Source organism: Lottia gigantea (genome assembly GCF_000327385.1).
Source record: "Lottia gigantea unplaced genomic scaffold LOTGIsca_134, whole genome shotgun sequence".
In the NCBI taxonomy this organism is placed as follows: domain Eukaryota; kingdom Metazoa; phylum Mollusca; class Gastropoda; family Lottiidae; genus Lottia; species Lottia gigantea.
In genome coordinates, this window is record NW_008707502.1 from 469560 (window position 1) to 591469 (window position 121910).

General features: G+C 30.0%; 8 protein-coding genes across 8 annotated transcripts; 2 read left to right on the plus strand and 6 right to left on the minus strand.

Moving 5' to 3' along the window:
* Positions 1-4124: 4124 nt before the first annotated feature.
* On the plus strand, positions 4125-33406 carry LOTGIDRAFT_238194 (hypothetical protein; the record flags this gene model as incomplete). Its single annotated transcript, XM_009049366.1, has 16 exons — positions 4125-4188; positions 7346-7573; positions 7928-8055; positions 24300-24480; positions 24783-24909; positions 26508-26694; positions 27083-27260; positions 27867-27991; positions 28195-28344; positions 28710-28898; positions 29248-29389; positions 29619-29724; positions 29873-30065; positions 30211-30361; positions 31517-31672; positions 32289-33406. 16 exons carry the CDS (start codon positions 4125-4127, stop codon positions 32375-32377), a joined length of 2394 nt encoding a protein of 797 aa, XP_009047614.1. The 3' UTR covers positions 32378-33406.
* A 3285-nt stretch (positions 33407-36691) lies between these two features.
* On the minus strand, positions 36692-39392 carry LOTGIDRAFT_238195 (hypothetical protein). Its single transcript, XM_009049367.1, has 3 exons — positions 39332-39392; positions 37940-38921; positions 36692-37422 (listed from the first exon to the last, which is right to left on the minus strand). The coding sequence occupies exons 2-3, from the start codon at positions 38889-38891 to the stop codon at positions 37352-37354; spliced, it is 1023 nt and encodes a 340-aa protein (XP_009047615.1). The 5' UTR covers positions 38892-38921; positions 39332-39392; the 3' UTR covers positions 36692-37351.
* Positions 39393-40938: 1546 nt separating this feature from the next.
* Positions 40939-42950, minus strand: LOTGIDRAFT_172483 (hypothetical protein; the record flags this gene model as incomplete). The annotated part of the gene is made up of 4 exons (XM_009049368.1): positions 40939-41652; positions 42062-42146; positions 42383-42485; positions 42862-42950. Coding segments are annotated over 4 exons (991 nt in total), but the record flags the coding sequence as incomplete, so codon positions are not given.
* A 302-nt stretch (positions 42951-43252) lies between these two features.
* LOTGIDRAFT_172484 (hypothetical protein) lies at positions 43253-49226 on the minus strand (the record flags this gene model as incomplete). The annotated part of the gene is made up of 6 exons (XM_009049369.1): positions 43253-43431; positions 43702-43706; positions 43805-43986; positions 44380-44499; positions 48641-48816; positions 49139-49226. The coding sequence occupies 6 exons, from the start codon at positions 49224-49226 to the stop codon at positions 43253-43255; spliced, it is 750 nt and encodes a 249-aa protein (XP_009047617.1).
* Positions 49227-51052: 1826 nt separating this feature from the next.
* On the plus strand, positions 51053-53474 carry LOTGIDRAFT_139266 (hypothetical protein; the record flags this gene model as incomplete). The annotated part of the gene is made up of 8 exons (XM_009049370.1): positions 51053-51243; positions 51496-51745; positions 51982-52108; positions 52274-52404; positions 52568-52711; positions 52834-52954; positions 53135-53253; positions 53367-53474. The coding sequence occupies 8 exons, from the start codon at positions 51053-51055 to the stop codon at positions 53472-53474; spliced, it is 1191 nt and encodes a 396-aa protein (XP_009047618.1).
* A 3385-nt stretch (positions 53475-56859) lies between these two features.
* Positions 56860-64147, minus strand: LOTGIDRAFT_172486 (hypothetical protein; the record flags this gene model as incomplete). Its single annotated transcript, XM_009049371.1, has 9 exons — positions 56860-56966; positions 57300-57391; positions 57543-57652; positions 57868-58040; positions 58261-58362; positions 58567-58614; positions 62599-62714; positions 62940-63116; positions 64089-64147. 9 exons carry the CDS (start codon positions 64145-64147, stop codon positions 56860-56862), a joined length of 984 nt encoding a protein of 327 aa, XP_009047619.1.
* Positions 64148-65096: 949 nt separating this feature from the next.
* LOTGIDRAFT_59096 (hypothetical protein) lies at positions 65097-67809 on the minus strand (the record flags this gene model as incomplete). Its single annotated transcript, XM_009049372.1, has 2 exons — positions 65097-65198; positions 67651-67809. Coding segments are annotated over 2 exons (261 nt in total), but the record flags the coding sequence as incomplete, so codon positions are not given.
* Positions 67810-86098: 18289 nt separating this feature from the next.
* On the minus strand, positions 86099-103234 carry LOTGIDRAFT_139229 (hypothetical protein; the record flags this gene model as incomplete). Its single annotated transcript, XM_009049373.1, has 6 exons — positions 86099-86284; positions 86812-86948; positions 88461-88527; positions 90810-90912; positions 102549-102673; positions 103196-103234. Coding segments are annotated over 6 exons (657 nt in total), but the record flags the coding sequence as incomplete, so codon positions are not given.
* Between the last annotated feature and the right edge of the window lie 18676 nt (positions 103235-121910).

Here is a 121910-nt window from a genome sequence, read left to right on the forward strand (position 1 = left end):
CTAAAGTATAACTTACCCTAAAACAACTCATTATGATTCACAACTCTACAGATACATTATTATTCTCAGATTCTAAAGTATAACTTACCCTAAAACAACTCATTATGATCAACAACTCTTCTGTTACATTATTATTCTCAGATTCTAAAGTATAACTTACCCTAAAACAACTCATTATGATTCACCACTCTACAGATACATTATTATTCTCAGATTCTAAAGTATAACTTATCCTAAAACAACTCATTATGATCAACAACTCTTCTGTTACATTATTATTCTCAGATTCTAAAGTATAACTTACCCTTAAACAACTCATTATGATCAACAACTCTTCTGTTACATTATTATTCTCAGATTCTAAAGTATAACTTACCCTAAAACAACTCATTATGATTCACAACTCTACAGATACATTATTATTCTTAGATTCTAAAGTATAACTTACCCTAAAACAACTCATTATGATCAACAATTCTTCTGTTACATTATTATTCTCAGATTCTAAAGTATAACTTATCCTAAAACAACTCATTATGATCAACAACTCTTCTGTTACATTATTATTCTTAGATTCTAAAGTATAACTTACCCTAAAACAACTCATTATGATTCACAACTCTACAGATACATTATTATTCTTAGATTCTAAAGTATAACTTACCCTAAAACAACTCATTATGATCAACAATTCTTCTGTTACATTATTATTCTCAGATTCTAAAGTATTACTTATCCCAAAACAACTCATTATGATCAACAACTCTTCTGTTACATTATTATTCTTAGATTCTAAAGTATAACTTACCCTAAAACAACTCATTATGATCAACAATTCTTCTGTTACATTATTATTCTCAGATTCTAAAGTATAACTTATCCTAAAACAACTCATTATGATCAACAACTCTTCTGTTACATTATTATTCTTAGATTCTAAAGTATAACTTACCCTAAAACAACTTATTATGATCAACAACTCTTCTGTTACATTATTATTCTCAGATTCTAAAGTATAACTTACCCTAAAACAACTCATTATGATCAACAACTCTTCTGTTACATTATTATTCTCAGATTCTAAAGTATAACTTATCCCCAGAACAACTATTATGATCAACAACTCTACAGATACATTACTATTCATAGATACAGATGAATCATCCTTAGTAACTTATTGTGGTCAACAACTCGAAAGATGCATTATTATTCTCAGATACTTAAAGATAGATTATTCTCAATAACTCCAACCATAATCGACAAATTTAAGTTATCCTCAAATGTTTGTTATGATCAGCAACTCTATATAAATCCCCGTCCTTAGTTTAACCATAAATTGGATTGTGGACATGATAGAGACTAGAGTTTTAAAATTGACGAAACTTAACATGCGTAATATATTTTGGGCTCTTTTTGCGGGGAGGGTCGATATGATTAAGTGTTGTAGGACTGGTAGTAGGTTTGTTGTCGGACTAGAAGTAGAGGATGTTCTTGGACTGGTACAAGGGGGTGTTGTTAGATTGGTGGAAGGAGATGTTGTTGGACTAGTATAGAGGATGTTGTTGGACTAGTATAGGGGATGTTGTTAGACTAGAAGTAGGTGATGTTGTTAGACTAGCAGTAGGTGATGTTGTTGGTCTAATAGTAGGAGATGTTGTCGGACTGGTGGTAGGTGATACTCTCAGACTGGTAGTAGCTGATGTTGGAGGAGTAGTAGTAGGTGATGTTTTTGGGCTGGTAGTTGGTGATGTTGTCGGACAAGTAGTAGGTGATGTTTTTGGTCTATAGTAGTAGGTGATGTTGTTGGACTAGTAGTAGTACGATGTTGTCGTACTGATATGAGGTGATGTTGGGCTAGAGGTTGTGAATGTTGGTGGCGTACATCATTGAATTCATTTGCCTAATTTATTATTGGATATAATCGATTATTCTCTCTCAATTCCCAGACTTGTGCTCTATAATAAAAATTGTAACTTTAGTGCAATATTACGCCATACATGACAAAGCAATATTTAACAGAACAATAAATAACAAAAATTATTGAAAAAAACTCAAACATGTAAAGTAAACAGCAATATAATATTAAGACCTATATAATAACCAGGGTTTAATTTGCTCTAATTATTTCATCAGTTTTAATTTTTTGAGAAGATAAAACAAAAACAACCCGATATTTATTGGTAAATTTCCATATTTAAAGTATTCATCATACTTTAGGCTTATTGAATTTGTATGTACAATACAGTGACTAAATTAAACGCAGTAGCCTATGTGCTTTATTTTATTTATTTCCTCCAAAAAGTTTCCATTTATTCACTGAGTATATTTACAATGTACACCTTTAACCAGTGTCGTTGGCATATATCTGCATGAAGTTTGCGTTTCTACAGTATATCATGGGCTAGAAATTCTTTTTGGCCTAATTAAATGGTGATATCAGGCTAGGCCTATATATATTAACATGGCCTATACTCGTGAAATCCATGGACATTTTTATCATTTTATCATCATACATTTAATTGTATTATACATTCATAATCATATTCAGAAATAATTCGATTATAATATTGTTATTGTTGTATGTCGTTGTACTACTTCACCACAGTGAATGACAGGTGCTTGTTCTGTATATTATCGTTAGATGGCGCTGCAGTCAGTTTTTATGACGTCACAAATCCTTATATGGAATGAGGTTAATTAGATCTAAAGTAAAATGACAACAGTGTACAGGCAACAACACCAAATACACGTTCGCTTGTTATTCTTTCATTTGACAGTTCGAATTATTTAACAGATTATTGATTAAGATTGTAGATTAAGTGGATTATATTTTCTGAAGTGTAATGTTGTGATTATTATCGATGTGAATGCACGTGTTTGTTGTGAAATCTTTTTTACCGCTCAACGATTTAGACAATTTAGTGGGGCATTGGACTAAAGGCGAATTTATAAGAGGTGAAGTGAGATTTTTTTTGCACTTGATTACATTTGCAGTTGTTTTTCCTTCGGAAAGATATGTGCCATCTTGATAACCATCATTGTTGCATCAAATGTGTACAGTTGGCATAATTTTTGCATCACTATTTACAGAGAAATAACGGAAAAAGAAAACATAACGGTCCATTTTACGGTCAACAGCGCCATATTTTTCTTCATGACCCCTAGATCTTAGCGAGCACGAAGAAACTGGCTTGTTGAGTTGTTCATCACTGAAGTAGGTTACGGGTTTTGTGGTTGATATTAGAGGTTAACATGTCTATTATATCATAGACAACCTCTGAATTTTAGAGTTGGACAGACCTATCATTCTAAATCAAGGTTGAATAAGTTTGATTTACCCCCTGACCACTAACACTTGAGTTTGATTGTGAAAATTGATTTTAACTTTTTTCTAAACTTTTACAATTATTTCATGATGATAACATTTCAAAAGCTTGTAATATCATCAAATGTCTTGAGGTAAATAAAAATGCATTGGTTGGTGCCTTTACTATTTACAGTTTCCTTCCAAAGATTGTTTTTTCCCCAAAAATGACATAAAAATTGATTGAAAATTGCACTGTCCGTGTATATTAAATTGCAAACCTATATGGAATTTATAGCTGTAATTTCCAATGACCTGAATACATTTTAAAACTAAGAAGGTTTTGTATTTGATACATCAACTTACTGAAGTATAATTTGGAAAATGCGATTCTGAAGCCAATGTGGACAGACAGTAGACTTGACCAGTTGTTGGTTTGAGATTGAGACTACCCGGTACCTAACTTAAAACTGACCCATTCCAGCGCTTTATAGCTGATTGCCCAACATTCCTGAGGCCTATATATTTGACCACTGCTCATTGTAATTTTGTAATGATTAATAGATACTAATTTTGAATGACACAGCACCATAGATTTATATAATTCTATGCACAGCACTAATTGTTAACAACTTTTAAAATAACTTCAAAATCTTTGTTTCCATTGAAATGGACCATGAGAGAAGATATTATAAGATAAAATCATTCATGAAATTTTAATTAAAATGTTTGTCTTTCAGATTGAATTTATTTGACTTCATGACTCGGTGTCTGTATCTAAGTAAAGAACCCGATTAAAACTAAATGGAACATTAAAATCATGTGTAAATCAAGGTGCTTCCTTTTCCTATTGTGGAGTATTGTAGTGGTCACCTATTGTAAAGGTAAATGTATAATATTATTATAGATATGTATGCTTCAAATATAAAAGAATTTGATTTTAATTTTTAAAGCCTGACTTATTTGTAAGATATATATGTATTTGGTATTTATTCATTGTGATCACCAATGATAACAACAAATGTTTTTAATGTAATATTATTATAGTACGGTACTCATTGTGGTAATAACAGAATATGCCTACCGGTACTGTTTATCCACAATGTTTACATAATTCCATTTGCCACTCAGTTTTGCATGAATTGAAGTAGCTATTGAAATATATTACAGAGAGTCTTTGGGTTTAATGATATGAATGCCAATAATCAAAAAAATAAATTTGCGAAACATAATTTTTTAAAAGATTTCAGTACAAAATTTATGTATTCCTCTCAAGACATTCCAAGACAAAATGATATGCAATGGAAAATTCTATTAAGATCTTTTGTTATACCGTTTTCCTGGAAATTTTCAATTCTATGCTGACTGTGGTTGAAGTGGAATTTTTACGTTATTGCTTGTAGGGTTCTACACATATCTTCAATTAAGTCAATGTTGTGGAATGGCTTACTAAGCTTAAGCACATTTCACTGCTTTCACAGGCAACAAATTGGATTCTGTTGTCTCCAGATAAATCTGTACATTCTTTGATCTTGAGTCATCTAGAACAGCTATATTACATATAAATTCAATTTTACCTCACTGATTTCATCAGATTTTTTGACTTTTATTTTTGGTTTCTGGATTTATAGTTTTGTGTTGGTTTCTTTTTTTGCTTCTTTGGGACAATCACATACAGTCTTATAGTTTATAGTCTTTCTGTCAAGGGTCTGATTTGCAGCATTCAACTCTGTGCAATGCAATTAAATCACTTCATTTACAAACTAAATAAAAGAAATGTGGGTTATGAAGTCAAGGTATAAGATGAAACTCGTGATATTTTGACATTGTGAACAGCTTTTAGACTGAAACTAATATTTGAATATACCAGTTTTATCACTTTTACATAAAAGCATCCTCGTGACTAATATTTAATTTGATTTATCAATAACTTTTTCTGTTAATATTTTATTTTATAAAGATCATATCACACAGAATAGAAAGTTGACTTTTTAATTAATGAATAGATATAGATGGCTGTTATTGTAATTGAGAGTATAGAAATTCATTCATTATCCTTCAGATTTCCTTTTTTAGAACATCATTTCATTTAAATTGCACCCTGTTTTGTGATTGAATATAATATCAAGATTTTGTATTATGTTAAGACTAGTTTTTGTTAAATCTTCAGCAATTTTACACAATATTCTATTAATAGACAAAACTATACAATTGTTAGTGTAGTTTACTGGTCACATTTTGTTTGTTATGGTCAGTTTGATTAGACCAAAACAACCCCATGATGCTATTTAACTGGACCTGTCCAACTTCCTGGTCATCTGTTTATTTCAGTTGCTTGTTTATTTAGTGACTTATATTTGCTTAGAACTACAATTCTGTAAAGAGGTATTGAATGGCTAGTAATAATGTTACAGTGGTCAGTAACTGATTGATTGAAATTAATAGACTTAAGCTTAAATGGCAAATTCTTATATGCTCACACTGATTGTATGAATTGCGAAATGTCTGTGAGATCAAAATGAGAATTCCCACATTGTATTGTTTTGAATAATTCTGATGAAGACTAAATAAAATTTTGTCCAAATTTTTTAAATACAAAAATCACCACACTGTTCTCTTGAAATTCTGAGCATAAAAAAACTTGAATTCGTCACAAAATTTCAATTCTCAATAAATTTTATTAATCTATTTATAATATTTAAAAAAAAAACGTATCAAACAAAAAAACAATTGAAAGATGTTGCTTATATATTGATTAGTATTAATACGTACAATGCATGGCAGGGCACTAATAAAGTTTTCAAAATGCATTTGACTTTGAAAGATGCAGTTCTCATCTTTTATTAAGTAATCTCAGAAAAATAATAATATATATTCAAGTGTCTATATTATATCTGGTACGGGTATTCATTTTTAATGGGATAATGGTCAATATGAAGAATAATTCTTAAATGTTGGTTGGTAAAGGTTGACATATTTTCATTGGTGAGGCCTTGATTTATTGCTTGGCTTGCATTCCTCTAGGCATTCCATTCATTTTCTAACCTGACTAGTATATAGCTATGATGAGGACTGGCAAACTAAACCAGTAAAAAACAAGCTATTAATGTGAAAGAGATTCTATTACTTAGTCAAGGTCATATCGATGTTAAAAAGAAAACTATCTTGTCAAGTACACTTTTGGGAAAAAATTTCCAACACAATGATTAAAGATGTAGTTATTAGTGATCAAGTTTTCCTGCTTCAATAGAATATATAATACCATGGCATATTTTTTGTTACACAGTTTGTAAACAGATATATAATGTCTATTTAGGTCATGAGGCCAAATCACATGATTTCTATTCAACTATCTTCCTGATACAAATTTGTGTCTGATCAGAAAAGATTTTAAAGAGCTGTATATAATTTGTATCAAAGCAGGTTTTAAAGGGTGATAGTCCCATAATTTCAATATTAAAATATATCGATAATAGAGTGTAGGACCCCTTCCAATTTACCCAACATTGGTTACTTTATTTGGGTTAAATGTTCAATTGTAAACAATTCCACTCTTAAGAGAATATCCTCTCTCAATGGTCTATTTATGCATTAATATTTGGGACGTGCCATTTCCCACCTGCCATCGTTTTTGATAGGGTCAATTTTGCAATGTGAAAAATGCAACCAAAATTGATGTAAAAACAAAGTGAAATTTGTGTAAGGTGGTTTAGATAGCATTGCTGACATTAAAATTTTAGTAGGATCTTTTCATGGTGTTGTTTAAAACGTGTATAGCCTGTTTCTCCTAAAAGTGTTATATTTTTAATCTTGGGTCTGAACATCGCACAGTGTGAAACTCTGAGAAACAGCATGTTTATGGTTCTGTTTTAAAATTTCTATGATACTCAACAATTGATGTATTGAGCATTAATGTAACGATGCACATTTTTTGTTATCGTATTTTCAATTTTATATTTAAAATAATTATTTTGAAAATATTTCGAATCACTAAACATTAAATATACTTTGTTATTTATTGTTATTCTGTTATTTTTTCAGATGTTAAAAAGAAACCAAAATGTGAAATTGTAAAGCCATATCAGTCAGACTATGTTAGTGCTGATCTAACTAAACTGATAAAAGGAAAAGGATGTTCTACTAATAATACTACACCTAATAAACAGGCTGTACATGTGGTCAATCTGAAGGTCAAAGATGACCAGTTGACGGATGGAAAAAGAACGAAAGTCAATCTTCGTATTGAACAATTACATTCACAAAATAACGGTAAGACTTTTAATCTAGATATTTCAGTATCAAGCAGAGTAATATGATAATGTAATGTTCATAATGGAATGTTTTCACTCTAAATGCTTTAACTTCATTTTCATATATCATAAGATTTTTATGACCTAGGTAAACATCTTTTCAAATTTTTAGAATAACAATCTGACAAAGTATTCATCAAAGATAAAAATCGTTGAATTCTAATTTACATGTATTTTCCAACCTATACATAAATACACATGTATTATACAAGTTTTCAATATAGAATTTACATATTCCAAGAATTGGAATTGTAGTTGAGGATGAAAAAAGCATGATGAACATCCAAAATTGAAATGTATTTTATTTCTGTAGATTTGGATGTATATTATGTTGATTATGGAAGACCACTTGTATTTGTGTTAAATTCGGATAAACCTGTGAAATGGAGAGTAGAATTATCAAGAATTGGTCAGTCAGTCAATATCAAACATCTATTTGTGGTAAGTCTTTTCTTATCCTTCCTGAAATAAGATTAGAAACAATATATACCTATGCATCCTGTGAAGGAGAGGTTCATCCCTTAGTATAATAATGACTTTATTACTATTGGTAAATATATCAATATTTGAGAAGCATTTTATTTTAATTTTCACCAATTTTGATGTTATCCAATGTGAGTCAAGGCAAGGTGGTCTGTATATTATGTTCACATCACAAAAATAACTTTTTTTTAACTTCAATCAAGGGTCCATCTTTAATATGACAAAGAGAATAATATATCATTGAAAACATGAAATTCCTAATTTGTGGTTATAGTGATACAGTAATTTAAAGTTTCTGGGCTAGTAGGCCATAACTTATAGTACTGGTACGGTTTGGACAAAATAATGTCTATTGTCAAATTAGATCACCCAGTGAATTGATAGTAATCATAGAAATCTTTTACTCTTAAACTTATAATATTGTATAGAAAGTATTCAGTTTCCTTTACTCTGGCATAAATAGAATGGTGAAAAAGACATTTAATTTTGATGCCACATGTGACAAAATATCGATAAAAAAATGGCTATTGAAAAGAATAATGGTTATTTTTTAATGTCGGCAATTATTTCTCAGCTTGCACATGGTTCAGTAATTATATGTTCTCATTATTAGTAAAATTATTTAGAAAATATGAATGAAATCATTGATATGATCTAATAGTTCCAGTGTATTGTTCATCATATTCATTGTCATACACACTAGACTAGTCAAGATGGATTGCCACATTTATTTCAAATTTGGATTTCAGCCAATTCTGATGGCATTTATTTATATTGTGGAAAATGTTATCATATTAACCATTGTTTCCATTTTAAAACTCAATATCACAAATTCTAACTAACAGTTTCAGACAAATATATCAAGTTTTTAAAACATTGAGTATGCACCCAAATTATGTTGAACTAATTTGATTTCCTAACAACTATTTTTAAATTTGAGATTGATAGTGCCACCTGCATGTATTTTCTAAGTGATTTTAGCTTGATCTGTTTAACAGACCTACAGTCATTACCAAACTTCTGCACTTTAATTCAAATTAACCGATTTAGCAAATGTTTCTCATACCGCCCAGTGAGAAGTGTACCATTAGTGGTATTTATAATGGTTTTTGAATAGTAGTGGTATATAGTTACCAAATTAGTTATGCATTGCTAATAGCTTCTGTTTAAGTTTCACTTAATGTTTTAGAAAATATCAATCTTGTCAGACTCCTCAGAATTTGAAAAGGGGAAACATTGACAATCTGAAATGAATTTTTAACTAATAAATGTATTTATCACACAAGTATAGTCATTTTATCAGCCAATCCTTTGGGTAAGGTTGATAGCATTAACAGACAATTTTTACACCGATGTCTTGAAACAAACCATTGAAACATTTTGTTTATGAAAGAAATTAATTTTTTTCGAAAAAGTTCCATAATACTTACAATGAAATTATATTTTTTTTTGTGAACATCGAATGTTAAGAAAATTACTTTTTGACAATTTTTTTTTCGCATTTTGTCAAAAACCATTTTAAATCTATTTTCATTCATACAATTCAAAACAAGGACTGTTCTACAATGTATCTAGTGTAGCTGTGAATTTGTAGATAGTTTGACCCACAAAATCTATGAGAATTGAACCCCAAAAATAATAATGATTTCACAGATCCACAAATGATTGGCATTGTTGTGAATGAAGAATGAAGACCTCCCTGGACATGTCTCACATGTGAACCTTGTCGTATTCCAGGAATTGTTGGACAGAATTTCCCCACTTCTGCCGAGTACTAACCTATGGTCATACATCCCCTTCCTCAATACAGTTAGCCTAAATAATGACTTGGAATTAATTCATTTTTTCCATATTTCCTACGAGGGGTAAAATAAGCACACCCCCTTCCTTGTACTACAAGAAACAGAGAACAGACAATTTGAATTCAGAGTTGCAGCCAATGCGTGATACCACAATTGGGTTATATTTTTGGTTTAAAGTTCTACTCACGACAAGATAACCTGTGCGTCCATGATCGGGTGCGTTTTTGTGTCATACTACATGACATTGTGTCTTAGAGTGAGTTTTTGCACGACATCGTACGGAAATCGCACAGTGTGAGGCCTACTTTTAGTCTCTATGGTTTAAGAACAACAAAAATTTTTTTTTTGACCTCTTGCATGAATAGTTTGATTGATAAAGGACAATTAGAATATGATTTAAGGCTTTTAAAGTCGCTATGTTGAAATTATTGAATAAAAAAGATGTTTTGACACTAAAATTGAGGAATATTATATAGTTCTGTCTTGACAGCTCTTGAAACAACTTGTCAACTTCATTTCATCAGAAATACAAAAAACCATTTTAAAGAATTGTAGCCTATTAATATTTAATGTTCCGAGAGAACTGCTTTTACTCAGTTTTCCGTTAAAAAAATGTGAAAACCAGGAGGATTTGCTGCTGTTTCAATCATTTCATGTGGCAAGCTACTGGCGTGATGGCAGAAATAATCTTTTCCTTCATTCAGCCATTAATGCTTGTGGCTGTTTCTATTGATTTTTGCCTAATAACTCTACTGTTGACAAAGTGGAGGCGGCCATTTTTATCTGACCTAGATAGATTGTGAAGTAGAGTTAAAAACTTGTTATCTAATCAGATAACCTCTTGAAGATATATTAAAATTCTTTCTCTACTTGTAGTATATTAATATAAATTCTTTCTCAAGTTGAATGTTAAAACTACTGTATCTATACACCTATATTCTACCGTCAGCTCATCACATTGTCTGTTTTTGTACTAGAAACACTTGTGGCCTTGAACTTTTCTTATTATTCATTAGTTTATAATAAGATCTTTTTTCTAGAGCTATATAATAATAGCTAACAGCCACTCTGTATGCACTAGAGCAGAATTTCCTGTGATTGGACACTGAAAATCACTGTAAAAGATTTTTATCTTTTTTTATTGATTTATTTATATCTTCTTTGTGTTCATTACATCAGGAAAATATTACAATGACAAAAGGAGACGAAAAAAGCTTGTTCAATATACATTGTTTTTGTATCCAAAAAAAATGTTATATTTTGATGATGTCAGTTAATTCAAAGAGGTCATAATATTTTTTTTCCGGTCTTATTGTTTACCATAAATAAGCTTAATAAAGTACTATTTTTGAAGTAAGCAAGTACAAAGTAAACAATGTAAATTAAAGAAATACAGAATATTTGTATTCCAATGAACTTTTGTCAGAGAGTTTTTTTGTAAGTTTTATAATGTTGTTGACATTTTCTGGAAATTTTTGTTGAAACTTTTTCTCTTGATCAGTTGTTGAATTTTCGCATTTGTCAAGACTTGATATTGTCATTGTTAATTTTGATTGCTTGTTGGCATTCTTCTGTCTATTTATGAGATATTGCATAAGTTTAGAATATGTTATAATTGACTTGTAAACCTTAAAAAGACCTTTGTTTTGTAATGTTATTTAGGTAATTAATTCTGAATTGTAACAGCTATTTTTTAGTTTTATATTTTTTGTTTACACAATGAAAAGAAATGTGTCATACTAGTAATAAATATTTTTTTTTTAATGAGATAAAACCTTAATGAGAATAACTTTATATAAAAAAAGTAGAACATCAAGTCATTAATATGTTATAGGATATCATTGAATCATAAAACTATATTATAATTCAGGCTCTAAATTTATATCTTGGTTAATATATTCTGTCACTTTTTTATACGCCCATATTATAATGTTGTCGTATATTGTCTTCGCCCCTGTCCGTCCATCCGCATTTCTTGTGGACACCATAGAGATTATTGTTTTTAACTGACCTTAATGAAACGTGATATACATGTATGTATAATGATGAGATCTTGATCAAATTCAAAATTGGTAACAATCGAATAAAGGATTTCAGAGTTATTGCCTTTGACTTAGTAAAAATGCGTCAAATTTGGCGTGATAGAGGCAACAGTTTTTATCTGATCTTGATGAAACTTGGTATGCATGTATATATTGATGAGATCTCTGTCAAGTTTGAAATTAATAATAATTAGATGAACAGTTTCGGAGTTATTGCCGTTGTGTACGTTGATGAGTCCTTGTTCCTGTTTTAATTTGATGATAATTTGATGAACTGTAGCGTAGACTTCTAAGTATTTTTATGCATCTCTCGATGTGGACGTATATTGTCGGCACCCCCGTTGGTCCGTCCGTAAACATTTGCTTGTAAACGCTCTAAAACTAGATTTTTTGATGGAATCAAATGAAATTCGGTATGTGTAGACATATTCATAAAACAAAGATCAAGTTCGAATTTGAGCTATTTTCGACCGTTATAAGCAGAGTTATTGCCCTTGCTCCAAAATCTTGAATATTTACCATCCGCATGCCGCAGTGGGCGTATATGGTTGTGGTCCACTATCTTTAGTTGAAAATTCATTATAAAGCCACTAAAGCCTTTGTTATCATTTCTGACAGCTGGTAGTGGGCGTACGTTTACTTGGCACGCTATCTTTTTTACTTCATTATATATTTAGTCTTTAGTTAACTGAAATAAAGTTTTATTATTATACAAAATTCAATGTTTTTTCTTTGGAAAACTATAAATTTGACTGGTTACACGTGCAGTTATATTGTAGACTTGCAATGTTTTGCTCTCTTATAATGGACAAAATTTAAACAAATTTGATCATTGTCAATATGTTAAAATCTCCGGTCAGATAGACTGAAGTATATATAAAAATATGTATATGTATAATATATATTTAAAGTTGGAAGTCAGGTCATGTCAAGTACTGTTATACAATAAGAATATAATCAAATATTTGAAAAAAGACTTGGTGTGGAAATCCTGTATTATTTATAGTAGTATGACATCCTGTGGAGATATATCCGTGGAATGGCAGCATCGGAAGTACAAGTTTATTACCAGATGTAGTAGCCTGATTTCGATGTTGTTAAAAATAAATATGGCATAAGGCCATGAAATGGTTATTATTAATTGGATGTTTTGCAATATTTACCCTGCTTCAATGTTTTGTGATTCATGTATAAAATGAATGATATTGACCTTTGTGTTAAAGTACAGAGTAGTAAAAATTTAGAAGAGCCAGTCATAATAAATGAAGAATATTTTCTGCAGTTAGCAGGATAATCTACTTGAAACCAGTAACTTTTTGGGGAATTTCAAGATTATTTTCAAATAAAAGTTTAAAAAAGGGATAAAGTCATCACCTTTACTTAGATGGTGTTCTCGATTCTGAATTTTCACCCCAGCCTGTGCTTTTTCAATTTCAATTATGTATTATTGTTACAATCACTCTGAACTAACTTTGAAAAAATAAGTCATAACCTGTCCTTTAGTTCATTTGGCCTGTATTCTGTTCAACACAGTAGGTTTGTTTAAACATTTTTATGTAAACTTGATATCATCTTAAGACAGTTTTTTAATGACTGGGTGTGGAATGGTGTTTATTTATATAATATAAGTTAACAGCACTTGAAAGATGAGAAGATTTTGTGGTTTGAATTAGTTCCTTGATAGATGTTTGAATACAGAATTTGTATACAATATTTCTTTTTAAAACTGACAAAGTACATGTTTAAATTGTTTTAGTTCATAGAAGTCATTCTCTCTTCTGTATACACTTCAAACAGCTATAATTGTTACAGTACAGTGGTGTAACCTATTTTCGTGGATATAAGGATTCAACACCTTCGTCAAAGTTAAGAAGAAGGAGAAAAAGAAATTATGTCTTAGAGGTTTCCTCAGATATTCTACCAAATAATTAAAATTGGTTTATTTCGATTTTCTTTATGAATCCTTCACTTTGACCCAACCAACTCGGCAATGGCGGCAGAATGCCTCACCTATTTTTGTGTACAATGTTTGATCTATAAATAAGTCTAGAAAAACACGTTGTATGGATACCGTGTGGTATAATTAACTTCTCTTAGTATTTATCTTTAATATCAATTCATTATAACTAGTGACAATTCCTTCAAAGAACCACGATTTAAAAAAGAAAATCGAGACTGACAAAATATGATACGTAGCGTGATTTATTGCTAAAAGTCACTGAAACAACATAAGAATATGGTCCACTTTGTGTTCCATAGAAATTTTCTGCTGACACTCGGAATCCACTAGTTGATCATGTGACTTCATTCGTTGGACTACATTCTAGCAGACGACACTTGGAATTCCGATTACCGCTTGGGATTATAAGGAAATTCGGCCGATAAAAAATGGTGACGTTTGGTAATAAGTGAAATCCGCCATTTTGTATTTGTCAAAATATACATTAATACATTTTACCTTGCTTGAAACTACTGGATTCATTCTACTAGCTGATATTGTAGAAAAAACCCATGTTTATCAAAACAAGCTAATGCGGAGGTCGCGCAAGGTCGCTCATGTAAATTATTAATCCTTTCCGGAAATCCACGAATAAAAGGTTTCCACGAAATTAGGTTACTCGACTGTATATGTATTAATAATATGAAATTTTTATGGTGAAATTACATAATTATGCTCTGGTAGAAAAAGTTATCGATTAATTGCAAATATAGCAATGCTGTTTCATGAACACATTTTTCATAATTAAATTACCTAGATGTAAATATGCATTGAAATTGTTGTCATTCTTCAATCTATACTGTATATGAACCCATAAATGCATTCAGTTTGAAACATTTGTTGATTGTTATTAGGTACAAAGAGGTCTTGCCGTCTAATTTTGGCGCAACTCGATTTCACATCTGTTGTAGTCTGTCATGGAACTCTTCAGTGATAGAGAAAGATATTACTGGTTGTCAGACGTGACAGATGAAGGCACTCACTCTGTGTGTGGCGAGAGACTTGTTCTTTTGAAGAAGAACACACATTGTTTTCCAATGTTCAACCTATGTGTTAAAGGTCTCCTACCATATGTATGATAAAAGAATAATGATTTGTATGTGGTTAACAGTAAGAGTATGTGATACAACAATTATTGATTCAAACCAGAAGAACTAGTACTGTACAGTGGTATTTAACTTGAAAACCTAATAATCAATGACAAATTTACTGGCATCAAGAAGATTTATAGGAGAGAATTTTGTCTTGGCATATAAACCACATAAATATCATTAGCTACATCTGATAGTAAGGTTGATTGGAGAAGCATATTTGGTGTTATTGAAGCCTGGAAATAAGGAATAAAAGATTGTTTGTCAGAATGACAAGTTGGTGGCAATGATGGCATACACTGGCAGTATAAGCTTGCTTAGTCGCTGGACAATAACTGATGCTATAACTCTTTAATTGTTTGGTGTAATTCGTTTATTTGAGGATTCAAAACATAAAAATGCATTGATATCAAAAAGTAGCATTTTAGCCTAAAAAAATGCTCATGGAGGTTTAAGTCTAACACTATATTGTCACTTTTCAAGCATATTTTTATTATGACTGAAAGTTTACAGGAATTTGATTCCATGGCTGTTAAGATGATTTTCATAACAATTAAATACATATATTAGTCATAGGATAAGGAAAATTTGAAGAATGAAAAACATGTCAACGGTATTAAATGAGAAATGTTATAATTAAGCAGTTTAATTCTTTGACTTTACCTAAATCTTAAAACTAAGTAATTGAAGAAGAGTCAATAGTATGACATAGTTGAAGTAATGATGAAAATTGAAATTAAAGAGTTGGGGACTGATATTGATTGAGTTGAAGAAAGCTTTGGAGAGAATTAAAAAAATCAATATTTCTTTCTTCGTTGCATTATTTGTCTTCTTTATGTTTTTCTAGTAAATAAAGATAACATTATGCAATTTTTGATTTAAAGATAAAGGTTTGTCCTTGGGTCTGATCAGATTGATTAACTGGAAAAGCTCAAAATTTAGAGAATTTTTGGGTGAACTGCATGTATCCTGAAAGTAAATGAGTGACCAAGAACTGACAAGAAAAGAGTCATATATTTTGATGCTGAAAACAGTTCTTGTATACATAGATACATTTATATATCATATATCACAATACGCACATTGATACTTTGCAATACTAGGCATTACAGACAAACATATATTTCATATAATCTGACATCCTCCAAAATTTTGAGAAATCTATAGACAAATTATCCACAATAAAATACTTATAATCTAAAAATATATCTGAAACTGTAAGATGTAGTGTTAATTTTTGTCTATATTGGGATGATTATTATCATGATTAACAAAACCTAACCAATACCTGTAAGCTGACAATCAGAATATATAGCATAAATCTTATTGTTGTTGTCCTGAAATAGTTGATAACCTGTAATATTTGATTTATGGCTTTTATTTTTATCTCCAGCCTCCACCTACTTCAAGTTGATGAGAAATTGTTTATCAGATAAAAATCACTTGATATAGGTTCAGTTTTCAATGTATTGAATGTAAAGTGTATTTGAAATAAAAAGAAGTGTATTGATAAGTTATCTGTATAGATATGTTGTTTCAGGTTTTTATTCTGATTCACTGAACTGGATTACATCAGACTGTACAGTTAAGAACATAGGATTCTTTTTCTACTGTATAAAACTGAATTGAATTTTTATTTATTCATAAATTTATTTTGAATATTTGAAAAATGTATTACATACAAGATTGTTGTTTCCTTCTAGTTTTTATACAACTTTATATGCAAATATCTAAATCTGATTGAATGGTAGTGAGGTATTGCTCTTGATTTTTTCTTCATATGTCTATGTTGTATGTTACTTTGTCAAGCATTTAGCTGCATCAGTAGAATGCAAAGTTTGAATTTCAGACTGGCATCAGATAATGTGGAATGTCTGACCTTTCTAGCAATACCTGTCACAGTCATAGCTGAGTCCAAATTTAAGTTCAGGGACTGAGGGATATGAATTTGGTTGATAGTAAGAACTCCACTAATTTGAATTTTCTTGACATATTATTGCCATCTGGAGAAAAAACAAGTAAATTGTTACATTCTCAACACTAAAACAGTTGTCAATATTACATTATAACTACTTGTAGAAAATATGTTTTACATTAGAAATCTTATGTCAATAGTGAGGTTAAAAATAACTTGTTTTTATAATTCCATACAAATCTGTTCCCAAATTAAAAACTCTCCACTCATATGTACTGAAATTTTCATAGGCATTAATTTTTCTAAATAAATAATTTAAATGTCAATAGCTGGTGAGCAAAGTGAAATTAGTTTGAATATTTGATTAAAGCTATCTACGAAATCAGAAAATAAGCATTTTTTCGTGAAACTCACTTGATGTGAACATTTTTGTTGCCAAAATCAGAATTAAATACATGTTAACCCAGACACTACCTTACTGTGATCTATAATTTTGTGGAAGTTAGTATGAGTTCAGTAATGATGCCATCACTGTAATTAAAGCTACAGCAATTTAATTCTAAACCAATCACAATTTTCACAAATTTTTCAATCCTCTTCCTTTGTAAGGTTGTTAATTAAGAAAGAAAAATACAATGAGTAACACCCAATAGACTTTCTTAATTGGACAAAAGTCAAAGAGAACTGTCTGATTAGTTGAAAATAGTCATTCCTTACTTCAAATATATAGCAAAGCAATTATAGGCCTACTATACATTGGGTTTTGGACTGTGAAATAGAAATGGATGGTTTGAACTAGTGCTGGCACAATATATGGTGAATAGAAAAATTTGAAATAAAATTATTGAAGTTAGACGATTAATATAGATAGATCACTGAATACAATGATAAAATATTTTCACTGTTAAAATAGTGCTCAGCATAGCGTGAAACTCTGAGTAACAACATGATTTAAGTCCTGTTTTATGTATTGATGAATATATGTATACGACATTGACCCAGCACTATTGAACTAGGTGCAGAAGAGGTATAGGCAGTTTCTGATATCTTGACGATATTTATTACCTCAGTTGTAAAAAATAAAAATACCCATTTACATTCAATCTATTTGATGGCCTTGAAAAGAATGATATTATTACTGCTGAAATATCAATGAATGGAAGGTTAAAATTGATTTGTTACTATATTTCTAAGTGTTATCCGAGTGTGTGAAGTGACACTAGGTTTGATTTGGTATTAATGTTTTGCTCATACCCAATGAGTAATACATATCATATTTCATTCTCATTGTCAATGCATTTTTTCTTGCCTGAAGGAAACTGTACACCCTTTTTAATTTTATGCTTTGATAGTCTTCCTTGCCAATCATTGATCAAACATTCAAAGGGAAGAAATCAGGTTAACATAGTGTACAAATTAGTGTGTTGTTAAGGTGGAAAGAATTTTAAGGGTTGTGGATGTATTAATAGTTTAAAATTTAAAACTTAAGTTGACATTTAGAAGTTTGATTGCTAATGGTCATCAAGTACAATTATGAAAAATATGAAAATTGAAACTGTTAATCAATAGCCAATTTTGGGCTTGTTTTTGTTATTGATCTATTAATTAATTATGAGAGAGCCTGTTTTGATGGCACAATGTATAAGTATATTGATACATCGGGATATGACTTTCTTACTTGCAATAATATATTACATATTATATCCTTAGGTCATGTATTTATACTTGACAATACCAGCCATTCAGACAAATACTTATGCATATCATTTAAATGCAGATTGAATGGAAAGTTTGTGAAGGTAAATGTATTAGTAGTAAACTATTAACAATAAATTACTAGGAATATTGTTATATAATATTAATTGATTGATATTGACCCAGCACTTTTGACTATTGACTATCTTAAGAAGGTTGAAGAAAACCTTTATGTTTCTTCTTGTGAATTTGAATTAACCTAGAATTGATTATAACACTGTATAAACATATCTATTCCTTTACCCTTTTTCTGAATTTTTTTGTTTACACTCTAGAAATATTTCTTTTTCTCAATTGTAAGAAAATATTCCTTTTTCTTGTACTATGTCCAAAATTCTAAGGATCATAAGATAGATTTGAAATATACCTAGAATGAAAGTTTTAAAATACATATTAAGGATAAAAGATTTTATTAGCTGGGATTCACATCTTTCTGAATTCGTATCTGCAGCAACTTCATAATCAGCAACCCTGGATTCTGACCTATAGTATCTGTAGATGCTACGAATCAGGGTATGTCTTTTATAAAATATTCTATTCTGTAGCGGTTAAAATAAAAATAGTTTATAGAAGACTAATGTGTTAAAACTGAGTATGATATATATAAAAGTGATAAAAAGGTTCAGTGAGATTAAATATTGTGATAGAAATAGAATGACACACTGACCTATTTTACTTTATTAACAAATTTCTTCTTATTGCTGACATTTTACTGTATAGAATTTTTTTAATTTTTCTCATTTAAGTTATTGGCAGTCAAACAGGCTTTATGTTTGTTAGTCATAGTTTATTACATATTTTCCTCTGTGACTTTTCTATGTAATATCCATTAATATAAATAAAAACATCTACATAATACACATATTTTCAGCAAAGAGGGCTTTATCTGTAATAGTCAAAAGAAATGAACTCAATTTTTTTATGCTCTACTTGATTTCAATTGATTAGTCTAATGAAGATGGGCAACAATGAAGGAACTTTTGCCAGGACAGCGCCATTAACAAACTCTTTTTTGATTCCCAACTGTTGAGAGAATATTCTCGCCTCCCCCTCTTCCCCTCCATTACTGACAAGGGAAAACAGGTTGAAAAATCTGAAGCTGGGAAAGAACACTGTATCAAGTGTCTCATTTGAGGATGAACTTGAAATTATTCTTTATATACCTATACTGGAGTTAAAAAATAACCAGTGGTTAAATGATATGATAAAAGTATTGAAATTATGGCTATTAAAGTAAGCTGATAAATAGAATGTTGATCTAGAATTCTTCAGATGTTCATTCAATAACCTCTACCATCACATACCATATGTTAACTTCTTATTAATATTATATAAATAAAGTGTCTATTTCATATTTCCTATCTTCAATATGGCTCACCTCTTCATTTGATTGTCAAATGGTGGCCACATGAAATATTTTCTATTGGTCTAGAGTTTATACTATTGTTTATCTGGAGCCTTCTGAAAATACATACAGCACTAGCTTATAGATGTCAAGGTCACCGTTTTCATTTGGTTGCACCCATGCATAAAGCATGAAAATTAAGTAAATTCTCAACCCTGCTGTTCCTCAAACTGTACACTTCTTCAGATGATAAGTCACCTCTTAGCTTGTGCAATAATCCAATTGAAGGAAATCTGATTTCGGTTTAGCCCTTTAAGAGTTGATAACAATGTAATTAGTTTTTTGAGGTTTTATTTCTTATATGTGGTTGTACATTGTCATCGCCCCTGTCTATTCATCCGCCTGTCTGTCCACAATTGACAATAGAGGTTACAGTTTTTATCTGATATTAATGAAATTTTGTGTCATTATATTGATGACATCTTGTTCTACTTCAAATTTTTCAATTTTTGGTACGATTTGACACCGATTGGCAACTGTCATTGATAATACTGAAAATTTATCAGGGTAGTGGGCGTATCGTGCTAGGCAACCACTTGTTGAAAAGTGTTACAGGTAGCCTAAAGTAGCTCTTTTGTGTCAATATCCCTTCTACTTACATTTATACACAATATGATTGATCATGTGTCAAGAATACAGTATGAAGAATTAAATGTCAATAGCTTTCTGGTATTTCTGGACATTAAAATGGTCATTCTAGTAACCAGCTAACCTTTCAAAATCATTAATTCAATATTCTTACTCCGAAATCAGCAAAATGACCTTTCAAATAATTAAGATTTATGATATCACTTTGTCTATTAGAAAATCTAGCTATTGATTTATGTAGTATATTAAAGTGATGGTAGGAGAATTTCTAGATAAAGCTTGTGTATTTCTTTAAAGTTTTGGGACTGGAAGGCACGATGTTAGTGATATCATAATCTGTTAAAATTTTCCGGAACATTCTATATCCACAGTTGTGGACAAGAAATCATTTTATACCAAATATAAGCTGTCATGGTGTTATTAGTACATATATGTCATTTGAATCATGTTTAACAAGTCATACTTCAATTACGAATTCACTACATCAGTGATTTACCATATTATGGAAAAGAACAGATTTCACTACAGCACCAGGCTTATCTTCTTTGAACAAGATATTTTGATGGTTTTGTAATGAAAAAAGTTACATACTAAATATAGCTAAAATTAGAATGGAATTTCTGCTGTGTAGGTTTTGAGTTTGTATCATGTTCTCTTAATGTTTTAAATAAACATGCTAATTTGTTGTAATTGTCACAACAAGCAAGTACTATTGTACCAAAGCAGTTTAGATGGTGATACCAAACTGATACACAGTATGTACTATCATTGGTATTGAGAGCATTTTTGATCTAGTGCCAAATGACAAGCCAAATGTTATGACCTTATAGTTTCTTAAGTAGTAGTTTACATTTGGTTTTTTGTCCTATTGTTTAAGAATGCTGGTGTTAACTTTTATGTTATTCTGTGAATTTCCTTCTTTTTGATACATTATTACTCATGTTGCTAAATTGGGCTGTAATGCACCACCTTTATATTTATATAGTTCTTAGAAGTATTCTTTAGAAGTCTGATTATAGTGTCTGACTTGAACCAAGTTATTCTTATAACTTAATGTTGATATTCATACAGTAGAAAAACTTCATAGGGCATATTATGTTCTTAAGACAGAAGATAGAGTGTCTATTACAAATTACTGACAATAATATAGTTAAAGAGACAGAAGCACCATTTTGGGAGATTGATTTCAGTCTTGAATATATGTAAATATAAATATACGAAAATCGCATAATTCCTTCAAAAATATCTCAAACAAGGAATTTCTTTTCTCATAAAAATGGCATCTGTCTCTTTAATATACCAAAAAACAGTATTAGCTATTGGGATCAATCAATCACACTGGTTCAGAATAGTTATGAATAGAATGACAAAACAAAAGAAGAGAAAGTAGAGTTGAGTTTAAACCAATGGGCTCAATTACTCCAATTATATAATTACTTAATTGCTGTCAGCTATTTGTTTTGAATTATAATGAATTGGTGAACATAATAATGTAAATTGTTGAATCTAGTTTTTACAAGTGAAGTCAGTACGTCTTGAAATTGTAAAGTAAATTATGCATTATTAGTCTAATTACCATAAATGAAATTGAATGACATGTCATGTCATTTTACTGTATTCGTAGGTCGTCATACTTTTTTAATTTAATCATTGTCATTTACTGTGGTTTTATAAAAACAATGACTTCTTACACAGGTGCCCTTTTGATCTCCCTTTATTATCTTACTAATAGTAATATCATTTCCTGTGCTGTCACTGAATAAATTCTATCTGTTGGTTCATTTAATCTTTCCTTTATTGTAATTTATCCAAGAAATTTCTTATAGTATGTGGTTGAACCTTGAAAGCTTTATATTCATTTAAAGATTTGTCCAGGATTGTTCGGTGAAAAAGTTTTCAAATTAGGAACGTCATACTTAATACATTTTAAACCTGCAGAATTGAATCAACATGCCTTATGCACTCATGAAATAGTCATATAAATAAATATGATACTTTCTGATCACTCAAATTTCAAGTATTTTAGATGGGTCTAAATATCACTTCTAAAATAATGCTAAGGGTCTGAAGATTGTTTTTGATGTAAGTTTTTAACCTGTAATAAATTATTTAAAATATGAATTCACAAATATCAGTTATTTTTTGTAAACAATAAAATTTACAGACAGTTCTGGACCGCAGTATTAATCTCTCTCAAAAATGGCCTGCACTTAAACTGATCAATCTTAGGCCTACTGAAAGTTCAGATAGGCTACCAGTAACCATGCCACATTGAAAAGTAATTTCATTTGCATAATTTACCAACATTCCACATTATCACTGGCCATGCGACAACTGTGTGATGTGAATTTTTTGCGGATTATATTTAGATGAATTGAAATATAAAAATATATGAATATTATATATTACAATGTAAGCCTGCTTGTGGTTTGAGTTGCTGTTGACCACAGGGGCCAATTTACAGTCCATATTTATTATTTATTTTGATAACTATCTTAATATGAAATGTTTTGAATTTTCATAGAGCCTGTAATGAAGGACCCAACTACATTCAAAGACAAATGAAACATATTAAAAAAACTTCATTTTGCATTATTTGCAGATTACAATTGGAATAAAATAGCACTTTCTCAAAATTCAAATTGTGCAGATCGAATGCAAGTGATTAATTGTCTGAACAGAGGCATATGTAAACTTAAAAGTACAGCATTTGAAGGAATCTAGCAGACTACTTCAGCAAGAGTAAATCAGGATTCTCCTTGATTGTTCCAACTTTAAGACAGGATCTAAACATATAAGATAATAATCTAATCAGTGGTTGTAAATTTCCAATATGTATTTAGTGTGGTGTGTGTGTAGTTGTAATTGATAATGTCTAGATTGTCTGATTACCTGAATACAGCCATGTTGGCTAATTACTATAACTACTGGGTAATTAGTCTATATTGTATGTTAAGATATCTAATTTTAGATTAGTACTTTGTTTGTGTGTTATTAGGACATCTATTTTTAAGATTGATACTTTAACATATGTTAATAAGACATCTATTTATAATATAGGTATATGTTATTAGGACATCTGATAGGTACTTTAAGATGTGTTATTAGGACATCTGATAGGTACTTTAAGATGTGTTATTAGGACATCTGATAGGTACTTTAAGATGTGTTATTAGGACATCTGTTAGGTACTTTAAGATGTGTTATTAGGACATCTGATAGGTACTTTAAGATGTGTTATTAGGACATCTGATAGGTACTTTAAGATGTGTTATTAGGACATCTGATAGGTACTTTAAGATGTGTTATTAGGACATCTGATAGGTACTTTAAGATGTGTTATTAGGACATCTGTTAGGTACTTTAAGATGTGTTATTAGGACATCTGATAGGTACTTTAAGATGTGTTATTAGGACATCTGATAGGTACTTTAAGATGTGTTATTAGGACATATGATAGGTACTTTAAGATGTATTATTAGGACATCTGATAGGTACTTTAAGATGTGTTATTGGGACATATGATAGGTACTTTAAGATGTGTGATATTGGTACTTTAAAATATGTTATTAGGACAACATTAATTATAATTTGGTATTTTTCAGGTACCAAGTCATTCAAGTATTAGATTTAAAAAGACAATGATTAGAGTACGAGGGAAGAAAATGTCTCTGCAGAATTATGACAATAAAACAGATCTTGTTAGATGGGCTAAGCGAAAATATAAAGCAGTAACAACATATAGTGAAGTTGATGGTACCAATCTGATATTTCGAGTTGGAATAGGTAAGTACTATTCATATATGTTTTCCACATTTTTCATTATACTCCCACATTTCTTGAAGGCGCAATAGAGGCTACAGTTTTTATCCAATTTTGATGAAACTTGGTATGCATGTATATATTGATGAGATCTCGTTCATCAAGTTCGAAATTGGTATTAATCAGATAAGCATTTTCCGAGTTATTTCACTAAAGATTTTGTTATCATTTCTGACAGCTGGTAGTGGGCGTATGTTACCTTGCCTGGCAAGCTATCTTTAAGGATAATATTATACACTTATTTTAATTTTATTGTACTATTGTAGAAAAGGATGCTGGAAGTAAATGTGATTTGTCTCAGTTAGAAGAAAGTCAACATATATTAACCTCACATAAACTACATCAAACTATAACTGGTTGTACAACCCAGGGCAGAAAACATTATTTAACTAAGTAAGGCATTAGTACAATTACCATAATACATCTTGACAACATAAACTAGATATTCTTTTCCAATTGTCATGGTTTAATCCGAGCATATATTGGGATGATGCCATTGGATTGAAGAAGGACTGGCATAGGAAAAGGGTTTGGTTGTTCACAGTATACTTAACTTGAATTTTTAAGTAGCCATGGTGCATGGTGGTACCTTTTAGTGTAATTATCCAGCCTCACTTGAACTGTCTGTATGTAAGGATGGGCATGCATGAAAGCAAGGCATCTAGTTCTTCTCAAAATATTTGCAGTAGGATGTAAAACTCGTTTATTTCTATACAGTCTGCTAGATGATAATAGTGAACCACAATAGACCAAATAAAGATAAATATTAAAAGCCTATTATTTGTATGTTATTGTTTGGTTGTAAGGAAATTGTAATCTTTCTTTGATACATCAATAGATTTAACCGAGCTTTATATATAAAATACTATGAAATAATATCTGAAAAGGATAGAAGATAGACTAAAGCTTAATTAAATCAAATTATCTTTTAAGATATAAAGAACATACCATAATAGGGCATAGAATGCAATTTAGATGGTTTTAGATAGATGAAACGACAGGTTGTTTTTATTGTTATGACATCAATCGTGACATTGTGTTATAACTCCATAAAAAACTTTGACTGATTTCAAAGTTTAACGACCTCTGTTTATGTTGAATAGTTGCAAATAAAAATTACATGTTAATATTACAGTAAAACAGGTTTATAAACTGTTTTACATTAACATATCTTGTATGTCTACATTAGGTCATATTCTTTTACTGTTTTTTTTTACATGTAGTAAATATATTATTTAAAGGGGAAGTATGCACAATTTTCATTATCAAAAGCATTGTAAATTATGTTTTAAAATATATATAAATACGTTATTTACATCTTTCAAACTGAATTTGTTTTAAAAGGGTTAATTAAAAGCACTGGGTACTATTTGTCAATCATGCAGTTTGACCTAGTTTTGATAATAGGCTGCATAATGACTCAATATTAATAATTGAAACCTTTAGAATAAGCAGGAGGCATATTTCTCTACATTTAGGCATATATTTTGCTTAAATCAATATAATAGTTTTCTTACCAAAAACAAAACAATCTTAAAAAGTATCTGTAATCTTTTTAAATAGTTTAGGCATTATGGCTGCATTTCACATAACATTTCTCTTAATAATGGTGTATAGGTTTCACAAGTTTGATCAAAAATTAAGGCAGAATGCCCTTTAAGAACAGGGTTTCAGGTCTATAAACCATGAACTTAAATGTTAATTTGATATTCATCTTAGTTTTAATATGATTTAACATGTTAAATATTAATCATTGATGTTTTTTCCTATGATTTTATTAGAATAAAATAATTTGATAATTACTGAGATATGTAATACTTCAAGATGAGATTTTAATAGTCTTAATATATATGTTATAAATGTTCAGCAATTTGAATCTACTAAGAAATTATTTTTTATGCTTTTTCGGCCTAACCACAAAGAATCATCATGTGATCATATACTGCCTGGGTCATGACTTGTATATAGAAGTGTTTATATTTTAATTTCAGACCAGTTTTTATTATTGAATTAAAACATGCACCTCAATCTGATATACCTGAATCTATTGTGGACTTAGATATTACTTCCTTCAACAACGAACCTCTAAATAAAGATTTCTACCTCATTCTAAAATCACCTGCTAATATCAAGTGGAGAATACGAAGTTGGAAGATACAGGGTTCTATTAACATTGTGGTATGTAGCTCACTATTTTCAAAATAATTTAAGACTGTACATAGTGGCCAAGACTTTTAAAATATTCATTTGAAATAAGAAAATTAGGAATTATGGTTTGTCTTTGTGTGTTTACTGATGTTTTATGTACAGACTATCAGTTCCAATTAGGATCTACTATAAATTAAATCTTGAGATATCAGCCTCATTCATTCATTTAGATTTTATTTAGCCTGTGCTAATCCTATCAGATAAATTGACAGCAATCTTGTGTTGGTGGTATTCCAAGGGGTGCATGGAGAAAAAATAATGGACACATCTTATACAATGAGTTGATTTTCCAGCACAATAATGCACCTGTTTTACTATATATTACTTGAGAGTTTAATGGTTTTTTTACTTTTTTTAGACGGATGCTGAGTCAAATTTAAAGGGTATAAGAATGCAGACAGTAGCATCAAGACGAGAAGTCATGTCTAGTTCTGGAGAGAAATTGATACAGTGGGCTGAGAAATATATAGCTGCTGTGGAATCATATACTGCAATTGATGTGGCAAATAAAATCAAACTTCAGCTAGGTTCAGAGAGTAAGTGTTCTTACATTGATTTTACATTTTTTTTTGTTAAGAAATCATGTGTAAGAAATGAATTCTTTTTCAAAGGCACTGTGAGCATTGGATATTTGAAAAAATTATAAACTAAAAGTAGAGATAAAACTGAATGTTATTGTGAAAAGATTCATAAAACAAGGATTTTACTCCCTCTGTTAACATCTACTATGATCTAGGAAAGAAAACCAAATGAATGATTTTACAATGTTAACAAAAGCAGATAAATCTGTGTATAAAAAGAGAAAGAATTTGAATTTTTTTGTTATTTTGAAGATACTCCCCCTTTTTCAGTAATACAGCATTCCAAAAACCTAACAGCTTTCTCAGACTAGAAAATGGCATGATGGAAATGTCACATTCAGTCATCATTTTTTCTAATCTATAAGCATATCAATTTACTAATCTGGAATAATTTGTAACAGCTTGATGTTTAAGCATAAGAGGGATATGGTTGTCTGAATATGAACTTTCCATTTGATAAATTTCTACTTCAGCTATCTGTATCACTTTTAAAAATCAAATTTCAATATAAGGTTATTGACTCATGCATATGTTTAATAAAGATTTTATCATATGTTTTAGAAGATGTGAGAGGTGGTCCAATACAGCCTAAACCACCAACTAATGATGATGATTTACGTGATATAATACATACAGATTGTTCTCGTGGACAGTTTACAGTTATCTTTCCTAATTATCTCTTACAGGTAAACTATTTAAACAAAACACAAAATCAATCATTTCAGTGTCTTCTATACACTTAAAAAGTTTAGAAAACCTTTTGAAAATAGTAAGATTTAGGAAAGAATGAATGTCCTTCCACAATTCTACAATCATGAATGGGCCCAATTGGCAAATTTTCAAATGAGAATAAATACAGTTGAATTTTACCCCTTGAATGTTTTTCTAGGAATGGGCTTTGGTTAAAGAGCAGATAACTTTATTAGATCGAAGATGTACAGCCAAACAGAATTCAACACATATTATATTACAATCAAGTTTAAATGACTGTATGACTAAACATATACAAGTTGATGATAATTTAAGATACTCTAATGCTGTAAGTAGAATGGGTACTGTACTGTTATATTATTTAAACTCATATGATTCAATTGACATTAGCAAAGCGCTTATCATATGGATCAATTAAGCAACTACTATCAACTGCAAATTTTAGTAAAGGTTTTAAAAATTACAGTAATCTGATTGGACAACAAAACTCAATATACAATAAATTTTAGTGATTGACCAATCAGATGACTGGAAAACTAATAATAACATCTGCTTAAGTTAAGTTTTCGAGAATAAGGTCCCTGGTTGCTAGCAGTTGTTGAAAAAAAAGGTGCTCTCAGATTCTGGCAGTCACATGGTTGACCGGAGCCTTTTGAATTGATAACAGCAACGTGTTACTTATTCATCTTTCAGATTGTTATCCATGCAGCTGTAGACACAGATTCCTTTCTAGAAGATCTTGGTAGCGGCTATATAGAACCATCTGATATGTCTGGTGGTGGAAGTAATGCTAATACCTATATGGATGATGAAGATTTTACATCAAGGAAGGTAGAAATAGATGTGCAATGTGAACAGCCTAAGGTGGATATCAAAACTGAGGTAAGATTTAACTACGATATGGTTTCCTAAGGTAAGATGGTGTGTTCACAACGTCTAAAGGCAAAATGTGTGTGCACCATGTGCTTTCAGACTGAATATGTACACCATTTGCTCAAGGTATGATATGTATTCACCATGTACTCAAGGTTGGATGTGTATTCACCATGTACTCAAGGTATGATGTGTATTCACCATGTACTCAAGGTATGATGTGTATTCACCATGTACTCAAGGTTGGATGTGTGTGCACCATGTGCTAAAAACAGGATGTGCTACCAGATAAAGATGTATGAGGATTGTTAGAGTTTTGCCAACTAGGGAATATATACGACATTTTTTGTACTTATAGAAACCAGTAGTTATGATACCAGATACTAAGGGTTATAGATTAGAATTATATTCATCTGAATATTATAATGATGATATTACAACACCACCTATTGAAATCAAGAATAAACAACGTATTTATATTGAAGCTTCTATTGCCAGTGGTAAATATTAAAGCTCAAGAGTCTAGCTTTATTTTTTTTCCTGACACTCCTAATCAAGAGGAACAGTTTTCAGTAGAATGAAACCTTTGTAAAAAGATTTGTACTGATTTGGAGCATAAGAATAAAGCTACCCCAGATAACTTTTGAAAAATAAACTGTCATTTTTATGAAAACCCTTACTTACAAAATAGCTTGGATAAACATGCTGATTTTTTTTTTGGTTATATAGATATACCAGTAAAGGTACAGGTTGAAGATTGTTGGTTAAGTCCTAGTAAATTATCTGAGACAGACAATAAAATTGGTACTGAACAACATCAACTTATTACTCATGGGTGTGTTTCATTTACTTATATACATAGCTTTTACGTACCCTTACTTTGAGAGGTTTGGCATATAAATCAGTTAAAATTGAAAGTACCATTGTTCAATGAGTCACTGTAGAATGATATAAAAAATATTTTATTTTCTTTTTAAAAACAGGTGTGCTAAGGATCCAAATATTAAATGGCAAAATCTTAATGCTGGTGGACATGGTAAAAAGTTTGAACATCTAATGCCGTACAGTCGATTCAGTTTCCCTATTCGTGATCATTTTAATGGACAAGAGACCTACTTGTATTGTCAACTATCTCAATGTCAGATGCATTTCCTAGATTCTATCAACATACCAAAGGTAACTTGTTTTAGTTTTTTAAATTTAGTTATTTTACGAAAATTACAAAATACTTCCAATGTCTCATATTTTGCACAAAATATAACCATAATAATTATGACTAATTTTGAAAATGATGAATATTTGAGTTAAATTTGTGTTTCAGTGTCCATCTTCAAGAGGACAAGAAAAATGTAATAAGCATTTACCACCTGGTTTAAACACCCTCCCTATACATCAAACTGTCAATTATCAGTTATTATCAATTGGACCTATCTCTATTATAAATACTGATGATAGTGATAATAGTATATCAGGTAACTATCTCTATTATAAATACTGATGATACTGATGATAGTGATAATAGTATATGAGGTAACTATCTCTAATATTAATACTGATGATAGTGATAATAGTATATCAGGTAACTATCTCTATTATAAATACTGATGATACTGATGATAGTGATAATAGTATATGAGGTAACTATCTCTTAATATTAATACTGATGATAGTGATAATAGTATATCAGGTAACTATCTCTATTTTAAATACTGATGATACTGATGATAGTGATAATAGTATATCAGGTAACTATCTCTAATATTAATACTGATGATAGTGATAATAGTATATCAGGTAACTATCTCTAATATTAATACTGATGATAGTGATAATAGTATATCAGGTAACTATCTCTATTATAAATACTGATGATACTGATGATAGTGATAATAGTATATCAGGTAACTATCTCTAATATTAATACTGATGATAGTGATAATAGTATATCAGGTAACTATCTCTAATATTAATACTGATGATAGTGATAATAGTATATCAGGTAACTATCTCTATTATAAATACTGATGATACTGATGATAGTGATAATAGTATATCAGGTAACTATCTCTAATATTAATACTGATGATAGTGATAATAGTATATCAGGTAACTATCTCTATTATTAATACTGATGATAGTGATAATAGTATATCAGGTAACTATCTCTATTATTAATACTGATGATAGTGATAATAGTATATCAGGTAACTATCTCTAATATTAATACAGATGATAGTGATAATAGTATATCAGGTAACTATCTCTAATATTAATACTGATGATATTGATAATAGAATATCAGGTAACTATCTCTATTATTAATACTGATGATAGTGATAATATACCACTTTCACATAATTATGCCACATATCGAATTGTATGCCTACTGAGTTGTGGCCTACATCTGTCCCACCACAACAACTCATAGGGGGAGAGGAGTTAATCTTGTTGATTCATTACTCAAAATTCATCTGTTTAAATTCAATTTTTTTTCTCCTACTATAGTGATAAATAAATCCTAATTAAGACTTACAATTCACTCTGTTCAGACCCTTTAATGTAATAGACAAGTTAACATGTATTCTTATTTTCTTAGATGTTTGATATTAATCTGATTTATTTCATAGGTGATCAAACTGGGTCAGGTGTAGAAGACAATCAACAACCACATAGTGTCATTATTGAAGGTTTGGATTCAGCAACTGTGGTAGGAATTGCGTTTGCTGCTTTTGCTATTGGTATTTTATTAACAGGGACATTATGGTTTATCCATACACATACAGGTAGGGTGAGTTTCAAATTTTATCATCTTCATTGTTCATCATTCATCATCATCACTTTAATATCATCAACATGTCATTGTATACATGTATCTGTGAGTATTTTTTTGATTCCTAAAATAATTATTTGACATAGAAAAAATATTGTGCTCATCTTCCAAATTGTGGGTTTGAAGTGTAAACTGTTAATCAAAAATTTTGTCCAAAAAATGGAAAAAGCAAGAGTAAAAATAGCATAGAAGTGGACGCCTCCAAAGAAATGTGTCATCAAGTGTTTTGCAAAGAATAAGCGTGGTTTGCTTTATCACGGCACCTGCCACTGCTATATTACTCTAAATACTATATCCTATGATATTGTCTACAAATTCTCAATAATTGTCATGCATGCTATTGAAAACGAAAATGTTGCTAGTTTGTAATAATTAGTATTTGTTTTAAACTCGGTCACTGGATACTGTTACTGTTGAATTATTTGCATTTGGTGGATATGCCTGAAATGACTAATTAACAAGTATTTATGCAGTGAAATGTTTGTCAGTCGGTAAAAGTAACAGGTGTGATATATTGATTGAGTCATTTTAGAATATCAATGCAAATAGATATTTTTTTTTCTTTACAGGATCGTCAAAACATGTTCTAAGTTCTCATGGTTCAACAGAAACTACTGGAGAATTATCACCAAATACACAAGTACCAATATCTGCCTAGTTTACTCATTTTACCTCAACAAATCCTTATAAAGCTCACGTTTCCACAACGTGCAGCAATGCAATTATATTTCGGAGATACGGGTAGTTGTCTGCTGGTTTGTGAGAAACTGCTGAGAAACGAGGACAAACAGGCAGGCAAGACAGCATTAACAGACATAATATAAACTTTTTATACCCCATTCTAAACTTCTCTAAACAAATAGCAACGCAATTCTTACGCAGCATATAGTACCGTCTAATGAAATAACGGGTGCCATTTTTAAATACCAAATTCATGTGACAACAGACTACTATGACCCAGTTTTAACTCAGGAGTTTTCGATATTATATTTTGGGTACTTTTTCTACGTTGTCTGACAATGTTTATGTGTTGTTTAAAGTAAAAATAATAAAAACATGGTGAAATAAGAAAGAAAAGAAAGTGTTACGTTTGTGATATGAAGGCAGCGTTGTTACATTCTATAAGGATGTATAATAAGAAGTGAAGATAATACTGGTATGAGAAGCTAGCACCATGTTGTAACTATATCATGTTTTATATTGTGAACTAGAGAAGAGAAGGGTTAGTGTACCTCAAACTTGACATGGTGAATACCATAATGTACAGTGCAGATAGTGAAAATATCTGGGAACTGTTGTATTTTAAGTTTTTAATTCAGGGATTTTTATATGAGTTTGTCGTTGAACGAACGGGTGAATAAGACTACAGCTAAAATATTGAATTCAATACGAGGTTTATACCTCGTACTATTATTTGTGAAATTTTACCTCTTTTTTTAACAGATGATTGTTTTCTTAACATAACTTCGTGTTTTTTTTTCAGATTTCAATTTGTAGGGAATTAAGAGGAATCTATTTTTGTATTTTATGAAGAAAAATCATTTATAATTTACCTCAAAAAGAAAAACAGTACTATAGTGAATCTAGTTATGCTGACCTAATTTTCTCAGGGCCAGAACGAAAAAATGCTATTTTAGCAGGAAAATTAACCTCAACTTCTGTGTCATATAATTTATTATTTTGTAGCGAAGAAAACCTAGTAAAATACAAATATTTGTTTTATTGGATTTAATTTCAACTTTCAAAATAAGATGATTGAGTTAAATTGGTTATAAAAATAGGAACAAAATAACATGAATATCAATAGCAACTAAATTGAGGGCAGGTTCATTGTTTTCTATATCAATTATTTCTAAAGTGACCTTGAGTTCAACTACCAATTAAAAGCCATATTTTTGATTGCCGTTCAAATATCATCTCTTCATATGGCAAGCTTTCATTGGTCAAATCAAATTTATTTTGAAAATATGAAATAATGGCAGCTACCTGTATAAAATCATTTTTATATGCCACTTAATGTATAATTCACAAGATTTTGTTGCCTAATTTGATTGCTTTTGACAGCTTAAAAAGTAAAAGAATCTCTAGATAATGACATTTGTTATGAAAATTGATATTACCTGTTACGTAAGATCTGTCTAAATGTAGGGCATTACAATCTTTTTATAGTCATTATATTATTGATCTTTCTTTCAATACTGGTAGTATAGCTAGATATATATCATAGTGTCTAATTTCTTTCAAATCTATGTAAAAGCCTAAAATTAGAATTTCCTTAACACTCGCAATGACTAATGCTTTACAATTGAAAACTTTTATGATTCAAAATTTGATTTCAAGAATTCATATATATATTGATGATAAAAACATTGAAATTGTGAATAGAATTTAATTAGAAAACTTCAGTGCTGTGTTTAAAAATCTGACATGTAGAATTTGTCTTGGATTCCTTTTTTTGGTTTTACAGTTTAATGAAATATTTACAGCTAAATTATAAATTGATTATATTACTTCAAGCTCAAATAATTGTATGATAAAATGTTGTATACTGCATGTTATCTTAGAAGAATCTTTGTATATATTATAGGCTATAACATATGATTCAACATGAATTACTTTGAAACATTTCAATTGTTACAGTGTTAATTGTTGAATGTGGTATTTTATTATTAAGGCAAAGACCTGTGACAGATGAATTGTCTAATAATGTTCAATGTAAATGATACATGTCAAATCATATATTATAGCTGTATTCAAATGGGAGAACCATATATTTTGTTATCAGTGTGCAAAAATAGTGCTTTTGATGTGACCACTACTGACACTTCTTTGTTTTTTTTAACTCTTTTGATATTGTGGGCAAAAGCCTAGAAAAGTGTTTGCACTTTATATCATGATTATATTGTATTGGTTTAAAATTTTCACTCACAAAATACAAAGCAGAAGTTTGAAATACATTATATATATTGTTAACTCAGGTTGAAACAGAGTTTCCAGAAAAATCAAAACTAATCTGTGAGAAAGAAAAATTTGGATACATGACACATCCTAGATCTGTTTGGAAATGGTTTTTAAGGAAACCAGTAATTGCTAAGAGACAGTCCATGGCTGGTAGCTTTTTTCACCTGAAGGCATTGTGAACAGGTTTTCTTAACTTTTTATTTGATACAGAAAACATCCATTTGCACCATTCCAATATCTACTGTTTATGACATCACTATCATAAAAAACGTGAATAATTTATTTGTAGTCTTGTAATAGTGATGTCATTCTTAAGTAGTACTATAATTACAGGAACCACTGGCAAATGACTGAAAATAGCAAAAATGCAAATAGAAGCCATGGCCCCAGTAAACATAAAAAAGCTAGAGAACCTCTTTACAATCTCTTTAAGTTTGTGTGTTACAATTGGCATTGATGGTGAAATCTTGTAAACAACATAGAGTTTAAATTGTGGTTTATTACAGATCTAGTTGAGAGAAATGATTATCCAGTCAGAAAATGAATTGTTAGTTAAGACTTGATGTTACAATATTTATAATTGGTTTTTGAATGGAGAAGAATATATATGCCATGCTTATTTTTGTTTGTAAATAAGTTTTATTTAAAGGCTATGTTTTTATGATGATAACTTGATGTAATACAAGTTTATTTATTTCAAACATAATTTACCTCAGGCCTACACCCTTACCTCAAATCATATAACAAGGAATACAACATTTATTTTGTCTATTTATTCTCATTCAACCCTGTATTCTATTATATTGTATCTTTATACTCACATTAGACTGGACAAATGTATACTCATGTCATTGTGAAATGGGGTTCAGTTTTTTTGCGGAAAACTAACAGAATAATGATTCTTGTGAATTTGATTTTGAATCATATTTCCTTAAACCTGCCCCCTGTTTTTCAAAAAATATTATGATTAATATTTGTCTAAGGCTTGCCATTTCTCAACCAAATTCCATACTTATGTCGAAAATTGAACAAAGGAGTTTTTGAGAAATGGAAAGTTAGATCGTTAAATCAGTTTTAGAAAAAGAAATCTCCGAATGTTTAAATAGATGATACATATATGTATGTCAGTAATTCTGATTGGTCAGTAATCAGTGAAAAACCACAAACCAGACCAATGAGATAACAAAATTTTTTTCAAATATTATCTTCAATTTATAGATCCTATAACAGCAACAAGAATTTTATGTTTCGTTGTATTCCTGTCCTTGTATTCTGTCACATCTAAAACTCTTAAAAAATACTTCACTGATGTAAGAATTCAAATTGTTGAATCTCTGTGTTTAATGGAAATCAGTAATTGTGTTTGTTAGTCATTATGTTGTGAATATTTAGTAGAGAATCTTAAAAGTAAAATGCATTTAGTTTTTTTTTAATGAAAATATTCACCTTCCAGACTCATTGCAATGTATGTGGTAATGAAACACCATTTTAAGATTTGAGATAATTAAAAGGAATTTAAGGTATAATACCTAACTGACTTATTTTATAGCTGGTTGCTTTATCAGCTTTCCACAAACATAAGACAATTGATATAAGATTTGTGACTGAAATCTGCATTGGGATATATATTTGTGATTCCAAAAACTACAAAAAATAGAATTACATCAATGATCTTTCTCATTTAGAGTGAGAAACAAGCAAACCAAGTAATGAAAGTACAGTCAACTTTTAACTTTTCGATTAGACTATGTCTGAGGCATAATGTTTTTGTCAGGTGTATATATCCTTATTACTCAGGTATATTAACATATAATAGTTATTTCATATCAGGTACTCTCATTCTTTCTTCTTTCTTTCTCTCTCTCTCTCTCTCTCCATTCATTCATTTCATCTTTCTCTTTCTCATTGTGCCAAATTTCAACAAAAATCTTGACACATCATGTGCCATTGTCAGTGAAATTTTGTTATAAAATTTCAAAAATTAGTGCTAAGTAAAAGTATGAAATCTTATCAAGTGATAGGTGTAAGTAATTATGTATTTTTCAAGTAAAATGTTTTTTATTAAAATGTGAATCCCGGTTAAAAAGACACAAATATTGCATACTCATTCTTTATTTTTGATTACTTAGAATATTTGTGTTATGATAGAAATATTATAAAGTGTTAAAAGTATAGACATGTTGTTCAATGATATGAAAATGGCTTTGTGTCAGAATGGCAAAATATTTACTAAATTTATTAGTGTGAAATACATAAAAAAGAAGAAATTGAACCAATTTTGTTAGACTGTTACAACCACTCATTTCAATTGTTGACAAGAAAACTTACAAATTTGATTGTATATAAGGTAAATGTCATAAACAATGTTTAGTGTAAAAATTGTACAACATGATTTTCTTCTGGCTCTATTATAACATCATTCACTTTTAAAAGGTCAAAATTATTTCAGAAGTGAAATTCTTTAATTGTTTGAAATTATTTTTTGGAAAATAGTAATGTTTAAATGTTTTTGCACCAAGACAACAAACACCGCTAATGCACACTCTTTTTGGGCACCTTAATATTGATGTGAACACAATATCTGCAATTAAAGGCAGCATCCAAACAGTGAATTATGATTGTCAGAAGAATTTGATGTGAATATCATCTGTTGTGACCATTTCAATGTTTTTTATTCTATCATCTTATTATTAGAACAATCATGTATTATTATTGTCATTGTACATTTAATATTATAACAAACTGAAATAAAAACATGTTGTGTGACAAGATCCTCTCTTTACATTTACTGTATATTTGCGTGTATATAGCGCAGGTTTTCACACTTACCAAACTGGGCCAATTCAATAGATAACAGTATTAACAAGGAAATCAACAGATCGCAGCATAGGCTATATAGGCAATAGGTTGCAATAGTAGAGGCCCTCTCAATAAAGGTTGAAGTGACAGAAACACAATATGACAACTATATATTGCCATATTTTGAACTAAAACTGAGGGTGAATAATGCTTGCTTGTTTCGGTTGTGAATGGCCTCCAAATATGTACTTCCGTATTTTGGTTCTAATTTGGTATTAGCATTGCACATAATTTAAAGACAAAACAGAAATAACAATTTTAATGCAACATACAGTAGACCAATTTCGCCAAACAAAACAAGCTGAAATGGTTAATTTATCAATCTAACTTTCAAGTATTGTAGGTGTTTCTCTTGGACTGAGGAAACAGTAGCGTCTACTACCAATGCTTGGTAACTTACTTTTATCCATAATTTTTTGAATGGGAGACTCAATAGTGCCATGTCTCGGGGTATCGCTTGGTGACAGGGGTGTTAGTGGTCGATGGATTGGAGTTGAGAAATTATTTGTATCAAACGGTGCTCTTGGTGTTCGAGGAGACTGAACTGGGAGATCTCTAGGAGATGTGTGTGGACTGTTATCAGTGTGAGGCATATAGAGTTCACTTTTCTTTCTTTGCAAATACACTGGAGTTGCAGAGACCCGTATTGGAGTTGCAGAATCTCTAGGAGAATTAACGTAAGTATTGAACCTTGATCTCAACAAAACTCCATTAAAATTTGATGTATCTTCTCGTGGAGTCATTAAAGCACCATTTACTATTTGGGTTTGAATTCTACCTTCACTTAATAGTCTTATCAATGAGGCATTATTCTTAACAGTCATCATATCAGCTCTACCTTCATTGACAAGTGCAGAACAACAGTCAGCTAATCTTAGCTTCACTGCCAAATCTAAAGCTGTAAGATTCTGTCTATTACGCATATTTACATCAACTTTAGCTCTTGTATTTGAGTGACCCGCAATTATTTTGATAGCTGTACTGTTTCCTGCTATCACAGCATGCATGATAGCAGAGTAACCCTCATTGTCAACTAAGTTTGGATCACATTGGTCACATCGCACTAACAATCTGACACTTTCAGCCTTCTCTTCTTCCATACAGGCATACATCAAGGCAGTTCTTCCATCACCATCCTTCGCATTGACATCACACCCATGGCGGATCAATAGCCGAACACAATGGGCACGTATTTCATCTCTATTACTGAAGACAGCTTGAATCAGTGGAGTTCTCTGTGCAGAGTCTCTACAATCTACATTTGAAAGACTTGATAAAATGGAACTCAATCTGTGAACCTTGCCATAAGCTATTGCCAGGAACAAGTGCCTGGCATCGTCGCGGTCTGTCATCTTTTTAGCTTTTCATATGTCTACCATTTTCTGGAAAATGTAATGTTGAATAGAGCATTATGAAGCATATTGCAGGCTTGTAAAGTGATACTGTATCAATCAAAGTACATGGTTTAAACAAATGCAGTGAGCAACTATTAGGCTTAAAGAGAATTGTGAATTTCAAGTATTGGCAAAAGTCTAAAAAAAACAAGTTTACGGGTATCAAGTGTCAGACGCTTTTTCAACTGAAACTTCTAGAGCTTTTTTTTTGGTCTCCTTTGAACACATTGGATACTGTCTACACATGTGATCACTAAAATCGCAAGCTGTGGGTTATGCCAAATTCTATAATTGAGGGGCTTTATCGAGCAAAATTGAAACAAACACAATTGCACACAAAAATAAGAATATTGTCTGTGGACTCCAAGGCTTTAAGAGAAATCAAAGAAGCTTTATACCTGATGGTTAAATCCATGATGTGATCACAGGTGACATACACTTTCAGTGGTTATAATCAAAATACTTCTATCTGGACACATATGACAAAATAATTTCTTAATACTACTAGATATATAACTGTTGCCATATATACAGATTAAGATTAAGGTGGATTATGATTGTTAATCTTATTACAAGCATGAGTTATACAGGGTTGTTAACTTCTTAATGCCCTCATTATATTGTTTATAACTGATTTATTTTAATGGCCTATAATAATGTACAGGAAAATTTGGTTTGTCAATGATGATTTAATAACATAATTGCGGCTCTGTGCAAATTTGTGAAGAAGCTTTTGAAAATAGAGTTTGGATGAATTTGCATGATGCATTTGACATTCATAAGGTACAAGTACAGTAGGGTCAGCTATCAGTAACCTTGCAAGAAATCCATGAAGGATTCAACATGCCTATATTTCTACATATTGCCTACCAGTTTCACCTAAACAGTTATGTTCATTTATATTTCCTGGGTTTTTAAAACTTTTTATGTGTATCAAACACAGATATCAAATTGTGAACCATTCCAATTTTCAGTCTTTTGACTGGGATTCTAGCAATTTACATGTTTTTAGCTCACTATCTATAGATGCTATTTATATATTTGGACTTTTGCTATAGTGACGTCATAAAACGCTTAGTCTTATTTAAATTGCAAGAATCTCAAATTTTAGAAATTCACTTTACAATCCCTTTAATTTTTATATATTTCCCTTGTTTTGAATAAAGACAGAATGAAAACATGTTTTAAACAATATCACAGTTCTTGTATTTGTACATGAGAAAATGAAATAATTTAGAAATACATTAAATAAATACATAATGATATATGAATATTCAATTATACCTGAGTAGTTTCTCATATCTACAAAATTAATCATATTACATAATATAGTTTAATTACAAACAGATATTATCCTAGCACACAAATGACTAGTTTTAAATACATAAAATTTATTTCTTCCATATTTTATATAATCTATACATGTGTATATATATCATTCAACATTTCTTCTTCAAGGGAATAGTCTGGCTCAGAACATGGGGGATCATTTACTAAAATTGTGACTTTGGAATTTTCATTGCTATCTGCACTTATATCTAGCTAAATACATAAATAAATTATGAATCAAAATTTAGCATTAACTGTAACAAGCTAAGTTATATGAAGCCAGTTTTTCATTTATATAAAAATTGGCATCTAAGATAGAACTAGTTGAAAAAACTTCACAAAAAATTGTTTGTAAAATTGGAAGGATAAGATAAATGCACTGTAATGTTACTACTACGTCACTTTACTTTATAGTCCAGCTAAAATAAATATGCAGATCCAGGTCCAATTCTATTTGTAGGTACCCTAGTTTGAGTACAAAGTAGTTTAAGCACAACGTAAGTTTAGACTGTAGAGTTATTATTCTACCTTGAGATATGGATTACTTGTGTTTGTTTTGAATGGGACCTAGATGAGCAGAAATATTTCTACTGAACTATACCAGAAAAATACATATCATTAGCAATATACAGCCCAGAATAAATATGTTAATATGTTTCATAAATATTGGATTATGTTAGAAATCTTCATCATCCCAATCTACATCATTCAACATGAGATCATTCACAGATTCTTTATTATCACTTGTACTTGTATTATCACCTTCATAAATAAATGTCTGAGTTCTAGGTTTGATAGGTTTTTGTGTTTTAATTTTTGGTTTTGGTCCAGTAAAACCTTTTCTTACTTTCTTAAAACCATTTTTAGCAATATCTGATATCAGTTCATTACTATCATTCATTTCATGTTTAATCCCTTTAGGTTCATAAGTAGGCTCAAGATCTAAAGCATTACAACTGTCTACTGACTTAGTTGCTACTTTGTCTTCTGCCACAATTTTTAATGATTTAGATTTTACAGGATCCTCATCACTTGAGCTACTTTCAGAAAGATCCACTTCATCTTTAAACTTTCGGATTTTAACTGGAGCTTTACGCTTTGTTTTTTGGCCTGGTTTCCTTTTGCTTTTCTCTTTTGGATGAATCTGAGTTTTGCTTGATTTAGACACAGTTGTATCTGGTTTGTCTTTCGTGACCTTAGACTTAGTTTCTCTTGGTTTTCGTGGTTTCTTAACCTCTTCAGCAGGTTGTATAATATCTATTTCATCATCTTTATTAGTTTCTGGTTTAGAGTTAATTTTACCTAAAACTTGTCGAATTCTCTGACTTTTAATCCTGGCAGGATTTACGAAATTTTCTGGTTGAAAAAATCCATTGATTTTAGTCTGTGTCTGAAAATATATGGATATTTGGCATCAAATACAATCCCTAAAGGTTCAAAGATAGAACATTAGTATTGACTACTGTCATCAAGTTGATTATTTGACAATCTTTATCGAGTGGCCATTTAAATGTTTGTGTACCAACTAGTGCTCAATTTCAGCTTGCATTATCATTTTCTACAATTTAACAATTCAACATAGAGGATTTAACTTTTTCATGTAAATATAGATACACAAGTGACACATGTCGAATGAAGCCTTGAAAAAAGATGATAAAATAAAAATATAATTATAACATCCAGTGCGTAAATGATGAGAGACTTAATTTTCATATTTTCATATATTATAGAATTGCAGGACTGGGTTTAACCACAATATTGTGCTCAATTTATAAATAAATATAAATAAGTGATGTTACCCTGGTTTCAGCCAACTGTTTTAACAATGGCTTTATCAATTCATCAACTTTCTCTTTAGTCCAACCCAATTTCTTCTTACCAAATCTTACAATTAGTTATAGATTAATAGATATATTGATAAGAACTAAGATTCAAGATTTTCCTTATTCATAATATAAATATTTCCTGTATACATTCCTAAAAAACACTGTTTCTTAAATCTTAAATATGATAACATGAATTAGACCAAACAGACATCCTTTTAATTATGATTTATTGATATGATGTATTTTCAACTAAACTATTATTTCCACTAAAGATATTCTGATTAAAAAGGATACTCTCGAAGTAAATCTAAATCTGGCGTTCCCCAAGAAAAGGGTTCTAATGAATCATCAATTGTTGGTTTAAAATATGCCTCAACCACTGCTTCACTTGGGAACCCTGAAATATATAAACATTTCATATAAAAACAAAATTTACAGATCCATGTAATATTTTTCTTTATATACATGTAAAACATAATCAAACCTTATTTTGTACAATAATGTCTCATATAACTTGGGTAAATGTATAAGCCTTGCCTGAAGGTTCCAAAATAACAATATTGAACCTGTTTGAATAAAACTATCTTTAAGGGAATTTAAAAGATTTTCTAAACTTTAAGAGCTGCTAATAATAAAAGCCTTTGTGATAAGGTTAAGCATAGAAATACATAATTATTTTTTTAGAAAACCTGTTTACAATTCATTTAAATACCAAACACTATCTATATATTTATAGCTGTGTATTAAACTAATACTAATAAAATAAAACATACCAGGTATAACTTGTAAAGATCGTAATTTATTACGTAGTTTATTTTCTGGTATTTTTCTTATTTGTTTCTGTGTTGCTTCCCACCAAGTTCTGCAACATTAATCAATTTATTTGATTACACAACACACCATCAAGGCCAGAAATCAATCAAATCTGTCTACTTAATATTATTTTATATATACTTATATCTATCATTTCATGTTATTTCCATTCTTAATTTCATTTCCCAATTTTCTTTTTGTTGGTTCATTGCGTGTCAATCTATTTTTGCTTTTTTTCTAATAATACAATAAAAATGAAATAAAAAAATTTAGAAAAGAGAAGTAACAAATTGTTTTGATAAATTCCTTTTAATCATTATGGATTTTAAGAATCAAACAATTACAACAATATTATTTACTCAAAACATTGGATAATTCAAAATACCTGAATCGTTTGAGGCCATCAAGTTTATCTCCAGCAAATTCAGCCATTATTTCTAGTGCTGTAACAGGACCTACACCCTGTATACCTTCAGTATAATCACTACCACATAGTAACGCTACATTTACTAATTCATGTCTGGATAAACCTATATAAAAAAATTACCATATTTATAATTATTACCGGTAACCAATTAGTAGAAATGAAATGAAATGAATGGAGTTTTACGTCCTACTTTTCTGCACCATGAGGGCTAATGAAACAGACCAATTAGTAGAAATAATAGAATTGTTGAAAAGTTAAATTAAGGAAGAAAGTTGTTGATAAACATAGGTTTGTGAAATATTTTTGAAACCATTGAAAATATAAAAAATACTTGCAAGTACTTGCATCCTTCCCTTCCACTTGCTATGTCTACATCTGCTATCAATTGAAATTTCAAATCAATGGCATTAATTGATTAAGAGAGTGTAAACCCCTGCCTCTTACCAAAAGTAGTATCAACCATAGCTTTAGTATACAGTTCAACATGACGTTTCTGATTAAAGAAATTTTTATAAACTCTTTCTCCACCAAATAACCAGATATCACTATCATCAGTTATAGAACCATGAGTTAATTTAGAATGATCTAGAAAGGCACATTGTGCTTCAGCTTCCATAGGACTAACTATATAGGGGATTCCAAATAGCTGTAATAATTCCTGTAAAATAATATTAAGTACTGTAGTAAATGCATAGATATAAATATTAGCTTGAAACCTGTAGGCCTATTTTCGGCTTCAAATTACTAGTTTGTAGAAGCTCCAATTTGTCGCAACCTTAACGACTGATTTTTCAAATAATAATCCGAACTAGAACCAAGTGGATAAAGTGATGTTATCTTTATGTATAAGAGGTAGTGTGATTACTGTCTCTTTAGGGGTTTTCCATTTTTATAATATTGAATGGACATATGGCGATCATTTTTCTAATCTAAGTCGGCCATTGAAAGACTGGTGACCTTGAATAAGTATATACATCTGTTTTACTATTACAACTCCTTTCTTCGAATTTAGAGAAAGGGTTTTAATGAAATAATGTAAACTATGACTAACCTGAGCTTCTATATTCATTTGATCTGTTATAGAGGTAGCTAATCTATCTTGTTTACCTATTTCATATCTTAATATATCACCTTCTGTTTGTAGTTCATCTTGCATATTCTCTAAAGATACCTATACAAAATACAAAATATATAAAAAGAATCACCAAAGATCTATACTTGATACTTATACTAATTCTTATTTTTAGGAAAAATATGACAATCTGGTCAAGTAATTATAAAACAGCAGAAACAAAAGATGTAAAATAGGAAATTGGATTGTTGCATATAGGAGCTTGAAAACCTGTTAATGGTTGATTCTATACTTTATGTTGTCTGAAGGATTTTAAAGTCTTTTCACAATTGATCATATTTCAATTAGTGTTATATACTTACCCTATCTAAACCCAAGAATTCATTACTAAAATTTCTTTCTGGAATTCTTTCTTCATCATCTTCCCTTTCTTCATTATGTTCTTCCATTAATGTTTTTTCATGATCCTCTTCATCGCCATGTTCACTGTTTGTGTCACTGTTCACATTAATTGTGTTCACTACTTCTTGTTTTTCTTTGTTTACCTTCATAACACCTTCATTTTCAACAATGGCTTTTTCTACTTCCTGTTCTGTATTAAATGATTCGTGTTCTTTCTCACTGCTTGGCTTGGATTTTGGTGTACTTGTTTCACTGTTCTCATCTGACTGAGAATCATATGGTTGTTGATTTTTAACAATGCATAACTCATCTTGTATTTCTGGTGGTAAACAGTGAAAATTTGGAGACTCCACATCAATCTCAGATAAATCATCTAAATATTTCTACAAAACAGTATCAGTGATATAGTAGTCAATCGTTAAAATACCAGTTCAAATATGGTGTGTGGATTTTCAAGTGAATAAGCCAGTGGAAGCCAACTTCATCCAAATATTTGAAATGGCCAGCAAATATCTAAGAACTTAAAGAATTTGAAATTCTTGTGCCATTTAATATCCAGATATATAATTGGTTAATATGGACACTGTGATAAGAAAAGCCAGTCAGAATCCTTTTAACAGTTAAATAGTAAGCTGGGGCATTTCTAATATTTCTGATTCAAAATTGCCACCAAAAATATAAGAAGTAATATGCTTTTCAGCGACATGAATTATTGGCATCAATTTTTATTACAATTACAATGATATTACATTTCAGCATCTGTATATAGCAATACATAAGTTTACCTTTTGAATCTGTTCTTTCTGTTGTTGAAGCTGTTTAAGAATGTCCAGAGTAGATGTTTTACTTTGTAAATGTGGAGTCTTAGTCTCACCCTCTATATGTGGCTTCTTATTGTCTGAATTTGATGGCTTGTTTTCACTGTCTAAATTTGATGGCTTGTTTTCAGATTCTGAATTTGGAAAAGTCTTTGCACTATCTGAAGGCAAAAGCTTGATTTCACTGTCTGAGATTGATAACTTGTTTTCAATGACTGAGGGAGAGTGTTTATTTTCAATGTCTGTATTTACAGGCATAGCTGTATTATCTATGTGCATAGGTTTGATTTTGATGCCTGACTGAAGTTTAGTTTCATCTGTATGTGATGTAAGGTCTTTGACTGTAACTTTAGATTCATCAAATGACTTTGTATCTTTCGATACAGATGTATATACACTTGGACTTGCTGATGTTGCATCCATTTTTAACTGAGCATAATTTTTACTTTGTTTCTGAGAATCTGAATTTGAAACACTTTTGTTTATTTTTTTTTCTTTTAATTTCATCAACTCTGCAATAAAATCTTTTTTGACTTCTGCTGAATCAAACATGGCCGCTGGAAACAAATCATCTTCAGTTGCCTTTTTAGGATCAAGAGTAACTTCAATAAATCCTTCATCTACAATATAAATTTTTACATCAAAAAGTTAAATGTTATAAAAACAAATACATGACAAACTTTATGGCAATAATATACAAAATTTGTCCAGGAACAACTGATCATGCTCTCAGTTTCCAATACCAGCTGTCTAAAAGTGGATTCTGAATCCAAAATGTGTGTTGCCAGTAAAATATAGGCTATAGGCAAACAAGTTACGGTATAAAATAAGATACCTGAAATTGACTGTATATCTATTTTAACATTGTAAGTTTTTCACTTTATAAGAATAGAATTTTTTTAGTTTTTCCATTATATAGTTCTAAAAATACAATTACAAATGTGGAATACAGCTATTGGCATTGTTATGTACATATCATGTGTAAGATGCTCAAAAAGAATACTTACTGTCTGATACAGAGCTGTCTTCTTCTGTTTTAATTTTACAATCACTGAGTATTTCTATATCTGAATCTAATTCTGTATTAAAATAAGCTTTATTATCTAATATAGTCACCTCATCTGAATCTGACTCACTGTTAATATCGTATTTCTTTACTGTTATCTCTTCTAATTTCTTTTTATAACTTTCACGCTGATCCTCTTCTGCACTGTTTAATAATAACTCATCTAAATCACTTGAAATTTCACCATTACTTTTCAGTTCTGTACAAATTTTTCTTACTTTCTCTTTTGGTTCCATTTTTTCAATTTCTGACAGAATTTGTTCACAATCCCGGGCATCTTGAATCTGTTGTTTTTTACTGAGTCCTTTAATTAATATATAATGTGAGCTGTCTTCTGATACAACACGAGATGATGTGATATTCTCATTAGATAACTGTAGTCCTAATGATCCAGTTATCTCCCCTGAACTTCTGGCATTCATAACTTTTCTTAGATCTTCAATTTGACTGGATAATTTACTACGTTTCATTAACTTCGAGAGTTGAAATGATGAAAACTCATCAGAATCCTGAAGCAAAAAGAAAATCAACAACGGAAAATTAATATCATTTCCTTCAAATAAGACTTAAAATTCTACAACATATCAAATTTTTGGTTAGACTTGATTTAAAATCTTTATTAAGCGTGAAGTTGAAAATTCACAGCTTTATTTCGCTCTAATGATAACAACTAAATTTGAAGATACATGTAGATTCTTTTTGAAAGTATATTTGCTTGTCCACATAGAAAACCAATTAACAAAACATTACCTCTGGTAGATCTTCAGTAACTACAAAATATTTCTTTCTCACTTCTTTCATTTCTGTTAAAATTTCATGTTGTATTTCTGGGGGTAATGATTTAAATTCAGCAGATTCTGTATCTATTTTATCAATGGATTGAAATTTCTCCTGAAATAAATGTCATTGGGATAATGAATGTCAACAGTATAACTCCTTAGAGAACAGAGATGACACTACATAGGCTAGCAATAAACAGTTAATGAACTTGAGCTGACTCTTGGAAGCATTGGCCAGGCATCACAATTTTTCTTTACTTGAGAAAGATTTGAAACCAATCCAACTAGCTACTGACTGAGCTATTCCACAGTCACATGTTGTTATAATAAGAATAAAAGCACTGGCCTAAGTCACTAAACTACTTATACTTCAGAATTCCATACAATTACTGGTATAAAATATATTATATTGTGTATATACCTCGATCAAACGAATAAAAGCCAATCCATCTTCATCTATATCATCATCATAATTCATAGCATCAGTTTCTCTACAATATATTTATGTCAATTAATTTGAAGTCAAGGGTCCTCGTACTCTAGAATATTTCATTGGGCTTCTCGACCTGTTCAGTGAGATTGTTCATATGCCTGATTAGAATTTGATCAAATTCATGGCAGTTTTACAGCAGAAGACAGTTCCAACAAAATATCATATTGATATATTGAACTGTAGAAGTGGTCTTATGCTATGAATGTGCAACATCCTGAGTATCCTTATGATATGAAATATCATGTAATATGTAATAAATTAATTTTGAACTTTGTGAGGTTCACTCATCAAGAAGAAATAAATTACAGTTTTTACCCTTTATCAACATCTGGCAAGGGTGTTAATTCAAACATATCAGGTTTTCTACTTGTTGATGGATCTTGTAAATAGACATTTCTTGTATCTTCACCTAGAGCAGCCTTTACAGCATGACTTTTTATTAAATTTTCTAGTAGTTTTTTATTAGCTTTACCACTTTCTCTTTCAGCATGTTCCTTTCTTTCTCTCCTAGCAGCCTAGTAAAAAATACAAATCAGTAGCAGATGAGACTTTGGTATAAGTATCCAAGGCAATATCAACATTAGCATGTATGCAACCAATATCTGCATATCAATGACTATATTTACTTCACAGCTAAAATGAACAAAATTCACCCATCCTGGGGGGAACAACCTGAACTTACTAGTGTTTGTTTCTTTAAAGTTGGTACTCCACCATCAAATACAAAGACTGGTTTAATTCTGTAGAATAATAGTTTACAGATTCTACTAAATAAACCATACAGATGAGCATTAGGTAAGGGGTTCCCATCTTTATCTCTCATACCTTTCATAGTTTGATGTAACCATAAACTAACATCTTGCAGAATAGTTAAGTTATTTTCATATCAGTTTGATTTTGTTGAACTGATTTTTGTCCTTATCAGATCAGATCACCATACCAAATTCTAGAATATTTTTTTGCCACATATACTTATATGAAAATAGTATACTATACTTATGATAACAATTTATTACATCAATGTTACATTCAGCATTCTTGAGCTAGACAGAATAAACACTTTCTTAGACCTTTCAATATCAAATTTCAGCTCATGTCTATTTGATGGATTCTAACCAAGGAGGTAATTCAATTTGATTCCCAAACTGATCTATTCCCATAAACTCTTACTAAAGGATACCAACTGCTAGAATTTTACCATCTAGCGTTTCTAATGATACAGGTCTACCTGCTGCTTGTAGTAACTGCCATAATCCATGAACTCCCATTTTTCTTTTATTTTAATTCTACAAATAAACAAAAGCCATTAAATATTGATAGATACATGTCCTTTATATTTTGTAAACATGTTTTTGATGAAATAGTTATAAATATATTATACAATAGGTGTACATATCTTATTTATGATATTTCATCTGATTTTATTTTGTTGTATAATAGAGTCAATATGACATAAGAATCAAGAATCTGGTATTATAGGCATAGGCCTATATGTAGCCTTGTTGTATGTATGTTGTAAAAGTAGTCTGGACTTGACATCTTTTGTCTCCAGTCCAGACTACTTTTACAACATACATACAACAAGGCTACTACCATGCCATTTTAAGTGTTAACAATGACTCAAATTCAATGGATACTTGGTTTTGGTAGCCTACTTATCATATATGAAATGATTTTTGACATGTTATTTTGAAGGTAGAGCACCTTATAAGTGTAAAACTTCCTCTAAGACACAAAGACACTGATCAATTATATGCCTCGACAATCAAGATTGTTCCAACAATGTTGCACAACTTCCTCACTTCTTTCGATTTCATCTCAATCTTCTTCGAACTTTCAGTCTTTCTTCTGGTTAATCAAGAAAAATATCTAAAATGTAAACTTCCGTTTGCGCACGCATAACGCACGTGTTATTAAATATTGGAAAATGGCGGATGGAGACGGTATGTAACAAAAATATTATTAAAAATTGCAATTTAACCGCACATATTTGTTGAATATTTTCATATGATAAGTATGCATTCTGTAACGGGGTTTTTAAACATTGTGGGGTATTTGCACAAATAAACCAAGAACTGTCTTATATATGTTTGAGGGTTTAAATGCAGAAACGCTATTTAAATTACTTTCGCACCACGTGTTTTCTTTGCCTATTTTATGTGATACTTTTAGTATTGACAAGCCTACATTTATTAGGGAATACAGGATGCGTTATGCCTAACCCCTTTTGCACACTACCAGTTTTGGACTCACCACTTCTTTTGAGTGCATAGATCATTTGATTTAGACTCATCTGAAGTATTTGTAAGGTATGGATTCATGGAGGATAATAGCCAATATATAATCTTGAATTTAATATTTTAACAACCTAATCAACACTATGAATGATTTTATATTGTATCTAATTTTCAGTAAAAATTAAGAAAAAAAAGAAGAGTGTTGGTGGTGATGAAGTTGGGGTATGTATGTTAATAACATAGCTATAAAATGCTCATTTAAGTGCCATAGCATGATTGAGTCGTTCCTTGTAATATATGATAAAGGACTACCATGGTACATGGACCTACCAGTAAAATAGGAAAGGCTATTTAGTACTCATTTATAATTAATTCTAATGTATGCACTAGTAGTGCTGGGAATAATGATCAAAAAATCGATTATCGCTGTTATGCCATGTACCAATAACGATAATTCTTTTCAAAATCGATTATTGCAAAAATACCTTGGCTAATTCTGTTATAGTAGTTCTGGGATCATAATAAAAACACGTTCTCGGCAGTCACATACCGCAAAATAAACTCTACTAAGACTAAAAGTCTTTATTCTCGTACGTTTTAAGCGAATTAGTAAGAGTGTTAAAAGTCTACTGTGTGCGGAATTATAAGTGTTTTAAAGTCTTCTTTTTTTAGACACTGTCATACATAGACAAGACATCTATAGAAATTGGACAAGAAGTTCCTAGTTTGAGATTTTTTGAAGGATTTTTAGTACTTCTGAAGACAATTTGCATATAGTCAAGACTCAAATCGACCCCTCAGACCAGTACATCTGTTCCTTTAAGACTATACTATACTTGAAAAAATTTAATTCTTTCATGTCTTTTCAGGATATTCAACAATCAGAACATTTTTTATTGAGACCATCAGAGAAAGTACAGAAGTTAGAAACCTCACAATGGCCTTTATTATTAAAGAATTTTGATAAGTTAAATGTTTTGACCAACCATTATGTACCAATACCATCTGGATGTTCACCACTAAAACGCTCTATTGAAGATTATGTCAAGTAAGAATAGTTAAATGTTTTAGTACGGTTGAAGCAGAGGTGACTTCCGGCAGCAACTTCAAGATAAGCATTCAAGCATGGCATTGATTGAAACATGATTTAGTTCATGATAAAAGTCAAATGAGCTGAAATGGCATTAAATGACATGATCTGAATAGGTTTCATATAAGATATCCATAATAAGGACAGATTATTTGTTACTCAAAAGAATTCTTTGGTGCTCACTGAGCACATTTGCTTTTATGATTGCAGGTCAGGTTTTATAAACTTAGATAAACCAGCCAACCCATCATCACATGAAGTTGTAGCATGGGCTAAACGTATATTAAAAGTAGACAAAACTGGTCACAGTGGTACATTAGATCCTAAAGTTACAGGATGTTTGATAGTGTGTATTGAAAGAGCTACTAGATTAGTAAAATCTCAACAAGGTGCAGGAAAAGAATATGTCTGTATATTTCATTTACATAGCCCTGTAGAAGATGAACAAAAAGTTGCCAAGGTAAGTTGTGTGGATAGAATAAATTTGAGAATTAAAATGATATTTTTATGTTGTGGAACTGTGTTGCAATATAACAACAGGTCAAGAATTCTGTAGTAATTGAAGATAAGAATGGTATCAGGGTCAAGTTTATCTTTTAAAACCATTAACCATTATTTAGATATGTTTAATACTCATCCATATGAAAGGAAGGATTCCAAGTTATTTGAATTATTGTTTCTATTTTTCTTCATTAGAATATAGAAAGGTTAACTGGTGCATTATTCCAAAGACCGCCATTAATCTCAGCTGTAAAAAGACAACTTCGTGTTCGAACTGTTTATGAATCTAAAATGTTAGAATATGATAAAGATAAGGGCATGGGTAAGTACTTGTTATATAGATATCCATAAGAATTTGATTGGTTTGAAAAAAGGATTCTCACAATTATTTATAAGTATGACACTGAAAAGAATATCTATTTCATTTCAAATCAATCTACTTACTAATCAAGTTATATTAACAATGTGTTGTCTGTATACTTCCCAGGTGTATTCTGGGTAAGCTGCGAGGCTGGCACGTACATCAGGACCATGTGTGTTCATCTTGGACTCTTCCTTGGGGTCGGAGGTCAGATGCAAGAATTGCGACGAGTTCGTTCTGGCATTAACTCAGAAAAGGTATGAATTTTGTTGCTTATTTAATGTCATATTGAGTTAAGAAAATTCTAATAAAGATTCTTCAAGACAATAATAAGCTTTTTATGACTATATTACCTTTGTTGTTCTCTGAGAGGTTATTATTTCATCATCTATGTTAATGAATGACTATGTTGTATTTTAGGAAGGATTAGTTACTATGCATGACATATTAGATGCTCAATGGTTATATGAAAATCATAAAGATGAATCGTATTTAAGAAGAGCTATTAAACCATTAGAAGCTTTACTCACATCCCATAAACGTGTAATAATGAAAGATACTGCTGTAAGTTCTTCTGATTTTTATTTTCTATTTCCTAATTATAGACTTCATTTAGCAAAAAGTTATAAAAGCTATCACTGATTTTGTTTTTGATAAAACTTATGACAATGTATGAATACTTGTAGGTAAATGCTTTATGTTATGGAGCTAAGATAATGTTACCAGGTGTATTGAGATTTGAAGATGGTATTGAAATAGGACAAGAAATAGTAATAATTACCACAAAAGGAGAAGCTATTGCCCTAGGTAACTTTTATGTTTGTTTTTAATTGGTCAGTTATGCTCTAACCTTAGCTATTGTCCTGTAATTGTTGCTTATCTACATCCTATGGTTTTATGTCAAGATGACGTATAAAGTAGATTCCAAAGACCCCCCACCCCCCCAGGATGACTTTGATTTTAATTAATTTGACTCTATTATTTTAGCTATAGCATTAATGACTACTGCAGTGATGTCAACCTGTGATCATGGAGTTATAGCTAAGTTAAAACGTGTTATAATGGAGAGGGATACATATCCTAGAAAATGGGGACTAGGTCCCAAGGTAATAGAATAATTTATTTTAAATAGCTTTCAATGTTTTATAAGAAGTAGCTAAGTGTGTTTCTGTAATGAGACAAGTTGAAATATTGTTTTGACACTTTCTATTTATTGTAGGCCAGTATCAAGAAGAAAATGATCAAGTCTGGTTTATTAGATAAATTTGGTAAACCAACTGATAAAACACCTAAAGACTGGAAAAATTCCTATACAGATTACAAGTAAGTATATGATCAAAACATGATCATGTTTATCTGTTGTTAGTCATACAGTGGTAGACTGCAGTGCCTTATTCATTGTTAACATATATAACAAGTTGATTTTGTTTCAATTTATAATTTCAGTATATCTTTTAAGAGTGAAACAGAAACTAAAGCTGTAACAGATGATAGTATTAAACAGGATCCTGACACACCTGGTGGTGGGTTCAAATTAAAGGTATACTTTATAATGATTCTCAATCCTAGTTATACCATCTAATACCAGCATTAAATGCCCACAAAAATTAAAAAATCAAACTGAATTATTCTTTAAGTTAATAATGTGACTGATCTGAGGATAAATCTGAAACACTATACAATGATCATCCAATATTATATCATGACATTATTCTTAATACATGGAGCTCTTATATTATGTTGTATGTGGCCACTGGTAATATGATTGTTACATGGAAATTATTATATAATTATTTATGTTCTGTTTCATTACAGAGAAAACATAAACCTTCAAGTAGTGAGAGTTCAGAGGAAGAAAGTAAAGCAGTGAAGAAAGAGAAAAAGAAGAAGAAAAAGAAAGTAGAAGCTGAAGAATCAGAAGAAGAGGAATCTGAAAAGAAAAAGAAAAAGAAACACAAGGAACAGAATGGAGAGGTAGATATCCAATTTAATTTTTTCTCCATTGTCATTGCTTCTGTGATCTTGTGTAAGTTGTGTACATGGGACAAGAGGTGGGATTTTAACATGAATAGTGATATGGTTAGCTGACATAAACTATTATCAGCTGGTAAAGCATTATGTAGAATTAACTGAATTAACTGACCGTATTTACATTATCATTACAGAGTCCAGAGAAAAAGAAAAAAAAGAAGAAGAAAAAAGAAAAACAAGAAGAATCTGATTAATCATAATCATTCTCATGATGGATGAATGTGGAGCGAGAGCATTGTCATTTTCATTGATATTTTGTTTTTATGAAGGTTTATGCTTTTAATCATGTTTTGACACTGTTATGAGAGAAAGTTTTAGATTAAAACTTCCTCCACTGATGTTTTTACTCATTATTAATGAAATTGAAATAAAGGAATTAATGATATTGTGAGAGAATCAATTTGATTAGTGCTAATGAATTCTTACAGAGATGGTATTTCTGTAGACAGACATGCAATATTGTATGATATGTTAAGTAACATGAGTAAAGTAGCATTTATTATACACTCTGTTACTGTTTATACAAGATGTACTGTTTATACAAGATGTATGAATGATACAAAATAAACAAATAGTAAACAATTACTTGTATTTCTTAAACCCTTGTCTGAAATGCAGGGTGTATACACCAGCTACTGTCTGCTGATTTATCCAGCTCTTTTTGCTCTAGCCCTGAATTGAAATATTTGTCACTCTGTCTCTCGAGTGGGAATTGGAGAGTTGAAATAATTTTTAACTTGCCACAAATATTACTTTTCAAAATTCATTAATATTTCTCTGACTGACTCTATGACATGTCAAGTCTTAGTGAAGCTAACTTTTAATCTACCTTAAAGAGGATTTTCTTAAAAAGAGGACACTGATTTGCACCAACTTGGTTAATGCAATTCTAATAAAATTGTCAAAGTGCCATAGATGATATAAGCAGATTTTGAACATTAAGCTTTATTGGAATGGCAGGGTCCACATATGCCTGACTGGTAATTGACACATTCAGTTTCCTAGATTTACAATCCCTTCTTGGGAATTAAGGAGTCTAGTTATGCGTTTTAAATATTGTTTTTTTGCAAAACGAAACATTATTTCGGTGTTGGTTACCTTTGTTTGCAAACTGTTCCAAGATTCACATTGTAAACAAAGGATCGAACACCAACTTATATAAACATAAAATTAAAATCTTGCAGGCAAGTTTGAAATAGAGTATTTCATCTATTTGATTTATTTGTCATTGAGAACATGTATTGATGGTAATAATATTATTAGTGATGTACAGCCATTAACTTAATATAAAATATCAGATAACAATGATATTTACAGTATTAATATGCAAAATAAAAATTAAAATATTAATACATGATTAAATTTATTTGATCATCTGAGTCAACAAGTCACAATTTTAAATGTCCATCAGTTTCAATTATTATTTTTATCAGTTTTTACAAAACAAAACCTATGACAACATGCTCTGAAGAGGACAAAAATTTACTAAAAATACAGTAAATACATCCAGCTTAAAATAACAGTTATAAAATGATTTTCCTGTCTCTATTTAGCAATTGAACTCATGAGTCAATCTTGTAATTCTTAAAATTATACAGAAGTAAATATAAGTTTTCTAGAATATACAAACAATGCCAGGTACATATTCCAAACATAAAGGTTGCTTGAATTGAATATTAACTACATTGCTGTATAAAAGTATAGGAAAATTAGCCTTAGAACTACAGATGTAGACAGGTTTATCTGTATTGTATTTCAAAATTTTCTAGATGGCAAAAATACTGATAAGTCTATAGTACTATATAGTACTTTATGTCAATATGTGATTTATACATTCAACAGTCTATATAAAGTGATCAGATATCAACATGAAAACCTGAGAAATTTTCAGTAGCCAGTAGCTATAGAAACTCAATAACAGATTGTATTAATTGTAATGTTGTCCTGTACTAGTGTTTCAAAACTTTGGAGGAAAAGATACAGACATAACACAGCAGTGCAATAAAGATAAATATTGTGCTTTATAAATACACTGAATTCAAAGACATTTATTGATATGTACTTAACATTTCAGAACAAATTTGTCTTGTCTGAATTCCTATGCAAAAAGATTTATTATTGGAAGCGTTTGAGCATAAACATTTGAATGCAATGAATTCGAGATTCATGTATGTATTGTATAATCATGATTGAAGAGTATTTAGGGAGTACATAACGTAAAAAAGCTAAGCTGTTCTCATCATAACATGTAGACAACTAAGTTGGACACTTTGCCTTGTTTGGTTTATATATTCAGCTAAAATAATACACTAAATAACAAATACACATCTCCTATATATTTACATTTACATAATTAACAAATGGTGGTAAAGGTTACATGTCTTTGATTTGGGGGGTTTCCAGATAAATAATTATTGATGATCACATTATGAATGATAATGATGCTTTCAAGCCTGCAGTTTACATTTACCAGGAGGCAACACATTCACAAAAAGGTTCATTTCATGACATCGTTATTTTAGCACAATTGTTGATACTGTAACAAACTTTCATTGGTTCATTTCATGTCCATAACAGCCAATAAAAGTCTTTAAATAAAGTCACATGATAAGGGATATCATAGACAAGAAGTAGCATCATGAAAATGAGGCATTACTATGGTGATGAGGATTTCTTTTATTTCAGAGTTTATCTTTAGCTGGTACCCAGATAACTGGGCCGGATTGATCTCGAATCACTTCCTTTACCCGTGCATAGATCTCATCTGCTGTATCTCCTTGTACCACAGCTAAAACAATAAAGTTTCTGTCATTTTATCATTGGAATTGAAATTGCTCAATGACATGTATTTAGAAAATGCCTGAATGGAGACCAAAATGATAAGTGATTCTCTGAGGTGAGGCTCAAAGCCCCTTGAGGTCAGGGGACTGGAAGCTTCCGCGAGAAACCAATGAGTTTGAGTTTGTCAGATTAATTTTGAGCATTTAGAGGGCTAAGATTTTTCAAAAAAATAAAATATGTTTGTCGACAATTCATTTCCAGTAAGATCTGAATCAGCCTTATACAGCTGTGAGCATCAGACATTTATATATTTGAAATATTTAAGTTTAATTTAACTTACCAGTAAAATACTCTCCAAATTCTTGTTCTAATTTTAATGCCCTTTCATACGTTTTACGTGCTTGTTCTTCTGTAATTCTTTTATTCATTTCCCTGGAATATTAAAAAATTCATTTCATTTCACATCATATAAAAAGTGCTCAATTCATATTAACTTTTCTAAATAATAAATACCATGATCCAGACAAAAACAATCACTTGTCTAGGTGGACTTGAGGAAAATGGACTAAAATACAATACTTACATAATAGATTCTATAGATTTAGGTTTAATAAAAATAGCTATAGGATACAAGCCAGCTACTTGTAGACGCTTAATAGCATTACCACTAACATCTAATATACAATGTTTACCCTGTAATAAATATAAATATCATTTATTAGAAATATAAAATATATCATTTATTAGAAATATAAAATATATCATTTATTAGAAACAAAAATTATTAGAAATCAAAATATCATTTATTTGAAATCAAAATTTTATACAAAGGTAAAAGGTATTCAACTGAGTCAATTATGTGGATGATTATGCTAATTATTTCTATTAATTTACAACAATAAACTCACCACTTCAGCAACTTCTTTAACTGATGCTACACTGGTTCCGTATAAATTATCGTTGTACACACCAGCTTCAATAAATAAATGATTTTGAATATCTTTTTCCATTTGTTCACGTGATTCTACAAAATGATAGTCTCTTGAATCATGCTCATACTCTCTTGGCGTTCGAGTTGTATCTGAAAAAAGATAAAAATGTTTATATAAAGTGAGATATAACAATGTTCAGGGAGGGATTTTGACAGAGTATTAACTTTAGTGATGTTGTAATACTTTACAATTATATGCATACTTTACAGACTCATAACCAGAAGAATTTGGAGTAAAAGGAATATAAAATCATCACAATTTATTAATTTTGTAACATTGATTTTAATACATATGGTTGTTAAAACTTACGAGGAACACAGCTGCCAAATTTATCAGGGAACTCAGACATTAAATCATCATTTATTCTATCTTTTAAAGGACCTAATATTATAACTGGTCTGGTATATTTTACTGAAATATAGGAAACGGATAATAATCAGTAACTTTTGAAAGATTGTTCTTTAAGCATAGAGTGCATGAAGCAACTACTTTCAAATCTTCTCTACTGAAGAGTTCACAGTTCTAATTGGGAGTTGACCAAAAATATGGCAGGTATACATTCTCTAGTAATAATAACGATACATGAAGATGTCAGTTGTAAAAATTAATACTTACAATCTTGTTGAACAACAGCTTCGTATGATAATATTGGTTCAAATCCACCTGAAATCAAACAGATTATTATATAGACTGGTGTTATACTTTATATTGATGTACATAGTAATAGAAGAGATTGGCAATGAAGGCATCAATTACATTAAGTATATCACATGATGGACAGATAACTGTTGTTACATTGGTATGTCTAATTTAAGTAATTGGTGCATTATATTGTTTAGCACACTGTGGTCAAGTCAAGCCCTTCTTTTATTATGAAATCATTCATATTCATTAAGGCATGGTTTTCCTTGAATTTGCTCGTCAGCCAATAATCTGACATATGTGCGCAAGAAATGTAAAACACTGAAGTGGGAGTGGAAAATCTCAGTTGGTTTGAAAGTCCTCTGCTAGGCTATTAGGGTGACCTTGAGGTAAAATCTGATGTCGCAGCCAATGAAGTTTCAACAATAGTTTCAATAATGATAAACATATATGATAAGTCTAGCCAAGTAACATTTAAAAAAAAAATAATGGAATAAATTCAGTTTAACCCAAGAATTCTGAACTAATATGAAAAAAAAATGTACTCCAAGAAATTTGTTGCCACGAAAATATTGATTTGACACAGGTAAAAGATTATGACACCAAGGTTTAAAGATAATGGACTTAGTATCAGACATCATAGAAAAATTGGCATAGTTTTTGTTACATTCATGACAATATGCACTCTACAGTTAATTAGAATTCAGTATTTTAAAACAAAAATGTGAAAAAGTTGATGCATTATCGAGCTGTTTAATTATTGTCTACATGTCAAGTCACTTGGCAATGAATTTAAATGGAATGTGATAATGAATTTTAAATAAATCATCACAATATTATACTCGTGCTGCATGCCTACAACAGCTCTGAACTCTTTCATTGTATCAAAACTCTTACAAGAACCTTACCTAGTAAAATTCAATTTGCTTTCTAAAGCAAGTTTTCATTGTATTCATGTTTCAGAGGGTATAATTATTTATAACTTAAGGAAAATGAAGACGAAGTCATGTTCTTTTCCAAATATATACGGTTCTCAAGCTCAACAATATTAGAGTGTATCTTGTAATTATGATTTAGTTTTCTCGAGAAAGAGTTAGAAAGAATGAGTGATATGTTTTTAAACAATGCAATGATTAAAAAATATCAATATATAGTATTAAAGAATTTAAGACCCATTGTTTTTTGTTTTTCACAAAAATTTGCCTTAGTAACATGAAAATTTGACTTCTTTGAAGAAAAATCTCATTTAATAAGTGGAAAATCTCACTTTCATTCCATAAGAAAATCTCACTAAAAAGGTTGAAAATCTCAATTAATAACTTGGAAGTCCAAATGCATATCAGACTTAGTAACTGGAAAATTTGAATCAATATGTACATTGTAATTAAATTATCATTGCATTGTGTAGAGTTGGTGAAATCTAAGAGGGTAAAGAACTACTTACGAAGACTGTCATTATCACTAGGAGGGAGACCTACAGGGGAAGAAAAACAACATGCAGTGAGTTGACAAAACAACAATTAGAATGGTAATAATGACATGTCAATGATATTAGAAATATTTTGATGGTCAATAAATGACTTGGTGAGATATCTAATTAATGTGAATCACCAACATGTTTTATTCAAAACCAATGATATGATCATGTTTAATTATTTAATTGTGATATGAATAGGAATAAATCATGGCACATGAATAATAATACAACATGAATAATAAATAATACAACACAACAGTCAAGCATTATCACAAATATTATCTTCTAAATGAAAATTAAAATCACTATATGTCAATTGTATCTATAGTTTCCATTTTAACATGCTTATATTTTACAAACTATATTTCATGACTTTTGATTCATCCCAGTTTTTTGAAAATTTGGAGTCATGCCAATCCAATCCACAATACTTAGAAAGGGTAATAGACTTTATTTATACATCTGCCAAATTTAATCCAAAATGAGACTCATAACACAAACAAAAAAGGTTGCTTTTTTTTCACTGAAGTGAAATCGCCACCTTGACATCATTATTGTCTTCCATTCACTCAAACTCAAAACTAATCATATTTTACTTCAATAAAATCTGAGTTGATTTCACTATTTAATGATACTTTCAGATGACTTTTACCTTCACACATTTCTGAGAAGGGTCAATTTTAAATCAATTTTCTTGCTGTTGATCAGTTGTTTAATGATGTCATATAGACTATTCCTTCAAATAGTTGACGTAATTTGTATTATGAGCCTCGCATTCGATGGTTTCATAATGAGGTGTGAAGGTCTATTGGCTTTTGAGAAGGATTTGTGTAATACGTTTACTAAATTTTATGAAAATCTATGAAAATCATGGTTACAATCCATATAGAAATAAATAATTGTGATGAGACCAGATATACTACATTAATATACCAATAACTAAGGTTAATATAAAGCATACTAGTAATATAATAATGATAACTGTGACTTTTGTAAAAATCAAATAAAATTTTAAAATACTTTAAATATATCTGCTGCACTACACATTAAAAACAACATCAAACTTTTAAACTATTCTATCACCAACCATAAACATAATCAGATCCAAAATTTACTATTTATTACTTCATTTACAAAAATAAATCAAATTATACTAATCAATTAATTACATTATTAAAATCAAAATTTAATTTATTTGGATTCTTTTTGGATCAGATTTTCACTTTCAGTTTCTGAAATCTTTTCTGCTTCAAGCAAAAATGTTTTAGATTGCAAGCTTTTTAAATTTCAAGATTTCAGAAACATTTTAAAAACAAGGTAAATATACAATGATGAGAGATGACTAAAATACAAACCTTCATTTCCAGCTAAACCTTCTGTAAATAAATGGAAATGAAAAGGATGATAACAACTCATGATCTTACACCTCACAGTTTAACCTGAGAAATCTGGCCCTACCTGTTCCTTGGATATTATCAAATATAAAATTTGATGAGACAGCAATCGCTAGTTTTTGAGAATTTTCATCATGACAAAAGCCAAATTGAGTATAACTTTTGGTAAAAATTTAAAGCTGAATTTGATAAATGTGCTGCTATTTCATGTGTATATCACATCGAAGGAACAGGTAGGTCTAGATTTGTCAAGCTAAGCACAGTTGTACAACAGGAACGGAGAAATAAACCATAAAATTTACAACTCAAATTAACATATTGATTCAGATATTAACAATATAGAAGTCAATGATGAAGTATAACAATGAAATTCATTTGACTTGATGAAAATGTTTCCAACATCAACTTTAAATTTTAAAAAATATTTTCTAAAATTTTGTTAATGTAAAAATGAACTTATTTCTTCATTCCTGATACATCAAGAATTGTCTGTCAATTATATTTCTACAAGACCAAGACCAGAATGGTTTTCGGGAAGAAAAATTGGTTTTAGCCCAAAAAACCATCCTGACTTTCACTTTCATTTTATTGTGGCATCCTGCTTAAGTAAGTTTACTGAAGTAAAAATAATCCTCCGAAACAGGCAAGAATATAATTGACGGGCAATATTACTTAATTTAGAAAAGATATCAGCCAGAATTTTCTACTTACGTTCATCAGCACTAACATCTTCACTACCACTCAGATCTTTACTTTTCATAAATGGAAATTTTCTGGTAAAGGAAAAATTTTTCTTTTTTCTATCATTTGCTGCTACTTGCTGAAACCAGAATTGAACAAATTATAGTAAATCTGAAGTTTTAGATTCAGTATTGATCCTTTGAACATCAGCAATGGCTACACCAGCAATAAAAGACTGGTGATGTTATTTCCTCAAAAATGGCTCAAAAGCATCTGGATCTTTTGCAAATTGAATTTGGAGTTGACTGTTTCATGACATACATGTACATAATACTTATATCTTTTTCATAAGCAGATACATCTACTGTCTCAAAAAGAAACACAGTCCAAATTAAAATATGGTTCAACAATTGATGTATTCAGCACTATTTTAACAGTGAAAATATTTGTTACTACAGAAATAAATGTTTAATATGTTTACGTATATTCTACTTACCTTATCTGTACTTGTACTATTTTTACCAGTAAATTTAACATTTTTTAATCTGGCTCTTTCTTTTCTATCAACTCTACAATTCAGAAAATTTAATCATCTTTAAAAATTGACTATAGCTTATTATATTTATCAGTCAATATTCTTTTCTTTTGTAAATCTCCATTATGATATTTGCAGTTTTTTTTTCTTTTGCAGTGATACCATAAGGCAATGTTTGGATAATATTTTACTTCTGATGGCAATTGCAGGTGAGTTGTGATGCCCACAACCTTTACATGTCTTATAACTAATGACTAACCTGGATTTTGAAGGAATAATACCAATACCCTCCTCTTCACCTTCAGGAGTTATCCTCCTTGCTTGCCACCACTCATCATCAGACGCATTCGTGACATGTAATATATCACCATATTTAAATGCTAAACCTTTACTGGGTAGACCACTATCTTTTTTAGGATCATATTCAAATAACGCTCTAAAAATAGAAAATAATCAATATATAGGCATCAGCTAACACAATTTTCAATTTATAAAGTTTGACTACATGGAAAATAAATGAATGATACAACTGTCAATAGTAAACTAGCAAACAAGAATCCAGCAGAAGACAACCATAACTTTAACAACTGTGGCAGTTAGTCAAGACTGTGGTAGTGAAAAGTTTTGAGTCATATTTGTTCCACTGAAAAATGTTATAATATTAAAACTACAGAGCATAAACACGATTTTGAAGTAAGAAAGACAAAATTAGGTATATCTGAATAGTTATTTTTAAGTTGATCATAAATAGATAAAATTCATAATGTGAACCTAAATTAGAAATGTCACCACACAATTTACCAAATCATATAACTATAATACTTGTTATATTATCACAACATGACAATCATAAATTTCTATTTCAGTCAGCTACTTTATTTTCATTTATCAACTTTAGTGCATTGCCAGCCAAATTTTTATCAAACTATACAACAAAAGAAAAATTTAAATGTCGGACAAGATTTTTTGATTAAATAATAACAATGAGTACTAGTACTATATATAACATTATTACAAGATCATATCAAAATTTCCCTATTTTATCTTTCTTGTCCATCTTTATCTTAAAAAATTGTATGAATGATCTATCAAATAACACAATGTGTGGGCTGATAAGGGTTAAAATTCCAACAAGTCAATATCTAATGTCAAGAGTCCTATCATTTATAGAACACAAAATCTTCAAAATAGCTGCAATTACGTTAATCAGGGTTAAGCCTTTAAAAATATAGATTATTTATCATACATAATATTATCCTTAAAATCTTTTCACAACTGTCTCTCAAACACAACCTCTGCCAACAGCTCAATTTTTAAAATAGCTGATTGCATACTGCCGACAAGCAAGCTCTTAATCAAAATGTTCCCTGCCCCTTTAATCCCACTAGATACAGGACTAACAACTTACCTGACATATAAAGACCGTTTTTGTGTCGTTCGTAAACTACCAGAACTTGTGTTCATCATTTGTTCTCTTAAATCTTGTATTTTAGCTTCAAATCTGTTGTATTCTACAAAAGAAAAGTTTAACATTTGAATGCTATATAATTCTAAAACTGGATACAGATATATATCTTATAGATCACAAAGTAACATGCAGATATAAGTTTCAGTTTAAAGAAACACATCAGAATAACCAATCCACTACAGGTTTTAATTTTTTTATTTTAAAATTGTTCAAGATTAAAGAGAAAACAATGGCAAACCCTTACAACAATTCAGAAAATATTTTATTATTAATACAAACAATTGACGTATGATATATCAGGTTATTTGGTTATTCAAAAAGTTAAAAAAATTTAAGCTACATCTTATACATAAATAGTCCATTTTGATGTATGTGAAATTAATTGGTAACTGATACTAGTACTTACAATGAAAAATGACAGACATGAATACTGTTTAAGAAAAGTAGTTACAAGACTCCTTTAAACCAAGTCCAAAAAAGTAACAAGATAAGTTAAATTAAATTTCCTGTAGCTTAGAATAAAAATCTAACTACATCATTTTTAGAGATAACAAAATGGTTGTTTTTTCTATCTCCAGATTGAAATAGAAATTGATATAATAATGAATAATGATGTTATATACTTCATTCCATTGTACAGTCATAAAAATCAATTTTTAATGTAGATGTATTACCCAATCAGATTACAGTATTTCCTTAATTTGGGTGTTATCCCAAGTTTCAAGAAAAAGGTTGAAGATTTTAATTTTCAAATATCTGTAACTAGTATTTTCTCATAAACATTGGATTGGCAAAATGTCTTGATTTTTAATGATTCCATGTTATAGATAAAGTCAAGATAATATAACAAGTTTTCCTAGTTTATCACTACGACCACCATGTCATATGACCGGAAATGTAAAATATGTACAAGATTATAAATAAGGGTATATCAGATAATAACTTACCTTCAGGTTTATATTGAGCAATTACTTCAACAACATCTCCAGCACGTTTTAATGCTGCAGCTGCTTCTTCATGTGTTGCAACACGTAAATCTGATTCATTTACCTGGAAAGAGACGAATAACGAAATCTTTACACAAGCAAATTTATTTGAGTCAAGATTATTTTCATTTCAAACCTGGAAATCAATGAAATTTGTTAACCAAATCTATAGACAATTTGAAAATCTGTACCATTAACCTATAATTGAAATATTATACTTGTATTGAATACACGTATCTACAAAATCAATCACTGTATTTAAAATAAGACAACATAGATCTATCTTTGTTTCTTTGGCCAACAAAAAATACAGAAATAAGTAAATGAAGATATTAAGATAGTGCTGTTCACTTCAATATTATAAAAGCCACAAGAAGTCCACAAAATATTGAATATACATTGGTAATAATCAATTTGATATTTCTTCATCGAAATTTCCTATCTCATCCACAAACAGAACAGTGCAGTACCTTTCTAAATAACTCAATATCAGTATTTACAGGAAAAATTAACACGCAAATCTACCATCTACTCTATTCAAATTCCAACAGTTAAAACAAGTCTAGTAATAGCAAACATGTACCAAACATTTCTGTACACAAACTGCCCTAGGCTATTAAAAACACCAAAATATGTCTTTACTTAGTGTGTTTACATATATTATTAACTTACTTCAAAATACCTGGTTGGTAAGGACTAATATACTCCAAAAACAACTTTGAATCATATATCAACCAGACTGATCCTAGACAACTACACTGTATACTGGACTGGACAGTATATTCTATAGGGAGATACTGCAGTATTATCTGAGGTTTTGATATGAATTAAGTAAAATTTATCAGGAGAGATAGCTCAGATTTGACATACCATACATGGGATAGGTAAGTACACTTAAACAAGAGTGATAACACTTAAAACTTTCAATTGGTTATTTTCATATGAAATCTTGAACCTTTTTAAAATCAAATTGTATGTACTGATTATACCAATATGAATGTATATCAATAATTTCTTTAACAAGAAAAATAATTTTTGGTAATAAGACTGCTATTGACAGTCTTTGTACTAAGTTACTATTTTTCTAAAAACCTTCATGAATAACTTCAAAATTAATAGCCATTGAAATGTTTTCCAAGAAAAAAAGTGTGGGATTCAAAAATTTGAAAATCACTTATCATTGCTAAACTCAAAGTAAGAAAAGGGACAGTCTACAACTGGATCAAAAGTGAGCTATTAATTTCATTGTGAAAATCAACAACAACCTAGATGTCAAAAACATTTAGAAGTTCTATAGTTTTACAGTCTCATCCAAAGATTGGGTTGGAACCTGAGGGTAGTGATATAGTTATGGATAATGGTTTTGCTAGTTTTCACCTTTTGAAATAGTATTCTAAATTAATACCTTACTGCCACTGGATAAAGACTGAAATAGTTTTATTCATAAAATCTAAGAGAAATCTTGACAGTTTTATAAATAATGTGTCTACTAGTCAATTTATCTATTCTTTGTCTATACAACTTGATGAATTATAATGTCCTGTTTCAATATACTACCTACATATTCTTCTATTTCGTCACAAGTCAGTTAAAAAATATAACCACATGGTAGAAAATCCAACCACCACTTTTGTTTTGGTAAAATCACTACTTTTGTTTTGGTAAAATTTAGTCTTGGTAAAATCACTACTTTTGTTTTGGTAAAATCACTACCTATGTTTTGGTCAACCACCACCACTTTTGTTTTGATAAAACCATTACTTTTGTTTTGGTAAAATCACTACTTATGTTTTGGTCAACCACCATCACTTTTGTTTTGGTAAAACCACTATTTTTGTTTTGGTAAAATCACTACTTTTGTTTTGGTAAAATCACTACTTTTGTTTTGGTCAACCACCACCACCACTTTTGTTTTGGTAAAACTATTACTTTTATTTTGATCACAAGTGATGCATATATTATTACAAATTATTCAAACTCTTTTATTATCTAATCAATTTTCTAGATTCTTTTATAAAAACAATCATCATTCAGTACTAATTTAATTTGAATGAATTTTTAATGAGCCTTTGATGAAATGTGATATTTAGTCTTATCCAAGATATCATCTATATATATATAAGCATATCAAGCATGATAACATCTAGTTAGGTAGCAATGAAGAAAGGGCTGACCACAAAAAATAACCTAAAAACAAGAACTATAATCTGACAAATAAAACATTCTCTATTTTCTTTTTTTTATTGTCTGAAAATGAGATAAGGAATAAAATCTTTCAAATCAGATTTGGATATTGTTCAACAGTCAGGACTCATGACTCATCTTGAAACACAGCTTTGTTTATGCCTTATGTCAAATAGATTAGATTAAAACAGAATTAGAAATATTAAAACAGAAGCTGAAACATGTTGTTTAACTTTAGATAACTGACCAATTTCAGCCCTGTATCTTTACTAAAATTTGACAAATTGTACTTGTTCTGATGTCTGCAGACAGATATAACATGGAATACTTACTGATATTATTTGATCACCACGTCGTAATTCACCACTGAGATCTGCTGGTCCCCCTGCCAGTATAAATGATACAAATATTCCTTCTCCATCTTCTCCACCAACAATATTAAAACCTAAACCAGTTGATCCTTTCTTTAATGTTATTTTACGTGGTTCTCTATAATATAAAATATATCTTGGATTTTAAGAAAAGCTTCAGATATAAAATACTAGTAAACAGCAATAGATTTGTTCGCTATAATTTGATAAATACAGAAATTTACACATATAATATGTTAATATTTTTATGTGTAATCTATGTTATGTTGTTTGTTGACATTATGTTTTATCATGTACAGTATAAATAATTAAGATATCTGTTTAATTTGGTGTCGTATGCCTATAACATTACATTTTCATTCAAACATATCAGGGAAGAATTCAAAATAATGTTTTGTGAAAAATACACTGAGTTATTCCCCCTGGTTTAGTGAGCAATTTATAAAAATGTATTTGTAGGCTACCCTTGTTTATATTTCTTTTCTACATTTTATGTCAAGTAATGTAAAATTCTTAATTAATTTAACGGCCCTATTGTTATTAGTTTGTATGTATATATCTAGGCCTATTACATATAGTGTTTTATTTGGAAAAACATAAAACTCCATTCATTTCATTTCATTTATTTAAAAAAAGTCAGCATTTCTTTCTACAATCCTTAAGAAGCAACGGTGAGATGGTCGCTTTCAGGATTCCATTCTGGCATAGGTCTAGTTATCACCTTCAGATTTTTCAACCCCGTCAGTGATTCAAGCCTCCTGAAGATATTAGATATTTGAATGAGCCAATTAATCTAGACCTATGTGTGTTTAAGAGAGTTGAAAACCAAAAAAGGTAAAGGCTATTGCCTCTGTCCTATTTCCCTCATTGTACACTACTAGTCATCATAAGCCCTATCAGGTGCACAAAGGTAAGACGAAGAAAGTTGAAATTTCATTTAAGCTTTTTAAATAATCTTTATAATCAATAATATCCAAAAGACTAAACACTACAACATGAAATATTCAATCTGATAGTGCAGGCAATTCACAAGCTCTGATTTTATATCGGATTCATACTTTAATAAAATTGATAGAGTTTTGCTTTCGAGCAATATATAAGACTTTATAAATATTAATTTTAGAGTTTCTCCACTGTGGTATAACTTTCACTAGTAGATGAGATGACTTATATAAAATGAATGTCGAATGTCAACGTCAGTTTCCGTCATTAAATAACAGCTAAATATCTTGAGTCAATTGATTTTTGTGTAGGTTGTTACACTAATACATATTAAATGACACTATTGTTGTGTAACAAATAAGAGTTTTAAATCCACATGATGTTTTGAAAACTTCCTCCAACAAGCTGTTTACGATCTAGTTACGAAGTGAAGATCAGTGTACACGAAGAGGATTTACACTAATCTTACGGAAGATTACCTTGTCAAACCTGACAGCAGTACAGTTGTCAACATAAATGTGTTAATGTACCAATAATCTATTGCTTTGAGGAAGAAAATCTTTCAGAATCATCAGACTAGCTTATTCTAATGGTCAACTACATAAAAACATTGGAAGTCTTACTGCACAGTTTCTGGTTGTAATAATCTGTAGATTATAGTTATCACTGACTGTATTTGTCATCAGAAAAATACGACATTAGACTCAGATTTGTTTTATTGAATACTTTGATGGTAGTTTTTCCTCAATTTACTGAACAAAAACAGAACAGATAATATCTTAAGATATTAGTACTGCTTTCTCTGTATAGAAATTGTTTTTATATACTCAACATAAACCGATGATAACTAACTTCACTGAATGATATATACATATAAATATATTTAATATGCTGTACAATAAGCATAGATTATAAACAATGGTCTTAATGTAGTTACCATTAGATTCTCTGATGAAGATTGGGCTGATGAAGACTATGTAGTGTACAAGGAAGGTAATTTTGTCCTACTCCATTTCTGTTTCCAACTGTGTGTGCCTCTTTAAGAGACATAGACTGTAGTACACAGTGCCTCAGTTTATTTCCTGTTAGTGATATGACTATCAATATTGTATTTTATATCATTAAAGTTAAAGTGGTTTTTGGCATTTACAGCTGAGTCTGTCTGGATTTGAATTTCATTAGTTGATATGCAAAAAAGCACTTGTATTTTGATAAGACAAATGATTCACTGAACTTTAGATTCTTTAATAGCGAAAAAACATTTTTCAACTGAGGCCAGTTTGACTAATTGGGGGGACCAGTTTGACCAATGATTTTGGTTGGAATCAAATAGTAATTTTATAGGCCGTTTTGACTCGGGGCTATTTCAGTTAAGTGCCAAGTTGACAATATCTCCATCCATGTCGCCTAAGAATTAAATTCGGCATTATTGTCACCATTTATATTGAAATATGAGACCAAAAATAGTACATAATAGATAATGTTGATATATAAATCTACATGATAGCTAATCTATAGCCATGAGAAAACCTTTTGTATTTTGATAAGAGAGGAATGAACATGTTATCAGTTTTCTTTATGTTGATTATAAATGTGGAGTGAATTTGGAAATGTGATCTTACCTGGTAACTTTCCTCATTGGAATGGTCATGATTAATCCTTTTTGATATCCTGATCTTCTTAAAAATAATCTTATTTCAGCTCACTTTGATATCACATAATATGATACTGATATTACTAATATCTTTATATTGTATTGACTAGGGTGTGACTTTCACTACAGTTAATTGTTTATAGTTTACTATCAAACTGTGTTTAGAATGTTATAACATTATATTAACCATGTTATTATTATATATCAAATATGACATTTGTACCAATATGTGTAATAGTCACTTCACAAGAGATCAACCTCTTTTAACATACCACTGAAATAAATTGTAATCTATATTGTAATATCTGTATGTGGAAGTCATATGAACTATTAAAGGAAATTGGTATAATATAATATACACACCCACATAACAATAACTACAAATCACAATGATATTCAATATATTATATTATCTTGATTGAAATAAGGAATATGATATTCTAATCAGTAATCAACTGAAACTTGAAGAGATATCTGTTTATATTTCAACATGCTGCATTTGGGCCAAATTAGGCCACATACAAATTATCCAAACTTTAAAAACAATTACAGTATGCACCCGTGACTCTTCAGAAAGTAAGTTATTTGTAAGTTGGTACAAGTTAAAATTTAACTGATTAAGCTTATAGATATATATGTACAGACAGATTTTATCACCATTCTTATTTTGTTTTCCTAAATTGCCAGAATTCAAATTAACAATTACCTTCCCACATATTTCTATGGTATCAAGTGAAATTAGTGCAAAACGGTACTGTATTAACCAAATCTAGTTCATTTGCAGCAAAAATTATGGTCTATGAACTAATTGACATATGTTTCTATTTTAACATTCTTTGATTTATTTTTAGACTGCAGTACTTTCATTTTAATTATATTGAATATCATTTTACACCTTACTTCTTACAGTTAACACAATTACTGCTGGCACGCAGCCAAATCATTTATTTAATCACTTACTATCAAAAACGCACAGTAAGCAAATAAAAATTTCAAATCTATTTTAGAAATATTGAATTCCTTCAGATGTTTTGGAAAATTCTCGTATTAAAATCGTATTAACAGTCAGAAATATCATATGAAAGAAATATATGGTTGAAATTTGAGATATGATTCAAAAGGAAAGACAAAAGCGATAAGAAATTGTAATAAATTTACAATCTCCACAAAGTTTTTTTTAATCCATAATTACCTCTCCTGACTTGTTATATATATATAAAATAACCAATTTGACTTTTAACTTAAGATACAGTCTATGACTAAGAATGAAGATATAAGTAATTTATTTTTCATATTAGACACAATGAAAAATTCTACCTATTTTTCAACTAGTACAGTAAATCAGTGAGTACTGGTAATAATAGCCACTTTGTCAATGTGGCAATAAAATACCTGTCATCCACCCACAAGTAACAAAATCTGCAGAGGCTAGTTTAAAGGCAGCTGATTTTGACAGAATATTATCCAGTCATGTAATTCCTTGTTCAGATAATCCACAGAATCAAACCAAACACATCATATCACTCTACCTAAACTATTCCCACCATTCCTCACACATCACTCCACTTTGTTTGAAAAATAGCAACTGGAAACACAAGCTGTTGGTATTATCATTAATTCATCATTGAAAAGGTCACCCAGTTGGCAGAAGGTCACAACACATCATAATTTCTCATGTATAAAACATGTCTGTGTTAACTATATCCTAAATACCAGAGTAATCTACATACTTTTCATCTTCTGATTGTGGACAGTGCTGACTGATAAAGAAAGAGTTGTAAAAATGTAACCCTGCCACCAGTCTACCTACCAGCTGTATAGCTGGGATAATGAGATATACTATAAATAGTTTGTTTGGTGATGTAATCAAAGGTAAAACCTGTAAATCTATTGAGATTGGTAGAGAAACAATGAGATAGATAGTACAGGGGTTTAACCCATTATATAAATACAATGGTCAGGTTTCTTCAATCCTCTAACCTAATTTGTGTCAAGTGTTAATCAGGTCACTGCATTTAAAAATTACTCTTAAAGCTAGAAATATAGCATTACTTGAAATAACACTGATATCTGATATAAATTATGTACATAACCATATCTGTATGGGTAAGGACAGATGCTCACTAAAGAAATGAGAAATAGTAAAATTACGATTGTACCATAGTTCATTGCCTCATCTCAATTATTTACATTATTGAAAACCTGAAAGTTCCATTAAATATTTCTTGTGAAATAAATTCCGCCATTAAATCTACAAATTAAGACAGACAAAGGACATAAACATTCATAATTCACAAGCATGACAATTTAGTTAAGAAGATCATTTCTACCAGAAGTTCTGTGACTAACCCTTTGTAATGATTATCTGTACCAATTTACAGCTGAGTGGACTGGAATAATGTAAACCCTGATATCTCAATTTTATCCAAAAATATAGACCTCTATCAAATGGCCAACATCATATACGAACTAGTTTTGATAAGGGAATGATCTTAACAGCAGAGAAATCGGATTATTGAACTCATTGGCAAACTGTACTAAGGTAAATATATTGAAGGAAACCACAGAAATGATCTGATATCTAAATTCTGACATTGTTTATCACTTCTAATCTAAAATATCTTCAAGATACTATAAATAGACTATTAGAACTCTCTTAACAGTGAAGGTAAAAAACAACATAGTAGAAATATATTTATAGATTTTACTACACATTAAACATCTCTTCAATATAAATACAAACTAAAATCAGATTTATCATCATTTACTTTATAATCAGCTTGCTGTTTGTGTGTTTATCTCAGACAATAAATCGTTTTTCAATATATAAGTTTCCCATTGGATAAATTGCAACACAAAAAATTGATATGTGATGTACTAACAGTGGAATAGATAATCTGCTTGTTTTGTAAAATCTATGACTTTCCCACTGCAGTGTGAAAGGAAGGATGCCTAGTTGGCTCAGTGAGTAAGACGCTTGCTTGCTAACCTGTCTAGGTCTGAAGGTCCAGGGTTCAATTACAGCAAATGTTGTGACAATACTCAATACTCACATGGTTTTCAACCTGGTTTCCTTCTTTCAGTGATGCACAGAAAAAGCTTCTTCGGTGTCTGGAGAGAACAATAAACTGAGCAGGCAAATGCTACTTTCTAGTACTACTATCAATAAACCAACTGCGCAAACTAGCGTTTATTTTTCAATTTTGTCAATATAAGGCATGAATCGCAAAGCAAATACAGTGACTCTGTCTAAGATTTATGGAAAATAAAAATGTTCAAATTAATTAAGTTTGTAAGAGAAATATCGAAATTTAAATATAAGAAACAATTGTTTGCATTATTGGTGTATAAATGCAATGGATCATACCACAAACATACATAAATGACTTAATCTTTTGTCAGATGATCAATTTTGCTTACACGCCACTTGTGCTATGAATCCCACGTTTAATTCTTAAATGTTAAAGTTATCATCTAATATGTTTCATTTACTTGTATGGATATAAAGTGATCAATATTACAGACTGGACTTAACAACCAGATCCAGATTATTAAATTGGTTCTATTTGCTGGACAAATTAATTTGCAATATACTCTTGTGGACTAGCCATATTATTTATAATTGGAGAAAAACCAGATACTAATGGTATTAATGGAGTTGTGTTGTTATGGTCATCAGTACTTACTTATAATATCAACCTACATCATCAGTCTTTATATTTATCTTGTTTATAATCATTAACTTATATAAATAATTTTATGCCTGGCATTTTACCTTACAATATACTACTATACTTAATATAAACAATCAATTCTTTATAACTTCAATTTATTTTCACTTAGGCCCTGTTTATATACAGTAATCATATTAGAGAAATTTTTTTGCATCCAATAGAGGCATTTTCTTATACATACATTTTTCTCATGTTGGTAAATTTATACCTCGTGTAAATTTGCTACACTCTGAGTATGTACACTTTATAAGTGTATCTTACGCAGATCAGATTTGGGCCATGTACATCTATATATATATTTCGTAAAGTATCTATTTCAAGTGCTATTATTTGTAAAGTTTCACTCTGTTAAAATGACACAACTTGATGGTTTTGATAATTTAATGACAGGAAATATGATAACTTTTATCAAGTATACTTTGCAATGTATGCATATGCAGTCTTTTCTGTATGATTATGAACAAGACTGTACTTAGACATACAATAAGTATTTTACGTTAGTTGTTTACACCACTTTCATTTTTAATGTGAGTGATGAGGAAAAAAGGATTATAATAACATTTATTCTAGACATGTTAAATATTATAAGTGGTCAGTTAGTAATTGATCAATTTTAAAAGACCACAATTCATCACTGAACCTTGCAAATTTGATCATTTCATATTAAGAAAAAGACTTTGAAGTAAATTTATCTGATTCTAAAGACGAAAAAGTACAAAGTTGGCTTTCTAAACGGCAGACATTATCAATAAAATCTGAAGTTACTAGATGTATACCCATAGGTATAATTCCAATCAATAGATCAGAGAAAAGGATGTCAAAATAAAAAGTCAGGTCTGAGCGGAAATGTCTTGGTGATCAGTTGTATAAGATATAAAATATATAAGAGTTATTAATGAAAGGTCAAGTAACATTTCCACCAGAACAAATTAAGAAAATCTTCTCTAATTCTCTCTATAGAGACTTTCAAAGATTTATTATAAAGATAGAAAATTCTAGACTAGGGAATTACATTTCACTCTCAATCTAGAGATAAACTAGGTCTTTGAATATCATATATTCACTGATTTCATCTTTATTTTCAGGCCATCTGACACCAGAATTTAGGTTCCTTCAGTGCATTTACTGGTTTAGATTATTTCTAAATTATTATAAAATATAGCTGTAATAGTGAGTCAAAATTTCTAATTTGGTTGTCTCCTTTTTGTTGGCATGAAATTTTATGCAAACTACTGTTGATTCTATCAAATTGTTATTGAACTGAATTGATATTCATTGCAGTGGTTTTATAAATTGCCTAAATTTGATTGATTGAACTTTTAACGATTTCCGAAGATTTCCAATTTACAGGATCTATTTAGTGCCAATTCAATGATAGATTTGTACATTGATTTGTAATAATTGGTTGAGACATAAACCATGTGTAAGCTATCATTACTATTCTATATTATTTTCTTTGAAAGTTTGACTGAAATACATCCATACTGCTAATAAAAACTGATACATCGATACTGCTAATAAAAACTGATACATCGATACTGCTAATAAAAACTGATACATCGATACTGCTAATAAAAACTGATACATCGATACTGCTAATAAAAACTGATACATCCATACTGCTAATAAAAACTGATGTTTTGTGTAACAGCATTAAATTTATTATAAGACATTTTCCAGCTTTTTGCTACAAATTCAACAAGTAGATACATAAAAAGGTTCAAGTTTTTATCCCTAAGGAATGTTATATGCTTTAACCACACAATGGCCATAGAAAACTGCAGTTGCACAAAGAACAGTAAGTTCTCTACATTTATTTGAAATATTCAAAAGCAGGGTGAAATGTGTAATTTTTGTGGAAATTTGTGATATCAATTTGTGACTATTTTACGAAATGTATTAAAACCAAATGTTGTACATTAAGACAAGTATGAAACACTATGTATTACTAATAAAGAAATGACTCATACTATCAGTAAATTATTCATAAATAGAAATTGAAAGTGTGTGAGCAATTTTCTCCAATATCCATTCATGAACTAAGGTAATATTCAATCAATAAAATTCACACCTGATATAAAATTTGTAATATAACTTCATTTTTCTCCACATTGAACTATAAAACCTTCAACAAATCCAACCGTGTCCTATATTACATGAAAAACTCTAAGAAACCATAAACTACTTAACTATTTGTTGCTTTCCTACACTCATAGTTCTGAATATATCCCATTCTGTCCTATATTATATAGCGTATTTTTGATAAAACTTAGAAAAAAACACATACAATTTGTTACTTTTATACAAATTTCCTATTAAACATATCAAATACCTTGATAAACCTCTAAAATACCTTTCAATACTCAACTATCTCTAAACAAATGTAATCCTGTACACTATAATTAATGGCAAATTTTTGCTAAAAACATAAGCCACTAAGCAATTTGCGACTTTTATAAAACACAAATTTCTTACTATATATCAAATACCTTAAACAATAAACCTATTAAATACTTTCAGGTAAATCTGTAAATATAGAGATTTTCATTGATAAACAGAGCCCATCCATGAAGCCGGTAGCTGTTGACCTAGTTATTTAAATTTGTATAAACCAGCCGGCTGGCCGGTAATAAAGGGAGGGTATGTGATGACGTTTGTTAGACAGTGACTACCTGTGTACCTTAGTTACAGATAAAATCCACGCTGACCTTATAGTTGTTCTATGAATGAATAAATGAATAAATGAATGAATAAATGAAACCAAATTTATGAAACCAGCTTGCCGGTAATAATGGAAGGATATGAGATGATGTCTGTTATAAGGTGATCTGTATACCTTACTTACATTGACATTTTAGGATAAACGTTTTTCTATGAATAAATAAATGAATGAATAATTAAATGAGTTTAAATAAGTTATTGAGTTTTATTGAAAGGTCATTTGTCTAGCTAATATGTCACCTCAGGGAGGGTACAAAGTGATTACTCTTCAAGACAAGCAATACCTTATAATGAAAGGCAATAGCTTTAGGGGATATAATTGCCTGAGAGAAAATAAAATCCTTACTATTTTCTAATGACATGAATGAAGATAAGAAGAAAGGTGTCCTGCTGTTGGTTGACCTTTGTACAATAACAATAAGAATGTGGGATATATTTTGTTCATTAACAACTGCTATCACATACTAACTGTCATCTGATAGCTTATTATAACATTCCAACATCTACATGTAACATTGACCAAACACATCTAGTTTTAGTATCATCACATTAACCTATTTCTACAATTTACAATAATTTGTGATATTAACTTCAGAATCATATTAATTTCTTGCTAATTTCTATCAAATAATGATCTAATTGAACAATCAATCTGTTAGAATTTCTGCCTTTAATAAGATCATATTTAGCATTAAAACTGTTAGTAATTCATAGTTGATCATCAGTTAGGGTAAATATTGTTGGTAGTGAAGATCATTTCATTTCTTAGCCAGATCATATTTAGCATTAAAACTGTTAGTAATTCATAATCTTTAGTCAGAGCTAGTTGAACATCAAAACTGTTTAGTAATTCATAATCTTTGGGCTAGTTGAACATCAAAACTGTTTAGTAATTCATAATCTTTAGTCAGATATTGTTGAACATCAAAACTGTTTAGTTATTCTAATCTTTAGTCAGATATTGTTGAACATCAAAACTGTTTAGTTATTCATAATCTTTAGTCAGATATTGTTGAACATCAAAACTGTTTAGTAATTCATAATCTTTAGTCAGATATTGTTGAACATCAAAACTGTTTAGTTATTCATAATCTTTAGTCAGATATTGTTGAACATTAAAACAGACCAGTTGAACTTCAGAACTGTTTATAACTTGAGGTCTACTTCTACAATATTCTACAAATGTTCACATTTTTTTCTTGTACATGTAATTTTTAGATTCCAATGTGAAAGGAATTCATGACGGGTCAATAACATTTCTAGGTTGTAAAATAAATGACTTGTGACTGGTAATAAAGCATTGAGATAATATGATGTAATTTAGAGTCTGTAACAGCATGATAACTGAATCATGAATCATGTTTATAATGATTTATACACATTTTATTGGACTTTTTATTACTGATAGCTACAGTTCAAAATAATAAAAAATCAACATTGATAAAACACGCTTCTATTTTTATTCAAAATAATCTGAATTATTACGGGGCAACCTTATATTGGACATTTTACATTAGATATATTTCAAGAGTTTAGTGTATTAAGTCAATCTAGGTCACATAGCCCCAGGTAAAATAGGTCAAGATACAGATTGAGTGTTCAAACTATGTGTTCAACTGGCATTCTTAACATTATTTTGATACATATTATATTACTAAACATAGCCAAGTCAACTACACTCAACTATGATTTTTTAGAAAAAGATTTGTTATTATATTTGTTACCGGTATGTTAAATGCAATATGGCTGTTGGGCGTGACTGTTCCGGTGTGGTGTGATTGTTAGGCTATAAATTGTTATATGTAATTCATGCAGATTGTATTATTAAATATATGTATCATAGGTGTATCAAGATTAATCAATCAAAAAAATGTCTGGCATTTTGCAGCAATTAGCTCCCTTGAGATACTCTCTATTTAAATAAGATAGACTAAATATGGTAGAATGTAATAATCACTTAGTTAAATTGTTAGATTGCACCTACCTTTTAATACGTGGATCATAATAATATGGTACTTCCTTTGGTGCTGTATGTAACATATTGTCTGTTTAGATTCTCAAATACTTTCAATTTCACACAAAATATTCCTTAAAAAACACTCAATTAACACACTATATCATGTTATATATTCATTATTTAATCTACATGTTAAATATACCACAATCTCAGACAATTTCTTAACCTAAATTCTGATTGGTTCCTAATAGAAAACCCTAAATCTACACCATTGATAATATCCTTGTCAGTTTGAGTGCTGGATACTCTACAAACGATCAATATAGAGAAATAAATGATGGCCGACACTATTAACTCTTTCCTAGTTCAAAGAGCAATGGATATCTGAGACAAACAAGAGGGAACGTCTCAAGATAACTAAAGATAAACTTGAATGTTAAAGAATGTATCTTGAAGGATGTAGAAATAATAGAAAGTAATTGAATAGGTTGTTATTTTAAGACAGACTACAACATGTTTGTAGATATTGGAGATACTTGGGAGTGTTTGTGATAGCTTGAATGATGATACAAGAATAAAAATAGTCTTCTTTTCAAATTATCCCTATCAAAAACAAAGACATTCAAATTTTTATAAACTTATCCAGGTTTTACATAATATTTATGTTCTAGATTAGGACAAAGAGTGCAATTAACTTTTAACTTTTAATATTATCTCAAGGTTCAATATTGCTTAGAGGTCTGGATTCTCAAAGGATGTTTATATCAAAAATGCAATGGTTTTTGTAGTCATTGATATGAAAACAATACCAATAATCCAAAATACAATTTAGACCTGTTTGAAGCTATGCTATCAATATAGGCAGGTCTTAGGGCAATAAAAATATGTACCATGTTTTAACAGTAAATTAAGCTTGTTAATGATATCATGTTCTAAAAAGTAAAATTCTTAGAAATACTATTGAATGATCTGTCATCAACCTACAAGTTTTATTTTATATTCAATACTCATCTACTATAGTAGTTAACATGTGTTGGTTTAAGGTGCGGGCACACAAATGGACAAACTGGTTTGTTATTATAAATCATGCCTGCACTATAAGTCCATGACCCTGAAATTGACTTATATCAATGATCAAACTCACTCAAACAAGCAAACCTTGTAACCATCCAAACTTAAAGACAAATCTTTAACTCCATAAAGGCAATCTTGACCTCCATAAAATATGCCACTGTTTCATGAGGGTTTTCAGGTGGGAGTAAAAAAAATATCCTATTTTTAATTACAATGACATGATAGCTTTAAGTATTTTTTTTACCTTTGTCAATATATGACCAAAACCAATACTCTATTACTTCACAATCACTTTTTTTTTCTCACAAAGTGACTAGATTATGACAACAAAATCATAATTTGCCTTAACCAATGATAAAATGATAACTTGAGTATAATCTAAGGGCATTTTCCATCAAGAATATATAATCCTTGAACCTAAATGGCAGTTTGTCAAACAATTTGATAGAAAACATCGCTGAGATCATTCTCCAGGGAAACCAGTGGAATAAAAGATCAAGATTATGATTAAAGTTACAATTATCAAAGGAATCATAACACATATTAGTTTTCACGTATATACCAAATATATCATATTTCTACTTCTACGATCTTGCAAACAACCTTCAAAAATACAATGTTCACATAAACCACTTTTACATTACAAAATTTATCTGTTCTCAAAAAACTGTTGAGTGTTCTGAGAACCTTCAGGAGGTTCCAAGAACACTTTGTTGTCCATGCCTTCACCTTTTCAACCGCAATTTCGTCATTATTCAGTGTAATTATTCAGTGGTCTTTGATTACATCAGGGTGATGACAAGGATTAATTCAAGAAGAGATCAACAGATAACTATGCAACAGACCCCTTGAGTTTACTGTAATGTAAATGGGCATATTTTTTCGCAGCCTGGTCCAGGGCGAAAACAAACCGCTTTATGGTGGTCTGGTGTAAAAGGAGCTTTAGACGAAGGTGGTTAAATGGATTCAAACCATTTTGTTAAACTTCTATTTTAAGAAGTAGCAAACTTTTATCTCAAGTGACACTTCAACCTTGGCAAAATTTGCTGCGCTTGTAGAAGTACCAACTTTACAATTTAACATTGAATTCAAGCAAGATCAAAAGAGCAAATGTTCGTACAATCATTTCAACCAGTCCTAGGTTCAAACAAAGCTTATTCAAATCTGAACAAACTATCATCTTCATTATTATCAGTAATGGTTGTTTTTTAAATGAAAAAAAATGTTTGAAATGCTTGATAATTATACTACTAAGTATTTTTCTCCCATTTACTTTCAAAAACACACTAAACTGTCCTTGTCCTTTACATTTGTCAAGTTTTGTGCTCAGAAACAGTTTTGACTAGTCAGAATATTTTATCAAATCCAGGAATGAATCAAAACAAAACAAAATCAGTTGCCTTTATTTTACATCTGCAATAGATATGCTAGACTATATCTGCTTTAAAAAACTTTTTGAAGAAAATTTTTAACCTTTTACTGCAGCACATATAGAAAATTGTAAGCAAATTCAAAATGTGGAAAATTATGTATATCAGGCTTAATTTTAATCATTTGATTGATGGCAGTGAATAACACATTTACATGATAGTCTTTATCAGGTAATTGTTGATTATAAACTATGAATGCATCAAAAAACAATGTAAATTGTGTTTATAAATAGAATAATTGGATGTTTAAAACAAGGGTTTGTCTATTTACAATGTATGATAAATCTACAGTAAAAGATAATAGTGTTTAGTTTCTATTTTATCTTTTATATTTCCTGTTGTATTTAAAAAACAAAGTGTTTTACTATATCTTTATATGAACAAAAAAATACCAATGGTTTTCTGACAACTGTTTGACTATAGATTCTGTTCAACATAATTATACATACTGTTTCACCAACTACTCTGTTGAAATGACCTTACATCAAATATAGATACAGATTACAGATAACAATGTTCAATGGCTACATATACTGTTAAATTACTATACAGACTGTTTGACAGACTACAGATACTGTTCAATTGACTATCTTTACTGTTCAATGGGCTATCTTTACTGTTCGATTACTATCCATATTATTCAATAGACTACATATAGGGCCTACTGTTTGATTTACTATACATATATTGGTTGATAGACTACAGATTCTGTTCAATGGCTACATATACTGTTCGATTGACAATACATATAATTTGATAGATTTCAATAAATGACTACGTATACTGTTTGATAGACTATAAATATAGTCTGATAGATTAAAGACTCTTATCAATGAATACATATACTGACTTTACATCAAGTTTGATAGACTACATATACTGTTCAAATGACTACATATTGTTCGATAGACTACGGTTCTATTCAATGACTACATATACTGTTCGATAGACTACAGTTTTGGTTTCATGACTACATATACACATATATTGTTTGATAGACTACAGATTCGTTTCAATGACTACATATACTGTTCAATTGACTATACATATACTGTTGATAGACTACAGTTTCGTTTTTTAGGACTAGATATACAGTTAAATTGACTATACATATATTGTTTGATAGTCTACAGATTCTGTTAAAGTGACCTGTCTTCTTTTAAACTTAAATACATCCATTTCCTTACAAGGATGAAAATGTAAATTTTCTCAGGGATCCTATCTACCAATTGATCCGTACTTGCCAAGACTAAATTGGCTTTAATGCTTTAATGCTTATCTATTGCCATTTTTACCAAAGGAACATAGACTGTAACATTGACAGATTATGACTCACAATATCCACTCGGATGTGTTGTTTGATAGAACAGCATATTGCCTTATATTCCAACTTCTACGATTTTACATGCATAATGTCTATTCTGACACAAACAGTCTAAGTAGAGACTCATCTATGCTCAATTAACTATAAAACGCAAACTTTGTGCATTTAATATTATGGTTGCAGGCCAAGTAATAATGATTGAATTGACAACAAAACCAATCTAAAGATAGCAAGTCTAGGTTAAAAAGAATATTGTTCACACCACCTGTTAAGAAAATATCAATATGCATATGTAAGTGCAGTTAAAGAGTGACTATATAGAGTGTAATAGTATTAATGCAGGTTAAAGTATGTAGAGAGTATTTGTTAAGAGAGATAAAAGGTATGAGATTGACAAGGTGGTTTAAAAAGTTCACATCTCACGATATTTTATCTTTAAGCTATATGACACACACATGGCTCATTACATCCAGAAACTAGCTATTAATTTGGCTTGGCCTTAAAATGGTTATCAAAGGTCATAGGTCAATTCAACTTGGAAAGAATAGAAAGGTTAGTGTCACTAAACTACAGGTGGTTAAAGGGTTAAAATAAAGCACTTTTGTAAAGCTTCAAGGGTTAATTTAGAGTTGAGAAGCAGTTGCAGATGAGAGTTGGTCTCTTTCAATTGAAAACAAACACAGCTTTAATGTTGAAAACAAACTTTATCCCATGAATAAAAATCAACATAATTATAATATAATCAATAAAAAGGAATAAAACTTTTGATATGTAATATATAAGATATAATATAAATATGATATATATGAAAAATGATTTTGCTACAAAATTCTAATCTTTCCAAGTTGTAAAGCCATTAACATAAGCCAATTTATATACTACTAAAAGCTAAAATTATTAAATTGTTTGTTCTTGGGTACCTTAGGTTTCTGATAAGTTTGATATTGATTTAGGACAACTGAGAAGAAATGAACACATTGTAACAGAGGAAGTTTTAATCACCAAATATTTAAGACATGCAGTTTTGAACCAAGTACTCACCAAAAACAAACAATTTTTACAATATCACATAATAACTATTAACTGATAACATTTGAAATAAAAGCTAAGCTCTGGATAGAATGGACAATATGCGCTCACATAGCTCAATATTGATATATTATTTAAATGTTTATAAAGCAGTGTTAAATGTATGTGTAATATGAGTGCTATAATATAATTTACTCCTAAGGCTTTCCACTAATCATCATAAATTCATTGTATCTTTTTCTAACATACATAGCATAATGTACTGTGCTAGTGCAAGAGATGTAATGAGATGGATATGCAATAAATGCCATACATTGATCAATTATGCATCAACACTGAAATGTCTATTCAAGTGTAGCAACCTTCTATTTCATTATTCAACAAGTGACAAAGTGCTGTAAATAAATAACGCATCTATAAATGAAAACATTGTGCACATGAAACTAATTATGCCTGAAACAGATGAGAAATATTATGGGCCTGATGGAAGGAAGTTTTCATGGAGTTTCCACATATTGCACAAGACATATTTGTTGGAATGGATGTTAAGCACACTGATATGAAAGCTGATTTGATAGTTTATAACTAATACTGATGTAAATGATGAACGGAATGATAGAGTGTTGTCAATTGGAATGGAATGGTTATCAAAGCAATATCAAACATTGAATGAAATAAAACTTTCTTTGAATTTTTCATATGAAATTTGCTTCTAAATGAAATTATTTCCCGGATTTTCTTTAAAGGTGTTCATAAGAAGCAGAGATTTGAATATTACTCAATTCAGAACAGAGAACAAACAAATAATTCCAAAGATTTAGTTAACTGCTTTTAAAAAGTGAGTTTGAATTGGTTAAATTGGATTCCTAGCACTGTAAGCAAGTAAATGTTAGTCAATCTAAATGTGTCAATATTTTATATAATGTGTTATATATGTGTGATGATGTTATAACTATATATGTTATAAATAACAATAATCTTGATGGAATGATGATTTCTTTATATCTTAAAGCTGACTTTTATCTGGATAGTTGATAAATTTTAAATTCTAATATGAAACTCTCGATTTCTTTTCAAATAATACTTTGAGTTGGATATGATATTTCAAGTCTTAAAGAATATTGCAGATAAGGAATGGTTTTTAAAGTTTATCACGTGAATAAATGAATTAATGGAATTTCTACTGCATAAGAAAAGTCAACTGTAACATATAAATATCAAATACGCCATATATCAAAAAAAAAAAAAATTATATATGGAATGTAAAAATCAAAGAAATCAAAAAATTCACAATCACAAAGAAATTACAACAAATAAAATCACTACCATATGGTTTAACATTGAGCTAATTTCTAGAAATTTGAAAAACACCATTTATTCAAATTCACCAAACATCTAGGTTTATAATAAAAATTTAAAATCTAATGACTAAATATTATTAGCTTGTTATTTTCACAGAATAGTTGAAAATTTGAAAAATAATGCCCAACCATATGATCAAATAATCAAGTAGAAAATAAGATTGTTAGAGTTATTTCCTCCTGAATCTTTAATCAAGGGAAGTAACTCTGCATGCATCAATTTATCTTCTTCTATACCTGGTTGGTTCTTCTTGTTCACTCAATTTAACAGGAGGGGTTGGTGTGTTACGGTAAGAATTGGAATTAGACACAAGACCATGTTCATTTGGACCTGAAAATATACAGTTATATTTACATCAAGAAATATTCTTTTGTCCTGTTTATTTGAGTTTTTCTTGGAAAGTGGCTCAATTTCAGCCATATTGTTCTTGAACTGATTACAAAGGAATACAACCCGAAAGATTAAGTTATGGATATATAAGTATTAGATCTTCTTATAGAAGCAGTCTGATTTTTGAGTAGGTCAGAAATTCAGCTGCTCAAATTTATGAGAACTATAGACCAAAATCATGAGATATGTGTCTCTTGCAGTTACTTTTAAGAACTTTTTACAGTTGCTTTGAATTCAAATTCTAGAGAAATATGTCTCCTAATTATTCTGAAGGTTTTAACTAAATTATCAATCCATTAAAACGCCCAACACCAAAACTAGCTTAAACCTGATTACTTAAAGGTATACTACCTCTTAAGACGACCAAAAAAATTAAAAGTTTTAAATGATTTTGTTCATCAGTGGATTTGGTGACATAACTACACAAAAGAATCCCTGATGCAATGACGATTTAAGCTTATCCGTTAAAGTAGGTAATTTTGAAACATGCTTAGAAGAGTATTGTCAATAAGCTTATGTAGTTTAATGGATATATTGTCTTATATACAGATTCTATTCTTTAGTCATGGCACCTGGTAAGACCAACTGATGAATATATTCTCATATATTCACGTATTTCTAATAATGAAAATTTTGCACCTTTAATTTTGAATTCAAAATCTTTTTCAATTGCAAAATAGAGAAAATCTGTTCACATGATGCATCCATTTTCTAATGTCAGCCACTGACAGCAATCCAGTGACTTCTAATTAAAACTGTGGAAACAACCTGGCTCATTCTATGATTACTGAACTACTGTTGCTTTACATACACAATACAGAAATTAAAGTATATGATATACCTACCTGTATAGGAAGAATCTAAATTTTCTTGTAAATAAGATGGTTTAGCTATTGTTAAATGAACAACATCTTGTGTTGCCTTTAATGCTTGTACGGCAGTTTCATGTGTGACTTCTTCTAAATTGACTTCATTTACCTGAAATTTACCAGAACATTTATATAACTATGTTGCTAAACATGTAGGTGGACTAAAGATAAAAGTCACAACACTTAAGTGCAATAAAATGAATTTTTATGTGTATGTGTTAGGGTTGCTATTAGACATTGTGCAATTTTGTCACATTCACCTAGTCACAACATTTATTTTGAACATGTGTAAAACAAACTGTTTGGCAATCTGTTCTGGAATGTGTTGAAAACAACAATCTCATTGTGCAGTATAAAAGCGCAGTACACATGTGACAAAAACACTACCAAAACGTGTAGAAAAATCCAAAGTATAGATCTCAACCTAACTATCAAATTATATAATTAAACAAAGATTTAATATGAGCATGTCCTTTTAGGTTTAAAGGGAAGTGCCGCCTAGACCTTTCTAGAAAAAAGGTTTAACCTTTACACTTGATTTGTGACAAGATTTGATCAAAACTTCAGGTTAGCAGACAATCGTACAACACACAGAGTCAATATGTCTCCCATGTATGTGATAAAAACAGTACATACAGCAATTAATCGATCACCAACAGCTAGTCGGCCATCTTGTTCAGCAGCTCCACCTTCAATTAATTTAGTTACAAATATACCATTATCACCTGGAATGTGTTGATTACCTTTACCTCCTGCAATACTGAATCCTAAACCTGAAATTATACAATCATAAGCTATATCATCTACAAATTATAATATTAGCATGATTATGCAGTGTCTTTCTACCAAGAATATTTTCAAATAAGAACAATCTGCAAATTTTTCAAATAACTTAAAGATGAGTATCTTTTTTTTCAGTACTATGATAATAATTAATGTAGTCAGCAATCTGATGTAGGTTAATTAAGCAATAATCAGAAAGCAAGAGAGAAATAAAAATCAATTACCAGGAAGTTGAAAGGTGATTAAAATAAGAAATGATGTTAATCTATGTTATTAACATGTCAATGAAAGACGTCTACGTCTTGTCTAGATAATATTATCTCTCACTTCACATCAAACTACTCGACTTACATCTTAATTCAATTCTAATTAACAGCTCTTATGGCATTTCGGGACAAGACCACATCACATAACTCAGTATGTATAATATATAATTTAAACATCATTACAAATATACTACAATCCTCACTCACATAATGCTACAAGTGCCTATTATTTAAGTTTCTCTTCATTTCTGCCATGTATGTTGTAAACATCTGAGTTTTATAGAAAATTACAGAGCAAGCTTTAAACTTGTATCATAAAAGGAGACATTTCAATATCAGTGCAATAAAGCATAATGTGGGGTTACACATAAGCAGATTTTAAGCTGTATTCCAATGAGATAAGAATTAATTAAGAATTAATAAATGAATATTACATAATATATAACAGACTATTCAAATTCTAAACATAATGTTAAATCTCGCATACATCTAATATATATTCAATAAATATTTAATATCATGTCTGTTATTACTTTTTATTCATAATCACCCTAAATTTCATAATAACACTGACATTAAGAGATGTTAATGTACTAACTATAGAAATACAATGCTGTTTTATGAGTTAGCATATCATACTTATTGTCATTTAAAATAATGGAATTTTATGCCCTCTTTCCAACAAATGATTGGGCTTATGAAGACGCAAGAAATGTGCAATGAGAAAATTTTTCCAGGACAGCAGCATTTGTAATTTCCAACTATCGAGGGATCTTTAACATGCAGTTTGTAGCACGGGGCCTAGATTTGCTGTCCAATCCCAATAGACACTTTTCCATGCTAGCCCCTTTGACCTCCATTAATAACCATGTTGAATATTCTGATGGCATTTATCTCCATGTATGGCAGATTGAACTCCTGACCTTCAGGTTAGCCAACACACTAAGCCACTGCAGCTCCATTGTGTCATTTAAAAGTCCATGGCACTTGAACAAGCAATGCCTGATTACCTTTTCAGAACACTTAAGACCAGACTGTATTAAGGTGAGTCACTTCTTTCAGACAATTCAAATTGTTATTGGTATTTATTTGGTCCTTATGACATAGCTGAATTTCTTCCATGAATTTTGAACAAATGTCTTGTCTCGAGGGTTTTATACTATGTTAGAAAAAAGACCAGTCTCTTGGTTATTAATTTTATCTTTGGAATTACGTCAACTTGATATAATAACCTACCTTTATTTCCTTTTACTAATTCCAATTCCATTACATTTTCAGTTGGTGCCTTCAATCTCTTAACATACTGAAACACAATAATATCAGGTGTGTTATAAAACTTTCGATAAGAGTATGACTATAACTAAAAAAGACTTAGAAGGTAATTATCTGGCAAATCTTTACTGGAATTAAAGGATCCACAGACATCTGACCAAGAAGCTGGAAGGTGTAAACACAAGCTATACCTGTTGGGGTGATGGGGTGATTAATGCCCTTCTATGAAAAATTGGAGATACAGTCTATAACATAAGATTATTTCTTTCATAGAATGAAAATTAACAAAAAAAGTGTCAATAAGTTTGTTGAATGATTGAAATTTGTATAGTTCAGATGAATGATTAATATAGAATCATTTTAAATGTTTGTTAATTTTGTATGGTTTGAATTAATAATTCATAGAGAGTCATGTTGAATGATTGTTAATTTTGTATAGTTCATGTTCTATGATTGTTAATCTTGTATAGTTCATGTTGAATGATTGTTAATTTTGTATATTTCATGTTGTATGATTGTTAATCTTGTATTTTTCATGTTGTATGATTGCTAATCTTGTATATTTCATGTTGTATGATTGTTAATCTTGTATATTTCATGTTGTATGATTCTTAATTTTGTATATTTCATGTTGTATGATTGTTAATTTTGTATAGTTCATGTTGTATGATTGTTAACCTTGTATAGTTCATGTTGTATGATTGTTAATTTTGTATATTTCATGTTGTATGATTGTTAATCTTGTATAGTTCATGTTGTATGATTGTTAATTTTGTATATTTCATGTTGTATGATTGTTAATTTTGTATATTTCATGTTGTATGATTGTTAATTTTGTATATTTCATGTTGTATGATTGTTAATCTTGTATATTTCATGATATATGATTGTTAACTTTGTATATTTCATGTTGTATGATTGTGAATTTTGTATATTTCATGTTGTATGATTGTTAATTTTGTATATTTCACGTTGTATGATTGTTAACTTTGTATATTTCATGTTGTATGATTGTTAATCTTGTATATTTCATGTTGTATGATTGTTAATCTTGTATAGTTCATGTTGTATGATTGTGAATTTTGTATAGTTCATGTTGTATGATTGTGAATTTTGTATAGTTCATGTTGTATGATTGTGAATTTTGTATATTTCATGTTGTATGATTGTTAATTTTGTATATTTCATGTTGTATTATTGTTAATTTTGTATAGTTCATGTTGTATTATTGTTAATCTTGTATAGTTCATGTTGTATGATTGTGAATTTTGTATAGTTCATGTTGTATGATTGTTAATTTTGTATATTGATTGTTAATTTTGTATATTTCATGTTGTATGATTGTTAATTTTGTATATTTCATGTTGTATGATTGTTAATCTTGTATAGTTCATGTTGTATGATTGTTAATCTTGTATAGTTCATGTTGTATGATTGTTAATTTTGTATATTTGATGTTGTATGATTGTTAATTTTGTGTATTTCATGTTGTATGATTGTTAATCTTGTATAGTTCATGTTGTATGATTGTTAATGTGGGCTTTTTTTTTATCATATTTTCTCTTTTATGATATCAAATCATCCAAAATCGTTTTACCATTACTTTAAAGAAATTGCAAGAAAATCACCCAAATACCAAAACTATTATCCAAGAATAGAACGTAGATTATGCAGATCTTTCAAAGTTTAAATGGCTGACAGTGTCAATGTCTTCAACAGATTAAACTGTCAATCAATTCATATTATCAACAGTCCATGTAAATCACGTCTGATAAAATATGGAAATTTTGTGTCTGATAAAATACTGTAGAAAATTATAAACTCTTTCAACATTGTTGACATCAAAAAGATATCTTAGCTAAGGGACATCTTCATATCAAAGTCAAGAGAGATGCTTTTCTCAGATCTCAACAAGAATAGAAACTGTATCCATGGCAACATTTGAAATTTCTATGATAATAAAATTGGATATATGTAATCATAGATTGTTTCAATCATATGCTTGATTCAAACGAGAACATTTGAAATGATATACTCTCTCTTCTATGAAATCCTGATATGTTTTGTTAAATCTCTGAAATAAATCAAGGTTCATCCAAACAATGGACCGAAAAAAGAAGACAAATCCTGATTATAAGATTGAACAAGATGTTAAATGGTACTTAAGTGTGAACTTAGCTTTTATGGAAAATAGAAACAATCACCAATGATAAACAAATGAAAATCTAAACCAGACATTACTGTCATTATTTTTCTGTCATGGTCATCGTATCTTATGATTGGATCAGGATAGTGTAAGCAACAATACCCTACCAATATAACTTTGGTTCCAGCCTGTTTCAAAGCTTCTACAGCTCCAGCATGTGTTGTATTTGATACATCTGCGTCATTCACTTTAACAATTATATCATTCATTCTGAAATAGAAAAAAACATCTTGACTTTTATGTTATATTAATATACCGGACAATAAATATATCATTTCAATTTCATATCATCTGTAACAGCTCTTATATAAATCACTTGTCTTTTACAGAAACCTATATATATAAAGCCTGTTCCCCAATCCCTTTCATTTCTATGAATAAAATACTGTTTACAAAAAAGTCCACAAGTCAGCAAATTATGGCAAATATAGCAGTTCCAATTTTGTCAAGTTATAAAAAATCAGGTACTAGTATTGATACACCCTGTACTAAGTTCTGTCCAAATTCAGAGGAACCAAACAAATATGAAGGCATGAATAATATGGATATATGAAATAGTCCATTTGATTATATTTTACAAATAACCATATAATAAGAGATAGAATATTCTATATGGTAAGTTATATGACTGACCAATATAATCAAGATTACATAAGATGATAAAAATATAAACTGATTGTGATTTGTTAGCTAACTAAGATTGATAATAAATATCAATTGAAGTGAAAAGTGATTATTCATCCTATCACAGTCATACATCATACTGTGTTTCCAGAGTTTTTGTCTTAACAAAATCCTATGAATTATAGAGATATAATATGATTCATGTTGACAAAGCATGTAAAAAACAGACAAGTAACTTATTTTCTAGTCTCTAAAGCTTTTAGTGGTATAATTCAACAACAAATAAAGTATGTTAAAATTACCACCTGTCTTGTTTAATTACTGTAATTTTACACTAAAATTATGATAGATGTTCATGTTAAACTTATAAATCACAACAAAATAAAGCTTGTGAAAAATGAATATGAAAAATAACTGGAAATTACAGTATTATGAAATACATTTTAAGGATTCATAGTTTTTCTTTAAATGCAATAATCCTAAAGTATTCTTTCTTCGATCAGGATTCAAAAATAAAGGCCATGTGTTTCCCTGACAAATAGTTACTATTCTAGATCTTATATATTCAGTATTTCAATTAAGCAGTGAAACAATAATTCTAATTTAAGCCTCCAGAACACAATCCAATCCCTTGTATTACTCACTGGAGTCATATTTTGAAAATAGTTTAAATTTGCAGGAAGATTTTTTTTACCCAAATGATCACAAAATAAGTTATAATGGGATAATGTGCTAGCTTCAAAATAACACAAATTGTTAAAAATCATGTCTCCCTTTGAACAAAAAATGTCTCTATTTGAATTCAGATCTATCAATTTCTGTTTACATTTAAAACCATTCCTGGTTTGTTCATATCAAAGTTAATAGAAGGAACTTGGCTTGGCTTTTGAACTTCATATGCTCATAAACACTTTTAAAACGTTCAATTTTAACTTTTATGATTACAAAATATACCATTAAACACCATTAATTGTTATAACAATATACATATTTAATAAAAATATGCAGTACAGTGCACTAATTCAAAAGTAAAAGGTAAAAAAGTGTGACAATGGTGAAAATGATGTTCATGCCTCTAGAGAGCCATCATTTTATAATTAAATCAACAGGGAAACTAATTTGCCTTTATCTTGAAATATATTGATAATAGTGGTCATTTACTAGTGTTTAATTAGAATGGTTATTGGAAGGTCAGACTTCTAAATGACTATTACTCATCTAATAAATTCATATATTAATAATGACTAGTCACATTATAATCACTTCATGGTAGTTCAATTCTTCAACCAATATCACACTGTTTTTCACATGTTTCTAGAGGATGTTCCGTCTAGATGATGTTTTTCAATTACCCTTGTAATCTTCAGAGAGAAAATCAATGGCAAAAGAAGACAATGTATTCTATTTTTATTTATTTTTTATTATGAAGCTATTTACTGAAATATGGTTTGGTGCATGCATACTTTTAGAGTTTTAATTCTCATTGAAAACACGAAAAAAGATTGTTGGAGTCTTTTAGGTACACCAAAACACATTGTAGGGTTGGCATTGTTGATTAACTCAATCATAAATTTACAAAACAAAAGGTAAAACTGAATAACACACATTTTTCAAAATCCTAAACAACAATAGCTCCAAACTCATAGAAATTGTCTCCTTCATGATTGTGTTCATTAAGCTTTTCATAAGTTTTCTATTCATTGAAACATTTCTATTTATAATACAATACAACCCAGACTTCGTTCAATTCCTATGTTACTAGGTTTATTCTAACAATTAACTGAAGTTAATTGAACACAATTCAAATTAGAAATCAAACACTAAATTTATCAAAATTGGTATTCCAGTTAGGAGCAAGTTTTTCACAATCAGCAAGAAAATATAAAAGAAATAAATGACCATATTATTATATAATCAAAGTATTTTTGAAAATTATATTAAATGAAATGAAATGAATGGAGTTTTACGTCCTACTTTTCTGCACCCAAAGTATTATTGAGATCTACAGTAACTATTAATTTGTTTCAAAAAGACATTCCTCTTTTTTGTGGGTCGAAAAAAATTTTTGCTCTAATTTGTAAAACCTGTACACTGAAATCTAAAGAAATGTTACCTTTGGTGTATCTGAAAGTTTAAACTAAAAAATCCAATTTATTTTTAAATGCTAAAAATATTTAAAAACATTACGCAAGACTTTTAAGTTTGTTATGCTTTTTTGAAGCTGTGAGAAAACTATTGCACAGATTTAAGTAAAATAAAATCCTAATTGTAGAGAAATATGTCTCCTACGTAATCTAAAGGTTTCAACTAATAATATCAAACAACAAACACCAAAGCTAGGCAAAACTTGTTAACAGTAATAATTAACCCTTTTAAAAAAATTCTGTTTCATCAAGAAAATTGATATAAATAGCATACTACTTTAGAAATATTTTCAGGTATAATATTTGTTTTTGAAACTGAAAACTTTTTACAAAAAAGCTGATACCCCTTTAAACAAATCTTTAATCAAAGTGAACTTAACAAAAAAGAGTCCTTTCAACATTACAAATATATAACTTTTTCTGAATGAAATGGGTAACTTTTATGTGACACAAACAGGCAACTACTTTGAGCATTCTTCTAATTCTGGCCAAAATTGTTCTCAGAACTGACTCATTAATTAGTGAATGACCAATGAGCCAAAGATATAAAAAGCAGCCATTTCATGAAATCAGACTGAACTTTAACCACTCCTGTACCTTATCTATAACAAGGCTCAGTAATCAATGTACATAAAAAAAACAGAAATTACATCTATTGTTTTACAATATGTCTAGAACAAAGTCTCTATAGAATTGACAATTTAATGACAGTCATTGATGAAGACAATGAATAATCATAGTCGCATAGAAATTCCTGTAAATATAACTTAGACACATTGTAATAGTGCTCAATTAAAGTATTCAATATCTTGCTAGATATTCAACCAACCATTCATTCAAAAACAAAATCTATCAGCTGACAACATTTCAAAACATTGCATTTATACATATATATAACTATCCATAAAGGGACAGGTGTGCCATTTTGGGAGGTTGATTTGAGTCTTGAATATATGTAAATAGTCTTCAGAAGGACTAGATATGTACCCAAATCCCATTATTCCTACAAAAATCATCTCAAATTAAGACTTTCTTTTCCTTTTTCTATAGGTATATTTTCTATATATGGCAGTGTCACAAGAGAAGACTATCTTTTTAATTTTCAAACACCGATAATTTTGAACACAAATGGATTTGAAGGCTCAAATTTTAACAGTGAGCTGTGAACACTATTACTGATAGGCATAGCTAAAAAAAAGTTCCCTTTTCTGAAAGTATGATTGGTAAATAAATGGCGCTTCAGTCGCTTTAAGATGTACATGTTATATAACATAAAAAAAATACAACTTCTAATATCAATAAATTCTGATAAAAAAGCCAATTTGACTGATAAGAAATCTCTTTATATTTGATAAAGAAATAGAACTGGTATTTTCTATGATACAGAATAATATTTCCCTTATGACCTAGTAATTGTGAAAGAAAAATCAGAGTTTCCTGACAGGCGAGTATCATTGTTAGATGAGAGGAAGATTCAAAGAGAAATCAATTAGAAATGGATTACCTGAATATCCTGATTTCATACAAAATAGGAAACATGTTGTACCAGTTAATGTTGGATTTACATTGTGAATAATAGAGTAGAATACAAGTAAATACTAAGTAAGTAGTTCTCAGTGGAGATTTAAAACTTGTGTTAATGACAGATCAACAATCACACAGAATATAAATACATCAGCTACACATTCTTTACTTCACTATGGTAAGGCACAGTAAATTTAAATCAATTATTCCTACACAATTGACTAAATCCTAGTGACGTTCTGATGGGACGTTCAGACGGAAATCAGTCATGTAAGAGATCCCCCTGGAATTCACTTCTCATCCACTAATAATGCATAAGTTTATTGTTTTTCTATTATGCCATTGTTTTCTAGTCAGTATATTAGAATAGTCACTTTGTTGATGAAATAGTACATTATTAGTCTGGAACGGTCTTTAATAATCTTAATTGAGGTCCACTGTTGTGCTTTAAATATATGGTTCCATTAGAATAATGTTCACAAATTTTATTTTCAATGTATTATTCCAATGCCAGTATGTCTTCAATGAAATCCAAAGTCTGTTAAAATTACTGATTTAAAGAGAACGTTTTAATTAAAGTAACAATGATAAGGAAATGTTATCAATAATTCAACTAAACCTCTTAGTGATATCCTTTCATTCATTTATACCATCGTATATTTTCATGTGTTTTTAAATGTTATTGTATCTCTGGAGATATCCATTAATCAGACCTAAATGTAGATCAAATTTTCACTAGATCCAATAGAACAGTCCTCACTGGATAAAAAAAGCTAATTTGTTTGTCTGATACAATATATGGTTGTGATTTTATTTTTAACTCTCCAAGACCATAGATTTCAGTTTTACACAAATTTAATGAAGTCACAAAACGAACACTTAAGTTAGTAACAAAAGTTTTAATTAGATATGTAACATCAAGTTTAGACAAAAAATAAAAAATTCTGTTACACAAAGTTAATGACTAAACATATTCCTTTAAATGATGTAAAACTTGGCATAATTTTATGCAAATGAGAACTATTTTCATTCGCCGCAAACTTGATGCAAATGAGAACTATTTTCGTATCCCATTCAGCAAGATGACTGATCCAGATAATAATCCACTGAAGTCAAGTTAATATCCTACATATCCCACATCAATCACACTAGTCGAAAGAAGCATATTAAAATGACAAGAAAAAAACAAGCATCACAGACGGTCGGTCGATTAATTTACTTTCTGACAAGGAACTGGTAATTTACAGATTGTGATGTAGAATATAATGTGCAGTAGTTAAATGGTATAAACTGTGGAGTGTTGTTAATAGTAACAGTGAGATATAAACTATGAAGAAGGAATACAGAGATAGTAAAGATTGATATTTGTTAACTGATTCTAACTCAGATAATTGACAGCTAATTCAACTCTATTTTTATCATCATTAAATTTGGGGCCAATAAAATCAAATAAAAATTGAATGATCAAGATATAAAATGAAATGGCTTCTGAATGAAATTTTCTATGATATTGAGATTGGAATGTATTGAATTTGGTATTTTACAGGGTTTGATGATTGCCACATCTCAAGATGGTACAGAAATTAAAAGAGTTATAAGGACAATGTGAAAGGAAACCTCACTGATGTAAAGTATTAAAATATTCAACATGTCAAGTATGCTCCTATCAAACGGAAATTAAATCCACCACTTTTGTCCATTCACTTTATATAATTTCACTATTAGTGATTCCTGCTATTTACATAACACTGCAACTAAAACATACTTCTCTAGTACCCATATAAATATACAGTTCACAAGCAGAAAATAGAGTACAAAAATCAATCTTGTAATACTTTCTTGAATATGTTTTTCAAGTTATTTATGGAACATTACAATAATTGTTCAGGATTATTTTCGACTGATTCTTGCCACATCACCAGAACAGATCTTGATCAGATTTAAAATTTAGACAATGTCAACTATCAGAAAATGAGATGAATGGAGTTTTACATCCTACTTTCTTGCAGCATGTGGGCTAATAAAGATGGCAATGTCATGCAAGATACAATGAAGGAAATTTTGCCAGGACAGCAACATTAGCAGACCCTTTTTCCATGTCATTCACTCTACCTGCATCACTGACAGGGGGGAAACCTGTTAAAAAAATCCACTTTAAGATGTCAGAACTGTGCCATATTAAAAAGAAATCAATAAAGCAAACAAGATCTAGATCTCAATAACATATATTCATCTCTAATTAACTTTGTTTAATCATCAATTGATATTTCATGTTATTATTGTTCAAGATCAAATGGATAGGGCCAATATGTTCCACATCATTGTGCCCTTGGATCTGCTTCTACAATTACAGATCAATTAGCATTTTGGCACGTGCCTATCCTACAAATTCTTTTTAAATTTTACTTGTTCCCTTCAAAGTTTATTGTGATCCACTGTGGACCAACGGTGGTTTGCTATGTATCTTAGAATTTTCATAGAATTATATTTTTGTTAAGGGTAGGGCTGGCCATTTTCAGAGGACCGAAATACCTTGATCTCAGAAATCGGAATTGTTCAGCTAAGAAAATCAGAAAAAAGTGTTAAAATTTTAGGCTTCTTAACCATACGTATCCATAATTATTTGTGTTTGCAAATGATATTGACAACTCACCTTTTTCAAGAATCTGGTCCATAATGTTAAACAGTTAAGGACTGGATAATAAAAAATTACACCATATTATTTATAGGCCTTATCTTCCTCATGTGAGGAGAGTGAATAACACTGCTGATTCCATATTTATACTTATCTTATGTGATCTGTCAGACACAAAGAGGTTGTCTCAAATGAATACCAGATATTTCTTTATAAACAGTGTGATTTTTCACAAGAATCTGTTTGATAGGATGTGTTTGATTGCTTGTTCCAGGCACCTCAAATATAATTTCAATACTAAAACGCAATCTTGAACTAAACATTACAAAGATTTCCTTGCTTCCCTAAGCAATTTGATTTCAATTCAACAATTGCATAAAATATCAACAAATTTTCAACTCTGTAGTGACTCTTTATTAATTTAACAGTCAAAGAGAAAGATAGAAAAAAAAACTGTGCAATGACCATGAAGATAGCCACAGGCTTAAATCTATGCATCCTAATTTTGATATTTTTGTGTTAGTTTTCCAGTTAAGAGAAAACAGAGGCTATTTTTAGTTTTCAACAGATTTTTGTTTGTAACTTCCATGGTCTAATACTTTGACAAAATTAATTAGTTTTTTTACTTTAATTCAAACTCATGTAAGACTTGTTGACTTTATATCAGGTTTTATTTTTTATTGATTACATAGTGGTTTTCCAATAGGTTAAATATTTTAACTTATATAGTATAAACATGACATAGTTACTGCATGAAAAAGCAACATCTATATTGGTAATGGATAGGTTTTCAGCACTATCAATTTACACAATTCCTGATGAATTAGCCCGATAAAAAAAATATAGTTTTGTGGTAATTTTCCACAATGTTTATAAGGCTAAAACATGAGCAATTTCTTACCGCAATGGCTGCATGAAATCTATTTTTTGCAACTTTTTTTTTTTCATTGTGAACATAGGGGTAGCTGTATATATCAGATCCTCTAAGGAAACATTTCATTTGTTGTGAAACAGACATAAAACTTTGACAAAAGAAGGTGATAGTGGAATAACAATCCCTTGAAGTAAAGATAATTTCATAAGGCTAGAATCATGAAAACCATTCCTTACTTTTAAGCTTCAGTTCACCTTTTGTCAATAACATCAAAGTCTCTTTAAACTCTATATGATAGTTAATAATTCAGTTATATTACCCTTTAATGACACATTCAGCCTTTTAAAGGAATTGTACAGTTCCACATAGACAAGCCCACATAATACCACTTCATCTTCTCATTAAAAACATACTTTTATTAAGTTATCTGATATCTTTTCATATAAATATATGACATTCTATTCTGAACCTTATTGGGCTTATGAAGATGGGCAACACCATGAAATGTGCAACGTGGGAAATTTTGCCAGGACAGCAGCATTAGCCATCTCTTTTTCAATTTCCAACTGTTGAGGGATCCTTAACATGCACAGCCTATTCAAGGTTCCAGTCTAGCACACCATTAATGTAATTTCTAATTTAAAGTAAAAAATTTCAAATTTTAAGAGGCTCCTAGACTTGACTCACCTGAACTCCAGAAACAACATGGTTGCTCATATGCAGGGGGGAATTTGACAAAAGAGAAATTGTATTCTTCTTCAAAGATCACAGGATTATTGTCAGATATAAAGATAGCTTGCCAGGCAAGGTAATATCACCAACTAGCAGCTTTGGTTTGAATAAAAGTATTTAGCAGTACAGTAACAATTACCAGTATGAAATATTAAACCTTCAGTCATGCACTGCTTTTGAACCTTTTTGGGTCGAAACTGAACAATATGACTTTTAGTGTTTACGAGCTGAAGTGTTTTAAAGAACAAGGTCAATAACACTTGAAAAATATTTTTTAATTGGGTTCCACTACTACACAACTTTTACTCACGAGTTTGCTAATATGTTGGACTAGATTTTGAATAACTGAACTGTCATGCTTGTGCGTATTTTTATTCATCTACAATAAAAATCAATTTCAAGTTTCGTCAAGAATATTTACAAGCCAAAAATTGAACAGCTTTTCAAGAACAAGGGCAATAACTCATACCAAATATTTTTCGATTGTTCTTCTTCTATATAAGATTCATTCATCAAGTTTTGTCAAAATCCATCAAGAATTGTGCCTTCCAGAGTGTTTAAGGAAATTGCAGACAGACAGACTAACAAAAATTGAAAACCTACTAGAATCTGATAGGCCTCAATTGAAAAATGATACAATGGCATTAATTGATCAAAAACTGAATAAGGTTAATTGTTTCTCACATATACAGCCTAATTGAATCAAATCCGTTGAAATTTCATATAAATTTAATGTTTTTAGTTGTTGTGAAATGAAAGCCATTAGGCCTACTTGGTCAATTTTTGTCTTGATGTTTTGTTTAAGGGAATAATAAAATAGTGGAATATATGTGACAGCATACAGTTCTATGGTGACAGTATGTTAGTGTGATAATAGCTAGGTAAGATTATAAGTATAAGCTATAATAATCACCGGGATTTAACCAGATGTACAATAGACAGTGCTTAAATATCAAGAGAGAAAATAAGAAATATCTTCTAGAAATGAGATTCACATCCTGCTGCTCTTCAGTTTTGCTTAATGATCTAGTGGACCACACTATGTAGTAAGAAAAAGAACAGGTCAACATGAAGAACACAGTGTTAAGATACTTTGATGTGCATTACATACAGAAAATCAGACAGAACTTAAAGCGGCTATTGCATATCACTATTCAGCATCACTATTGAATCATAGGTATACTTAAACATATAATATATCATATATCATTTGGGAAAATTGGCTGAAAACTGAGGGAGCTATTATATTTTCAGTATGTAACATCACAGAGGTTATTTAATATACAGTCAGTACAATATTTAGAAAATGTGCTCAAATTTGAACTTGATGTTATAGTTTTGCAACAGGACTTCTGTGAAATCTGTGCAAAATTGTAGATTCTAGAGCATTCACAAGGAAATGTGAATGGACAGATGAACATGCATGCCAACAATATACATACACATAAAGAGGTGTGGAATTATAATAAGTGGGTAGTAAAATTCACAGGAATGTGAGGTCTGAAACTAGAGAAATAACTTGAAAAATCTATACCATTTATCTTCTTCCATTATACATCATAAATAATTCACATTATATAGAAACACTTGACACCAAATACTAAACTTAATTGTTGTGGTTACACTAAATATTCTCCCTATTTTAACAGTTGTGTTGAGTAAGAAAAGATAGAAACACTAATCACAGAACATTTCTGAGTGTAATTTTGAAAATTTCATCTCATCAGACTGGAATGTTTATTCTAGGATTGTGAATTATTGGAAGGATAATGTTTGTGTCCATTAAGTATGTAATAAATGATTCATCATCTCTGATCATTTCGCCAGCTAGTTAATATCAACTTTCTACATTAAAATTACATCTCTACATAAATATACTTAGGTAAATCAATATTATCTAGCCTATTACGTAGAGTCTGAGAATAATTCTTATTTCACCATGATTGTTGATTTGGTCATACTTGAATCTCCATAAATAGATTATGTTGTATCAAAGATACTCTGGTCTCAAACCCAAACCAGCTGAGTCAAGGGATTTAACTCTGAAACAGTTTGTCAACATATTGTCAAATTCAAATTGTTCAAAAAATCAACAATCAACATAAGATTTTTAAGTTATTTTTTAGTTCATTTCTTCTATGTACAACTACTTATTGAAGCCTATTATATTTTACCAAGACATTAAGTGAAATGAAAAACTACAATCTATCCCAATATTCATGTCAACATATCATTTTTCTGTTTTAAGCTTCCCTTTTTCACAAGTTCACTGTATCTTCATTTGGCCGTAGTAGAAGGTAACCATGTATTACAAATGCTCAAAATTGTTAAAAAGCCTTAAAAACAGAGCTGTTCAGTTTTCAACTCCTATGAAGCACCCCAGACACATAAAAAACAATCAGCAGTTCTGTTATTAGGTAATTTTTTACAATTCAAGTTGACTAATATAGAAAGTTACTTGTGGCAGAAAATACTAGCTAATGAAGCAGTGAAAGTAATTTGTTTTTAAATGTTTTCTTTCCCTAACATTTTACACTTCACCTACAGTCTAAGTTATAAACAAGAACATATTAAATTTACTCATGTGTCAATATAATGTCTACTGGGTCTCAGTTACCATTTTCTTAATAGAAATATCTTTGGAAACATAACAGTCTTTCTTAAGATGTGATAAAAAGATGTGATAAAGAAGAATTTGGTTTTTTCTCTTAACAATGCAGCTGGTGCTTAGCTATCACAAATGTCTTTGTCTTTGATGGCTTATTCATTCTACCTTGATACATAAGAACGTAGAGTCAATCTAAGACATCTAACCTTTGATCCATAAAACCATTTTTCTGATCACTAGTTTACTGTCATTACATTGGATTCCTATTCTAGAAAGTGATTTTTTTTTTATGCTACTATGTAATACAAAGTTTACTGATGAAAGCAAACAGACACTCACCTATAACACACAAGGAGGTTATTAATACAGACATACAGCCTCCAGATATAATGGTGATATTGATAAAGTTTTTTAATAAGAAGGATTGCAGCTTTCGCTTTTTTTGTACAGACAATGATATTCTCCCCCAATATTTCATATAAATAATAAAGAAGGGTTATCACCAGACATTAGGTTTTGGGAGTGGAAACCAGAAAGACTATAAGCTCACATGGCAGCAAATTTCAATTTTAACTTTTTCAAAAAGCATACCAACATACATTAGACTGACAATTTGGAACGGAACAACTGGACTGGGATAACAACAATGGAATTCCACCTTATAATGTTGGTGAATCAAAATCATGTACCAGCACAAACACTTACCTCAATCTACCATCTAAAGCTGCACCTCCACCAGGTATGATCTTAGTGATAAATATAGCTGGATCATCACCAATATGGGGGTTATCAGTGCCACCAGCGATACTAAATCCTAAACCAGTAGAACCCTACAGATAATGTAAATTATTATTAAGTGGAGGAAAAATATATTGCAATGGGGAGTGACATATTGATTCAATCTATTAAGATGAAATTGATATCAAATTTAATTTTTTAACCTTATCAGATCACTGTATTTACTAAACTCTTAATCTTATCTTGGTTAAGATTACCACATATTGTGAGGACATTGATCATAACAATGAAAAACATGCATGGCACAAAATCACCCAAATGTCTGATATTTACAATACACCTACATCATGCCAGTGCACTCTTTCTTGAAAGTCTACCTTAATTGCAATAAAACATGGATACCACAGTGTTCTGCAAACGACGCCTAAGTAGCATATTATAGTTTGAAAATTCGCACTAACTACACATGAAAAATATTTGAAGCTGTCCATACTACATAATAATATTTACATATTCATACAGAAATATATTTACACTGCCAATGTCATATAAACCTTGATAACAGAACAAACAGTAACACTATGGATTAGTTTATACAATTAAAGACTACATACCCTTTCAAGAATGATTTCTTCATGTTCCCATTCTCCTTCACCATTTGTCTGTAAAAATCATAATATAACAACTTACAGATCAAATTGTTGTACCAATTTTTGATAAAAAAAAAATATGGAATCCATGAATTTTACATCCTACAATCATGCCCATCAGGACAGATCCATTTGTTGAAATAAATGATTTCACAGCAAAATTATTAAACAAGATGAAATAATTATGTTATAAATGTTATAAATGTTATAAATAAACTACAAAAATAAACTAGAAAATAAACTTACATATTCTGATTCTGCTGTTTCAGACCCTTCAGGCTGAAAAAACAATACAACAAAATTATGAAATTTATTTCCAGTCATCCTTATCAAAGTATTTCTAATTCTTATCATGCTTTGAACAATTGATAATTCTTGTCTTATAATGTGTAGAAAAGTAACCCAGACATAAAGCTATAATTCATTTATTTTACAGATGCTAAAAGTCACAATAAATACCAAATCGAGTTGTACTCTATAGTGTAGGCTTTATTTTACGTTGTTTTTTTTTAGGTGTTTGTTCGAGTTCTTATCAATTTTCCATAGTAATGTACACATACATAATGAAATCAAGAGAAGTTGTATTTTTTAAGTGTATTTGTTTTTATGATAGGAGTTTAATTTGATATAAACACTGTGTAATGTTTCTATTTACTATAGTATCTAATATTGTCTAGAAATAATTATATTAATCTCTTTCTTCAATCTCTTGTGATTTACTCACGTTTAACATTATCTAATCATTCTCTTTCAAGGGACTTAACTCTATCTTTATTACGGACCTATACAGACACAGTAATTAAATAGTCCTCTGTTGTAGTAATAGTTTATTTTCTCCAGAATATGTGTATTGTATCAAAATCTATTCTGCATTTTCAAATTCAATAATATTAAAATTAGAGACACGATAGCAATAAGCAAGCATTGAGGTCAATTTTGGAATTTGTCAATGATAATTCATTCTTATGACACTAGGAAGGGTTAACAAGATGGCCTATTTATCATTAATACATTTTTACAAGCATATATATATTCAGATCCTGATACAAAAGGAACCAACAGATTGTAACAGATATAAATTGAGCAGATAATCTCATAGAGAAATGTATAGTAACAGATTAAAACTCAACATCAACAGACACTTACAAAGACTAACAGATAATTACAAATTTAACTGGACAGATACTCACAGAGACAAACACAAAGTAACAGATCTTACAACAGATAAACAGAGAGATTAACTGATAGTAACAAATCATAATTGAACAGAGAAACAAAGATTAACAGATTTAAACTAAATAGAAAATAAGAGAGACCAACAGGATAAAAAAAAAGATCTAATAGAAATCCATACAAGGAAGAAAATTCTAAAACTCAAAAGTCTGCTTAAATCGAGAGTAAAATTTGTACAGTAGTGTATCAGCTGTTTAGAAAAGAGTATACAATATAGGTCAACAAACTGAATGGATATTTAAAGAGAGAAACAGATAGTAACAAATCTAAACTGAACAGATACCCAGAAAGACAAACAGATACACACATACTGACAAGACCATAAGATAGTACAAATCTAACTCGAACAGATAATCAATGATGCTAACAGAGAGTAAAACAGATTTAAACTAAACAGACAAACAGAGATAGTAACAGATCTTACACAGATAGTAACAGATCTAAACTGAACAAAAAACAAGAGACAAAAATAAAGCAATAGATCTAAACTAATCAGATAGACAAACAGATCTAAAATGAACAGATTCCCAGAAAGACAAACTGGTAGTAGCAGATCTAAAATGAACAGATTCCCAGAGAGACAAACAGATTGTAACAGATCTAAAATGAACACATACCCAGAGCACAAACAGTAACAGATCTAAAATATACAGTGAACCTTTATTATCTGTGACAGTTTAAGAGTGTAAAAAATGCAGAAATACAGGAGTTCTATCTCTACAGTATGATCTAACAATTTTGAATTAAGAATAAAACACACCAAAAGAATATAATTGGGTAATGGATGAACTTTACACCTTCCAAGGGATCCTCCCATAACTTCATTCTTGAAGAATCCTGCCATCAATCAACAATATGAAAAACTGTATTTTGAACTTCATAGTAACATTTCCACTTCACCAGCTCTTAGAATTAGTATTTGAACATCTTCAACAATTTCTCATAAATTTTGCAACCATTGAAATGTTTACTTAACTTGAGTCTTTGCAGTTCCATCATTGCACTGTTATCCTAAATACCACAATGGCTTATAAACATCAATAATCCTTGATGAAACTTGTCACTGATTTCATATAAAGGTTCAAAGATTACTAACACATTGATTATAGAACTCATTCCATAAGTTTAAAATTATCCCACCAAATGAATAATCGTTCCATTAAACTTTGTCTACCAGCAATTGTATTAAATATACTGAAATATACCGGCCACGTCGAGTTTTACTTAATAAAGCTTCTAGACAGCCAGTATTTCAAATAATCAGAATTTCATTTCCATTCTAAAAATCAACATTTGTTTTGTCACCTTATTCCATCATTCCATTTTCCTACCCATTCAAACCATAATATACATTAAGCCAGGCATTAGCTAAATAGGTTTATTTTCCAGTTGAATAGAGATGAGATTATGATTTTTCTCTGCTGTTCACACCAAACTGTTGATTTTACCAACAAGTTACATGTATTTAAAACATCTGATAACATGTACTTTATCCACTGAAATATTCAATTTACTATCAATTTCAAATACCTTCTTGTCCTCAAGCTTTATATAAAAAATCTAATCTTTCAAATTTTAATTACAACACTTTCTTTTTCAAAAATTTTCTAGTTTGATTATCCTCCAAATGAACTGTTGCTGAAGAAGTTGAGCAAGATCTGTAAAAATTTGTTCATAAAAATGCCTGATGCTCCTTAAAAATTAACTCCATTTAGCACAATTATGCTATGTTCTATAAAAAAAAAATACCTTGAGATACTTTGCATGTTAGTATTTTTTGTACTTTCCCATGTGAGTTATTAAATATCAGAAGAGTAATTCTGACGTGACCTGCAAGATATATACAATTCAGATGAGAAATAATCTTTCGCTACTTCTCAGCATCAGTGATTTTCACAAACTCATCTTCAGAAAATCTTTTTAAATTTCATTATTCTTCACAACATAATCAATCATAACTCAACCAAAAAATCTCATGCCTGATCATTCATTGGACGAAAATAACTCTTTAATGAAGAGGAATCTTAATGGATAGTAACTAAATATAATCCAGATAGAAGAAAACTAACACTGATGCTGGAATAATGTTAAAATCCATGACAAGTTAATCCAAGCTAAAACTCCAGTCTGGTTTAAACAACAAATATTCCTGGTCAAATTGTTCTCCAGATACAATCTGTATTTGACCTTCGAGACTAATCTTATTTACCCAAACCTTGTCTCAGTAAATGAAGTGGTTTAAAGCTAGATGTTGGGTCGTTATTTTCTTAGATTTGATTTACTTCCACCATCCATTTCCAAAATAGCACTAATTTGATGAAGTGATTCACTTTATTAACTCCTTTCAATAAAAATATCCCCTTTTCACTCATAACCTTTTCCTGGGAGAATTATCTTTAACCTCTCGCACAATTACCCACATAAAATCTTTTTACTTCCTACTCTAGACAAGCATGATGACTGATAAAACGTGCCAAAGTAAAATGGGGCCATTTCGGTTGATTACTGTCCAAGTTAAAAGATTAATGATGAAGTATGTAGAATAGTAGGTTTAGGGTTAATAGTATATACGAAATTATCTAATCCTTTACTGATCTTTAGTAATACAATTACCTATATTTCTTCTAGTATAAAGTATAGCAATTACCTTAATGTATTTTTAGAACATTCAATATGAATCGATTGTCTCCAAAGCTGATCACTGGAGGCTCATATTTAGTCAATGAATCAGGAGGAGGTTACTGTTAAATCTTGTCCAAAACAAGAAGATGAACATAAAATGTTTCCACAGAAGCAAAAATTTCCAGACCTTAAATAACCTACTTTGAGTATCATATATGAACTCATCTGAATTTGAAATGGTAGAGGGTGTAGCACTCAAGAGCTGTGGATGACAAAAATATCCACTGGCTTAATCTTTGAAGTCTTGCTTTTGATAAAATTTCAATATATAAACTGAAAAATGGTTTAAGTTTATTATGGAAAGATTTGGTCTGAACACAAGAACATTTCTATGGAAAAGAGGTCAGAGCTCTGAAAGTGTGGCATGTTGATTAACTTTTGTGACACCATATCAATTCATTCATGTATACAAACACTTCTACTGGTACATTTTTTTGAAAATTATCTTTACTTGCCACAACTGTTTTTACACATTTTCTAAAGACTTGTACTGCTTTTATTTTCACAAGGGACATTCAATTTGCCACGTTGTCTGAAATTTGTTTTATGTTATGTGTACCTGTATAAGATACTTCTGATCAACTAAAGTTATAACAGAACTTAAGCATAAAAAAGGCACATTAAGATGAGCTTGTCAATAAATGATGCCATTAACCTAGAGTTAAGGTAACATTGGTTTAAAATAAATTGAGTGACGGTACTAATCTCCAGTAAAAGTCATCTATAATGTACTTTGTATTCTTTCAGAAATCAATTAGTTACCATCCTAAGAGACCAATAAATTACAGATAAAGCTAGAAACACCTCCACTAATACTTATCCTCATATCTTCCATCACAAGCAGAACACTGTGGATTTTATCCGCACACACACTTTCCCAACCAAGAATAGCAATAGCTATACAAATAGGTGTACAATTTGAGATTTGTTCGCTTCCCAATAATAGTTTCCTACTTCATGACCCAAGCCAGTGCTTTTTTGAGAATACTATTCTCATCTCACTCTAACACTACCTTTTACAAAATTATATATATACATACATACCAAGTTTTATCAAAATCTGTTAATTCTGGAAAGTGTAAAGAAAAGGCAATAAAGACCAAAATTGATTTGCAAATATCTTGCCAAAGCTATTATGAAAAATGTAGACTGTATAAATTTCAAACCAACTGTAAAGCATCAAGCTGACCTTGGATCTTTTCAATAAGCAATACAAATTTATAAACTGCTAAATGAGCATTTACTTATACTCCTAGAAAAAAAGATTGTCAAGACAAAACCTGTATATACCATACTTTAATAAAACTGTAGTTCATGAAGGATGCCTCCATTCCCAGACAGACTATATAAATGAATAAAGAATCTACATTGTTGATAACTCAGATGGATTCAAAATAGCATTATGCTTCTTTTCATATTAACAGGCAACTCCTGAAACGTATTTCTCACTCTAAACATGAAATCGTGCAGACCATAAGAATCATTCGTGTGGAATATACCAGACATTCAGTGAAATGATCAATATTATCATTCTAAACATAGAAACTATTAAGAAGGTCATATTGCAAATAGCCCACGCACCCCTCTACTATCTAAAAGAGATCAGTTTTAACCGATTTTTTTTAAATGAAAGCCCCAATAAATAACTATCAAGACTTGGCATCAGCACTATGGTTTATCACATGAACAGAATTCAAATGTCATGGTTTATTTAAATATCACAAGCCTTTTGTTTTATTACATGAACTGTCACAACATTAACAGCAGACTGAAATTTGTTCTTATTGTCCAAGACAAAAAGTTGAAAGGTGTATGATACTCTTGATACAGAAAGATGATATAGAGAATGTAACATTTTTTCTTAACTGAACCTTATGGCCTTTACCTCTGATTAAAATGTGCAAGGTATACAATAAAATATAATGTCAACAAGACAGATGTATATCAAGTGAACCATACCACTGTATTTTTTTTCTAATTCTGCCCTTCTCTTCTGGCTCATCTAAATCTCAAAACAATTAATCTGTGGAATACCATGTCTGAAGATATTTTAACATGTAAATAAAACAGAGTAGCTTTTAATTTCATGGGTCATTAAAAACTTGATTCCAAGTGAAACTGAATTCTCTCAAGACTAAATTACATCCACTCAGATTTTTAAGTCTGTAGAAAATAAATTAAAGTTTCATAGAGCATCAGAACTCAAGGGAAATCACTCTTTCACAATTATCAATAACTTCTGCTGAAAGTATAATGCACATCGACTTTTCCCCTTTGTTATTGTACAAGTCAATTTTAATCTTAATACATCTATCAAATCTTAGTCCCATAAAACATTGTCATCATTAACTCTGGTTAAAAAAATGACAAGTTACCATTTAAAAAAACAATTATATTAAGAAATCAAACATGAACTTTAAAATGATAATGTTTTGATGTAAAATCAACATGCAACTGACTAGAGATAAGGTTTAAAGATGGTTTATTATAATTACCAGTGATTGGACAGACACTGTAGAACTAAACATAGATAAAGTACCATATGAAAGTGACAGTAAGTGATTACTAATAAGACAGTAAATTCTACTTGGTAAAAAGAGACTTGATATTAAAGAGCTGTCTCCTCAAATCAGTCACGTCACAATAAGACTTCCTTCCAATCCACCATTTTTTTTTATTCAGATTAGGAAATCATGTGAGATGAGAATCGGAGGTAATTTAGCAGCATGCAGCCATCAATCTCACGCCAAATTGAGTGAAATACTTGAAGGAAAGACTCGAGTGTTTAAAGCATATCTTCAACTAACACATTTATAGCACAAGAATGTTATATTGATTAAATTAAGAAAGTTATAGCCAGTCATTTATCAAAACTATATAATAGTATTTAAGTGTGTAAATTTAAGCCTATAGAATCAGTGTTGTCTTTAAATGTGATTTAAGCAGAATAAATCTGGTAAAATAGATGGGTAAGACTCGTGGCTGTATACTGGTGAACTTCTACTAGTTGATCTAGAAGTAAATTACAACATGGAATCAGTTATTTATTAGACGACAGAATTCTCTATTCATTCTGAATTTCAAATATCATGATTAGAAATTCTAATGTGTCTACAAATAGAATTCACATGCAAAAAATTATACAGTGTCTGATCAGCTTAAAGAGTTGACAAGTACTCAGTTAAAAACACACAATATTCTTTAGTGATTTAAAACCACCTTGCCATAGTAATGATATGATCAGATTTGATGAGATTTTCTTAAGGATCAGATACACAATAGCAATGATACGATCAGAGATTGTCTTTAGGATCAGTTACACAATATTAATGCTATGATAAGAGACTTTCTTAAGGATCAGATACACAATAGTAATGATTTGATCAGAGATGGTCTTTAGGATCAGTTACACAATAGTAATGATATGATCAGAGACTTTCTTAAGGATCAGATACACAATAGCAATGATACGATCAGAGATTGTCTTTAGGATCAGTTACACAATATTAATGCTATGATAAGAGACTTTCTTAAGGATCAGATACACAATAGTAATGATTTGATCAGAGATTGTCTTTAGGATCAGATGCACGATAGTAATGATATGATCAGAGATTGTCTTTAGAATCAGATACATGATATTAACGATTTGATGAGATTTTCTTAAGGATCAGATACAAAATAGCAATGATACGATCAGAGATTGTCTTTAGGATCAGTTACACAATAGCAATGATACGATCAGAGATTGTCTTTAGAATCAGATACACGATAGTAATGATATGATCAGAGACTTTCTAAAGGATCAGATACACAATAGTAATGATATGATCAGAGATTGTCTTTAGGATCAGATACATGATATTAAAGATATGATCAGAGATTGTCTTTAGGATCAGATACACAATAGTAATGATACGATCAGAGATTGTCTTTAGGATCAGATACACAATAGTAATGATATGATCAGAGATTGTCTTTAGGATCAGATACACAATAGTAATGATACGATCATAGATTGTCTTTAGGATCAGATACACAATAGCAATGATATGATCAGAGATTGTCTTTAGGATCAGATACACAATAGTAATGATATGATCAGAGATTGTCTTTAGAATCACATCCATGATAGTAATGATATGATCAGAGATTGTCTTAAGAATCACATACATGATAGTAATGATATGATCAGAGATTGTCTTAAGAATCAGATACACAATAGTAATGATACGATCAGAGATTGTCTTTAGAATCACATACATGATAGTAATGATATGATCAGAGATTGTCTTTAGGATCAGATACACAATAGTAATGATACGATCAGAGATTGTCTTTAGGATCAGATACATGATAGTAATGATATGATCAGAGATTGTCTTTTGGATCAGATACACAATAGTAATGATACGATCAGAGATTGTCTTTAGGATCAGATACACGATAGTAATGATATGATCAGAGATTGTCTTTAGGATCAGTTACACAATAGTAATGATATAATCAGAGATTGTCTTTAGAATCAGATACACGATAGTAATGATATGATCAGAGATTGTCTCTAGAATCACATCCATGATAGTAATGATATGATCAGAGATTGTCTTTAGGATCAGATACACGATAGTAATGATATGATCAGAGATTGTCTTTAGAATCACATACAAGATAGTAATGATATAATCAAAGATTACAGCATTACAATTCCTGTATTTGAAAAGCAGTCTGAATCTGTCTAATATGTAATGTGTAAGTGCTATACTTATATCATATGACAAAAGTATTGCAACATTTGTCATAGTCTTTGTCATTTACATGTAATTCTCTTGATATGTTAGAACTGCACTTAGTTGTTAGAGTGATATTATAAAGCAATAAAATAACTGAGAAAGCAAATTATGCCATTTCATCAGCTAAAATGTTGCCTTTTTTATCACTCAAAATCAAGTTAGCTAAACTAAGTTCTAACAGATTGTTGAGCAAGAAAATTTATCCCTTTAAGCTGTAAGTAAATTGCTTCAATCTCATAATGGAAAATCAATGTATTGTTTCATGAACAATACTAGCTGGTAAAGTATTACAGTTTTGACATCACGTCAATGAATTTAACTTTATATTCCAATAAAGATGCATTACAGCATACTGGTGTATTTGCACCTTAAATCCATCTATCTATTCTATATGAAACAGTGTTTTTGTTTAAAGTGAAAGGAATCAAAATTCATAACAGACTTCTGGCTATTATGTAGGTCTAAAGATTCAATATTGTTGGTAATCAAATATACTTACCAACATGGCCACAAGACATTCTTCATCATAAGTTATTAGATCAACATACTTCTTAAAACTAACAGATCTTCCACGATGCCGATGGCGGAAGTGCCACCACGATAACATAGTTTGTACAAAATAATAGATGTCAGATTCTCGTAAAACCATATCCAATCATTTATTTTTCACAACACAACAATCACAACCTTAAAATTACGATCACTTATATAATAAAATCACAAACTATAATCCACTCTTCATATTTATTTTATCCTCGTTTCATAAACCTTCAGGAAGTCAGTTTGTCATTTTTAAATCAGTTCTCCACTATTAAGTACTTTAATTCCATCAACCTGTTAATATCCTAGATTACTATATACCAATAATATAAACTACACTGTCATGGTTAATGCTCCGAACCATAATGCAGCTTTATCGTTTCCCTTCCTCCTGGAGTTCTCATTTCTCTAATTTCTGATTGCTAATTAATTGTAGAACAAAAAATCTATAATTTATTCCATTGAGATAAAGTATAGATACTGGACTCCAAATGACCTTTAATATAAGGTAGAATATAAAGAAATACAGTAGGAATGTACTGTTATTAATGTTCCAGATTAGAATATCAGACTGTAAAGATATATCTTGATAATCTTATAAATAATTCACAATATACACTCTTAAAATAACAGTATTCCTGGTGTCACATACAAATCTTGACATCTCTATAAAACATGGAACATATTTTATTAGCTACCAGTATCCAATTATGAAAGGCTGGTTGTCAGGATGCTGGATGATGATATAGAAGAAATGGTGCCAAGAGAATTTACAATGGTTTTCATCACAGATACTAAATCTATCAGAAAGACAGACCAGATCTGTAGAATTTTACTTTCCAATGGAACCCAAATCACTATTTAAAAGATACTATTGGAAGAATAAGAGAGCACTACCAGACACAATAATAGAACAAAATGACCATATCAGCACTAATATGTTTAAGACCTTGTTAAAAAACGTCAACAAAAAAGGTATTTACTGAATGTTACTGAATTTATTGAATTGTCATCATTAGTATAAAAAAAAATCCCTTTGTCAAAAAAAGGTATTTGAAAACTATCTTTTCTGGAGTACTGGAGGAAAATTTTGCATGAATTCTGAAAAGAAAGTCCTTGTGTTGCCGAGAACATTAATGCTATGGTTGTACTGACAGTCGGACATAAGAGGATATAATCATGATGCACAATAAAGCTATTCTAATTAACGGACAGCAGCAAACACCTGAGCATCTAGCTATTAGTACTTATTCAGATGTCTTTCTATATTCACCTACGTACGTCTTGCCTTGCAAGATAACACATTCTCTGGTCTTCTTTATGGCAGTAATCTCATCAATCTACACCAGAATACCAACTTCCGATAAATCACTCTGGATAAAAACTTTTATTTCCTCTGTGCTAAGAAACTAATTTTAACAAATTAAAGGGAAATTACTCCCAAAAAGTTAATTTAAGAGATTTGGCCATTGACCTTTGTAGGACCTCAAATGTTTTGCCATTATTGCATTAAGAAAACTGACATTCAAGAAACCTTCCAGAAGTCATCAAAATCAAAACTGAAGCTTTTGGTGGCAGATGAATCAAGAAAGAAACCAGCAAAAAATGCACATTTTTAAAAAAATTTGTAAAATTGACTATGATGTTTTGTTTTTTATTGAAATTTTAGTTCTCAAAATTCATTGAATGTTGAGACTTTCTTTTCAGAATTCATGCAAAATAGTATTTCTGATGCAAAATTTTCCTCCAGTACTCCAGAAAAGATAGTTTTCAAATACCTTTTTTTGACAAAGGGATTTTTTTCTGCAAATGATGACAATTCAATAAATTCAGTAACCCAGTAGTAAACCTAAATGAATTCACACTAATTTACTCTGGCAATAGTATTTACATGGAAATTGAATTTAAAAGTGAACCATTGTCATTCTTAACTAACTAAACCTTACTGTAATAAATGGTAAATTTTCTAATCATGAAATCTGTGACCTGAGGGATTGAGAAAGATTATCTCTTCCAAGTACCATGTTCAATTAGATGACAGCATATCTCAAGTTTTCTATCGTGTACAAGATTACCAATTTAGTCTTCACAATACTTCTCAATTTCCCCTTCTTCAATTCAATTTTTTAAGCCTTATAAAAAGTCTCTAATATGATGCTGACATGAAAGGATTGCGTTAAGTTTGAAGCGGGAAAGAAGAATTCATGCAAGTTACTTTCAACAAGATTTGTAACTTAATGAGAAATTACTTGCTGTGTGATTCTTTAAATACCAACTCGTCACGTAAAGTTTCATACAAGTGATTTTAAAAGATAATTACACAATATTAGAGTAAGAATGGCTTTATCTCCCTAAAGACTGAGAATTTGTTAAATAAAGATTATTTGTAATTGATATGTAATGATAAATTTGTTGTTTGACAATTATGACAAAATTACAGTTAATTTTAAAATCACATTATCTCTGGAAAACATATATGGCCAATATTGCAATCAAGTCTTACTCGAGATAGTGATCTAATTATTGATAACAATAACGTATCTTTCTAATAAACTTCTATCACGATTGGTTAAAGTTGGCATCCAAATACCTGAGATTTAATAATCAATTTTCAAAAAGCCCTGTCCCATCCGACTGTGACCATTTGCAATCTTACAGCGACTAAAATTTACTTGGTCACAAGCAAACATGAAGAAAATTATGTGAGTAAAAGTCTCTTAAAAATACAAATTCTACAACAATCGCTAGGAATTGGGACATATGCGACCCTATTGTGGTCCTTAAAAATCTATGGGCTTGGTGCACTTCACTTTTGTTCCCTTTATGGAGATTCCATGAGAATCTCAACCGCGATTATCGGCAACAGTGACGCCTACCGCATGATGGCTGTTGCTTATGGTTATGGCAAAAATAGCTTAACTGTACACTGTTTCTTTCATTAGATGGTTCACACACTGTTGGATAGTGAGACTGTTAGTTTATTGTTAAAATTTCAATGTGTTTTAATTGCAACTGATAAATCTAATGAGTATATTGCTTAAATTAATTTGATTTTCAATTTCAGTACTCCAAATTTTCTATACAGCATCTAATGTCACGAAATGGAGAGAGAAACGAAATGAAATGAAATGAATGGAGTTTTACGTCTTTCTGTTCTGCACCATGAGGGCTTATGAAGACGGGCAGCACTATGCCAGGTACAATGAGGGAAATTTTGCTGGGACAGCGTGAGAAAACCAGAGACTTTGATAAGTGTATCATCCCAAATCATTCCTGCAAATCGATATTAAACAAATCATTTAATGCACAGATATTCCCAGTGCTCTGATAATTCCTACTAGTCACTTTGGAAAAGCTGACGATATGAATCATTCTCAAATATTCATCAAGTAATAAGGTTAATGGCAGAACTAGGTCCTATTGGTCATATCATCATGGAATCTGCCTGAACTACATTTTATAGCAGTTTATCATTGCCAATAGTGTAAATAGACATTAATATAAGTCAATAATTATATCATAGTTATTAACACAAAATATCAAATACATATCCACTATTGATTGTCTTATCACTGAAAACTGGTTTTCTGTCAGGTCATAGCTCTTTATAATACACAGTTCATCATGGTACAATAACATTCACTTCTTCACTAATAGATATAACTTGATATATATAGTTATTACCCAAGGAATGTGATTTTCAGACAACTGGATCCACTCTGCCCATGTCACCAACAAAGCCTGTGAAGTGGAACTTGTTCTCCTATTAGCACGTGGAGATATTAAACTAAATTCCTAGATAACCAGAATTGATTTCATTTGTTTTTATCTTAAAACTAATACTTTATTGGAAATCTTTACATAACCATTCAACCATTACTCAAGCCATATAAAGAGTTCAACCAGTAGGATGTAAGGCTTGATAATGAATAAAAATATTGAAGGGATAGACCTTAAGTTAAATCAAACCTCAGATTTCCTAATTCAGATGTGAAAAGCTTTACAACTCTCATAGTTTTAATTTAGAAGGAGTCTAAAACAATTTTCTTACTTATCTTACACAAAGACAAATCATTACAAGCACGAGGTTAATTTCCCTCAATACCAGTGTTGAATTTACTGGTAGAACAAGTCAATCACAAATGGTACAAATGAATAAAGTTCATTATGAAGGAAACGAACTTGTCTGGAAAAAGGTGTCAAGTAATCAGTCTTCCCTATCCAGCTCTATGTTAATTAAATCTTGATCTTAAGTTTAATTAATACAATGTCTGTGAAATTCCACAGTGTTAAGGTCTTGCTGAACTGCTGAACTGAAAACTGAATGTAAAACTAATGGTTTGAAATAACACATGGAAAAATTCATATGACACCTAAAAACTTTAGAAAGCTAAAAGCACCATTATCACTATCAACTTTCAATTGTCTTCTAATCCAATTCATAGCTCAACATGAAGTAAAAATATTTTAAAAGCCACTTAATGGAATCTTTTAATACGGACATATTTTGATTGCAGCATCTAAACCTAAGGGACAATAAATTTCACATGCAGGCCCTACTTTAAAATTCATTGGTAAAATTCACATGATGATTTTTTTTTAAATCAATTTCATCTTATTTTTTATATACTTAAAATAACATGTTTCAAAATGGATCCAAATTACTTTGACCTACCGAGACCAAATTCAACCATGTTGCTTTCAACACATTGTTCATGGTACAAAACAAATGATTCAAATTCCATCAAAAGATTAAAACAAGATTTGACAACTAATTTTCTGTTTCAAAATGATGATTTTAAAAAAAAAAATTCAAATTAATTCAAAAAGCCAGAAAGTATGATAAATGCCATGAGTTGTCAAATGATATTTTACTTGGAATATAATCTAGATTTCGCAAATTCAACTTTCTAGTTTAAATAGATTGATAATTCAATAATTTAAAGCAGAAGAGAAAATCAATATAAATTTAAATATAAGAATGTTACATGCATGATGAAATATATCTTTTATCAACATCTAGCCAATAATCAAACAGGTTTAAATAGAAAAACAAATATGCAAACTGATTCTGAAGACAACAGTCATGCAATATCATCCGAATCATTTTAGCATCCAGAGAATTGTCACAATTTACTAAATTATAGTAAAATAGAATGACCAATTCAATAAACTATACAGGAATAACATTACCAACTGAAAACGCATTATATAGCATTACAAAATCACAATTCAATGCACCATACTGAAATAACATTATCAAATAATAAACTATTCTGATATAACATATCATTTGAACTATTCTTATACAACATAACCAATTGAATAGACTATTCTGATATAACATTACCAAATAATTAAACTATTCTGATATAACATATCATTTGAATGAACTATTCTTATATAATATAACCAATTGAATAAACTATTTTGATACAACATTACCAAATTAATAAACTATTCTGATATAATATATCATTTGAATGAACTATTCTTATATAACATAACCAATTGAATAGACTATTCTGATATAACATTACCAAATTAATATAATATTCTGATATAACATATAATTTGAATGAACTACTCTTATACAACATAACCAATCGAATAAACTATTCTGATACATTACCAAATTAGTAAACTATCTGATACAACATTACCAAATTAATGAACTATTCTGATATAACTTTACCAACTGAATAAACTATTCTGATATAACATTACCAAATTAACAAACATTACCAAATTAATAAACTACTCTGATATAACATTAATAATTTAAAAAACTATTCTGAGACATCATTATCAATTGAATAAACTTTTCTGATACAACATTACCAAAATAATAAACTACTCTGATATAACATTCATAATTTAAAAAACTATTCTGAGACATCATTATCAATTGAATAAACTTTTCTGATACAACATTACCAAAATAATAAACTATTCTAATATAACATTAATAATTTAAAAAACTATTCTGAGACATCATTATCAATTGAATAACCTTTTCTGATACAACATTACCAAAATAATAAACTATTTTGATATAACATTACCAATTAAATCAATAAATTTTTTTCTAAAATTACCAATTAAATAAACTATTCTGGAATTTGTACTGATCAATTTAGAATTTAAGCAAATTATAAGCAGGAGCATATATAAAGAAAAATTTTCACCCAGCATTCTGTACATTAAATGATTTATTTTTTGTTGTACATTTAAAGGAGCAAAGGTGTCCAGACAGAACATTACCTGATTCACAGACAATATCACCCATTGATAAAACATTCATAACACTGTGTAGAGAAATTTCATCACATTTAGACATCACTTGAATAAAAATCTTTAATAACTTAATTAACCTTGCCCCAATCCTCTATAAACCACTTCCAATTAACAACACTTTCCACGAAATTAACCATCTCCAGAGACTCACAGGAAGTGTAAATTTAAGTTGCCATGGAAACACAGAAACGCCATATGTATTCAGTGGTCCTTTTTTTCATTTTTCAAGGAGAGACAGAATTATTCTTTAACCTTGTTTGATGTGTCTTATCTGCTGTTTAGTTGATTGATGTTCACTCTGTATTTCCTCGCCACATCATTCTTAAACAGCATTGTGATTGAACCACCTGTCTGTCACCAGGGCATTATTAGCCATATACTACAGTTATACTAACTTCTCTTCGATCAATATTCCTTCCTCAGTTGTCCTCTGTTCTTTTTTCTTACTGAGACCGACAGAAGTTTTAATAGTCTCCGAACACGGCTAAAATTGAAAGTTGAACTTGTTTCCTGATCCTATATATAGAACTAATAACAGCAATACCTCTCACTAAAACTGAGTACAGACTCTATCAGCCAAATTACAAGGAGATGAAATTCATTGAAGTTGTGAATATCGTAACTATCCAGTAATTCCAATCTTGAAGTGATCTCAAATCTAAATCGTCCCTTACTGTTCTCGTTACTCGCTTGATTAACTGTCTACACGCTTTTAGCTATTTACACTAGATTTTCTATTACTATAATTTGAAAGGAACTTGGATAAATAATGGAATCTGCAATGCTACCTCAGTTATCAGTGCATCATGTTTATATTATACAACAGAAAGCAATTATTGATGTATTAAATCTAGAGCTGCTGACTTCATTCAGAATATATACATTAGTTCTGGGACTGTTTAATAGTATCAGATTCAACTTGATAAAAAGATCTTATTAAAAAATATCTAACTTTGGCAATGGACTTTTGAACTTTGACTATTGTATATTGATTTAGGCTTTTTGTTTAAATCCTTATACCTAACTTTTGAGTTTTGTGTAATTGGTGACACAATGCTATTGCTAATTGATTGCCAGTTAGTCAGCCTTAGGTTACACAAGTGAATCTCAGTAATCAAAGTTACTAACATTCTGTTGGTACTAGGTATCAAGAATTAAGAACATAAGTTGGTGACTTGGTGGTGCTTGATAACAAGAATAAAAAACATCGCTTGATAGCAAGAATAAAGAACATTTGTTGGTGACTTGTTGCTTGATATCTAGAATAAAGAACATTTGTTGGTGACTTGTTATTGCTTGATATCTAGAATAAAGAACATTGGTTGGTGACTTGTTGCTTGACATCTAGAATAAAGAATATTGGTTGGTGACTTGTTATTGCTTGATAGAAAGAATAAAGAACATTGGTTTGTGACTTGTTGCTTGACATCTAGAATAAAGAATAGTGGTCGGTGACTTGCTGCTTGACATCTAGAATAAAGAACATTGGTTGGTGACTTGTTGCTTGACATCTAGAATAAAGAATATTGGTTGGTGACTTGTTGCTTGACATCTAGAATAAAGAATATTGGTTGGTGACTTGTTGCTTGACATCTAGAATAAAGAATATTGGTTTGTGACTTGTTGCTTGACATCTAGAATAAAGAACATTGGTTGGTGACTTGTTGCTTGACATCTAGAATAAAGAATATTGGTTGGTGACTTGTTGCTTGACATCTAGAATAAAGAATATTGGTTGGTGACTTGTTGCTTGACATCAAGAATAAAGAATAGTGGTTGGTGACTTGCTGCTAGATATCTAGAATAAAGAATATTGGTTGGTGACTTGTTGCTTGACATCTAGAATAAAGAATATTGGTCAGTGACTTGCTGCTTGACATCTAGAATAAAGAACATTGGTTGGTGACTTGTTGCTTGACATCTAGAATAAAGAATATTGGTCAGTGACTTGCTGCTTGACATCTAGAATAAAGAACATTGGTTGGTGACTTGTTGCTTGACATCTAGAATAAAGAATATTGGTCGGTGACTTGCTGCTAGATATCTAGAATAAAGAATATTGGTTAGTGACTTGTTGTTGCTAGATAACAAGAACATAGAACACGACAGGTCTTTGACCTTTTATCCAATTAGAACCATTTTATCAACATTAACAGAAAGGTCCTTTTGTTCAAGAATGATGTCACCATTTATAATCTGTATGTACAAAGACAATTAAATAATACAACAAACTGTTGTGTTGCCTGCATTGATCTAATCTATGAAATTATGAAATGGTTTCAGATTATTTTCGCTGTATAACTATTTGAGTTTTGGAAATATGATTAGTATATTGTCACAATGATATATGATTATATATTTTTAATAAACCACTGTCTGACAAAACTCATCCACTTATTTCATATTCACATTAACTATTGATGAGAGAAAAACACATACATTTCAGAGAAATATGTCTGCCAAATATTATATCAAACAATTTTCTGCAACGCTTAAATCATATTTAAAAAAAAATCTACTGCTGTATATGAACTTTCAAATATTAGTTGAGGGTAGGAAGGCTTATTTCAATCATTTCTTCTTGGCTTAAGATCATTATAGTCTCAAGTCATTTTGAGTAATATCAGAAGCTCGCAAACATCTTAAAAAATAAATATAAGAAATATTCATTTAACTTGAATTAATGAAACTGTCATTTATCAATGAAAAAATTGGTGGTTTTCTGAAACTTTCGCAAGTTGATATGACATGGATCATATCTGATACAGTTCAAATTCATTTCTGATCAATCTTGGTGATATATTGTCTGATTTAATAGAAAATTACAACACAATTTAGTAGAATATCAGTCTCCATAAACCTTTTAACTCAAAAACCTGCACCAGTCTAATTGACTTTCAATTACTACTGAAGCTTAGCCTGGCTGAATCATCACATTAATAAATCACCTCATATTATTAAGGATTCTTCCAAATCAATATGGAAGCCTGTCTGCCAAGATAATGCATTTTAAATAATTATGTAACGGTTTCCTTGTATTAAATATGATAGCTAATATAAAAAAACCAAGGACAAATTCCAATAGAAATTGATACCTTTAGATTAATAAAGAGCTAATTCATAATGATCTCTAA

Coding starts and splice junctions, on each gene's coding strand:
- LOTGIDRAFT_238195 (XM_009049367.1), bottom strand. CDS start 38,891: ATGACAGACCGCGACGATGCCAGGCACTTGTTCCTGGCAATAGCTTAT. Junction 37,423..37,939: donor TCAAAAAATTATGGATAAAA/GTAAGTTACCAA, acceptor TTTTTATTTCAG/TTTGTTATAATATTAAATGT.